Here is a 144,179-nt window from a genome sequence, read left to right on the forward strand (position 1 = left end):
CTTGATACATAGGCCCCTTTGTGTGTGCTGGAGTGTGCTGAATACTGTTTTGTGTTATATTATACTGGAAACAGTGCAGGGACTGGTTTGTGTTATGTTGTACTGGAGAGAGTGCAGGGACTGGTTTGTGTTATGTTGTACTGGAGAGAGTGCAGGGACTGGTTTGTGTTATGTTGTACCGGAGAGAGTGCAGGGACTGGTTTGTGTTATGTTGTACTGGAGAGAGTGCAGGGACTGGTTTGTGTTATGTTGTACTGGAGAGAGTACAGGGACTGGTTTGTGTTATGTTGTACTGGAGAGAGTGCAGGGACTGGTTTGTGTTATGTTGTACTGGAGAGAGTGCAGGGACTGGTTTGTGTTATGTTGTACTGGAGAGAGTGCAGGGACTGGTTTGTGTTATGTTGTACTGGAGAGAGTACAGGGACTGGTTTGTGTTATGTTGTACTGGAGAGAGTACAGGGACTGGTTTGTGTTATTTTGTACTGGAGAGAGTACAGGGACTGGTTTGTGTTATGTTGTACTGGAGAGAGTGCAGGGACTGGTTTGTGTTATGTTGTACTGGAGAGAGTACAGGGACTGGTTTGTGTTATGTTGTACTGGAGAGAGTGCAGGGACTGGTTTGTGTTATGTTGTACTGGAGAGAGTACAGGGACTGGTTTGTGTTATGTTGTACTGGAGAGAGTGCAGGGACTGGTTTGTGTTATGTTGTACTGGAGAGAGTGCAGGGACTGGTTTGTGTTATGTTGTACTGGAGAGAGTGCAGGGACTGGTTTGTGTTATGTTGTACTGGAGAGAGTGCAGGGACTGGTTTGTGTTATGTTGTACTGGAGAGAGTACAGGGACTGGTTTGTGTTATGTTGTACTGGAGAGAGTACAGGGACTGGTTTGTGTTATGTTGTACTGGAGAGAGTGCAGGGACTGGTTTGTGTTATGTTGTACTGGAGAGAGTGCAGGGACTGGTTTGTGTTATGTTGTACTGGAGAGAGTGCAGGGACTGGTTTGTGTTATGTTGTACTGGAGAGAGTGCAGGGACTGGTTTGTGTTATGTTGTACTGGATAGAGTACAGGGACTGGTTTGTGTTATGTTGTACTGGAGAGAGTGCAGGGACTGGTTTGTGTTATGTTGTACTGGAGAGAGTGCAGGGACTGGTTTGTGTTATGTTGTACTGGATAGAGTACAGGGACTGGTTTGTGTTATGTTGTACTGGAGAGAGTGCAGGGACTGGTTTGTGTTATGTTGTACTGGAGAGAGTGCAGGGACTGGTTTGTGTTATGTTGTACTGGAGAGAGTGCAGGGACTGGTTTGTGTTATGTTGTACTGGAGAGAGTGCAGGGACTGGTTTGTGTTATGTTGTACTGGAGAGAGTGCAGGGACTGGTTTGTGTTATGTTGTACTGAGAGAGTACAGGGACTGGTTTGTGTTATGTTGTACTGGAGAGAGTACAGGGACTGGTTTGTGTTATGTTGTACTGGGAGAGAGTACAGGGACTGGTTTGTGTTATGTTGTACTGGAGAGAGTGCAGGGACTGGTTTGTGTTATGTTGTACTGGGAGAGTGCAGGGACTGGTTTGTGTTATGTTGTACTGGAAACAGTGCAGGGACTGGTTTGTGTTATGTTGTACTGGAGAGAGTGCAGGGACTGGTTTGTGTTATGTTGTACTGGAGAGAGTACAGGGACTGGTTTGTGTTATGTTGTACTGGAGAGAGTGCAGGGACTGTTTTGTGTTATGTTGTACTGGAGAGAGTGCAGGGACTGGTTTGTGTTATGTTGTACTGGAGAGAGTACAGGGACTGGTTTGTGTTATGTTGTACTGGAGAGAGTGCAGGGACTTGTTTGTGTTATGTTGTACTGGAGAGAGTACAGGGACTGGTTTGTGTTATGTTGTACTGGAGAGAGTACAGGGACTGGTTTGTGTTATGTTGTACCGGAGAGAGTACAGGGACTGGTTTGTGTTATGTTGTACTGGAGAGAGTACAGGGACTGGTTTGTGTTATGTTGTACTGGAGAGAGTGCGGGACTGGTTTGTGTTATGTTGTACTGGAGAGAGTGCAGGGACTGGTTTGTGTTATGTTGTACTGGAGAGAGTACAGGGACTGGTTTGTGTTATGTTGTACTGGAGAGAGTACAGGGACTGGTTTGTGTTATGTTGTACTGGAAACAGTGCAGGGACTGGTTTGTGTTATGTTGTACTGGAGAGAGTGCAGGGACTGGTTTGTGTTATGTTGTACTGGAGAGAGTGCAGGGACTGGTTTGTGTTATGTTGTGTATGTGTTGGGTTGTGTGACGATTGTGTTTAGTTGTGTATGTGTTGGGTTTTGTGATGATTGTGTTTAGTTTTGTATGTGCTGGGATGTGTGATGATTGTGTTTAGTTTTGTATGTGCTGGGTTGTGTGATGATTGTGTTTAGTTGTGTTTGTGCTGGGTTGTGTGATGATTGTGTTTAGTTGTGTTTGTGCTGGGTTGAGTGTTGATTGTGTTTAGTTGTGTATGTGTTGGGTTGTGTGATGATTGTGTTTAGTTGTGTATGTGCTGGGTTGAGTGTTGATTGTGTTTAGTTGTGTTTGTGTTTGGTTGAGTGTTGATTGTGTTTAGTTGTGTTTGTGCTGGGTTGTGTGATGATTGTGTTTAGTTTTGTATGTGCTGGGTTGTGTGATGATTGTGTTTAGTTTTGTATGTGCTGGGTTGTGTGATGATTGTGTTTAGTTGTGTTTGTGCTGGGTTGAGTGTTGATTGTGTTTAGTTGTATATGTGCTGGGTTGAGTGTTGATTGTGTTTAGTTGTGTTTGTGTTTGGTTGAGTGTTGATTGTGTTTAGTTGTGTTTGTGCTGGGTTGTGTGATGATTGTGTTTAGTTGTGTATGTGCTGGGTTGAGTGTTGATTGTGTTTAGTTTTGTATGTGCTGGGTTGTGTGATGATTGTGTTTAGTTTTGTATGTGCTGGGTTGTGTGATGATTGTGTTTAGTTGTGTATGTGTTGGGTTGTGTGATGATTGTGTTTAGTTTTGTATGTGCTGGGTTGTGTGATGATTGTGTTTAGTTTTGTATGTGCTGGGTTGTGTGATGATTGTGTTTAGTTGTGTATGTGCTGGGTTGAGTGTTGATTGTGTTTAGTTGTGTATGTGCTGGGTTGTGTGATGATTGTGTTTAGTTGTGTATGTGCTGGGTTGAGTGTTGATTGTGTTTAGTTGTGTTTGTGTTTGGTTGAGTGTTGATTGTGTTTAGTTGTGTTTGTGCTGGGTTGTGTGATGATTGTGTTTAGTTGTGTATGTGCTGGGTTGAGTGTTGATTGTGTTTAGTTGTGTTTGTGCTGGGTTGAGTGTTGATTGTGTTTAGTTGTGTTTGTGCTGGGTTGAGTGTTGATTGTGTTTAGTTGTGTATGTGCTGGGTTGAGTGTTGATTGTGTTTAGTTGTGTATGTGCTGGGTTGAGTGTTGATTGTGTTTAGTTGTGTATGTGCTGGGTTGAGTGTTGATTGTGTTTAGTTGTGTATGTGCTGGGTTGAGTGTTGATTGTGTTTAGTTGTGTATGTGCTGGGTTGAGTGTTGATTGTGTTTAGTTGTGTATGTGCTGGGTTGAGTGTTGATTGTGTTTAGTTGTGTTTGTGCTGGGTTGAGTGTTGATTGTGTTTAGTTGTGTTTGTGCTGGGTTGAGTGTTGATTGTGTTTAGTTGTGTATGTGCTGGGTTGAGTGTTGATTGTGTTTAGTTGTGTATGTGCTGGGTTGAGTGTTGATTGTGTTTAGTTGTGTTTGTGCTGGGTTGAGTGTTGATTGTGTTTAGTTGTGTTTGTGCTGGGTTGAGTGTTGATTGTGTTTAGTTGTGTATGTGCTGGGTTGAGTGTTGATTGTGTTTAGTTGTGCATGTGCTGGGTTGAGTGTTGATTGTGTTTAGTTGTGCATGTGCTGGGTTGAGTGTTGATTGAGTTTAGTTGTGTATGTGCTGGGTTGAATGATGATTGTGTTTAGTTGTGTATGTGCTGGGTTGAGTGTTGATTGTGTTTAGTTGTGTATGTGGGGTTGAGTGTTGATTGTGTTTAGTTGTGTATGTGCTGGGTTGAGTGTTGATTGTGTTTAGTTGTGTTGTGCTGGGTTGTATGATGATTGTGTTTAGTTGTGTATGTGCTGGGTTGAGTGATGATTGTGCTTAGTTGTGTATGTGCTGGGTTGAGTGTTGATTGTGTTTAGTTGTGTTTGTGCTGGGTTGAGTGTTGATTGTGTTTAGTTGTGTTGTGCTGGGTTGAGTGTTGATTGTGTTTAGTTGTGTATGTGCTGGGTTGAGTGTTGATTGTGTTTAGTTGTGTTTGTGCTGGGTTGAGTGATGATTGTGTTTAGTTGTGTATGTGCTGGGTTGAGTGTTGATTGTGTTTAGTTGTGTTTGTGCTGGGTTGAGTGTTGATTGTGTTTAGTTGTGTTTGTGCTGGGATGAGTGTTGATTGTTTTTAGTTGTGTGTGTGCCGGGTTGAGTTTTGATTGTGTTTAGTTGTGTATGTGCTGGGTTGAGTGTTGATTGTGTTTAGTTGTGTATGTGCTGGGTTGTTTTTGTGAAACAACTGGTTTGCATTGGGTTATGTATGTGTATAATTGCATGTCAATCAGTGGATATTAGAATAAGTTGATTCTCATTTTAACTAAATGCTGAATAGTGACTCCCACAATCCCAAGTGAAAGGGAGGAACAGAGGGAGAGGGGAAGAGAAAAAGTTATGTGCGTGAGAGAGTGGGAAAAGAAACAATAATTGAGAGTAAGAGAGAGAGAGAGAGAGAGATGAGAGAAAGAGAGAGATGAGAGAGAGAGAGAGAAAGAGAGAGAAAGAGAGAGATATGGAGAGATAGAGAGAGATAGTTAGAGTGAAAAAAGTAAGGAAAATAGCAGAGAGAAGAAAAAAGAGAACAGGGAGGGCAAGATGAGGGCACGAGAGAAAGATAGACATAGATAGACAGACAGACAGACAGATAGAAGATAGATAGATAGATTAGTCTAAAAATATAAGTTATACATTATTTAGGCAAAAGAGGAAACAAGTGACAGTGACACAAAGATATCTGAAGCAAATAAAGGAGAAATTCATCTGTGCTGGACTCAGGTAAGCCCATTAGTTGACACTTTGTGATACAGGACTTGTTGCCCCTTTGTGATACAGAATCGTTTGCCCCTTTATGATACAGACTAATTGCCCCTTTGTGATACAGACCCATGGCCCCTTTATGATGAATACTCATTAACCCTTTATGATACAGACTCATTACCCCTTTTGTGATACAAACTCATTGCCCCTTTATGATAAAGACTTGTTGCTCCTTTATGATACAGACTCATTGCCCATTTGTGATATAGATCCATTGCCCATTTGTGATATAAACCCATTTCCCATTTGCGATACAGACCCATTACAGATTTGTGATACAGACTCATTGTCCCTTTGTGATATAGACCCATTGCCCCTTTGTGATATAGACCCATTGCCCATTTGTGATACAGACTCGTTGCCTTTTTGTGATACAGATTTATTTCCCCTTTATGATACAGACTCATTGCCTCTTTATGATACAGACCTATTGCCCCTTTATGATAAAGATGTATTGCCCCTTTATGATACAGACTCATTGCCCCTTTATGATACAGTACCCCTGACCTTAATAATATTAGAAGAAATATTAGAGGCTTTTAAGGGCAAATTATAAGAATTTACAACATTGTGCTCAGCACTGTGTATTGTGTCAGGTTCATATTATTGCATGAACCTGCCTGGAGATTTGTCTAATATCATAGAAGCATATATAACTACTAGGAGGTCCAGTGAGTTTGCCCATTTCACTTTCTGTAGTATAAGCTTAATTATTAGACTTATTATTATTCCTATGCATACTCCGAAATTACACCTGCTTCCACTTCACTCATGTGATCCAAGTTGTTTTGCGACATGCCCAGGTGTGCATAGAAGTGTTTTAGATATGCCCAGTAACATATGCAGATGTGAAATGTATTGTCCGCTGATATGCCTGGTAATTTATATAGGTATACCACTAATATGCCCAGGGTCACATGATTATGTATCCAGAAATGCCTGGTAGTTTACATAGGTATATCTGCTAATAAGCCCAGACTTATTAAAAAATTAGAATGAGATTTGCAAAACATGCATACGTTGTAATGTGAATCTATGCATTCAAATTTATGTCTAAGTATATTTTACTTACTGGAATTTGGTGAGTGTCTGTTTTTTTTACATTTGGATGTCTATTTAGAAGAAATGTAATTTTTTTTAAATACAGTCTAGTGAACCCAACAGTGGAATGTTAAATCACCTAGATTTACATTGAGGTTGAAAACAGCATTTGGATGCAAAATATTGTATAATTTTAATATATATGTTAAATCAAATGGAGCATTCAGTGTAGTGAAATGTAACATTTTTTGTAAAAATGGTAATGTTGAGAAAACTTTTGACATTGACTTTGAACCACATATGTCTGTTTATAAACACACCAAAATGTTTGTGTATTCTGTGAGAATACAGACAGCAAGAACCTATCGGCTAGATTTAGAGTTTTGTCGGTAAAGACCCGCGTAGCTAACGCAGCTTTTTTTCCTACCGCTGCTTCCAAACAACGCTGGTATTTAGAGTTGTCTGAAGGGCTGTGTTAGGCTCCAAAAAGGGAGCGTTGAGCCGATTTAACCACCACTTCAACCCTCATACCAGCGTTGCTTACGGTAGCGGTAAGCTGGCAGAACGTGCTCGTGCATAATATCCCCATAGGAAACAATGGGGCAGTTTGGGCTTAAAAAAAAAACCTAACACCTGCAAAAAAAGCAGCGTTAAGCTCCCAACGCAGCCCCATTGTTTCCTATGGGGAAACACTTTCTAAGTCTGCACCTAACACCCTAACATGTACCCCGAGTCTAAACACCCCTAACCTTACACTTATTAACCCCTAATCTGCCATCCCCGCTATCGCTGACACCTGCATTACACAATTAACCCCTAATCTGCCGCTCCGGACACCGCCGCCACCTACATTATCCCTATGAACCCCTAATCTGCTTCCCCCCACATCGCCGACACCTACATAATATTTATTAACCCCTAATCTGCCCCCCCAACGTTGCCGCCACCTAACTTCAAGTATTAACCCCTAATCTGCCGACCGGACCTCGCCACTACTATAATAAATGTATTAACCCCTAAAGCTAAGTCTAACCCTAACCCTAACACCCCCCTAAATTAAATATAATTTTAATCTAACAAAATAAATTAACTCTTATTAACTAAAGTATTCCTATTTAAAACTAAATACTTACCTGTAAAATAAACACTAATATAGCTACAATATAACTAATAGTTACATTGTAGATATCTTAGGGTTTATTTTTATTTTACAGGCAAGTTTGTATTTATTTTAACTAGGTACAATAGCTATTAAATAGTTATTAACTATTTAATAGCTACCTAGTTAAAATAATTACAAAATTACCTGTAAAATAAATCCTAACCTAAGTTACAATTAAACCTAACACTACACTATCATTAAATTAATTAAATAAATTACCTACAATTAAATAAACTATTCTATAATACAAAAACAAACAAACACTAAATTACAAAAATAAAAAAGAATTACAAGCAGTTTAAACTAATTACACCTAATCTAAGCCCCCTAATAAAATAAAAAAGCCCTCCAAAATAAAAAATTCCCTACCCTATTCTAAAATACAAAAGTAATCAGCTCTTTTTACCAGCCCTTAAAAGGGCTTTTTTGCGGGGCATGCCCCAAAGTAATCAGCTCTTTTGCCTGTAAAAAAAAATACCCCCCCCAACATTAAAACCCACCACCCACATACCCCTACTCTAACCCACCCAAACCCCCCTTAAATAAACCTAACACTACCCCCTGAAGATCTCTAGTGTTTGCGAGGCGGGAGTGCGGCGGTTTAGGGGTTAATACATTAATTGTAGTGGCGGCGAGGTCCGGTCGGCAGATTAGGGGTTAATAAGTGTAGTTAGGTAGCGGCGACGTTGGGGGGGGGGGCGATGTTAGGGGAAGCAGAATTAGGGGTTCATAAGTATAACGTAGGTGGTGGCGATGTAAGGTCGGCAGATTAGGGGTTACATTTTTTTATTAGAGTGGCGGCGATTTGGGGGGGGCCTCGGTTTAGGGGTACATAGGTAGTTTATGGGTGTTAGTGTACTTTAGAGCACAGTAGTTAGGAGCTTTATATTCATGTGTTAGCCCATAAAGCTCTTAACTACTGACTTTTTTTGCGGCTGGAGTCTTGTCGGTAGAGGGGTCTACCGCCTCACTTCTCCCAAGACTCCAAATATCAGCATTAGGCAGATCCCATAGAAAAGATAGGATACGCAATTGGCGTAAGGGGATCTGCGGTAGCCTGGAATCGCGGTAGGGAAGTGAGCGTTAGACCCTTTCCTGCCTGACTCTAAATACCAGTGGGCGACCCCCTTAACGCTGCTTTTGACGGCTAACGCAGAACTCTAAATCTAGGCGTAAGTCTTCCTTTGCTAGGTGGTAGTGAACATGTCAGCTCAGAACTACTGGCAGTATTTATTACCATGTATTATTATTATTATTATTATTATTATTACATGTATTAATATTATCATTATTATTATTATAACATGTATTATTATTATTATTATAACATGTATTATAAATATTATTATAACATATTATAAATATTATTATAACATTATTATTATTATTATTACATGTATTATTATTATTATTATTATTTTTGTAACATGTATTATTATTATTATTATAACATGGATTATTATCATTATTATTTTTAGAACATGGATTATTATTATTAATAACATATTATTATTATTATAAAACATGTACTATTATTATTATAACATATTATTATTATTATTTTGTTATGTACTATTATTATTACTATTATCATTATTATTACAACATATATTTTTTTTATTATTATTATTATTATTATTACATGTATTATTAATAATCATAATAATATCATTATTATAACATGTATTATAATTAATTAATATTATTTGTATTGCTTATATTATTAGTAATATTATTATTATAACAAATTATTATAACATGTATTATTATAATTATTATTATTATTACTAATAATATTATTATCATTATTATAACATGAATTACAATTATTAATAATGATATTATTATTATAACATGTAATATTATTATTATTTTATTACTAATATCATTATTATTACAACATGTATTTTTATTATTATTATTATTATTATCATCATTATAACATGTATTATTATTGCATGTATTATTATTAATAATAATATTATTATCATAATTATAACATGTATTATAATTATTCATAATATTTTTATTGCATGTATTATTATTATTAGTAATATTATTATAACATACTATTATTATTATTATAACCTATTATTATTATTATAAAATTTGTTATTATTTATATTATAATTATTATAGCATGTATTATTATTATTATTATTATTACAACATGTATTATTATTATTATTATTATTATTGTTATTACTATATTACTGCTACAGTGTTGCAAAGGCTAAAACTACAGGGATATAGATATCACATTTATAAAATTTGCTTGCATCAGAACATATGAAGTTTGAAAAAAAATAAAATTAAAAATGCAATGTTTAAGCTAATCATGAAATCACTACAGTTCCAAACATTTTTTATTCTAGCAATATGTCCAAAAATTTACATGTGTAACTATTAACAAAGTTAAAAAGAAAAATGCCATTATATAATTACCTACCTACTAATTAATAGTAACTAGTAATTTGAATAAATTACCCACAAAACAGTTATTCGTATATTTATCCATATTGTATGTTGCAACAGCAGATAAAGCTCATGACTCTGTAAACAACTGTAAAATACCTGACTATAGTTTTATGTAGCTTATATACTTATTATTATTATTATCAGGTATTTGTAGAGTACCAACAGATTCCGCAATGCTGTAAACATATTCGGTATACAGGATAACCTTTGTAGGGATCAAGTGGGTAGAGGGCCCTGTCGAGAGTTTCACTGTTGTAGTCGGCTCTTATGAAGGTGATCTGCAAACAGCTGGGCTCATAGGCTTACATTCTAAGGGCTTCAAGGGGAAAGCAATGGAGTTAGGAAAGCTTAGTGTAGGTTGTATGCATCCCTGAAAAGTAGAGTCTTTAGGGAGTGCTTGAAGCTGTTAAAACTAGGGGAGAGTCTTGTGGAGCAAGGCAGGGAGTTCCACAAGATGAGGGCCAGTCTGGAGAAGTCCTGTAAATGGGAATGTGAGAAAGTAACAAGAGAGGAGGAGAGGAGGCGATCGTGAGCAGATCGAAGGGGACGGGAGGGAGAGTATCTGGTGACAAGTTCTGAAATGTAGGGGGGAGCAGCGCAGTTGAGGGCTTTGTATGTCAGAGTGAGGAGTTTGTGTTTAATCCTAGAGGCAAGCCAATGAAGGTAGTATTGGCAGAGAGGTGCAAGCAGATGAAGAGCGATGTGTAAGGAAGATGAGCCTGGCAGAGGCATTCATAATGGACTGTAAAGGAGCTATGCAGCAGCTAGGTAGACCAGAGAGGACGGAATTGCAGTAGTCGAGGTAGAAAAGGATGAGAGAGTTGATTAAAATCTTAGTTGTGTCTTGTGTAAGGTAATGTCTAATTTTAGAGATGTTTTTAAGGTGGAAGCGGCAGGCTTTAGCCAAGGACTGAATGTGAGGATTGAAGGAAAGGTCTGAGTCAAGTGTGACCCCAAGACATCGGGCATGTGAGGTAGGGGTATTGATGGAATTATCAACAGTTATAGAAAATTTGGGGGTGGAGATATTGGAAGAAGGGGGAAAAATAAGGAGTTCAGTTTTGGAGGGATTTAGCTTAGGGTCGTGAGAGGACATCCAAGATGAGATATGAGAAAGACAGTTAGTGACACGGATACTTGCATATCCAAAAAAAAAAATACATTTAGAAATGAATAAACATCCCTAAACATATAAATGTATATATGTATAATATATACTTATAGTTTTAACACCTCCCATCTTTTTAATACTAAAGCAAGTGTCCAGTAAGATAACTGATCAGTCACATAATATCTAGAGGGTCATGTGACTCGTCGTTTGCAGAGTGTGGTGTATTTTGTTATGTGAAGGTCATTGGAATGTGATCGGGTTTGCATGCGAGTAGAGTGTACGTTCAACTCGTAATACATGTGCAACTTCCGACGAGTGCAAAAGAGTTGTGATAAACCTCTTCTCGCTTGCACGCAACACTGAACGCGCCACTCGTAATCTGGCCCTAAATTGTGATTATTGTCCCCTTCTGCACCAGAAACAAAATGAACATACGAGCTTCTGATTTTTCATAGTTGTTTTAAATGCTATTGTCTAAATAAAAATGTATTTTTATGTAAATCTTACATGTTTCTCTTTTTAAGCAAGGTTTTACACTTTACCTCTGGTAAGAGTACAGCTGGCAAATAGAACAACTGATTACTAGCAGAGACCAGCATTTAATCCCCGCTGTGTGTATATGACTCGCTGTCCACGTGCCTTGGCTGCAGGTCATGAAGCTTCTTATAACTACAGTTATGATCTACAGTTTATCAGTCTTTGCACAAGGTATGTGTGGTGGGTGGGGATAATATTCAGTGAATACATCACTCATCACCACACTAGCAAATAATAAATTGCTATGTTGCAGTCTAATTATCAGGTAAAAAGGAAGACTTTGTGATCTAATAATAAAACAAGTTTATTAATAATGTAACAAATAACATTTTTCATTGACCATCTCTGCTTTTCACCAATTTAAAGGGGCATGGAAACTTTAGTATGCTTGGGCTGTACAAGACACATTAAAATACATTTAACTTTATAAGCATTTCATCTGTGTCAAATGCACACTTATAGTGCACTGGTTAGAATGTACTGTGCACAGTACATGGGGAATACTTACCATGATTTAATGCCTGTTTAAGATAAAGAAATGGCACTGCTTATTTGCACATGGTGCCAATATTACAGCTAAAAAAACATCCATTTTTTAACCCCACATACTACCAATATTTTAAAGTGTGCCGCTAAAATTTGACTGGATATGTTTGCGTTATATTTGAGCACGGCTGATATTTTGAATTCATATGACTTATAAATCCAGTATGAGTATGGGATGCCCAGTCCAGTTTCCCCAATAGCCAAGGGGTTAATAATTTATTTCACACAGTGTGGTAATTGCATGGAACAAAATGAATAATCTGGAAACGTATCTCCTATATTTAGTGAATAACAGGGCCTGTCTGTAGCTCATACCCATAATTCTGTGCTCCCCTCAGGTGTGCAAGGTGTACAGCAGCTGTTCCGTGTGCAGCCAGACAATACTACGGCAGTGCTGGGGGCTTCGGCTGTCCTGCATTGTGAGGTGGAACATGCGTCAGGAATGGTGCAGTGGGTAAAGGATGGGTTACTGCTAGGGCCTGACAGGAACATACCAGGCTTCCCTCGCTATCGTATGACCGGAGACCCTCAGAAAGGTGAGAGCTGGAAAATTACCACATAATAGAATAAGTGATGGATCCCATTAAAGAAACATTCAACTGAAAACATAATTCTCCATAATACGACATTGTTATTGGTTAGCGCTTGAGCCAGAACATGGTTTTGCAGCGTGTCCCATAGAGGTCTATGAGTAGAGGGAGTTAGCGTGGCCGCTCTATCCTTCCTCCAGATTGAAGCACACCTGAGGCTTTCACTTGGATAATTACTTTTTAACCTTAACTTGAACTATGAGTGCAAGAATAAGAGTGCTATTGATTTAACTTGAGCGTTGTTAGAGCTTAATAGCGTTAATATTCTTGTGCTCCACTTGTAATCTAGCTCTATGGGATAGTACTTCCTGCCTCAAAAGACAGGGTGGGGGGCTGGGGGCACAGAAAGTCTCTGAGGGTGCTACGCTATCTTTATGCCACCAGTTACCTTTTATTCTTGTCTTTTGTTTCTTCAACAGTTCCTTAGTCCTTTATGCTCCTTTAGACTGAGGAAGGCATTAAATAAAGAGAGCCGGGCATTGCCAGGATGGATATGTTTATGCATTCAGTAACAAAACTCAGCTTGAGTTTAATATCTGCTGCCCATTCAAATGCGTTGAGGCATTTTGGGGCTGTGCTTAAAGGGACACTCAATCAAAATTAAACTTTATGATTCAGATAGAGCAGCAATTTTAAACAACTTTCCAATTTACTTCCATTAACAAAATGTGCACAGTCTTTTTATATTTAAACTTTTTGAGTCACCAGCTCCTACTGAGCATGTGCAAGTATAAGCGTGTATGCATTTGTGAATGGCTGATGGCATGGCTGATGGCTGTCACATGGTACGTGTATGCATTTGTGATTGGCTGATGGCTGTCACATGGTACAGTGGGAGTGGAAAAAGACATAACTTTTAAATTGTCAGAAAAAAACAATCTACTACTCATTTGAAGTTCAGACTAAGGGGCATATTTATCAAGCTCCGTATGGAGCTTGATGCCCCGTGTTTCTGGCGAGCCTGCAGACTCGCCAGAAACAGCAGTTATGAAGCAGTGGTCACAAAGACCGCTGCTCTATAACCTGTCCGCCTGCTCTGAGTACAATCGGGTTGATTGACACCCCCCTGCTGGTGGCCGATTGGCCGCGAGTCTGCAGGGGGCGGCGTTGCACCAGCAGCTCTTGTGAGCTGCTGGTGTAATGCTGAATACGGCGAGCGTATTGCTCCCCGTATTCAGCGAGGTCTGGCGGACCTGATCCGCACTGTCGGATCAGGTCCGCCAGGCCTTGATAAATAGGGGCCTAAGTGCTATTGCATTGTCTTGTTACCTTGCATTTGTTGATTATGCAAATCTACTGTATTGACAAATCTGAGAATTACTCTTGTGCAGCAGTACCTTTTCTCTAGCAGTGCAGGATTTAGTTACATTATCCCTAAAGAAAGAATAAAATCTCATAATGGAATAGGGACGTGGCAGCTCTTTTTAAGTTAAGTCATTTTAAAATGATTTCAACAGTAAAATTAAAAATAACTTTTATTTATTTTCCAGCTTTTGCACAAATCAGTTTGAGTTTCTGTAAGTTTCAGGTAACATATCACTAAATACAGAGAGGGGAACCATTCATCTCCTTGTGTGAAATTATTATGGTATCTAATTAAAGGAGCATTATTGTCAGAATTAAACAAAAACGATTTATATATTTTTCTTGAAATCTGGGTATGCACATATCTTGATAATATTGTTAAGAACATGGCTGCGTATGTTACTGCCATATTTTGTGTTCATGTCATGTGCACGCTCCTTAGCCTACTTCAGTATGTTCTTGTGGTAAGAAGCTAGGTTAGAAGAAACAATACAGAAAAAGAGGTACATTTGATCATTTGTGAGTTGCAAATAGTATTATGGTCAATGGAGCTGCGTCTATCTCACAGCTGCTCACTTCACTGGGCACAGAACAAGTTCCACTGGCACGAAAATATCTTCATGAAAAATATTCCCTCTGTTAAATAGACCACTCTAATGTGCACAAATGTAAGCTGGGGAAACAGTAAGAGAAAAAGACGTTATTAAAAGCCTTTGTAAATTCCGCAAGGTTTAGGTAAAAACCTGATCACGACCCAAAACGGCCACATCCAGAGCACAGCCAGCCCCTTGTTCTGTCTGTAAGGTTTGCAAGATGCCTCTTGTGCTGTCTTTCTATAACAAAACAGAAGCCTGCATTTTCTACACTTACATACGTTAAAGGGATAGTCAAGTCAAAATTGAACTTTCATGACTCAGATAGGGTATGCAATTTTATAAACTTTCTAATTTACTTTTATCATCAAATTTGATTTGTTCTCTTGATAGTCTATTTGAAAGCTAAACCTAGGTAGGCTCAAACTCATTTCTAAACTGTTGAAGGCTGCCTCTTATCTCAGTGCATTTTGACAGTTTTTCACAATTAGACAGCGCTAGTTCATGTGTGCTATATAGATAAACATTGTGCTCACTCCCTGGAGTTATTTATGAGTCAGCATTGATTGGCTAAAGTGCAAGTCTGTCAAAAGAACTGAGATAAGGGGCAGTGTGCAGAGGCTTAGATACAAGGTAATCACAGAGGTAACAGTGTTGGTTATGCAAAACTGGGCCATGGGTAATAAAGGGATTATCTGTCTTTTTAAACAACAAACATATTCAAGAAGACTGTCCCTTTAACATTTATAGCTTGTTTCTGGCTTTGTTGCTGCTATAATTGTTTAACTGCTTAGCTATAAGTTCTCCTTTCATGTGTGAGATTTTATGAATTGGGCACTTAAGCAAGTATGGAATGGATGACCATTAAAGATACTCTTGGACATAAAGCTGAAGTGAGGCTCAATGAATTTCAAACATGATATCACCTTTAAAGGGACATTAAACACAAAATGTTTCTTTCATGATTCAGGTAGAGAATACAATTTTAAACAAAATTCCAATTTACTTCTATTATCTAATTTGCTTCATTCTTTAGATATCCTTTGTTAAAGAAAAAACAATGCACAAGGACGAGCCAATCACACGAGGATCTTATGTGCAGCCACCATTCAGCAGCTATCGAGCATATCTAGATATGCCTTTCGGCAAAGCACATCATGAGAATGAAGCAAATTAGATAATTGAAGTAAATTAGAAAGTTGTTTAAAATTGCATTCTCATTATAAATGTCCCTTTAATATAAAGCCTTTTAGTAACCTGATGAGCTTCAATGAATCTAGTCCAAGACCTTGCAGGTAGCAGCATATTCTAAGGGAGCCTTGTGCCAGATGCTGTTTAGTGAATTTAAGGACTGGTAAATCGTTTACAACTTGTCCAGAATTCACACCAATGAGGTTCAGGGACTCTTGATTCTGAAGTTCATGAGATGGGCAAGTATTTGTCGCATGAATGTACTTTGGGTATTTGTATTAAGATGCTGCTTGTCTGTTTTCTGTCCAAAATCTTCAAAGGGGAACACAATCTGCGCATCGATCAGTGTGAGCTGAGGGATGACGCTGCCTATCATTGTCAGGTGGGGAGATCAGAGGTCAGTCAGGGGATTGTGTCTCGCACAGCCCTGCTCAACATCCTCAGTAAGTGAATGTTTCCAATATCTATTTCACATTAAGTAATCAGTAATGCTCAAAGATTAGGGAGTCACAGACCACCCTAAAGAAAGTTTGATTTGGAATTTGACAGTCTGTATATATATATATATAAATGTGTGTGTGTCTGTGTGTGTGTATATATATATATATAAATGTGTGTGTCTGTGTGTGTGTGTATATATATATATAAATGTGTGTGTGTCTGTGTGTGTGTATATATATATATATATATATATATAAATGTGTGTGTGTCTGTGTGTGTGTATATATATATATAAATGTGTGTGTGTCTGTGTGTGTGTATATATATATAAATGTGTGTGTGTATATATATATATATATATATATATATATATATACATGTGTATGTGTCTGTGTGTTTGTGTGAATATATATATATATATATATATATATAAAAATGTGTGTGTGTATATTTATATATATATGAAGCCCTGAGTTCAGCCCGGAAAGGGGGAGGGGCGAAACGCGTAATGTTTTGAACAAGATACAGTGTGGAGGACGCCAGCATGGTGGAAGTGCTGTGAACCTGACAATATCTGTCTAAAGTGTTTGGGCAAGTGAAGATTGCATTGGCTAAATACATCGCAGTGAGACACACCACGGAAGGGAGCCTGACAGGTAATACCCGTTGAGTGTGTGAAGATAGCGAAGGTAAGCCATGCAGTAACAAGCCTTGCACCCTGAAGTTTCTTGTATAATTTGCACATTGGATTGGAGCACCTAACAGTAAATTGCCCTTCTTGGATACTCACATAAATGCTCATAATCCGTTACCAGATAAATATATAACCATCTGAGATAACAAGGACGGTATTCTCTTTATTCATGACCGGAGCGTGTTTTTAACACTCAAGTGCCCGGTAGTAAAGATGAACTTTCTCATGAGCCGGCTCTAATCCTAGTTATGCTAGCATGAATTATAAAATAGTAGTGCACTACACTTGTAATTTGTAATTGGGTTATTGCCACCTTTACAGCAGATTTTCTTGGCTTTGTTTTTAATAAATATGTATATGTCCAGCATACCTGTTTAGGATTTCATTTCTAATTATATTGTGTGGGTTGTGTATGGTGCGGCCTGTGATCCGCTTTAGCCCTCTAGATTTGGTAGGGCTCTCTCTATTTAATTTGGTTATATATATATATATATATATATATATACTATATATATATATATATATATATAAATATGTGTGTGTGTATATATATATATATATATATATATATATATAAATTCATTGTGGTGGTGAATGGAAAAAATTGCCTATATTATAAATGTGTCAAGTGTTCCACAAGTATTGAGTGTACTCATATACTAAATCTCTAAAAAAATATTATTTTTATAGAGTTGATAATTTAAATGGTGCAGACCCATTGAATAATTATAACCAAATAGTTAAAGTATAAAAATGGCACACAATAGTGACATTTGAAAGACTGGGAATTCAGCACTCTTTTAAAAGAAAAAAAAAACCAAACACTTGAATTTTGATACAATATCATAAAGTGACTTTATTGTGCACAGCACTGTCCAGAGACCTGGGCAGATCCACATCAAAAGATGCGCATTAAATTAAACACCAAATATACCATAGACAGTATAATACACTGAAAACCAAACAGTTAAAAAAGAAAAGAAAAGAAAAGAAGAAGGGACCGGCCCCTATGACATTAAAGGTGGTAAAAAGGTATCATAACATATGTAGCTTATGGGTGCAATGTGTAGTCAACGGGAAAAAAAATTCTCAAGTGGAATAACAGACCAATATAGGTTTTAGTGCAAACTGAACCACTAAAAAGAGAACATTCTTACCCTATTCACAGGACTTGGCATCCGTTAAGCATATAAAGCATATCAGTAACACAAGGCCATATAACAATGCTACAACGTTACCCTTCCAAATATAAATGTGAGGTAGAATGACATCAAAAGCCAATTTGTAACACAAAGCAGAGCTCAATATAAGTCCACAGAAATTTCAATGGAAGTTGTTGCGGAAGCTCCGATACACAGTGACAAGCAAAATGAAAGTCTGTATCCAGATCTTAAGCGAGCACATATAAAGCATGCAGCAGTATTAGTGGCAAAGCGATGTAACAGCCCTTTTGAAAATGTAAGCCAGATCAGTGTTAATATTTTAATATCAAATGTAACTTTTAAATTTTATAGTGTAGGCATCAAATATAATATTTAAATGTTGATGGCTTTAGACTTACATTGAAGATTATGTTCAGCAACTTTTAAATGTTAATATTTAAGTGTTTATATGCTATGATTTGTGTAGCAAAAAAAAAAATAATAATAATAATTTTCAACATTTATTAGATCAATTAAATGTGGCTTTGATTTGTTTGAATTGGTCAATATTCATTCATCACTAGGATTTGTGCAACTATCTTCCATATGTGCTTGTCAGCTCCACACTTTGGGGCCTATTTATGAAAGGTCTGTTGGACATGGTCCGTCATTACGGATCATGTCCGACAGACCTCGCTGAATGTGGAGAGCAATGCGCTCTCCGTATTCAGCATTGCACCAGTAGCTCTTGTGAATTGCTTGTGCGAAGCAGCCCCCTGCATATTCGCGGCCAATCGGCTGCTAGCAGGGGGTGTCAATCAACCCGATTGTATTCGATTGGGTTGAATTGCGGAGATGTCTGTCCGCCTCCTCAGAGCAGGCAGACAGGTTATGGAGCAGCAGTCTTTAGACCGCTGCTTTATAACTGGTGTTTCTGGCGAGCCTGAGAGTTTGCCAGAAATAGGGACCTTGATAGATATGCCCCTGTGTGTGATCATAACGCCAGGTTTCATTTCATTTCTGTCTATATTCTCTTATCAATTTTCTATGATTTAGAGAAACCAGGACCAATATATCTTTGTATTGTAGTTAGGTATATCCATTTATAATTAGCTCCTCTATGTGTATTAGTCTATTAGTAACTTATTTTCTCTCTCTTCTTTTCTAGTTCCCCCACAAACCCCAGTCTTCCAGGACCACACCACAGGTAGTTCAGTGACTTGGGTGTTTGGGGTGGAATATTCAGTTACTTGTAGAACCACTGATGCCAAACCAGCTGCTGTCCTGACTATTACAAAGAGTAAGTACAAGCATGCAGAAAAAGAACTCCACTGGTTGGATTACACTCATGGTAGTTTGTTATCTACAGTATGGACTCACATGGTTTTTTTTCTGCCAGGTAAGGTGGAAGTTTCCGGAGATTCATCAAATAGCCCAGGATCAAGGGACAAGCTTGAAAACACAGAGATTACTGTAACGTGAGTTAAAGGAACAAAAAGGTCTATCATGTATATAAAAGAGCACTATTTATAGGTGCCAAAGTATTTTCCATTAAAAGATTAAGCTAAAGCTGTTTAGATTTATTTGGAACACATGGGAAATGCATGAGTGATGTGCCCAAAATCATAAAAACATTAATTGTATTTTTGCACATCACAAGATCATCAAAAAACCAACCAACCAACCAACCAAAACAAAACAAAACAAAACCCCCCCAACAAACTATTAAACATTTTAAGATGCCCTCTTTTATTTGAGGTGCATTTGTGTAGCCAACCCTATCATACAATAAACAAATTACAGATGTTACATAGCACTAAAACTGTGAACTACTCGCTCATTAATGAAATGGTATATAAGGGGATACATCATTCATATAAAAATTGAAGCAATTAACTTTTGTTGGTAAATTTTGAAAATGTATAAATTTTATAGGTCTAACCTATGGTTTTTAGTTATGTGAGGCTTGTTAGATCCGTTTACTGTATATTTAATGAAAGCATTACAATAGAGTTCTTAGTAGAAATATTGATAAATGATTAATTTACTGTGGCTCAGGGGATTTTCAGTGAAGAAGAAGGGTTGAATAATATTCTTTATTTAAAGAGTGTGTATGTGCCTAGCATTGTTACAGCACACACCATGGCTATGTCAAAAATTATCAGCTTTATAGAATAACATTGTATCAGAGCATCACGTGATACAAGGTATTATGGGTAATTTGATGAATACAACCACTTTCTGAGTGTTCTTTTCTTCTCTCATAGAATCATACCGCAAAGCTCTGATAACGGGAACCTGCTGACATGCACGGCTCTAAACCCAGCAATTCTTACTCCAATTACTTCCAGTTTCACCATGAATGTGCTGTGTGAGAAAGTAGTTCATAATCCCACTCTGTCACTGTATGAAATATACATCCATGGGAGTCTGGAAGAGGGGGGGGGGGGGGGGGCAAGGGGTGTTAATTCCCAGTGGAAGTTTGCTCTTTATAGCTAACCATAAGCATTTATTTGATGCCAGATAGCCAAATGATGACCAGCTCATGTGTAAAACAATCTACTCTCTAATGCTGTACATTTTATCTTCCCCTCATGGAACAAATCTATGGACACCCCTGTTTACATCTCTAGGCTTACATGATATAATCTGCACTCATACACTTACAATACCCAGAATGACACAAGACAATAACAAATGTGCCTCCAGGAACCATATGGGGGAGGAACACCTGGGTTCCACAATTGAATAAATGAGCCACTTATAAATTCCACAAACAGTGGCACAAACAGGGAAAATCACAGTTTGGGGGGGGGGCATGGGAGTAATTATATACCCCCACCCCCCTTCCAGACACACCTATGGATGTAATAGCTATACTCTAGCTGGTTTCACATACTCATGGTACACAGTGTTTACAATCTTTGTGCTATTCTATGCATCACATTTTTGTAAAATTTGCTCACTCCATTCTTAGTGAATCTAGCACTTTTACACACACAAGCTGTACATTCATTCTATCTTGTTAAACAGGCCAGTTCCATATGCAGTATGATCATTATTGTTTCTGTGATATTTTTCCATCTCTCACCTCACTCCTTTTGCCTCACTCACTCCTCAGTCCCTCCGAATCCCCCAGTTATAGAAGGTTATTCGGGCCCTACAATAAAAGCTGGAGAAACACTGAAGCTCACCTGCACGTCTAGGAGTGGTAACCCATTGGCAACATTGCAATGGTTAAAGGTGAATTGTTAATAAATTGTATATTTTGTATCCTAGTAATAACTTCCTAATTACAATGAGACCTAGTAACATTACCCAGATTAATGGCTACCCCTTTGTCATGTGAGAGCAGAAACTGAATGGAAAACAGCTTAAAAATGTCGCAAAGTTCAGCTGCAATAGTTCTGCCACGGTTATGGGAAATCAATTTGCAGAAATCAGTTTGTAAGCTCAGCAACAATATAAGCAGCACATGAAGGCTCAAAGAAATAGAGCAAACTACTTTAAAGGGTAGGCAGGTCTAAATTAAATGTTCAAAGTTTAGATAAAGCATACATTTAAAAACAAACAAACAAAAAACTTCTTGGTATCTTTTAGAAGACAAAACATGGGATTTGTATGGCATTCAGTGTGTGCAACAATGTTTGTAGCATTATTATACATTGTTGCAAACATTGCTGCTATAGAATGCTAAAGACATGTGCACACCCCGGACCTAATATGAGTCTGCCTAGGTTAACTCTTCATTAAAGGATACAATGTTTTTTTACTTAAACAATCAATAACAAAGCCAAGATGGCAATCCATGTGAATGCCTGTCCTAATGGGTTTACTACATGGTTTTTGAATATGAACATATTAAAATGTATTTGTTAACACATTTATCCAACACTTTTCTAAGGCATTCAGCCCAGGTAAACACTCCCTATTAGTTGAATAGAGACGATTCACCTTCACTATTTCAATTAGCCACAAAACATATTTTTGGCTATTTCACACTTTTTTAATTAATACAATTTTTGAATCTAACATCTTCACGTTTTTTTTGTCCAGTTTTGAATAGACATGTGCAATTCGGTTCGGTTCGATTCGGAAATTCGGCAAATTCGGCAAATTCGGAGATTTGGATCGAACCGAATTTCCGAATTAAAATACTGCTGAATTTACCGAATAAATCCGAATTAGTTCGGATTTATTCTGTAAATTCGGATGGTCATGGATTACACTAGTATTGTACAGTATATTAGGTTATATCACTCTGCTATGGGTTACACCTAATATACAGTACATAATACTAGTCTAATCCCACCTAACACTTACCGAAATTACGAATTTCCGAACCGAACCGAATCCAGCCGAATTTATTCGAATCCGAATGAATCCGAAACAAATCCAAACCGAATTTATTTGAATCCGAATGAATCCGAAACAAATCCGAACCGAATTGATTCAAATTTTCCGAATTCGAATCGCTCCGAACCGAAATTCGAAAAAAATCCGAATCGATCTGAACCGAACCGAATTTTTTCGCCATGCACATGTCTAGTTTTGAATGGTATTTCTTGTTTGTTGCGATGATTTTTTCAAAATTAAAAGCCGTGCTTAGTTCTCCTGTTCAACAAAAACAAAAAAGCACTAAAACCTGCTAACGGACAGTAGTGTAAAAGCTTATTAACAATCCCAGGATCAGCTTGTTTTTCCCAGGATGTGGCGCTCACACAGAGAAACGTTACTGCAGTATATCAGTTTACCATGTATCCCATTCATAGGGGGATTGCTTGATATTCAGGGCTGGACTGTGCTCCTTAGTTAAGACCAGACCGATAAACTCCCAGAAAGTTCCTCTTTGTGAAAGGCACAGTTTGGACAAAAGGACACTAATTCTGGGGTGGTAAATAGGGATTAGGGAGATGCATAATTTCTTGCACAACAGATATTTGTGTGTTGCATTTTACTTTAATAAATCTGGCACTGAATTAAGCTGAATGCCGCATACCACGGCCATTTTGTGCATAATAACAAAATAATGCGTATCGCTAGTGATAACTAACTACTAAAAAACACGCTATTACGTTATTGTTCATTCCCTGGTTTGAGTGCTTCTCTCTTTTTGTTTATGAAAATGTTCAGAATAGTTCCTATCACACGTTTAAGCTTATGCAACTTTTATACAAATCATCTAAATATTAATTGCAATTAAGAGCGTTTGGGTTTAAATATGGAAATGATAAAATTACTCAAAATTATATGTAATTATTAATTACACACATTTCTAAAATGTTTAATATTGGTTAAGTCCAAATTTGCATTCAAGCATTTTAGTCAGTTATTGACAATATTGATTTAATATTTGCTTTTTAATTTTTTTTTTTTAATGTGTATCTAGCAAGGAGCAAAAAACTACAGAAACCAGGAAATATCATAACATAATGTGTGTTGTTTGATTAAGATTTTTGTAAATATCTTTACTATAAAAGAAAAGTTTGCAATATTGGTACTAACTAAAATAAATTTTGGAAAAAAATCAGATGCAATAGGTAACATATGAAACCCCAAAGTTCTGAGTAATAAATATTTTGAAACAAGTTATGTAAAACAATGATATATTTGCTTTTGTTTGGCAGAATGATGAAGTGGTGTCTACAAGATGGGAGACAGATGCTGTAACCAGGATCTCTCGGAGTCACCTGACCCTCAACATCAAGCCTGCAGATAATTTAGTTGTTGTGAGCTGTGAGGCTGTGAATCACGTGACTCCCCAAGCTCTAAGAACGAGCATCACTCTCAATGTAGTATGTGAGTATGCATCATATTGTGAACCTGTCATATGAGCCCATGGATACATTATTGCTTTTTAATGCTCTTACTAGTTTTGGATCCTATAAAGTACTCCGACAGCCTACATTAAATTCTAAATTTAACCTACAATTCCCAGTCATTATATATTGATACCATTTATTTGCTCCGTAAGCTCCTCTATTTTAGCAAAAAAAATTTTTGGGTTATCGCTCATCTTCTGTTTTCTGCTTCAGTTCTACCTACAGAGGTCACAATCCTTGGATCACCCAATAGCCTGGAAAAGTCAACGTTTTCTTTTTCCTGCTTTAACGCTCCTAGTAATCCGTCTGTACAAATACGCTGGTGGCTGGGTCCAAAGGAATTGGTTGATACCATAGTTACTGTTACTGATGTGAGTGTATCATTGTTATATATAATATTGTTTTTTCAATGATAATATTACACATGGGATTTAGAATATATACAAATTTATCAGTTAAATTTGAACCTATATAACTAAATGTATTATATATTTTAGTAATATCTTTAATTTAGAGGTATATTGATGATATTTCTACAATTCTGGTATAGATTATTTGGAATTTCTTCACAGGCAGCTCATGGAGGAAAAATTACAATGTCAAACATTACAATGCCAGCTCTGAGAGAGGAGCATGGAATGTCATTGACCTGCGAGGCCTTCAACGAAGCTATTCTTTACTCTAAATCTTCCAGCGTCATCATCAACATACAATGTAAAAAAAGGATTTGGGATACAATGAAGGCGTAGGAAATTAGTAATTAAGTGTGCTCCAAAAATACTGAAATTGTCTGAATGAAGATTTAATGAAGGACATTTAGGGACTAGGAGTCTGATTCTCTAAAGCTCTGCTTTCAGTTAGATTGTCTAATAAGATCTGTGAGTACTGAAACATCCTTTACAGTATTCAAGAAAGGCTAATTATGCTGTAAACTTCATATATAAAAAAAGTTGGAAAAAAAATCTTTAAATACACTCATTTTTAAGTTCAATGACATTTTAAAATACAAATTTTCAAAACTTACCAAAAAGTACAAAATTCAAATTGTAGTTAATTTTTCTAATGTAAAATTACCATCACAGACTTAGTGGTTGGGCCGAACATGGAGTTCCATGAAAATATCTGAAGTTCTCTCACAGGACAAATTCTCTATAAATTGTACTCTAGGCCCCACTGTATTATCTCGCCAATTGTAATCTGGTGAGTTTGTCTTGAAATACACAATGCACTTATTACACTGATAAAAAAAGGACAACTATCAGTGAAAGTCGTCTGAGAAGGTCCCAAATTGATTCCTATTTGCTTAAACGAGCTTAAATACTTTCTATGAGAGGCTGCTCGTTACTTGCCAGAACTTCCAGGTTCAACTCCTCTTTTTAGAGAACTGAATGAGGTCTGTCCTTGTGGGGGTTTACACAATGATTTTTGGTGAGATTTCAGAATTGGGCTTTAAATATAAAGTCATATAAACATGAGTTAGAACTAAATCTGCTTTACTTTAACTATATTAGTTACAAAGATGTTATTAATATTGAATGGTGTCTGAAGACCATCACTAAACATGCCCTTATTTTTTATGCTTACTCAGTATATGTGATTATATCTTATTGGCTCTTATTTGTAAGATCCTCCCCAGAAGGTGTGGCTAGAGGCACCACCGGTTGAGAAGCATTTTCGTGCTGGAACTCCAGTGAAACTGATTTGCTTTGCAAGTGGGGGAAACCCAGCTCCACGTCTCACTTGGATAAAGGTCAGTGATCTTCTCTTCTATTTGTGTGTATGAAGGCAGGTGATATTCTAATACGTGTATATATATCTACTATAATCGCGTTTGTAACGCGTCTGCCGCTGTCGCCAATTGCACACGCATCCTCAAAAGAATGTTGGCTGTACGAGGCAGCCAAAAGAATGTTGGCTGCAGGCGGAGCCAAAAGAATCCACCTTATGCAGCGAAGCTGCATCCAGGTGGATTCCGAAAATGGCAGGGTGGCCATTTTTGGAATCCACCTGGATGCAGCGTAGACAAACGAAACCTTAAAAAAAAACACGCAACCGTCCGCATGAAATAACAAAAAAAAAACACGTAACCGCCTGCAAGAAATAAAAAAAAAAATGAACCGCTTGCACAAAGTATAACAAAAAAAACCTAACCTCCCACACAAAGTATTAACAAACACATAAACCGCCAACCTCCACATCGCAAAATAGTAAAGTAATTAACCCCTAATCCGCAAATAACATAATTAAAATATTAACCTCTAAACCGCCAACCCCCCACATCACAATTAACCTAATTAACCTATTAACCCCTAAACCACCAACCACCCACATCGCAATAAACCTAATTAACCTATTAACCCCTAAACCTCCAATTTCCCACATCGCAATAAACCTAATTAACCTATTAACTCCTTAACCGTCAACCCCCCACAACGCAAATAACTAATTTAATTACTAAGCCCCCTAACCTAACACCCCTAAATTAACCCCAATACTGTACTTAGTAACAATTAAAATAAAAAATCCTAACATTAATTTAAAAATAAAACCTAACAGTAAATTACAAAAAAATGAATCTAAAATTACAAAAAATAAAAAAATAAAATTACAGAAAAAAAATAAACAAAATTATAAAAAAAAAAAAAAAATTAAACCTAATCCCTATGAAAATAAAAAAGCCCCCCCCAAAATAAAAACACCCCCTAATCTAAACTACCAATAGCCCTTAAAAAAGCCTTTTGTAGGGCATTGCCCTAAGTTAAACAGCTCTACATTTAAAAAATACTCCCCCCTAAAAAACAAAAGTCCCCCCTAACAGTAAAATTCCCCTGTCACAGATACCAGGCTGCCATGATTAAACTTCCACCCCCTAGCCCCTCACCTTTTCTCACTGGATTTGAACTTTGGAGAGCTTTTGTGATCTCCCAGATGCTTGGTTTTGTTTATTTTGTATGCTTTACATCCTCCCGGAAAAGCTGATCTCGGACCAACCAACCCCTTTCCAGCTGGCCGGGCTCCTGGAACTACCAGCCGGCCACGTCTCCCTGCATACCTGCTGACATTTACACCAGGTTGCTTCAGCGGCTCTTCACCCCAGAGCTCCGCTCTTTTGGGGATGGGTACTCCCTAGGGAGGAGAAGAGGTGGGGTGATTGCCGGAGGATAACTCCCTTGGGAACTGGGGGTTCCGGACTCTCCTACAACTCCTATTTCCCTTTGGCCTTCCTGGTGTACGTTTGATCACCCATAGCTCCGGCTCCCAGCCATGGATGACGTTGCTTTTTTGACTGTAGCATCTGGGGACCGAGGGCTTTCCAATGATACCCTGGAAGTGCCGTTGCTCCCCTGGGATTACCCCAGAATAGCCACCAATGTACCGCTGGGACTCTATGGGACAATGGACACTATGGTGGGTGCCAGCCTGTCTGAAGGGGCAGGAATGGTGGGAGATCTGGGGATCTGATAAGATCTCATTATCTTGATCAGTTTGTGTATAAAAACAGTGTGTTTCCACAATAAAGTATTTTTTTTGTGTTTCACCTGAATACTAGTCTTTCTAGTCATTTGGGTGGGCTCCACTGAAATCACTTTCTCCGCTACATAGCAGCATGTTCCAGGTATAGAAAGGACCCTTTGGCAGAGCTACCCAGTTGGGGGAAGCCGGTATCCGTCACAATTGGTTGGCAACGATGGGATGCTTCTGCCTACCTGGAACATCCAAACCACCAACTGAAGCCCTCTTGGGATGGAGCAGCAGTACGCTGGACTCAGGAAGAGTACACTGCTGGGAGCCCGGGGGAAAGTTGCCAGTAACAAGTCCAAGGCGGCAATCATAGCCAAACTCTTGGAAGGCGATCGGGCTAGCGAGCCAGCTAGTGAGGCCGGTAGCAGCCGGGACAGCAAACGGCCTAACGAGGTATCAACCAGGGAGACCACAATGTTCGAACTCCAGAGAGAGATCCAGTGGCGGCTGGACCTCTATGGGACTGCCCCACTGGAGGAGTTTATCACTCAGATAATAGCAGATGCCACCTGGGTCCGGATGTTGGAGATCCAAAATTCTATGGGGGAGCCATGCCTGACCCCTGGATCCACCTCCCTGACCGAAGAAGCTACCCCATGAGGCTTTTCGAGCCTTCAAAGACAATGAAGAGGACATCGACAGCTACCTACAAGTGTTCAAGACCCAGTGCGAGTTGCAGGGTGTTGCCAATGCCGACAGAGTCACCCTCCTGCTCAGAAAGCTGTCTGGATGGGCCCTGGAGGCTTTCAACACTGTGCCTCCAGGAGACCAAAAGAACTATGACCGGGTGAAGGAGTGCATCCTTGCTGTTATGGTCTCACACCGGAGGCTCAGCAGCTGAAGTTCCGGGAACTAAAGAGGCAAGAGGGGCAGCCGTTCACAGAGTGGACCCACCGGTTCACCAGGTCCTTGGACTCTTGGTTCACCAGCTGACACGTAACTACCCTGGATGAAGCTACCCAGCTCATTTTATTGAATCTACATCCACTGCCGGCAGAGGTATGGGACTGGGTTAAAGATAAGGGGCCCAAAACAGCCGACCAAGCAGCTGTCCTGGCTGATCAGTACTTGGATGCCCGGTGTCAGACCATCCTGGAGTTCTGACCAGTGACCCGCTCCGCTCTAACCCCTGCCCACCCTCTGGCACATACCCGGTACCCCCAGACCCAACCGGCACCTATCTGCCCCACTGGGTCCAGTTCACAGCAGGGGTGCTATAGGTGTGGACAGGCGGGCCACATCAGGTGGGACTGTCCTGGCACAGAAGCCACAGAGTCCCTCTCTGGCTCAGTGGACAGTGGACAAGGACTCCTGCCGGAGGTTACCAAGCTGCCGTCCACTCTTTGGATGCAGAGGGCCCTGTAAACTATGCAGAAGAGGAGGTCGGGGTCCTTTACGAAGTGGACCCCGCAACCAGCGACAATCGCCTGCACCACCGCCAAGTCGCCTGGATCAATGGCCGGTCGGCCTGGAGATTACGAGACAGTGAAGCCACGTTTACCCTTGTCCAGCCACACATGGTCCCTAACTTGGATCAAACAGGAAAATCCCTTACAGTTCGTGTGGCTGGGGCTACAGTATTTTGGATCCCTACTGCATGGGTGCACCTGGATTGGGGTGCTGGTTCCCGTGCTGTGGAAGTAGGGAACATGAGCCATCTGCCCGCCGAGGTCTTGTTAGCAAATGACCTCGGACACTTTGCTTCAGCCTTTGTGTGGGATAACTCCATGGATGCTTGCCCTGTCCCCACCCACCAGCAATGATTAAGGGGTGTATTACCCCGAAACGTTGTGACTGTTTGACCCTGCTTTTCTAAGGAATAAAGAATTAACTTTGGCATTTTGTCGAGCTTCCAGTTTGTACATTGACTACCACCCACCAGCAAGCCAGATGCCAGGCCATGGCATATGATCTGGGGACCCAGGTAAGCCACGCCTGACTCCTTCCTTGCCCACTGACCAGATCTCCTGGGCATCCCCCACTAACTTCACCCAGGAGAAATTGAGCGACCCAACCCTAGCTTCTTACCATGACCGGGTAGGGACTGACCCCAAGGGCCCAGGGGGGGACCGTTTTGAGTGGGAGAGAGGGCTCCTGTATAGGATTGCCAAAAGAAAGGGAAGTTGCCCAAGCGCCAGCTGGTGGTACCGCAGAAGAATTGGTATGACCTGCTGTGTATAGGGCATGACATTCCCCTAGCAGGACACCTAGGGATCTCTAGGACCCATCATCGACTGACCCAGAATTTATTTTGGCCAGGGGTTACAGGGGATATTAGGCAGTATTGCAGGACCTGCAATGTGTGCCAGAGAGTAGGAAAGACCGGGGACCACTCCAAAGCCTCCTTACACCCCCTCCCCATCATTGATGAACCCTTCAGCTGGGTAGCTGTAGATATTATTGGTCCATTGTCCTGTCCCAGCCCCTCTGGGAAAAAGTATATACTGACAGTGGTAGATTATGCCACCCGGTACCCGGAGGCAATCGCTCTGTCTAATGTCTAGGTGGAGACAGTAGCAAATGCACTGCTCCGGATATTTACCAGAGTAGGTTTTCCCAGGGAAGAAACCCAGTTCACTGCCGAACTTACCCGGCAGCTATGGAGACATTGTGGGATAAAACCCCTGTACAGCGCTCCATACCACCCCCATACTAATGAGTTGTGGAGAGGTTCATCAGGACCCTGAAGCAATTGCTTAGGATGTTCTCTGCATCACACAAAGACTGGGAGAGGTACCTTCCACACCTCCTGTTATCATACCGAGATATGCCCCAGGAATCCACTGGGTCCCTCCCCCCTTTGAATTAGTGTATGGCCAGAAAGTGAGGGGACCCCTAGATCTATTGAGAGCCCACTGGGAATCATCAGCAGGAGGAGGAAGGACACTCCATTGTGGGGTACATTCTAGAATTCAGAGACCAACTGAAGGGCCTCGCCGAGAGGGTGCAAGAGAACCTTCAGGTCGCTCAAGGTATGCAGAAATGGTGGTATGACCGGAATGCTCAAAACCAGACCCTGGCAGTACAGCAGAAGGTCCTGGCCTTGAAGCCTGTCAAAACAGACAAGCTACAGGCCTCCTGGCAGGGACCCTACAGAGTGGTAAAGCAGCTGAATAACACAACCTATCTGGTAGCCAAATGCTTAGATGACTGAGTCCACCGGACCTTTCATGTGAACATGCTGAAGCCTTACCATGAGAGGACCAGGGATGTAGCCGCCATCTGTGCTCCATCTATGGAAGATTTTGAGAGTCTTCCCATGCCAGAGCTCCCAGGGCGAGATAGGATGCCCACAGGCGTAGAGAACATACAGCTGGACAAGAGGCTTAGGGGATAGGCAGAAGGAGCAAGTTTGACAGATGCTACGGGCCAGCGGGACATGTTCTTCACTACCCCTGGGTACACCACAGTGGCAGTACTCCAAGTGAAGACCCTGGGGCAGGGGCCCCTGTGACAGCCAGCGTACCGGGTTCCTGGGGCAGTTAGGGAAAGCATGCACAGCGAGCTCAGGGAAATGTTGGACTTAGGTTTTATTGAACTAATCAACAGTCCCTGGGCCTCCCTGGTGGTACTGGGGGCAACTTCCTGACCACCCTCGATCTCTGCAAGGGATACTGGCAGATTCCCTTGGTCCCCGAGTCCAACCCAAAGTCGGCATTCATCACCCCATTTGGCCTATACCAGTTTAAGGTCATGCCGTTTGGGATGAAGAATGCTCCGACGACCTTCCAGAGGATGGTAGATCACCTCCTGGATGGTCTCCAGGATTATGCCTGTGCCTACATGGATGATATCGCGATCTACAGCAACACCTGGGAGAACTATCTGGTCCACCTAGGCATAATTCTTGACCGTATCAGGGCCGCCGGTCTGACCCTGAAGCCCAACAAATGTACGCTACGGCGCTCGCAGGTCCAGCACCTTGGACACCGTGTAGGCTGCAGGAAGCAGCGGCCAGAGCTGGCCAAGTTTGAGGCAGTCGCAAACTGGCCAACCCCCAAGACCAAGACTCAAGTCTTAGCTTTCCTAGGGACTGCAGGGTGCTACCGCAAGTTTGTCCCCAACTACAGTGCCCTGGCCAAACCCCTGACCGACCTAACCTGAAAAGGGTTGCAGGAGGAGAACTCCCTTGGGAACTGGGGTTTCCGGACCCCCTACAACTCCTATTTCCTTTTGGCCTACCCGGTGTACGTTTGATCACCCGTAGCTCCGGCCCCCAGCCATGGATCACATCACTTTTTGGACTGTAATATCTGGGGACCAAGGGCTTTCCAACGACACCATGGAAGTGCCATCGCTCCCCCGGGATCACCCCGGAATAGCCACCACTGTACCACTGGGACTCTATGGGACAATGGACACTATGGGGGGCACCAGCCTGTCTGAAAGGGCAGGAATGGTGGGAGATCTGGGGATCTGATAAGGCTCATTATCTTGATCAGTTTGTGAATAAAAACAGTGTGTTTCCACAACAAAGTTGTTTCACCTGAATACTAGTCTGTCTTGTCATTCGGGTGGGCTCCGCTATAATCACTTTTTTTGCTACATAGCAGTATGTTCCAGGTATAGGAAGGATCCTTTAGCGGGGTAGCCGTCATCCTCCACACCCTCCACCCACCAAACCCCCCAAAGTAAAAAAAAAACCTAACACTAAAAAACCTAAACTACCCATTGCCCCTAAAGGGGCATTTGTATGGGCATTGTCCTTAAAAGGGAATTCAGCTCTTTTACTGCCCTTTAAAAGGGAAATCAGCTCTTTTACAGCCCAAAAACCCCTAATCTTAAAAAAAAAAACACCCCAAAAAATAAAAATTAAAAGCCCAAATAGGTACTCACCGTTTCTGAAGTCCGGCAGAGAAGTTCTTCTTCCAGGTGGCTCCATCGTCTTCTATCTTCATCCGGAGTGAATGGCGGCATGGAGCAGAGGTGCGGAGCTGACTTCCCCGAAGTGCGGGTCCTCAGAGGCGGCAGTCCTCAACGGCAAGGAGGCTACTCTTCATGCGATCATCCGCCGCACACTGAAGATTGAATGCAAGGTACCCCATATTTATTGGGGTACCTTGCATTCCTATTGGCTGACATTTTGAAATCAGCCAATAGGATGAGATCTACTGAAATTGTATTGGCTGATATGAACAGCCCATAGGATTTCAGTAGCTCTAATCCTATTGGCTGATTTCAAAATTTCAGCCAATAGGAATGCAAGGTACCCCAAATTGAATGCGGTACCTTCTATTCAATTTTTAGTGCACACTGGAGATCAGATGAAGAGGAGCCTCCACGCCGCTGAGTACCGCCGCAGCTGAAGACCACCGCTAAGGACAGCCGATCCGCTCCGCACTGCATTCGCTCCGGATGTAGATAGAAGATGATGGAGCCGCCTGAAGAAGACCTTAACCGCCGGACTTCAGGAATGGTGAGTACCTATTTGGGCCTTAGTCTTAGGCTTTTTTTATTTTTTGTGGTGGCTTTTTTTTAGATTAGGGTTTTTTTGGGCTGTAAAAAAGCTGATTGCCCTTTTAAGGGCTATTGGTAGTTTAGTATTAGATTAGGGGGTGTTTTTATTTTTTATTTTGGATAGCTTTGTTTATTTTTTTCTGTAATTTTACATGTTTTATTTTTTGTATTATTACCTTTGGGGTTTATATTTTTTTAAATAGTCTGCCATCTGGGCCGGCTTTTCGCCTAGTATATATATATATATATATATTTATATGCGTGATAATTTTTTAAACTAAAACTATAACCTCTCAGCGCTCATCTTTCATGCAGAAATAGTATTTTAATTTGTTTAAATGCAGGTCATTTGGAATTATGATATTTGGAATATTAAAATATAGTGATATGTTGTAATTTTTTACATTATTATTATTATTTTTATTAATAATAATAATAATAATAACAATAATCTGCACATACATATGATAATATTAATTTAAGAATGTGGAATAAATTATTTGCAAAAAATAAATACAACATATGTGAGTCTAGTAGTGGAAGGGGTGAAATAAATGTCACTATAATTAAAAAAACAAATATTTTTTTTCTCAGGATACTAAAACTTTGAGGGAAGGGACAGAAGTCAAATCTGGTGGCAAAATTATATCCAAAGAAATTACCATTATAACGGCCCCAAGTGACAATCAAGCCACCTACAGATGCAATGCCAGTAATGATGGGAAAACGTCACTTACTGCGACTACAAAGCTGCATGTACAATGTAAGGAATCACTACCTGTTCTTATTTACTGCTAGATGGGGCAACTCGTCTGCTAGCTAACCTTACTTCTGTATCATATGGCAGTTATACCCACAGGCAGTTCTAGAAATAAAATTCTGGGAGGACCACAGTCAGAATCGCAGATGTTCTGTTGACTGAGTTAGGGTCAGTAGAGTCATAAACACTACATGAGTGGAGCTTGGCTTTGTGTGAGTGGAGTTGGTGGGTTCTGGGACATAGCCAAAGGGACATGAAACCCAAACTACAATGATTCAATTAGAACAAACAATTTTAAACAACTTTCCAGTTTAGTTCTGTTATCAAATTTGGTTCATTCTCTTGGTATCGTTTGATGAAGGAGCAGTGATGCACTACTGTGAGGTAGCCGATCACAACAGGTGAGCCAATGATAAGAGGCATATATGTACAACAACCAATCAGCAGCGAGCTCCTAGTAATGCATTGGTGCTCCATAGCCTACCTAGGTGTGATTTTCAACAAAAGATACTAAGAGAATAAAGCAAATTATATAATAGAAGTAAATTGGAAAGTTGTTTAAAATTGTATGCTCTATCCGAATCAAGAACATTTTGTTTTTTACTTTCCTGTCCCTTTAAAGGGGAAAGGGCACTCTTTGGAGGAGCAGAGATACAAGCTCCCTCACACAATGAGGTCAGTCATGGTTTGCTTTTGGAACCCATAGAAACTCCACTGATCATACTCAAATGTTGTGGTTAATCCTCTGAAGTGGCACATTGACCACCCACAGACGCACCAGCCTAACAGTGTCATTATACAAAATGTCCGACTGTGCCTTTGTGCTATGTACCCTCCTTTATCCTCTTTTTATTGCGTGTCAACATTCCTATTGTTTGTGCCACCCTGCGTTCCTGTATGCTGTAATTTCCCATGTTGGTGCCATCGTTTATTGATTTTATGGCACACAATCTCACATGATCCCTGTGCCATCTTCTATCCATTTGTTTTATTATTGATTCCCTTTATGTCATAATGGGGCATATTTATCAAGTTCCGTATGGAGCTTGATGCCCCGTGTTTCTGGCGAGCCTGAAGGCTCGCCAGAAACAGCAGTTATGAAGCAGTGGTCACACAGACCGCTGCTCCATAACCTGTCCGCCTGCTCTGAGTAGGCGGACAGACATCGTCAAAATACAACCCGATCGAGTACGATCGGGTTAATTGACACCCCTTGCTGGCGGCCTATTGGCCGAGAGTCTGCAGGGGGCGGCGTTGCACCAGCAGCTCTTGTGAGCTGCTGGTGCAATGCTGAATACGGCGAGCGTATTGCTCGCCGTATTCAGCGAAGTCTGGCGGACCTGATCCGCAGTGTCGGATCAGGTGCGCCATACCTTGATACATATGCCCCTAAGTCTCTTGTTTGTGCCACCCTCATTCTTGGGGGTTTGGCCAGGGCACTGTAGTTGGGGACGCTGTAACAACTTTGCATTCTTCAGCCATATTATCCCATTCTCCATTATACCCATCTCCCCTCATTGCACACCGCCACCATCTCTCTAGAGCTCCATTCTCTTTGTGCCAGCCATCAAGCATCTCACTTCTATACTATTAAACATACCATATACCCACATTCCTATTGTCTATGGCACTGGTTTTCAAACCTGTCCCCAGGCCTTCCTAAAAAGCCAGATTTTGAAGATATCTGAACTAGAGAACAAGTGAAATAATCAGCTGATTAGTAAACATGGTTATTTTACTTGCACTCAAGGTAATCCTGAAAACCTTGCCTGTTGGGGAAGCCTGTGGACAGATATGAAAACCAGTGGTCTATGGCATGCAGACTGATATTGTCCTTCCTATAGTTCCCCCCATAGATGTAAAAATTACCAGCAACGCCAAGGAGTTCCTGCGAGGTAGCACCATTACACTGACCTGTGTCACCGGCAGCAGTAACCCCAGCTCCACTATATCCTGGCTCAAGAATGGAGGAACGTGAGTGATCACAAAGCAACACTAAGTTATTCATTGTAATACTACATGCAAACACTAGAGGGTGTCGTCTTGCAATGCCACAGGGTCTCTCTGAATAATCGTGTGTCATCTGATTTTATTGTCTCTTTGCATGGATGTTATTAATTCATTAAAGGAACAGATAACACTTATTTTTACTTATATAACTTTTCTTTTTTGTTCAAATAAATGAACATACCCACCAAGCCAGTTGCACATGCATTATAGGTCACAAGTAAAATGTTTGGGCTCCTGCAGTCACATCCTCATGAAAAAAAAACTCTTTACGAAGTTGCGAACGCAGGATCGTATTCCTCAATAAACTTTAATGGAGCCTCGTTGAACAAAAAAAATAATAACAGCCACCAGCTGGCGCAATAAGTCTGTAAATACACATATGCACATATAAATACATATACAGTTGCAAGAAAAAGTATGTGAACCCTTTGGAATGATATGGATTTCTGCACAAATTGGTCATATCATCATCTACGTCACAACAATAGACAATCACAGTCTGCTTAAACTAATAACACAGAAAGAATGAAATGTTGCCATGTTTTTATTGAACACACCATGTAAACATTCACAGTGCAGGTGGAAAAAGTATGTGAACCCTTGGATTTAATAACTGGTTGAACCTCCTTTGGCAGCAATAACTTCAACCAAACGTTTCCTGTAGTTGCAGATCAGACGTGCACAACGGTCAGGAGTAATTCTTGACAATTCCTCTTTACAGAACTGTTTAAGTTCAGCAATATTCTGGGGATGTCTGGTGTGAATCGCTTTCTTGAGGTCATGCCACAGCATCTCAATTGGGTTGAGGTCAGGACTCTGACTGGGCCACTTCAGAAGGCGTATTTTCTTCTGTTTAAGCCATTCTTTTGTTGATTTACTTCTATGCTTTGGGTCATTGTCCTGTCGCAACACCCATCTTCTGTTGAGCTTCAGCTGGTAGACAGATGGCCTTAAGTTCTCCTGCAAAATGTCTTGATAAACTTGGGAATTCATATTTCCTTCGATGATAGCAATCCGTCCAGGCCCTGACGCAGCAAAGCAGCCCCAAACCATGATGCCCCCACCACCATACTTCACAGTTGGGATGAGGTTTTGATGTTGGTGTGCTGTGCCTCTTTTTCGCCACACATAGTGTTGTGTGTTTCTTCCAAACACTCAATTTGGTTTCATCTGTCCACAGAATATTTTGCCAGTACTACTGTGGAACATCCAGGTGCTCTTGTGCAAACTGTAAACGTGCAGCAATGTTTTGTTTGGACAGCAGTGGCTTCCTCTGTGGTATCCTCCCATGAAATCCATTCTTGTTTAGGGTTTTACGTATTGTAGATTCGCTAACAGGGATGTTAGCATTTGCCAGTGACTTTTGGAAGTCTTTAGCTGACACTCTAGGATTCTTCTTCACCTCATTGAGCAGTCTGCGCTGTGCTCTTGCAGTCATCTTTACAGGACAGCCACTTCTAGGGAGAGTAGCAGCAGTGCTGAACTTTCTCCATTTATAGACAATTTGTCTTACCGTGGACTGATGAACAGCAAGGCTTTTGGAGATACTTTTATAACCCTTTCCAGCTTCATGCAAGTCAACAGTTCTTAATCGTAGGTCTTCTGAGAGCTCTTTTGTGCGAGGCATCATTCACATCAGGCAATGCTTCTTGTGAAAAGCAAACCTAGAACTGGTGTGTGTTTTTTATAGGGCAGGGCAGCTGTAACCAACACCTCCAATCTCATCTCATTGATTGGACTCCAGTTGGCTGACATCTCACTCCAATTAGCTCTTGGAGATGTCGTTAGTCTAGGTGTTCACATACTTTTTCCACCTGCACTGTGAATGTTTACATGGTGTGTTCAATAAAAACATGGCAACATTTCATTCTTTGTGTGTTATTAGTTTAAGCAGACTGTGATTGTCTATTGTTGTGACTTAGATGATGATCAGATCACATTTGATGACCAATTTGTGCAGAAATCCATATCATTCCAAAGGGTTCACATACTTTTTCTTGCAACTGTATACAAATATATAGAAATACATGCATATATATATATTTACATACAAATATTTATAAATGCGTTCCTATGGATCCATATGTAAAAACACTTTTGACCTGTTTATTTTCTAACACCTGATATCTCATATCTTTGAGCCTTAGAACTTTTTACTGCAATTTTTTTTAAATAATTTTTTTTTATAATAAGTGTAACTATACTTTTAAATGTATTTTGATGTGTTTTGCAAATTTTTGTTTGACTCGCACGTAACAGTTAAGTAGTGCTCTGACGTTGCGGTAATCATTCTAGAATAAATCGCGACTGAGCTCTCAAGTTCCCATTTACTTTCAACTTGTAATAAGGGCAGAATGTTCTGGTCCTTTAAGTATTTAAATAACTCTCTACGGTAACAAATCACTCTTGATATTATTTTATCACTAAAATGTGAAAGGGATTTTAAAATCCAACTCTTAGATTTTATTCACTCGGAAATTATATCTCACTCCAGCAAGACAAGCCTCACATATGGCTCCTTTTAAGAAGCTGCAAATGCAGCTTTGAGAGCGTGCATCTGATGCAGCCGTCATCAGACCACTGCTTCATAACCTACAATGCCAACTCTTAACTGGTGTTTTTCAATCCCCCCGGACTGGTTCAAACGTGATTGACAGCCTCTGCTCAGGAGCAGGGGGCAGCATTGCACAAACAGTGGCTTGTGCAATGGTGCTTGCTGCTTTCTATGATGCCATGCGGACAGGGGACGAGATGTCCGCCCTCCTCCTCCCAGCCTTTTATAAATGGACCCTATAGTATTATCCTATAGAGCAAATTTACATTGATTTAGTAAGTAGTCTTTTACTTTAGTGAAATGTTTTACTAGAATAACATTTTTGAGAATGGTTCTATTGTAGAGTTTTCTGTATTCATATGAATTATATGCTCATCAACAATTTTCTTCCCAATCCCAGAATCATGTGATGTTTAAAAAAGTATATAAATATCCCTCAGTAAATCTAAAGATATGGTGTGCCAAAAGGAGGCGCAGGTTCACTCTGAATCCTCTTCTGTTCACTTGTGTGTGCTCCACTTCCGTTCAGGAATTCGTCTGGAGAGGTATACTCCTAGTTCAAATTAAAGGGTTGTGCTGTGATATCGTGTTAAAACACCATAAAATGGCGTGTATATACTCATAGCATTTGTTCCAGATGACCGGCTCCTTATATATGCATTTTATTGTTCCCAACGCGTTTCAACGGACCCAGCCGTTTTTCTCAAGAGCATTTACAATTTTAAAAGTGCTTAACAAACCAAGCATGTGTGAGTGAACCTGTGCCTCATTTTGGCACAACACATCTATCTATACAGGCTTCAGGAGAGACTGTGAAAGGCTGCGTTTTATATCATCGAAGGGGAGCATCAATCCATATTATACACATTTGTTAGTTTTAAATCTAAAGATATGTATCACATATTAACAAATGTATTTATTTTATTTTGCATTAGTTAATTAATTATTTTTTCAAGCACTTTCCTTAAGGACATTTAAAGTTCAGTTAAGCTCAGCCTCTTTACAGGTTAAATGATCAAAATTTGGGACAGAAGCGATCAGAGTTTGGAGGGATGTCCAGCTCTAGTCGAATCACTATGACAGCGGCGTCTGTGGATAATGGGAAGCGCATTTCATGCGAGGCTTACAGCAGCGTACTGAATGAAGGAGTGAATACATTCTACAAACTCAACATCCTGTGTAAGTAGCTAGAGAGGCAGAAATGTGGCAACTTATGGTCAATGACTCAACTAACTTATGGTCAATGACTCAAATCTTTATTTTCTGTAATTTTTTCCTTTTTCTCACCTTTTCTGAAACTGTTTATTATTTGTTTTAAACGTGATATTCAAGGGACACTGAAGTAAAAATTAACTTTCATGATTCAGATAGAAAATTAACAAAGAAGGCGCCACATAACGTACTATTGATACCACAATGACAAAAGGTAGATACAAAAATGTACTCACAAAATGAAAGCAGCTCCAGGTGCTATAATATCAAGGTGGAGTCCCCAAGGGCCCAAACTGACTGGTAACCAAATCTTAGTCATCCCAGGTTCAGGCCTCCAACTGATCAACATAAAGTTAAAGGGACACTCAGGTCAAAATTAAATTATCATGATTCAGACAGAGCAGCAATTTTAAACAACTTTTTAATTGACTTCCAATAACAAAATGAGCACAGTCTTTTTATATTTACACTTTTTGAGTCACCAGCTCCTACTGAGCATGTGCAAGAATTAACAGAACATACGTATATGCACTTGTGATTGGCTGATGGCTGTCACATGATACAGGGGGAGTGAAATTAGTCAAACAAATATTGCATCGTCTTTTTATCATGCATTTGTTGTATTTACTGGTCCTTTAATCAATATAAATCTGTCAGTGCAAACCCAAGAGGTGCAATAAAAGTCTGCAGCAGGAAATAGTTTGAAAAATGGAATCTTATTTATTAAAATACCATAATGAAGGTGCCCATATATAAGGTAATCAATGTTAAAAGAACATACAACTCCTGTGTGACTCACATCCAGCATTTAGTGGCTGTCCCTACATCAGTCATTAGTACTATGGCAGGATTATCCATCATTACAAAAAAGGAGCTTATTAACCAAAGAATATAAATCCTCCCCCCACTCCTGCACATTTTTTGGTGCCAAATGGCATAAAGCATGAAGGAATCAATCTTGTCCAGCTATCCTTCGTTTTTTGTCCGTTTCATCCAATAATGTATTTGTTTGTATACCAAAGGATTTGACAGCTCAACAAAAGCTGAATGCACATTTCTAAAACTAGCACCTTAAGTTATATCTTTCTTTTAAATGGAGATTAATAAAAACCCCTCCCAGAAATACCCAGCCACACCCTCATCCACCCAGCCATACCCTGGCCCCTCCCCAGGAGGAGCTTTTTCCACCATGTCCTTTCCTCCAACAGTGGGATGAAGAATATAAATGATGGTAGCTAGAGACATTTAAATGACCAATAAATGGAATTACATAAGCAGCAAATGCATAATACAAAGACAATACAGCAACATATACTTTAAATGAGCAGCAGATTTTTTTTTCTAGCAATTTTCTAAGATTTCCTTTCATTTCCTTGCCCTCTGTAGCTCCTCCCCAACTGTACAAAACCTCACACAGTCAGTTACAGCCCTGGCACTCTCAGCAAACATGCTATCTGCAAAAATGCTCCCGTACTGCTGAGCGTGTCTGGAGGAAAACTCACTCTGAACCTGATTTCATCCACTATAAGTTTATTCTTCATTCATATACATCTGCCCTTCACTTAGCCAAGCAAACCTACTTCTCTTCTCTCATATCTACTCTTTCCTCAAACCCTAAACAACTCTTCGCCACCTTTAACTCTCCCCTCTACCCACCTGCTCCCCCCCCCTCTGTCTGTCTTTAGTGCTCAAGACATGGCAGACTATGTTTTAAACAGAACACGTAATATCCGAAGCAACATCCCAACACCAACCCGCAATCTTCACACTCCAGGCCCAGTTAATCGCTCTGCCACCCTCTGCATCTTCCATCCAGCAACTGAGAATGAAGTTTGTTCTTTACTACCTTCCTCCACCCTCACTCTTTCTCTTACTCACATCTTCAACCTATCTCTCTCTACCGGTTCATTCCCATTTTCTTTTAAACATGCAAAGGTCACTCCCATACTCAAAAAACCCACCCTTGACCCTAATTCTCCTGATACTCTTATCTTTCTCACAGGTCTTTTTCTGCATGATTTGCTGGTGACTCCTCCTCTCCAAAGCCTCTGTCTCTTGGAGTACCTCAAGAATCTTTTTTGGGTCCTCTACTCTACTCCATTTATACTTCTTCACTGGGTAAACTTATCATCAGTTATGGTTTCTAATATCATTTCTATGCTGTTGACACCCAGATCTACCTCTCCACCCCTGCTCTCTCCCCCTCTGTCCTTTCTCATGTCAGCGACTGCTTATCTGGCATTTCTTCCTGGATGGCCTCTCACCACCTAAATATTAACATGTCTAAGACTGAGCTCCTTCTTATCCCCCCTCAAGCTCTACGCCAACTTGTGACTTCTCTATTCCTGTTGACGGCATCACCATCTGCCCATCGCCCCAAATCCGCTGCCTCAGAGTTACACTTAACTCAAATCTATCCTTCATCCCCCACATCCAATCGATTTCCTTATTCTGCCACAACCACCTACACAATATTTCCCAAATTCACCCTTTTCTGAGCGCTAACACCACAAAGCAAATAATCCACTCCCTTGTTATTTCCCGACTTGACTACTGCAATAACCTACTCAATGGCCTTCCTCTTTCTGCCTCTCCTCCCTTCAATCCATCCTAAATGCCTCTGCCAGGCTAATCCACCTTTCCCGCCACTCTGTATCTGATGCACCTCTCTGCGAGTCCCTACATTGACTCCCCATTCACAGCAAAATTAAATTAAAAATCCTCACTCTTACATACAAAGCTCTCAACAACGCCGCTCCCCTCTACCTATCCTCTCTAATACACAAGTATACTCCAGCCCGTCCACTAAGATCCAACAATGACCTGCTCCTTGCATCCGCGACTATCACCTCTTCCAATGCTAGACACTAGGACTTCTGTCGTGCAGCACCTACCCTCTGGAACACTCTCCCTCGTGCTGTTAGGCTTTGCCCTAATCTTTCTTCTTTTAAATGCTCCTTGAAGACTTTTTTGTTCAGAGAAGCCTACCACCCAACTCAATAATAAATTAATTCTACTTACCTAATATTTCCCTCATCTAACTCAGTATTAACATCTTTGTCACTCTTGCAGTCCTCACCTCCTGTTTCTCAACCTCCTACCCTTCCAGATTGTAACTTCCCACGGGAATAGGGCCCTCAATTCCTCCTGTATGTGTTCGTCAAATTTTGTCTTGTCTTCTACACGTTTAATATCATTGTTTTATTTAAATTAATTGTATCCATGGACAGCGTTGCGGAATATGTTGGTGCTTCATAAATAAAGTATAATAATAAAAATAATAATAATGTGACAGCCATTAACCAATTATAGACACAAATACATAGAAACTGTGAAATCTTGCATGGCTCGTGCACATAAAAGATGGTGCTCAGTTTCATAATGATAGACAACTAGAAAGTTGTTTTTTTTATTATTACTTGCTTTCTCTATCTGAATCATAAATCTTTAATTTTGAGTTTAGTGTCCCTTTAATGAGTTGTATGTATAAGTAAAAATGCAGAGTGTCCCTTTAATGAGCTGTAGTTATAAGTAATAAAGCTGAGTGTCCCTTTACTGAGATGTAGTTATAAGTAATAATGCAGTGACCCTTTAATGAGCTGTAGTTATAAGTAATAATGCAGTGTCCCTTTAATGAATTGTATGTATAAGGAATAATGCAGGGTGTACCTTTAATAATCTGTAGTCATAAGTAATAATGCAGAGTGTCCCTTTAATGAGCTATATTTATAAGTAATAATCCAGAGTGTCCCTTTAATGAGTTGGATTTAAAAGTAATAATGCAGAGTTTCCCTTTAATGAGCTATATTTATAAGTAATAATGCAGAATGTCCCTTTAATGAGCTATATTTATAAGTAATAATGCAGAATGTCCCTTTAATGAGTTGTACTTATAAGTAATAATGCAGAGTGTCCCTTTAATGAGTAGTATTTATAAGTAATAATGCAGAGTGTCCTTTTAATAAGTTGTATTTATAAGTAATAATGCAGAGTGTCCCTTTAATGAGCTGTAGCTATAAGTAATAATGCAGAGTGTCCCTTTAATAAGTTGTATTTATAAGTAATAATGCATAGTGTCCCTTTAATGAACTGTAGCTATAAGTAAAAATGCAGAGTGTCCCTTTAATGAGCTGTATTTATAAGTAATAATACACAGTGTCCCTTTAATGAGTTGTATTTATAAGTAATAATGCAGAGTGTCCCTTTAATGAGTAGTATTTATAAGTAATAATGCAGAGTGTCCCTTTAATGAACTGTAGCTATAAGTAAAAATGCAGAGTGTCCCTTTAATGAGCTGTATTTATAAGTAATAATACACAGTGTCCCTTTAATGAGTTGTATTTATAAGTAATAATACACAGTGTCCCTTTAATGAATGGTATTTATAAGTAATAATGCAGAGTGTCCCTTTAATGAGCTGTAGTTATAAGTAATAATGCAGAGTGTCCCTTTAATGATTTGTATTTATAAGTAATAATGCAGAGTGTCCCTTTAATGAGTTGTATTTATAAGTAATAATGCATTATCCCTTTAATGAGCTGCAGTTATAAGTAATAATGCAGAGTGTCCCTTTAATGAATGGTATTTATAAGTAATAATGCAGAGTGTCCTTTTAATGAGTTGTATTTATAAGTAATAATGCAGAGTGTCCCTTTAATGAATGGTATTTATAAGTAATAATGCAGAGTGAATGCCAATACCATAGATACATTTAAAAATAGTCTGGATAAATTTCTGTATATAAACAAAATTCATGGATATGATTGCTAGTATTAAATGGGTCACATTTTAATGGGGTTATTTAAGCTTAACTGGAGCTTTTTGTAAGTATTTTAGATTTGTATAGGTTGAACTCGATGGACTTCAGCCTTTTTTCAACCTTATCTACTATGTTACTATGTTACTATGTTACTATGTCCCTTTAATGAGCTGTAGTTATAAGTAATAATGCAGAGTGTCCCTTTAATGAGCTTTATTTATAAGTAATAATGCAGAATGTCCCTTTAATGAGTTGTATTTATAAGTAACAATGCAGAGTGTCCCTTTAATGATTTGTATTTATAAGTAATAATGTACAGTGTCCCTTTAATGAGTTGTATTTATAAGTAATAATGCAGTGTCCCTTTAATGAGCTGTATTTATAAGTAATAATGCAGTGTCCCTTTAATATATGCTATTTATAAGTAATAATGCAGTGTCCCTTTAATAAACGCTATTTATAAGTAATAATGCAGAGTGTCCCTTTAATGAGCTGTATGTATAAGTAATAATGCAGAGTGTCCCTTTAATGAGTTGTATTTATAAGTAATAACACAGAGTGTCTCTTTAAACAATTGTTTTTATAAGTAATAAGGCAGAGTGCCCTTTAATAAACTGTAGTTATAAGTAATAATGCAGAGTGTCCCTTTAATGAGTTGTATTTATAAGTAATAATGCAGTGTCCCTTTAATAAACGCTATTTATAAGTAATAATGCAAAGTGTCCCTTTAATGAGTTGTATTATAAGTAATAATGCAGAATGTCCCTTTAATGAGCTATATTTATAAGTAATAATGCAGAATGTCCCTTTAATGAGTTGTACTTATAAGTAATAATGCAGAGTGTCCCTTTAATGAGTAGTATTTATAAGTAATAATGCAGAGTGTCCTTTTAATAAGTTGTATTTATAAGTAATAATGCAGAGTGTCCCTTTAATGAGCTGTAGCTATAAGTAATAATGCAGAGTGTCCCTTTAATAAGTTGTATTTATAAGTAATAATGCATAGTGTCCCTTTAATGAACTGTAGCTATAAGTAAAAATGCAGAGTGTCCCTTTAATGAGCTGTATTTATAAGTAATAATACACAGTGTCCCTTTAATGAGTTGTATTTATAAGTAATAATGCAGAGTGTCCCTTTAATGAGTAGTATTTATAAGTAATAATGCAGAGTGTCCCTTTAATGAACTGTAGCTATAAGTAAAAATGCAGAGTGTCCCTTTAATGAGCTGTATTTATAAGTAATAATGCAGTGTCCCTTTAATAAACTATATTTATAAGTAATAATGCAGAGTGTCCCTTTAATGAGTTGTATTTATAAGTAATAATGCAGAGTGTCCCTTTAATGAGCTATATGTATAAGTAATAATACACAGTGTCCCTTTAATGAGTTGTATTTATAAGTAATAATGCAGAGTGTCCTTTTAATGAGTTGTATTTATAAGTAATAATGCAGAGTGTCCCTTTAATGAATGGTATTTATAAGTAATAATGCAGAGTGTCCCTTTAATGAGCTGTAGTTATAAGTAATAATGCAGAGTGTCCCTTTAATGAGCTTTATTTATAAGTAATAATGCAAAATGTCCCTTTAATGAGTTGTATTTATAAGTAACAATGCAGAGTGTCCCTTTAATGATTTGTATTTATAAGTAATAATGTACAGTGTCCCTTTAATGAGTTGTATTTATAAGTAATGATGCATTATCCCTTTAATGAGCTGCAGTTATAAGTAATAATGCAGAGTGTCCCTTTAATGAGTTGTATTTATAAGTAATAAAGCAGAGTGTACCTTAAAGAGCTGTATTTATAAGTAATAATGCAGTGTTCCTTTAATGAGTTGTATTTATAAGTAATAATGCAGTGTCCCTTTAATGAGCTGTATTTATAAGTAATAATGCAGTGTCCCTTTAATATATGCTATTTATAAGTAATAATGCAGTGTCCCTTTAATAAACGCTATTTATAAGTAATAATGCAGAGTGTCCCTTTAATGAGCTGTATGTATAAGTAATAATGCAGAGTGTCCCTTTAATGAGTTGTATTTATAAGTAATAACACAGAGTGTCCCTTTAAACAATTGTTTTTATAAGTAATAAGGCAGAGTGCCCTTTAATGAGCTTTAGTTATAAGTAATGCAGAGTGTCCCTTTAATGAGTTGTATTTATAAGTAATAATGCAGTGTCCCTTTAATAAACTATATTTATAAGTAATAATGCAGTGTCCCTTTAATAAACGCTATTTATAAGTAATAATGCAAAGTGTCCCTTTAATGAGTTGTATTATAAGTAATAATGCAGAGTGTCCCTTTAATGAGTTGTTTTTATAAGTAATGATGCAGAGTGTCCCTTTAATGATTTGTATTTATAAGTAATAATGCAGAGTGTCCCTTTAATGAGTTGTATTTATAAGTAATAATGCAGAGTGTCTCTTTAATGAGTTGTATTTATAAGTAATAATGCAGAGTGTCCCTTTAATAAACTATATTTATAAGTAATAATGCAGAGTGTCCCTTTAATAAACTATATTTATAAGTAATAATGCAGAGTGTCCCTTTAATGAGTTGGATTTATAAGTAATAATGCAGTGTCCCTTTAATAAACTATATTTATAAGTAATAATGCAGAATGTCCCTTTAATGAGTTGGATTTATAAGTAATAATGCAGAGTGTCCCTTTAACGACTTGGATTTATAAGTAATAATGCAGAGTGTCCCTTTAATTAATGGTATTTATAAGTAATAATGCAGTGTCCCTTTAATGAGCTATATTTTTAAGTAATAATGCAGAATGTCCCTTTAATGAGTTGGATTTATAAGTAATAATGCAGAGTTTCCCTTAAATGAGCTATATTTATAAGTAATAATGCAGAATGTCCCTTTAATAATATCTACTACAATATCACCGCACTGGCTATAGCATCACCGCACAATATATCTACTACAATATCACAGCACTGGCTATAGCATCACTGCACAATATATCTACTACAATATCACAGCACTGGCTATAGCATCACCGCACAATATATCTACTACAATATCACAGCAGCCAGTGGCTATTGCATCACCGCACAATATATCTACTACAATATCACAGCACTGGCTATAACATCACCGCACAATATATCTACTACAATATTACAGCACTGGCTATAGCATCACTGCACAATATATCTACTACAATATCACAGCACTGGCTATAGCATCACTGCACAATATATCTACTACAATATCACAGCACTGGCTATAGCATCACTGCACAATATATCTACTACAATATCACAGCACTGGCTATAACATCACCGCACAATATATCTACTACAATATCACAGCACTGGCTATAACATCACTGCAGAATATATCTACTACAATATCACAGCACTGGCTATAACATCACTGCAGAATATATCTACTACAATATCACAGCACTGGCTATAACATCACCGCACAATATATCTACTACAATATCACAGCACTGGCTATAACATCACCGCACAATATATCTACTACAATATCACAGCACTGGCTATAACATCACTGCAGAATATATCTACTACAATATCACAGCACTGGCTATAACATCACCGCACAATATATCTACTACAATATCACAGCACTGGCTATAACATCACTGCAGAATATATCTACTACAATATCACAGCACTGGCTATAACATCACCGCACAATATATCTACTACAATATCACAGCACTGGCTATAACATCACTGCAGAATATATCTACTACAATATCACAGCACTGGCTATAGCTTTACTGCACAATACATCTACTACAATATCACAGCACTGGCTATAGATTCACTACAATATCACAGCAGTGGCTATAGCATCACTACAATATCACAGCACTGGCTATAACATCACTGCACAATATATCTACTACAATATCACAGCACTGGCTATAGCATCACTGCACAATATATCTACTACAATATCACAGCACTGTCTATAGCATCACTGCACAATATATCTACTACAATATCACAGCACTGGCTATAGCATCACTGCACAATATATCTAGTACAATATTACAGCACTGGCTATAACATCACCGCACAATATATCTACTACAATATCACAGCATTGGCTATAGCATCACTGCACAATATATCTACTACAATATCACAGCACTGGCTATAGCATCACTGCACAATATATCTAGTACAATATTACAGCACTGGCTATAACATCACCGTACAATATATCTACTACAATATCACAGCACTGGCTATAGCATCACTACAATATCACAGCAGTGGCTATAGCATCACTACAATATCACAGCACTGGCTATAGCATCACTACAATATCACAGCAGTGGCTATAGCATCACTACAATATCACAGCACTGGCTATAACATCACTGCACAATATATCTACTACAATATCACAGCACTGGCTATAGCATCACCGCACAATATATCTACTACAATATCACAGCACTGGCTATAGCTTTACTGCACAATATATCTACTACAATATCACAGCACTGGCTATAGCATCACCGCAAAATATATCTACTACAATATCACAGCACTGGCTATAGCATCACTGCACAATTTATCTACTACAATATCACAGCACTGGCTATAACATCACAATGCGTTGCCGGTTCGTGTGTAGAGTTTACGTTAGGGGATAATGTCACGTCCATAATCTCCCTCCAGCACAATATTTTGGTGCCGTTTTCATCATGAAGCACCTCATGTGCTATTTGCGTTTTACTTAAAGGGACAGTCTAGTCAAAATTAAATTGAAAGACTCAGCAGCAGTTTCAAACATCTTTCCAATTTACTTTTATTTTCAAATTTGCTTTGCTTTAAATAATAGTAATAATGCAGTGTTCCTTTAATGAGTTGTATTTATAAGTAATAATGCAGTGTCCCTTTAATGAGTTGTATTTATAAGTAATAATGCAGTGTCCCTTTAATATATGCTATTTATAAGTAATAATGCAGTGTCCCTTTAATAAACGCTATTTATAAGTAATAATGCAGAGTGTCCCTTTAATGAGCTGTATGTATAAGTAATAATGCAGTGTCCCTTTAATGAGTTGTATTTATAAGTAATAACACAGAGTGTCCCTTTAAACAATTGTTTTTATAAGTAATAAGGCAGAGTGTCCCTTTAATGAGCTGTAGTTATAAGTAATAATGCAGAGTGTCTCTTTAATGAGTTGTATTTATAAGTAATAATGCAGTCTCCCTTTAATAAACGCTATTTATAAGTAATAATGCAGAGTGTCCCTTTAATAAATGCTATTTATAAGTAATAATGCAAAGTGTCCCTTTAATGAGTTGTATTATAAGTAATAATGCAGAGTGTCCCTTTAATGAGTTGTTTTTATAAGTAATGATGCAGAGTGTCCCTTTAATGATTTGTATTTATAAGTAATAATGCAGAGTGTCTCTTTAATGAGTTGTATTTATAAGTAATAATGCAGAGTGTCCCTTTAATAAACTATATTTATAAGTAATAATGCAGAGTGTCCCTTTAATAAACTATATTTATAAGTAATAATGCAGAGTGTCCCTTTAATGAGTTGGATTTATAAGTAATAATGCAGTGTCCCTTTAATAAACTATATTTATAAGTAATAATGCAGAATGTCCCTTTAATGAGTTGGATTTATAAGTAATAATGCAGAGTGTCCCTTTAATTAATGGTATTTATAAGTAATAATGCAGTGTCCCTTTAATGAGCTATATTTTTAAGTAATAATGCAGAATGTCCCTTTAATGAGTTGGATTTATAAGCAATAATGCAGAGTTTCCCTTAAATGAGCTATATTTATAAGTAATAATGCAGAATGTCCCTTTAATAATATCTACTACAATATCACAGCACTGGCTATAACATCACTGCACAATATATCTACTACAATATTACAGCACTGGCTATAACATCACCGCACACAATATCTACTACAATATCACAGCACTGGCTATAACATCACTGCACAATATATCTACTACAATATCATAGCACTGGCTATAGCATCACTGCACAATATATCTACTACAATATCACAGCACTGGCTATAGCATCACCACACAATATATCTACTACAATATCACAGCACTGGCTATAGCATCACCGCACAATATATCTACTACAATATCACAGCACTGGCTATAGCATCACTGCACAATATATCTACTACAATATCACAGCACTGGCTATAGCATCACTGCACAATATATCTACTACAATATCACAGCACTGGCTATAGCATCACTGCACAATATATCTACTACAATATTACAGCACTGGCTATAACATCACCGCACACAATATCTACTACAATATCACATCACTGGCTATAGCATCACTGCACAATATATCTACTACAATATCACAGCACTGGCTATAACATCACCGCACAATATATCTACTACAATATTACAGCACTGGCTATAACATCACTGCAGAATATATCTACTACAATATCACAGCACTGGCTATAGCTTTACTGCACAATACATCTACTACAATATCACAGCACTGGCTATAGCATCACTACAATATCACAGCAGTGGCTATAGCATCACTACAATATCACAGCAGTGGCTATAGCATCACTACAATATCACAGCACTGGCTATAACATCACTGCACAATATATCTACTACAATATCACAGCACTGGCTATAGCATCACTGCACAATATATCTACTACAATATCACAGCACTGGCTATAGCATCACTGCACAATATAGCTAGTACAATATTACAGCACTGGCTATAACATCACTGCACAATATATCTACTACAATATCACAGCACTGGTTATAGCATCACTGCACAATATATCTAGTACAATATTACAGCACTGGCTATAACATCACCGTACAATATATCTACTACAATATCACAGCACTGGCTATAGCATCACTACAATATCACAGCAGTGGCTATAGCATCACTACAATATCACAGCACTGGCTATAGCATCACTACAATATCACAGCACTGGCTATAACATCACTGCACAATATATCTACTACAATATCATAGCACTGGCTATAGCATCACTGCACAATATATCTACTACAATATCACAGCACTGGCTATAGCATCACCACACAATATATCTACTACAATATCACAGCACTGGCTATAGCATCACTGCACAATATATCTACTACAATATCACAGCACTGGCTATAGCATATATCATATATATATATCATATATATCATATATTGTGATACAATATCACAGCACTGGCTATAGCATCACTGCACAATATATCTACTACAATATCACAGCACTGGCTAGAGCATCACTGCACAATATATCTACTACAATATTACAGCACTGGCTATAACATCACCGCACAATATATCTACTACAATATCACAGCACTGGCTATAGCATCACCGCACAATATATCTACTACAATATCACAGCACTGGCTATAGCTTTACTGCACAATATATCTACTACAATATCACAGCACTGGCTATAGCATCACTGCACAATATATCTACTACAATATCACAGCACTGGCTATAGCATCACTGCACAATATATCTACTACAATATCACAGCATTGGCTATAGCATCACTGCACAATATATCTACTACAATATCACAGCACTGGCTATAGCATCACCGTACAATATATCTACTACAATATCACAGCACTGGCTATAGCATCACTGCACAATATATCTAATATCACAGCACTGGCTATAGCATCACTGCACAATATATCTAATATCACAGCACTGGCTATAGCTTTACTGCACAATATATCTACTACAATATCACAGCACTGGCTATAACATCACAATGCGTTGCCGGTTCGTGTGTAGAGTTTACATTAGGGGATAATGTCACTTCCATAATCTCTCTCCAGCACAGTATTTTGGTGCCGTTTTCATCATGAAGCACCTCATGTGCTATTTGCGTTTTACTTAAAGGGACAGTCTAGTCAAAATTAAATTGAAATGACTCTGATACACCAGCAGTTTCAAACATCTTTCCAATTTACATTTATTTTCAAATTTGCTTTGTTTTCTTGGTATTCTTTGTTGAAAGGTAAACCTAGGAAGGCTCATATGCTAATTTCTAATCCATTGAAGGATGCCTCTTATCACAGTGACAGTTTTTAATAGTTAGACAGTGCTAGTTCATGTGAACCATATAGATAACAATGTACTAACTTCTGTGGAGTTATTTATGAGTCACCACGTATTGGCTAAAATGCAAGTCTGTCAAAAGAACTGAAATAAGGATGCAATCTACAAAGGCTTAGATACAAGGTAATCACAGAGGTAAAAAGTATATTAATATAACTGTGTTGGTTGTGCAATACTGGGGAATTGGTAATATCTATCTTTTTAAACAATGTAATGTTTGGAGTAGACGGTCCCTTTAACTCAACATGAGTCCTCACTTAATTATCTCTTTTTTAGTTCCTCCCGAGTTCCTTGATGACCAACCAAAAGTGGTGCAAGCTGTTGAAAATGGAGCAGCCCTCATTCCAGTAAGAATTCGGGCCAATCCCTCAGAGGTCTCGTACAACTGGACCCTCCGAGGAGAAAGGCTTAACCGAGGTAGAAGAGGGAGGGAGGATGGAAGTGGGGAATATACTGTACATAAACTAAAAAAGGATAATAAGGGGAAGTGCATATAATTTGTTGGTGAATAAATAAATAATAAATAAATAGCTCAATGTCTAGTGTGGCACAAAAATAATACAAAATACCCCAATAACTATTAACCCCTAAACTGCCATATCTCCCATCACATTGAACCTCTAAACCACTTTACCCCACGCATCAACTAAATGCCTGATCACTAAGACCCTAATCACAAATTAGTCCTCTAACCACCATAAACCCCACTGCAATAGACCTCCTAACTGCTAAGACCCTAAATGCTACTTACCCCCTAAACGCCATAACCCCATTTAATTTATCCCCTTAACCACCAGATGCCACACTGAATTAACAACTTATACTTATGGGATGCTCTAATTTAGGAATGAGGACAAAATAAGTCTTTGGTGACATTTTTCTAAGGAATGACTTGTAATACTAAAGCTACTGCTACTGATTGTGCAAATCATGTACAATCAAGTAACAAGCAGCAGACAATCAGCAGTGATTTACTTTAGAATGTCCCTTTAATGCAATATAATAGCATAACAATAAAATACTTTTGAATAAGAGGTATATATAGGCATACCGCCTGATCTGTATATATGATGCCTTTGCAGAAGGAGCTTACAGACACCACCTGCGAGACGGAGGGTCACTGGAGATTTGGAATGTGAGCCGAGCCGACTCTGGAGACTATAATGTGACTTGTGACAACAAACAAGGAAGGAACAGCACCATTATACGGCTGGATGTACAGTGTAAGGGAGAGTGATTTCTAATAACGCTGCAGAATCTGTTAGCGCTCTACAAATAACTGATAATAATAATAATGCTAATAATGCTAATAATATTAATAATAATAATAGAAATAATAATAATGCAGAGACAAGCTGGGGCAAACACCTTGCTAAACATATGTATACCACAGATTGCAAAGACGACTGTAGTAAATTGGTTATAGATTTTAATCCCTCAATTTATTGAGCCAGATACTTTTGCATTTTAAAATTCATTACATATGTTTGTATTTGATAAATAGATGTTCCTCAGTTTAAAAACAAAAGAAAAGTTATTCCTAGGGGGCGTGTCACTAGTATAATATGTTATTGGACAGTCCAATCATTGTTTAAAATATCTTATGCTAAATAACAATTTTCTGAATTTGAATATCTTAAAAGTTTGATTCAATTTGAACAGCAGTTCTATGAATTTTGAAATTTGAATAAGTGAACAAATAATATAGTGATGGCTGCCTGTTATTGTAAATTTGTTTTGGAACAAATGTGTCGACAAATTAGAAATTTTGACACTTTTATTTTTTTGTTTTTTAAATTCACTATTGCTAATTGCAAGAAGTTTAATTGGTTTCTATAAATAATATGACAATAATAATATTGAGAACATAAGTTAACAATGTTATATGCATGTTTGCAGGTTTGACTGTATTTTCCTGTCATTTACAGATTCACCTACTATTCGAAGTATGGGGCACCCAGAGGTGGATCTCGGGGGAACGTCTGAGATTGTGTGTGTAGCTGATGCAAATCCAGCAATGGACTCTATGTTCCAGTGGCGATGGCTGGTATGAAATGTTTATTTATTGATTCCTAATATCTTATGTTAACGTTGAGACCTTGGGGCCGATTTATCAATGTCTGTCCGACATGATACGTGGCAGCGTATCGTGTCCGACAGCAGTGGCGTCACTAGGGTTGGTGTCACCCGGTGCGGTAAGTCATGGTGTCACCCCCCCCCCCAGAAAGCAGACACACACAAAAACACAGGCACACACACATACAAACACTCAGACACACTTAAACACATACTCAGATGCACACACAAACACTCGGAAACACACTCAGACACACACACAAAAACACACACACAAAAACACTGAGACACACAAAAACTCAGACACACACATACAAAATATGTAAACTGCACTGCATTAATTATGAAGCTCATGCCTAGAGCTGCTCCCTGGCTCAGCAGAACATCAAATGAAAGATAAACAGAGCACTCTAAAATAAATCACTGAAGAAAAGGTTTAGGTGCGCAAACTATGAAAATTCTGCTCTCTGACTCTGTTCCAAGTCTGTCAGTGCACAGCCCTGGGCCGCATGTCACTGAGCAGTGAGCACAGATAGGCAGGCAGGTTTAGGCTAGCAGCGCAACTTTGCAAGCCCCACGGCACACCCACAACATTCATAGTGAAATTGGGCAGGGGAGGAGCAAAGTACAAACAAGAAAAAGCAGCCAGGAAAACTATTTGTTGAAATTGCAGCACTGGCTCAAGGGGCAAAAAAATTGTGTGTCTACAACTTCCCCAGTCCCACTAATGTTCACAAATGCCAGCCTCTAATAAAATAATCTATGCATCTCAACATTGTATTTCTTTGAATTTCAATAAAATTAAAAAAAAAAAAAAAAAAAAAAAAAAAATTTTTTTTTTTTTTTTTTGGTGTCACCCCTGGAGGGTGTCACCCGGGTGCGGCCCGCCCCCCCCGCCCCCCCCTAGTGACGCCACTGCGACAGACATTGCTAAATGCCGTCAGGATATGCTGTCAGCATTTAACATTGCACAAGCAGTTATGGTGAACCGCTTGTGCAATCCCACCCCCTGCAGATTCGCGGCCATTCTAGCAGGGGGTTGTCAATCAGCCTGATCGTATAGGATTGGACGGATTGCAGACCGCAGCCTCAGAGGCAGCGGACCAGTTAAGGAGCAGCGGTCTTAAGACCACTGCTTCATAACTGCTGTTTCCGGCGAGCCTGAGGGCTCATGAGGAAACAGGGGTATCAGGGGCCATTTGGCCCTTGATAAATTGGCCCCCCTATCTTATCTGTCTGCTTTGGAAAAAGTTCTCAAACACTGGATAACCATAAATCCATTTAAAGAGACGCTAACATTGATATGACAATTGCAATGTACAAAGGACCTTCAAAAAAATCTAATACTTCTTGTTTTGCATTTTATAATTTAAAGGGACATAACACCCAATGTTTTCCAATGATACCGATAGAGCATACCATTATAAACGATCATCCAATTACAGGGGCAGTAAACCTGCAAAATATTGTTATATAATTCTGCACGTAACATTATCTTAGCGCTAGCTTTATACAACATAATATTGCGCAAATATTTTATTATAAAGTAGAATTTCTCAGACCGCCGCTCCTTGCTCTACTGAGCGGATCTTGTTTTTTTCCTAAGTGCATCTGGGCAGCTGTCTAGTCACAGCCCAGCCCGATCGCGCCGTTACACTCAATGTAGCTCGCTCCCGCTACCAGACGATAACCAAATAATCTACTTAAACCCAGATGCTCATTAATTCATCTAAACTAGAAAGTGCAGATTATCCCAAAAAAGTTTCTCAGCAGTTGATGTAAATTAAAGTGATATATGGAAGAAAAAATATAATGCTCTAATAAGCCACATCATGTTAAAAGGGTAAACCACATAGTTAAAATCAGCTTTAAGATTACGACCTCTGAGCAAATCAATGGCAGCATATGTGCATAGCAGCCAATCCCCAGCAGTGTTCAGGATTAATACAAAGTTGCCAATCCGGTGCAGACTTTAACTATGTGTTTAACCTTTCAAATGAGTAGATATGTTATTCAAAACGATTAGCACATTTAGAAAACATTTACACACATTGCATAGCTCAGCCAACCACAGCCTTCAGTTATCTTGTGCTTTAGCATCCACATGTACTCATACTAAAAAATGAACTGGATATAGTGACTTTGGTAAGGAAACCATTTAGTGATTGGTTTAATCTTGGTTTAGTTCTTCTGCAGATCTTTATAATGGCGATGACAAAAAAATCTGGTGATGGCAAATTTCTCATAAGAGCATGTGTGTTTTGTGGGCAGAGCTGGGTGATCGGGGGTGTGACTAGGCTGCTGGGGGTGTGACTAGGCTGTTGGGGTGTGTGACTAGGCTGTTGGGGGTGTGACTAGGCTGTTGGGGGGTGTCACTAGGCTGTTAGGGGTTTGACTAGGCTGTTGGGGGTGTCACTATACTGTTAAGGATGTGACTAGGCTGCTGGGGTGTGACTAGTCTGTTGGGGGTGTGACTAGGCTGCTTGGGGTATGACTAGGCTGTTGGGGTGTATCTAGGCTGTTAGGGGTGTATCTAGGCTGTTAGGGGTGTGACTAGGCTGTTGGGGATGTGACTAGGCTGTTGGGGTGTAACTAGGCTGTTAGGGGTGTGACTAGGCTGTTGGGGGTGTGACTAGGTTTTTAGGGGTGTGACTAGGCTGTTGGGGGTGTGACTAGGCTGCTGAGTGTGTGACTAGGCTGTTAGTGGGTGTGACTAGGCTTTTGGGGGTGTGACTAGGCTGTTAGGGGTGTGACTAGGCTGTTGGGGGTGTGACTAGGCTGTCAGAGGTGTGACTAGACTGCTGGGTGTGTGACTAGGCTATTAGTGGGTGTGACTAGGCTTTTGGGGGTGTGACTAGGCTTTTGGAGGTGTGGCTAGGCTGTTGGGGGTGTGACTATGCTGCTGGGGTGTGGCTAATAGGTTCCTAAGCCCAGCAATCAAAATAGAGGTTGAAAGACAGAAGGGGCTTTAGCGCATCTGTGCACCTCTGTAGAACCTTCATTGTACATTGAATATACTGGACTGCCTTTGATAGTTTTTCTAATTCTAATCTCAGATAACACAATTTACCTTTACTGTCTCTGCCCCCAAACATCTATCAACCTCTACTGCTACTTGTTTGACCTTTCTCTACAGCATTTAACCCTGACTGCTGCTGATCTAATCCCCATGATAATATAAGATCTCCTCCCCAATCACAAACATAACCCCAAGTTAAAAAAAATGAATTCCTTACAAAAATAAATAAATAAATGACCTGTACTTGTCCTAAATCTTGTTAATTCTTCTTCATCCTTCAGCCTTATTCTTCTTGTACGTAATGCAACATCGGTAAAGGGGCATAAAACAATGTACAACTAAAAACAAACAAATAAACAAAAACAACTTTCAATTTACTTCTGTTGTTAAATGTACAAAGTTCTCTTGGTGTGCTTTACTGAAGGCCATATCTAGGTATGCTCTGGAGTTTGTATGTGTCTGTAGCAGTTTAGCATCAATATATATATATATATATATATATATATATATATATATATATATATATATATATATATATATATTAAAAGAAGTTATACATTGTGCAAACATTGCTGCCATCTAGTGCTAAAAATTGGATAACACTGTTACCATATAGTGCTCCAAACATGTGCACACTCCTGAGCATACCAAAGTATGTTCTAAAGCAAAGGACACCAAACAAACTAAGTAAATTTGTTGATAGAAATAAATTGGAAATAAATGGCCCTGACGAAGCTCCGTTGCATAGCCAATGGGGGTGAAACCCGCATAGGCGTGGCTTCACAATCTGATGTCGGAAGAAGTTTAAGCTGATGGCTTGTAAGTGAAGGTTTCTTTTTACCACGAAAAGCTGTTTTCCATGGCAAGTTGTCTATGGTCGCTGACCACTACCGTTGCAAGCACTGGATCCCTCTCCTTTAGAGCATGATGACAAGCAATTATAAGGAGAGGTTTTGTTCAAGTTTAAATACAGAACCGCTAGATGTGGAGCTTGTCTGAATGTTTGGCAGGTGATCCGGAATATACCAATTTGCCTCTTGTCCTTATGTTGCATGGACTGTTATAAGTTTACCACAGTGGGACATTGCTTAATATGTATGCTTGCTTCTACGCTTCGATGCTAATACTTTCACTTGCTTGGCTAATTGCTGGATGTTTAATTACCTGCTTGACGCTTTGCTGTTACTTGCATGGATGTGCACTTTTTCCTACAGCTTACTAACAAGGGATACTAATAATGGAATAATCAAATATGGACACAGAATATAGTATCATCTGCTTTGTATAGCAGCAATATTGATGCCATCTTTGGGACTATATTGCATGCATAGATCCCCAAGTATACCTGGTCAGACAAGGTCCTATTATGTATAGTGTTTGGTTCAGCAGGGTGTTGTATGCTATATGATTCTTCTATACATCAGACGTGTATATTCTACTTGTGCTGTATATTATTGTTTAAGCTTTTATTTTTATTTTTTACTTTGCACTTAAGGATGTGTGTGTTTGCTATGATAACAGGATATTCCCTAATTGTACTACATACATATAATAAATTATATAATATATATATAAAAGAGTGCTGAATTCCCTTTCTTTTGCACCAAGACTTTCATATCTTTGGTGTCTATCTTTCTGAATTTAAAGCAATATAGTATTTTGGGTCTGCACCAGGGCCGCCACCTGAAATTTACTATTGATCAGGGCCCCTCCCACTTTGACAATTTTTGACCAAATGACTAAAACGTATATGCACTTTATTCTTAAATTTAGTCAAACTTTTAAATGTTGTAAAGGTAGTATCACACAAACACAGAAACACAGAGAAACACACAAGGATTCACATATAGACACTCTAGGAGACACGCAAAGAAACACACAATCTCAGTTCCTTTTTAGGACATTTTGACCTTACTACTGATTATTCACATCTTTCTATAGACTTTGAGACTAATGAGACCTTTCTGGAAGTCACCAATCCACCACTTAACCTTTAAATTATTGACAATGAACAATGGACACACACTCACACACACAAACTCAAACACAAACTTGCACATACATCCAAAGAAACACCCACAGAGACAGCCTCAGAAAACACACAAAGCCAAACACACTCACAGACACCCACAGAAAACACACAAAGACATACACACACAGAGAGAGACACTTACAGAAAACAAATAAATACATACATACACACACACCCTCACAGAGACATCCACAGAAAATGCACAAAGACAGACACACAAAACCTCACAGAGAGATCCACAGAAAAAAAATACATACACACTCATAGAGACACCAATAAAAGCACAAAGACATAAACACAGACACTCACAAAGACACTCACAGGAGGTAACATTTCTGCACATTGCCATCCCCTAAATCAACATTGTGTGACATGCATAAAAAAAATAGCAGAAATTAAGAGATCACTTTTTAAAGAATCATATTTGTAAAGGTGCAAACAAAAATACTTCTGTGAATTCAAAATTGTACATTATTGATCTGTCAGAATGGGTAGATGAAGAAAAGTACTTCTGAAAGGTTGACATATGTTTGCCTCCCCCCCATTTTCCCCAACCAAAAGCAAAGCTTCCAATCTGGTGTACAAATGTTCCCATCTGTCAGCTATACTTATGGATTTTTAAAATGCTATATATGGTCTTGGTGGAACCATGAGCTGTGGCACTAGGTCTCATACCATTAAATCTGGTTAAATGCAGGATTTAGGCTTTGTATGTATTTCAAAATTAAGTCAGCTGTAGTGTAAACTGAACAGTGTTAAGTTAACCTGTCTCATTTAAAAAACTGAGCAATTTTAGCCTGAGAGTATAACATTTTATGCAGATGTAAAAATCTTAAATAAAATACCTCCTGGCATCTGGAAAGTCCTTGCATAAAGGGCCATAAACTGGAATGTAATTAAAATATGTATATATAAACAAAAAAATATATCTGCCAAAAGGGAACCTACCATTTGTGTATTGAGGAGGCAACATTTCTGCAATGTTTTAAATATATAATTTCTACAGCATTGTCAAATAATCATAAATACACTGCTGCATATTGCTAAAAAAATGTGTTTTTATGGACCCCTGGCCTCACCACACTGAAGTTACAATCTGAAGCACAAATAAATAAAAACATTTATTAAGTAAGTCCTACCTACTCTACAAATGAAAGTGATCTGCCGCCTGACTCAGGCACACACTGTACAAACTGAAGTGCCAAGTCTGTCTCACACTGTGCATAGAGGTTTAGTGCACACTCAGAAATCCTCTCAAATGCTAATGCCTTTCTCCTTGTAATTACATTTTCCATGCTCAATAGCACTCTGATGTAGCGCCCTCTGGTGACTGCTGAAATGTAAAAAAAATATATATATATATTTTTTTTAAATAATAGTTCTGCTTGCCTCATGGGGCCCCCTGGCCCACTGGGCCTCTGACAGGAGTCACCCTATTCACCCCCTGATGGCGGCCCTGGTCTGCACCACTATAGTAACTCTTTAAAACTAAACTTAGGTACATATTATATGTATAGAGCTTGCTTATTAATTTTTATGTAAATTGGAAAGTTTCTTTAAAAAAACAAACAAACTGTACTTTCTATCTGAATCATAAAAGAAAAAATAATAATTGTGCTTTATGCCCCATTTAACTCAATATTTAACCTGTAAATGTTTAATTAGGGAAAATAAAACAACACTGAAATATTCAGTCATTATTTATTTAGCTTGTTTTTCTGTAACTTACATTGTTTTAATTCCATGCTGTAAATGCTGAACTTAATAGACCTTGTGTCTTCTTTTTACATCATCTACTGTCACTAATTTACTATGTCAGTATGTTACTTTGTCACTATGTTTCTTTGTTACCGCGTTACTATGTTACCGCGTTACTATGTTACCACATTACTATGTTACTATGTTACTATTTTACTTTGTTTATATATTACTATGGTAATTTGTTAATATGCTACTTTATCACTATGTTACTACGGTACTTTGTCAATACATTACTCTGCTATTATGTTACTATGTCACTATATTACTTTATTACCGCGTTACTATGTTACCACATTACTATGTTACTACTTTACTATGTTACTTTGTTAATATATTACTATGGTACTTTGTTACTATGTTACTTTGTTACTTCGTTACTACATTACTATGTCACTACTTTATTATGTTACTACATTACTATGTCACTACGTTATTATGTCACTACATTATTATGTCACTTTGTGTAGTATTTGTACCATTTGATCCCATCTGTCTGCCTACAGGGGGATGAGGAGAGAGATCTGTCAGGTTTGGAGCGTCAGGCCAGTGGTCTCACTGGGCGTCTCATTATTAAGGAAGCCAAGAGATCAGACGCTGGGTTATATGAGTGCACTGTTGATAATGGAATTCCACCACCTGCAAAGTCTGACACCCGTCTGGTTGTGCGATGTATGTAATAAAAGATCATTTGTTTTAGAGCAAAATTAAAATGATACATGTAACCAAAATTAACCATGTAGCCAAGAAAGAAAATAGGGATCCATATGAGTACGTTTAAAGGGTCATTCCAGACAAAACTGGAATCTACATGGGTGCATTTCAGTTTTGAATAGAATAATTTTTGTAATATACAGGTACTAGCAACAATGCTTCTAATAAGAGCTATAGCACCAGCATTTTAAACACAGCACTTGTTCAGATAGCCTAATGTGCTTGTACCATATGGTACTGGCTCAGTTTGTTAATTGCTGACATGATATAAGCCCCACTGGTGCTCTTTGCAGCTGCAGTATTTAAGATGCTGGTGCACTGAGTATATCTTGTTATGCTTCATGTGCATGTGCAAAGAAAAATTTGCCGATCTGTGCATATTTTAAAAGGGCTAATTAAGTAAAAATAGTTTGCATAAAAAAATAATTAAAAAATTGCTGGCAAGTATTTTAAAATAATTTTCAAAAATAAGCAAAATTACTTACATAGCCATGCTGTCTGGAGTAGTCTGATCCACTCCCTTATCAGTGTTTAGACAAAGGCAAAGGCATTGAGGCCTATTTAAGAAATGTCTTGCGGACCTGATCCGACAGTGCGGATCAGGTCCGCAAGACATCGCTGAATGCGGAGAGCAATACGCTCTCCGCATTTAAAATTGCACCAGCAGCTCACAAGAGCTGCTGGTGCAATGCCGCGCCCTGCAGACTCGTGGCCAATGGGCCGCCAGCAGGGGGTGTCAATCAACCCAATCGTACTCGATCGGGTTGAATTGTTGCGATTCCTGTCCGCCTGTTTCTGGCGAGTCTTTCGGCGCTTGATAGATAGGCCCCATTCTATTTCAACTGAGTTCACAGCTGCTTATTTGCTTCTAGGCATGCTCCAGCAGATAATTACTGTGCACTTCTGCATTCTACCAAAGCAAAGGTAGATATAGATACAGCCATAGAAAGAAATGTGTGGGGGGAGTTGAGCTGTAATGACGAGGCACTGCAGTATAAATTTGCAGGTAAAGTAATTAAAGTGCATATTATTATATTTTGTCTCTATCCCTACTTGTTTTATGTCCCTTTAACACTAAAACAGTGGTAACATTTACTAGAAGCATTTTTTCCAATACATGTATATTGCAAATATGTTTCTATTCATCTATGTTCATTTAAATTGTACTGGACTATCCCTTTAACAGGTTTCCATTGTATTATATAGATCCTGCCCTGATACAGTTCAGATTTATAGATGCCCTTGTAAATGAACTATATGATATTATCCTCTATAAGTTATGGTTTAATATGCTTTATTTTTCTATTTTCATAAAGGATCATTTTTAGAACTTTGTAAAAATAAAAACTATGGTGTTCGCTAGCGGTGATCTATAACTCAGTATGGACACTTGATAACTAGAATATTTGTGTTATATAACAAGGTAAAATTGATTACCCATTGTGTTTACACACACACTATTATATTTTGCTTTGTATCTTCTTTGCAAATTCTAATAAAGATTTATTGTTAAAAAATGGACAGGTCAGTGGTGAAGAGCAGCAAGGAGATCAAAAATAAGGATGTGATTAAGATATAAATACAGGACTGTCATACACTATAGAATAGCTGATAAAATGTCTAATTATTTTATTTTATTTTTTATTAACAGGAGATTTAACATTTTTAATGGACTAATAGTACAGGGTGATTAACAAACAATATCACTTTAAGATCTTTATTACACAGTATTTAGGAACATAGCCAATTAGGATGAAGCTTATAGGTCATGCTTACTGTTTCTCTTCTCATGTACAAGGAGTTTATCTCCATGAAGACATTTTGTTTCTCTATATTAAAAATCTGAAAGTTTTCACCCTGTATCCCATTGGCTGGAAAGCAGAAGTTTTGTTTGTTGCTAGTTTATTTTCTTCTGTTAGGGAATGATTTCCCTCGGGGGCTGGCCTGTTTGTTACTAGTTTATTTTCTTCTGTTAGGGAATGATTTCCCTCGGGGGCTGGCCTGTTGTTACTAGTTTATCTTCTTCTGTAAGGGAATGATTTCCCTTGGGGGCTGGCCTGTTTGTTACTAGTTTATCTTCTTCTGTTAGGGAATGATTTCCCTCGGGGGGCTGGCCTGTTTGTTACTAGTTTATTTTCTTCTGTTAGGGAATGATTTCCCTCGGGGGGCTGGCCTGTTTGTTACTAGTTTATCTTCTTCTGTTAGGGAATGATTTCCCTTGGGGGCTGGTTTGTTACTAGTTTATCTTCTTCTGTTAGGGAATGATTTCCCTTGGGGGCTGGCCTGTTTGTCACTAGTTTATCTTTTTCTGTTAGGGAATGATTTCCCTCGGGGGGCTGGCCTGTTTGTTACTAGTTTATCTTCTTCTGTTAGGGAATGATTTCCCTTGGGGGCTGGCCTGTTTGTCACTAGTTTATCTTTTTCTGTTAGGGAATGATTTTCCTCGGGGGCTGGCCTGTTTGTTACTAGTTTATCTTCTTCTGTTAGGGAATGATTTACCTCGGGGGCTGGCCTGTTTGTTACTAGTTTATCTTCTTCTGTTAGGGAATGATTTCCCTCGGGGGCTGGCCTGTTTGTTACTAGTTTATCTTCTTCTATTAGGGAATGATTTCCCTCGGGGGCTGGCCTGTTTGTTACTAGTTTATCTTCTTCTGTTAGGGAATTATTTTTCTCGGGGGCTGGCTTGTTTGTTACTAGTTTATCTTCTTCTGTTAGGGAATGATTTCCCTTGGGGGCTGGCCTGTTTGTTACTAGTTTATCTTCTTCTGTTAGGGAATGATTTCCCTCGGGGGCTGGCCTGTTTGTTAGTAGTTTATCTTCTTCTGTTAGTGAATGATTTCCTTTGGGGACTGGCCTGTTTGTTACTAGTTTATTTTCTTCTGTTAGGGAATGATTTTCCTCGGGGGCTGGCCTGTTTGCATAACCATTGATCACTTGCTTATTCATGTGTCTGTAGTTAAGCCAGAAATACAGAAAGGAGTACATCTAAGCAAGGTGGCCGTGCCTGGAGACGGAAAAAGCGCAGCTGCACTTGTCTGTAAGGCTGAAGGAATCCCAAGTGTGACATTTAGCTGGGCTAAAAAGGGGGTGACCCTGGATCTCAAAAATCCCAGGTAAATCCTTAAACAGACCTTAAGGGGACATAAAACTCAATTTTATTTCTTTAATTATTTAGAAAGAGCATATAATTTTAATCAACTTTCTAATATACCTCCAGTCTCTAATTTGCTTCATTCTCTTGATATCCTTTGCTAAAAGCATATCTAGATAGGCTCAGTAGCTGCTGATTGGTGGCTGCACATAGATGCCTCATGTGATTGGCTCATCTATGTGCATTGCTATTTCTTCAACAAAGGATATCTAAAGAATGAAACAAATTAGATAATAGAAGTAAATTAGAATGTTGTTTGAAATTGTATTCTCTATCTGAATCATGAAATAATTTTTGGGGAATTAGTGTCCCATTAAAGTAATTTTGTATAAATACATATAATCAATTAAACACTGCATTGCAGAATATATCCTAAAAAAATGTTATAGTGAAATTGTCATATTTATTGTAGGACATTCCACACAAACACCCATTAAAAAATCTCAGAGCTGTGACCAACTGTTACGCTCGAATAAAAAGTTGCACAAAATGCGTCAAAATACATTAAAAAGCAGATGTGCAGGCCAGAAAATTTTGTTTTAGATGAAATTTTCATTTCGAATATTCGAGGAAATTAGTTTCCCAGAATATTCGTTGCCTTCACTATTCGTTTTCATTTTATTTAAAACAAAATGAAAATGGAATTTTTGCTGTACATTTACATTTGTTTTTGTGAAACAAATGTAAGTGTTTGGAAGCTACAGGTGAAAAGTACATTGGCATATTTACTCTCACACTAACCCTGACACGTACACTCTTGCAGTGAACATACACTCTCACACTAACACTCACACTGACACATAGGGGCCTATCTATCGAGCTCCGAATGGACAGGAATCGCCGGAATTCACCTGATCGAGTACGATCGGGTTGGTTGACACCCCCTGCTGGCGGCTGATTGGCCGCGAGTCTGCAGGGGGCGGCGTTGCACCAGCAACTCACAAGAGCTGCCGGTGCAATGCTGAATACAGAGAGCGTATTGTTTTCCGCATTCAGCGATGTCTGTCGGACCTGATCCGCACTGTTGGATCAGGTCCGACAGACATTTCATAAATAGGCCTCATAGACTCTCACACTAAAACTCACACTTACACATAGACTCTCACTCTAACTCTCACACTGACACATAGACTCTCACACTTTGTGCCATGTAGCGTATACTGTCGGCATTTATCGATGTGCAGCGTACATGATCTGCTATATTGTATCATATCTGCTCGCACCATAGTAAATAGGCCCCATAGACTATCATGCTAACACATGACATTCACACTCTCACTGATGCATTCACTCTCATGCTTGCAGTGAACATAAACTCTTACACTAACACTGACACTCACATTCTCACACTGGCATATATGCTTTCATATAAACCCTGACACTCACACGTTTACACTTAAACTGGCATATAGACACTCACACATATTCTCCCACTTACACTTTCCATTGATTTTTATTTGTCTCTATATTGAGTTTTTCTCTCTCTTTCATACATATATTTTCTTCCCGTCTGATAGATACTCAGAGAAGACACTGCATGAGTTTTGGGTTCACACCAGTACTTTAGTTATTGCTAATGTGAGCGCTGTGCAAGACTACGCTCTCTTCACGTGCACAGCAACCAACGCTCTTGGAGTTGACAGCTTCGACATTTATCTTGTCAGCACCAGTAAGTTATCTTCCTATTTTGTATGTTTTTCTCCAATATACTTAATTAGTATATGTATGTGTGTAGGGGTATAGGGGTATGCATGTGGGTGTGTATATGTATGTGTGTAGGGGTATGCATGTGGGTGTGTATATGTATATGTGTAGGGGTATGCATGTGGGTGTGTATATGTATATGTGTAGGGGTATGCATGTGAGTGTGTATATGTATGTGTGTAGGGGTATGCATATGAGTGTGTATATGTGTATGTGTAGGGGTATGCATGTGGGTGTGTATATGTATGTGTGTAGGGGTATGCATGTGGGTGTGTATATGTGGGTGTGTATATGTATATGTGTAGGGGTATGCATGTGAGTGTGTATATGTATATCTGTAGGGGTATGCATGTGAGTGTGTATATGTATGTGTGTAGGGGTATGCATATGGGTGTGTATATGAATGTGTGTAGGGGTATGCATGTGAGTGTGTATATGTATATGTGTAGGGCTATGCATGTGGGTGTGTATATGTATATGTGTAGGGGTATGCATGTGGGTGTGTATATGTATATGTGTAGGGGTATGCATGTGAGTGTGGATATGTATGTGTGTAGGGGTATGCATGTGGGTGTGGATATGTGGGTGTGTAGGGGTATGCATGTGAGTGTGTATATGTATATGTGTAGGGGTATGCATGTGAGTGTGTATATGTATGTGTGCAGGGGTATGCATGTGGGTGTGTATATGTATGTGTGTAGGGGTATGCATGTGGGTGTGTATATGTATGTGTGTAGCGGTATGCATGTGGGTGTGTATATGTTTGTGTGTAGGGGTATGCATGTGGGTGTGTATATGTATGTGTGTAGGGGTATGCATGTGGGTGTGTATATGTATGTGTGTAGGGGTATGCATGTGGGTGTGTATATGTATGTGTGTAGGGGTATGCATGTGGGTGTGTATATGTATGTGTGTAGGGGTATGCATGTGGGTGTGTATATGTATGTGTGTAGGGGTATGCATGTGGGTGTGTATATGTATATGTGTAGGGCTATGCATGTGGGTGTGTATATGTGGGTGTGTAGGGGTATGCATGTGGGTGTGTATATGTATGTGTGTAGGGGTATGCATGTGGGTGTGTATATGTATGTGTGTAGGGGTATGCATGTGGGTGTGTATATGTATGTGTGTAGGGGTATGCATGTGGGTGTGTATATGTATGTGTGTAGGGGTATGCATGTGGGTGTGTATATGTATGTGTGTAGGGGTATGCATGTGGGTGTGTATATGTATGTGTGTAGGGGTATGCATGTGGGTGTGTATATGTATGTGTGTAGGGGTATGCATGTGGGTGTGTATATGTATGTGTGTAGGGGTATGCATGTGGGTGTGTATATGTATATGTGTAGGGCTATGCATGTGGGTGTGTATATGTGGGTGCAGTGGCGTAGCGTGGGGGGGGCCACAGGGGCGGTTGCCCCGGGCGCAAAATTCTGAGGGGCGCAAAATGCTTGGCTCCCAGCCTCCCAAGTCCCCACCATCTCAAGACAGTAGACAGTCACAGTCCCACTCCCAGCGGCGCTACAGGGAGGCTAAAAAATCTGACAGGCGCCTAAGCCCAGCCGTTCTGTCTCTCAAGTGAACTGTCTACTACTCTGAAGTCAGGACGTGCTGTGTAATGATTTAATTATCATAATTTTATGAGTGTAATCCTATCCAACCGTTACCTGCTGCTAGACTAGTGTTTACGCCACTAGTTAGCACGGTCCACTCCCACTCCCAGCGCACATGTCCGGAGGGAGGAAGAAGTCAGAGCAGCAGAGCCAGAGTGGAGTCAGACTGACTAGCACGCTGCGCCCGCAATGATAAGGTAAGTAGTGTCAACAAAAATGACCAAACTCATCACCAGGTCCGTATCAGAACCAGACCACCAGTGCCACTGCCAGCCAGAATTATAATTACATTATTATAGCCCCTGTTTTTGCCTGGGCCCTGGGGAATAGGGATTGGAAATGGCAACACACGCAAAATGCAGCTTAGCCTCTATCGTTACCCAGGTGACGTCGCAGGGCCAGCTAGCCAGCCAAGTTCCAAAGGACCCAGAGTCACTCTGAGCCAGCCAGCCAGCCAGCCAAATTCCAACTTCCAAAGGACCCAGAGTCTGAGCCAGCCAGCATGCCAGAGCGTGAGAGTGATCTATGCCGCTTTAAAGTGAAAGCTGGTTATTTTATTTCAAATTCATTTTTAACCTGGGTAAAATAAAACATACAAGATGTAGATGATCTACATCTTGTATGTTTTACCCAGGTTAAAAATGAATTTAAAAATAATAATAACTGGCTTTCACTTTAAAGCAGCATAGATCACTCTCACACTCTGGCATGCTTGCTCAGATGTATTTTAAAAATGAAATCCCATGTTTAAATATTAAACCATAAAAAATGTAATTGTTAAGTTTTATATAATGTACTTACTTAATGTATATAATAAAGTAATGGCTGCCTGCAACCATATTGAATCCTAATTTTTAAGGATGAATGTAGAGTTTAGAATTCTATCTATCTATCTATCTATCTATCTATATATATATATATATATATATATATATATATAGTATATATTTTGTTGTTAAATTAAAGCTTTGTTTGTTTTAAAACAAAAACCTGTCTCCTAAGTTGTTGAGCTGTCTCCTAGATTCAAAGCAAATTTGCCAATCCCTACTGTACTGGTGGAAGAGACTCAGTCAGTGCTAATGGATTAGGGGGGCGCAATTCTTGCCTTGCCCTGGGCGCTGAGAAGCCACGCTACGCCACTGTGTGGGTGTGTATGTGGGTGAGTGTGTGTTTTAATTTTCACATAAAATATATGATTAATAAATGTAATGCAAAACAATTTTGTGTGTATTAAAGCAGAGAAGTTTGCACATTTGAAGAGACATAGAAGTCAAAATTAAACTTTCACAATTCAGATGGAGCAAGCAATTAAAAAAAAATCTTTCCAATTTGTATTCAAATTTACTTTTACTTTTGGTACCCTTTGCTGAAGAGCATACCTAGGTAGTCTCAGGAGTCTGCACAATATGGCAAAAGTTTTGCAACATTGCTCCAAAAGCTGCTGCCATCTAATGCTCAACATACATTCTTGCTCCTAAGTCCACCTAGGTATTCTCTTTATCAAAGGATAGTATCTGTGTTGCTCCTTCCTACTGGATTCTCACTCACAACCTTTTTCTCTTAGGCCGCCCAGATCCCCCATCTGGTCTGAAAGTCCTTAGCTTCACTCATAACTCTGTAACCCTTGGATGGACTGCAGGATTTAATGGCGGAGAGGAACAAAAATTCCGTGTGAGGTGAGATCATTACTAATTTGTGATGTAGGCCTCATGGGCTTATAGATAAGGCACCTAGGGTAGGTTTATATTGGAGAAAGGTGTTAACATCTAGCACTTAAAGGGATAAATGCCTTTCAGGTACCTCTAGGTTTGTTCTTTATTGCTTGTGCTGTATAGATCACCCATTATACCTTTCAGGTACCGGGGGGCTGTTCTGTATTGTTTGTACCGTGTAGATAACAAATGCCTTTCAGGTACCGCGGGGGCTGTTCTGTATTGTTTGTACCGTGTAGATAACAAATGCCTTTCAGGTACCGCGGGGGCTGTTCTGTATTGTTTGTGCCGTGTAGATAACAAATGCCTTTCAGGTACCGCGGGGGCTGTTCTGTATTGTTTGTACCGTGTAGATAACAAATGCCTTTCAGGTACCGCAGGGACTGTTCTGTATTGTTTGTGCCGTGTAGATAACAAATGCCTTTCAGGTACCGCGGGGGCTGTTCTGTATTGTTTGTACCATGTAGATAACAAATGCCTTTCAGGTACCGCGGGGACTGTTCTGTATTGTTTGTACTGTGTAGATAACAAATGCCTTTCAGGTACCGCGGGGGCTGTTCTGTATTGTTTGTACTGTGTAGATAACAAATGCCTTTCAGGTACCGCGGGGGCTGTTCTGTATTGTTTGTACCGTGTAGATAACAAATGCCTTTCAGGTACCGGGGGGCTGTTCTGTATTGTTTGTACCATGTAGATAACAAATGCCTTTCAGGTACTACTGGGGCTGATCTGTATTGTTTGTACCGTGTAGATAACAAATGCCTTTCAGGTACCGCGGGGGCTGTTCTGTATTGTTTGTGCCGTGTAGATAACAAATGCCTTTCAGGTACCGCGGGGGCTGTTCTGTATTGTTTGTACCATGTAGATAACAAATGCCTTTCAGGTACTGCTGGGGCTGTTCTGTATTGTTTGTACTGTGTAGATAACAAATGCCTTTCAGGTACTGCTGGGGCTGTTCTGTATTGTTTGTACCGTGTAGATAACAAATGCCTTTCAGGTACTGCTGGGGCTGTTCTGTATTGTTTGTACCGTGTAGATAACAAATGCCTTTCAGGTACTGCTGGGGCTGTTCTGTATTGTTTGTACTGTGTAGATAACAAATGCCTTTCAGGTACCGCGGGGGCTGTTCTGTATTGTTTGTACCGTGTAGATAACAAATGCCTTTCAGGTACCGGGGGGCTGTTCTGTATTGTTTGTACCGTGTAGATAACAAATGCCTTTCAGGTACCGCGGGGGCTGTTCTGTATTGTTTGTACCGTGTAGATAACAAATGCCTTTCAGGTACCGCGGGGGCTGTTCTGTATTGTTTGTACCGTGTAGATAACAAATGCCTTTCAGGTACCGCGGGGGCTGTTCTGTATTGTTTGTACCGTGTAGATAACAAATGCCTTTCAGGTACCGCGGGGGCTGTTCTGTATTGTTTGTACCGTGTAGATAACAAATGCCTTTCAGGTACCGGGGGCTGTTCTGTATTGTTTGTACCGTGTAGATAACAAATGCCTTTCAGGTACCGCGGGGGCTGTTCTGTATTGTTTGTACCGTGTAGATAACAAATGCCTTTCAGGTACCGCAGGGGCTGTTCTGTATTGTTTGTACCGTGTAGATAACAAATGCCTTTCAGGTACCGCGGGGGCTGTTCTGTATTGTTTGTACCGTGTAGATAACAAATGCCTTTCAGGTACCGCGGGGGCTGTTCTGTATTGTTTGTACCGTGTAGATAACAAATGCCTTTCAGGTACCGTGGGGACTGTTCTGTATTGTTTGTACTGTGTAGATAACAAATGCCTTTCAGGTACCGCGGGGGCTGTTCTGTATTGTTTGTACCGTGTAGATAACAAATGCCTTTCAGGTACCGTGGGGACTGTTCTGTATTGTTTGTACCGTGTAGATAACAAATGCCTTTCAGGTACCGCGGGGGCTGTTCTGTATTGTTTGTACTGTGTAGATAACAAATGCCTTTCAGGTACTGCTGGGGCTGTTCTGTATTGTTTGTACCGTGTAGATAACAAATGCCTTTCAGGTACCGGGGGGCTGTTCTGTATTGTTTGTACCGTGTAGATAACAAATGCCTTTCAGGTACCGTGGGGACTGTTCTGTATTGTTTGTACCGTGTAGATAACAAATGCCTTTCAGGTACTGCTGGGGCTGTTCTGTATTGTTTGTACCGTGTAGATAACAAATGCCTTTCAGGTACCGCGGGGGCTGTTCTGTATTGTTTGTACCGTGTAGATAACAAATGCCTTTCAGGTACCGTGGGGACTGTTCTGTATTGTTTGTACAGTGTAGATAACAAATGCCTTTCAGGTACTACTGGGGCTGTTCTGTATTGTTTGTACCATGTAGATAACAAATGCCTTTCAGGTACTGCTGGGGCTGTTCTGTATTGTTTGTACCGTGTAGATAACAAATGCCTTTCAGGTACCGCGGGGGCTGTTCTGTATTGTTTGTACTGTGTAGATAACAAATGCCTTTCAGGTACTGCTGGGGCTGTTCTGTATTGTTTGTACCGTGTAGATAACAAATGCCTTTCAGGTACTGCTGGGGCTGATCTGTATTGTTTGTGTCGTGTAGAGAACAAATGCCTTTCAGGTACCGCGGGGGCTGTTCTGTATTGTTTGTACCGTGTAGATAACAAATGCCTTTCAGGTACTGCTGGGGCTGTTCTGTATTGTTTGTACCGTGTAGATAACAAATGCCTTTCAGGTACCGCGGGGGCTGTTCTGTATTGTTTGTACTGTGTAGATAACAAATGCCTTTAAGGTACTGCTGGGGCTGTTCTGTATTGTTTGTACCGTGTAGATAACAAATGCCTTTCAGGTACTGCTGGGGCTGATCTGTATTGTTTGTGTCGTGTAGATAACAAATGCCTTTCAGGTACCGGGGGGCTGTTCTGTATTGTTTGTACTGTGTAGATAACAAATGCCTTTCAGGTACTGCTGGGGCTGTTCTGTATTGTTTGTACCGTGTAGATAACAAATGCCTTTCAGGTACTGCTGGGGCTGTTCTGTATTGTTTGTACCGTGTAGATAACAAATGCCTTTCAGGTACTGCTGGGGCTGATCTGTATTGTTTGTGTCGTGTAGATAACAAATGCCTTTCAGGTACCGGGGGGCTGTTCTGTATTGTTTGTACCGTGTAGATAACAAATGCCTTTCAGGTACCGCGGGGGCTGTTCTGTATTGTTTGTACCGTGTAGATAACAAATGCCTTTCAGGTACCGCGGGGGCTGTTCTGTATTGTTTGTACCGTGTAGATAACAAATGCCTTTCAGGTACCGGGGGGCTGTTCTGTATTGTTTGTACCGTGTAGATAACAAATGCCTTTCAGGTACCGGGGGGCTGTTCTGTATTGTTTGTACCGTGTAGATAACAAATGCCTTTCAGGTACTGCTGGGGCTGTTCTGTATTGTTTGTACCGTGTAGATAACAAATGCCTTTCAGGTACCGCGGGGGCTGTTCTGTATTGTTTGTACCGTGTAGATAACAAATGCCTTTCAGGTACCGGGGGGCTGTTCTGTATTGTTTGTACCGTGTAGATAACAAATGCCTTTCAGGTACTACTGGGGCTGATCTGTATTGTTTGTACCGTGTAGATAACAAATGCCTTTTAGGTACTGCTGGGGCTGATCTGTATTCTTTGTACCGTGTAGATAACAAATGCCTTTCAGGTACCGCGGGGGCTGTTCTGCATTGTTTGTACCGTGTAGATAACAAATGCCTTTCAGGTACCGCGGGGGCTGTTCTGTATTGTTTGTACCGTGTAGATAACAAATGCCTTTCAGGTACCGGGGGGCTGTTCTGTATTGTTTGTACCGTGTAGATAACAAATGCCTTTCAGGTACCTTGGGGACTGTTCTGTATTGTTTGTACCGTGTAGATAACAAATGCCTTTCAGGTACCGCGGGGGCTGTTCTGCATTGTTTGTACCGTGTAGATAACAAATGCCTTTCAGGTACCGCGGGGGCTGTTCTGTATTGTTTGTACCGTGTAGATAACAAATGCCTTTCAGGTACCGGGGGGCTGTTCTGTATTGTTTGTACTGTGTAGATAACAAATGCCTTTCAGGTACCGTGGGGACTGTTCTGTATTGTTTGTACCGTGTAGATAACAAATGCCTTTCAGGTACCGCAGGGACTGTTCTGTATTGTTTGTACCGTGTAGATAACAAATGCCTTTCAGGTACCGCGGGGGCTGTTCTGTATTGTTTGTACTGTGTAGATAACAAATGCCTTTCAGGTACTGCTGGGGCTGTTCTGTATTGTTTGTACCGTGTAGATAACAAATGCCTTTCAGGTACCGGGGGGCTGTTCTGTATTGTTTGTACCGTGTAGATAACAAATGCCTTTCAGGTACCGTGGGGACTGTTCTGTATTGTTTGTACCGTGTAGATAACAAATGCCTTTCAGGTACTGCTGGGGCTGTTCTGTATTGTTTGTACCGTGTAGATAACAAATGCCTTTCAGGTACCGCGGGGGCTGTTCTGTATTGTTTGTACCGTGTAGATAACAAATGCCTTTCAGGTACCGTGGGGACTGTTCTGTATTGTTTGTACAGTGTAGATAACAAATGCCTTTCAGGTACTACTGGGGCTGTTCTGTATTGTTTGTACCATGTAGATAACAAATGCCTTTCAGGTACTGCTGGGGCTGTTCTGTATTGTTTGTACCGTGTAGATAACAAATGCCTTTCAGGTACCGCGGGGGCTGTTCTGTATTGTTTGTACTGTGTAGATAACAAATGCCTTTCAGGTACTGCTGGGGCTGTTCTGTATTGTTTGTACCGTGTAGATAACAAATGCCTTTCAGGTACTGCTGGGGCTGATCTGTATTGTTTGTGTCGTGTAGAGAACAAATGCCTTTCAGGTACCGCGGGGGCTGTTCTGTATTGTTTGTACCGTGTAGATAACAAATGCCTTTCAGGTACTGCTGGGGCTGTTCTGTATTGTTTGTACCGTGTAGATAACAAATGCCTTTCAGGTACCGCGGGGGCTGTTCTGTATTGTTTGTACTGTGTAGATAACAAATGCCTTTAAGGTACTGCTGGGGCTGTTCTGTATTGTTTGTACCGTGTAGATAACAAATGCCTTTCAGGTACTGCTGGGGCTGATCTGTATTGTTTGTGTCGTGTAGATAACAAATGCCTTTCAGGTACCGGGGGGCTGTTCTGTATTGTTTGTACTGTGTAGATAACAAATGCCTTTCAGGTACTGCTGGGGCTGTTCTGTATTGTTTGTACCGTGTAGATAACAAATGCCTTTCAGGTACTGCTGGGGCTGTTCTGTATTGTTTGTACCGTGTAGATAACAAATGCCTTTCAGGTACTGCTGGGGCTGATCTGTATTGTTTGTGTCGTGTAGATAACAAATGCCTTTCAGGTACCGGGGGGCTGTTCTGTATTGTTTGTACCGTGTAGATAACAAATGCCTTTCAGGTACCGCGGGGGCTGTTCTGTATTGTTTGTACCGTGTAGATAACAAATGCCTTTCAGGTACCGCGGGGGCTGTTCTGTATTGTTTGTACCGTGTAGATAACAAATGCCTTTCAGGTACCGGGGGGCTGTTCTGTATTGTTTGTACCGTGTAGATAACAAATGCCTTTCAGGTACCGGGGGGCTGTTCTGTATTGTTTGTACCGTGTAGATAACAAATGCCTTTCAGGTACTGCTGGGGCTGTTCTGTATTGTTTGTACCGTGTAGATAACAAATGCCTTTCAGGTACCGCGGGGGCTGTTCTGTATTGTTTGTACCGTGTAGATAACAAATGCCTTTCAGGTACCGGGGGGCTGTTCTGTATTGTTTGTACCGTGTAGATAACAAATGCCTTTCAGGTACTACTGGGGCTGATCTGTATTGTTTGTACCGTGTAGATAACAAATGCCTTTTAGGTACTGCTGGGGCTGATCTGTATTCTTTGTACCGTGTAGATAACAAATGCCTTTCAGGTACCGCGGGGGCTGTTCTGCATTGTTTGTACCGTGTAGATAACAAATGCCTTTCAGGTACCGCGGGGGCTGTTCTGTATTGTTTGTACCGTGTAGATAACAAATGCCTTTCAGGTACCGGGGGGCTGTTCTGTATTGTTTGTACCGTGTAGATAACAAATGCCTTTCAGGTACCTTGGGGACTGTTCTGTATTGTTTGTACCGTGTAGATAACAAATGCCTTTCAGGTACCGCGGGGGCTGTTCTGCATTGTTTGTACCGTGTAGATAACAAATGCCTTTCAGGTACCGCGGGGGCTGTTCTGTATTGTTTGTACCGTGTAGATAACAAATGCCTTTCAGGTACCGGGGGGCTGTTCTGTATTGTTTGTACTGTGTAGATAACAAATGCCTTTCAGGTACCGTGGGGACTGTTCTGTATTGTTTGTACCGTGTAGATAACAAATGCCTTTCAGGTACCGCAGGGACTGTTCTGTATTGTTTGTACCGTGTAGATAACAAATGCCTTTCAGGTACTGCTGGGGCTGTTCTGCATTGTTTGTACCGTGTAGATAACAAATGCCTTTCAGGTACCGCGGGGGCTGTTCTGTATTGTTTGTACCGTGTAGATAACAAATGCCTTTCAGGTACCGCGGGGGCTGTTCTGTATTGTTTGTACCGTGTAGATAACAAATGCCTTTCAGGTACCGCGGGGGCTGTTCTGTATTGTTTGTGCCGTGTAGATAACAAATGCCTTTCAGGTACTGCTGGGGCTGTTCTGTATTGTTTGTACCGTGTAGATAACAAATGCCTTTCAGGTACTGCTGGGGCTGTTCTGTATTGTTTGTACCGTGTAGATAACAAATGCCTTTCAGGTACCGCGGGGGCTGTTCTGTATTGTTTGTACTGTGTAGATAACAAATGCCTTTCAGGTACTGCTGGGGCTGTTCTGTATTGTTTGTACCGTGTAGATAACAAATGCCTTTCAGGTACTGCTGGGGCTGTTCTGTATTGTTTGTACCGTGTAGATAACAAATGCCTTTCAGGTACTGCTGGGGCTGTTCTGTATTGTTTGTACCGTGTAGATAACAAATGCCTTTCAGGTACTGCTGGGGCTGATCTGTATTGTTTGTACCGTGTAGATAACAAATGCCTTTCAGGTACCGGGGGGCTGTTCTGTATTGTTTGTACCATGTAGATAACAAATGCCTTTCAGGTACCGCGGGGGCTGTTCTGTATTGTTTGTACCGTGTAGATAACAAATGCCTTTCAGGTACCGCGGGGGCTGTTCTGTATTGTTTGTACCATGTAGATAACAAATGCCTTTCAGGTACCGGGGGGCTGTTCTGTATTGTTTGTACCGTGTAGATAACAAATGCCTTTCAGGTACTGCTGGGGCTGTTCTGTATTGTTTGTACTGTGTAGATAACAAATGCCTTTCAGGTACCGCGGGGGCTGTTCTGTATTGTTTGTACCGTGTAGATAACAAATGCCTTTCAGGTACCGGGGGGGCTGTTCTGTATTGTTTGTACCGTGTAGATAACAAATGCCTTTCAGGTACCGCGGGGGCTGTTCTGTATTGTTTGTACCGTGTAGATAACAAATGCCTTTCAGGTACTGCTGGGGCTGTTCTGTATTGTTTGTACCGTGTAGATAACAAATGCCTTTCAGGTACCGCGGGGGCTGTTCTGTATGGTTTGTACCGTGTAGATAACAAATACCTTTCAGGTACCGCAGGGGATGTTCTGTATTGTTTGTGCCGTGTAGATAATAAATGCATTTCAGGTACCGCGGGGGCTGTTCTGTATTGTTTGTGCAGTATATATAACAAATACCTTTCAGGTACCGCGGGGGCTGTTCTATATTGTTTGTGCCGTGTAGATAATAAATGCATTTCAGGTACCGCGGGGGCTGTTCTGTATTGTTTGTGCAGTATATATAACAAATACCTTTCAGGTACCGCAGGGGATGTTCTGTATTGTTTGTGCCGTGTAGATAATAAATGCATTTCAGGTACCGCAGGGGCTGTTCTGTATTGTTTGTGCAGTATATATAACAAATGCCTTTCAGGTACTGCAGGGGCTGTTCTGTAATGTTTGTGCCGTGTAGATAATAAATGCATTTCAGGTACCGCAGGGGCTGTTCTGTATGGTTTGTGCCGTGTAGATAACAAATGCCTTTCAGGTACTGCAGGGGCTGTTCTGTATTGTTTGTGCCGTGTAGATAATAAATGAATTTCAGGTACCGCGGGGGCTGTTCTGTATTGTTTGTGCCGTGTAGATAATAAATGCATTTCAGGTACCGCGGGGGCTGTTCTGTATTGTTTGTGCAGTATATATAACAAATACCTTTCAGGTACCGCAGGGGATGTTCTGTATTGTTTGTGCCGTGTAGATAATAAATGCATTTCAGGTACCGCTGGGAAGACTCTGGAAGTTTCATGTATGTGGACGTGTTCCCGCCAGATGCCACAGTGTTTACCATCACAGGACTAAAACCTGGCACTATGTACAACTTCTCGGTGAACGCCATCAACATTCTGGGAGACAGTGACTACGCTGATAAAGGAGCAGTGCTTAGTATCACTACACAAGGTTACGTACCAACGCATGGCATATTCTTCCTCTTTTGTAATGTCATCTTTCTGACTCATATTATTTAGAATTTATTTTCATTGAACATTGAAGCCTGTAATGATTTTCTTCACAGTTTTTTCTTTTCCAAATGTGATAAATATTTCAATGTAAACATTTTGAAATGGTCGGCAGCATCTAAGCAATATCACTTCTACTTTGCTGCACACTCTGCTAAAGGAAAACATTCAACACTCATTCTAAAGGGTTTGGTGAGCCAAGAGGCATCATCACTCATTATATAGCAGGTTGTTGAGCAGAGATAATTAATCACCTGTTCTGAAGGTGGGTGCTATAATGAGTGGAGTCTCATGCCACACTCATTCTGAAAGGTTGGTGGTGAACTAGAACTTAGGGCACACCCATTATGAAAGAATTTTGTGGGCAGGGAGACTTCCCCATCTATTATAGTGCAGAGTGTTGAGCAGAGATGCACACGCGCCCTTTCTAAAGGAATAAGTGAGTGTGCATCTCTGCACAGAATGGCAAGCTTTTCTTATCTGGCTGGAATGTTATGACCAGGGAGCCATGCCCGCTCATTCTGAGGAAAGATGGGACCTGCTGGGCTCATTCTTATGGATGGTTATGGGTTGGGAGGTATTCCAAACCCATTCTTAAGAATGGTTGTGGGAAGGGTTAAAAAAACAAAACAATGAGACTGACCACAACAAATTTAGTGGAAGGTGGGCAGGCCGCTATACCATACTTCTGTTTATGCCACACATTAATACATGATTATTAGGTAGTAGATGAACTTTGTCTTATTTTGTTTCCAGAACAAAAATATTTCAAACTAATGATAAAACACTGTATTAATGGCATAAATGATATATGAGATTTTACAGAGATTAGATGCAATTAGTGAAATGTGTGGAGAAAGCAAATGATATGTGATATTATCTTCTTACAGAAAAAGATATGCTTGAGCCTCCCAAATCTCCAGAGGAGCAACCAGAGGTACCAAAAGCAGGTGAGAAATTGCAAGATGGTGGCCAAAGGGGTTCTAGGTTCAAATGCAAGGCAAATAGTTGATTGGACTATATGGTCAGTCGATCATTTTGAGTTATACTACAGGAGGGTGAACCCTTCATAAAGTTAAAATAGAAAATAAAGTAAATAGGTGAGAGATAATGTTAATAGAAAAATGTACTAAAAATGGGCTAGATTATGAGTAGAGCGCTATCTATCGCTCCTGCTCTAGCGTTAACTCCGCTATAAGATACATCAGATACAGAGCGTATTACAAGTTAAAAGTAAAACGGTTTTGCAACCTTATTTGTAGCTTTGTTATACAATGTAGCAAATCACTGCTGCCATAGAGTTCTAAAGACACGTGCACACTCCTGAGCTCTTATGAGCCTACCTAGTTTTACTTTTCAATAAAAGATACCAAGAGAACAAAGCAAATTTGATAACAGAAGTAAATTGGAAAGTTTATTTAAAATTGCATGTTCTTTTTAACTTTTTACAGTATTGTGATGCATTCTGATCCAGGCATTTCAATGTTTTCATTTTTTTAAACATATGATAGGTATAAAAGTGGAACAAACTAAGATATAAATATGTAACTGGATTATATTTGTTGTAAAATAACATGACATTTTCTCTGCCTACCCAGAATCCTTTATGTGGCCTCCATTCATATTAGCAGCGGTGTGCGCAGGAGCGGCTGTGCTTCTCATATCCAATGCAGCATTTATTGGCTGCCTGGTGAAAAAATACAGGGACGGAAGAAAAGGGGGTAAATATTAAATATTGATATGGTATCTTTCTTTGTTTAAAATGATGGTAAACTGTCCCCTTTATAAAAACAGATCTAGAATGTTAGTGATATTTTAGATGGAGTTTTAATCATCAGTTTTAATGAAGATTCGCTATAACTAACTTTTTAATGTAGATGTGAAATTTAAGTACCCTGCGCTCCGGCCGCCCACTTCACTTTCTTTTGGTGAGCTAACAGTTCTCCAATCAGCGCTCTAGCCATATGGCACTTTGTTGTAGCTAGCGCTCCGATTAGAGAACATTTCAAAACGTTAGCTCACAAAAAAAAGGTTTTGAAGTGGGCGGCCGAAACGCAGGGTATTTGAATTTCATATCTACATTTAATAGTAAGTTATAGCATCTTCATTACAACTGATACATTAAACTCCATCTAAAATATCACTAACATTCCGGATCTGTTTATACAAAGGGGAAAGTTTGCCATCACTTAATTAATTGGTGTCTCTTTCAGCATTTAATATGGCATCTTGTCCCTTAGAATATATTCAATCTGACATCAGGCTTAAATTGACCTTATACCTTATAATTACAAGACATTTCTATTGTGTTGCTGTAGAATAACGTATTAGACGAGTCTTAACATGTTTAATACAAATTAACCTTCTTTTTGCAGCAGTTATTCTTAAGTAGTATTTGGAGTAGCCAATATTGGCTTTAGTCCACAGACAACAAGGCTAACCACAGTCATATTTGCAGTTGTTATCTGATAAAGACAATTAGGGACAGCTGTGTAGCAAGATTAGCCTTGAGAAATTAGCAAAGTATATTTCAAATTTCCTAATCTATTCTCTAGATAAATATATTCAGTATGTTTTAATAAGGAATAACTGATCAGAAGTTTGAAATATTGTTATGTAAATATATAATATGTTAGAGTTTACCACTGAAATATATTATAATTAATATTGTAACCTAGGTTATAACTAAAACGTTGGAGGTACTGCTGAGATATTTTGTGAGTAATGACAAAAGGACTCTTCCACAATGGAAGAAATTTCTTCTTCTTAACCTGATATCTTCCAAAGTTATTAAGATAAACTTTATCATTAATTTCATATTCCTTTTTGGAAGTTTTGAGCTCATAATAGGTTATAGCAGCAGTTGCGACCTCCTCTATGTTCCTTTGAGCAAATGCAAAAGCATATTGCAGACGCTTTCTTAAGTTTTCCACATCTTGATGGGTATTAGCAGCATTTATTAAGTTCTGGTCTGATGTACAGTACAGTAAATGTTGAGGTAGAACCAATGTTCTACCAGTGATCAATTCAAAAGGTGATATCTTAGTAGCACTACTTGGAGTTGCTCTTAATGCCATTAGGACTAGAGTGTCCTTACCTGTTTCACTCACAATCTTTTTGAGTATTTTCACAATGGATTGGTTGTAATGCTCTACACCACCACTAGAGGCAGCTCTATATAAAATATGGAGCTTTCTTTTAACCCTTAGTATTTTCCACACATTAATTCGCTAGTAAAGTGAGTCCTCTGATTGGATTTGATTCGCTGGGGTAAACCAAATCTGGAAAACACGTGGTTGATGAGCAATGCTGCACATGTTTCAGCATTATTATTAGGTGCACTGATGCACTCTACCCATTTAGTGAACAGGCATGTCACTTTCAACATGTATCTGTTACCTCTTGATGACCTAGTTACTGGACCAATAAAATCGATTTGTATATCTGACTATGGCATTACCATCCCCCTTTTCTGCAATGGCGCTCGATGCGTTGGCGCAGTGGGTTGGAACTGTGGACAGATTAAACAACCTTGACAGTAGGTTTGAACATCCTTCAACAGCAATCTACCTAATAAAACTATTAACCCCTAATCCGCCATTAACCCACATCGCAATAAACCTAATAAAGTATATTAATCCCTAATCCGCCAAACCCCCACAACGCAATAATCTTAATAAATATATTAACCTCATAATCCTCCAAAACCCCACAAATGCAAATAACTAATTAAATTACTAAGCCCCCTAACCTAACACCCCCTAAATTAACCCCATTTATCTAAATTAAAAAAAATACTGTTACAATTAAAATAAAAAAGCTAACATTAAATAAAGGGACATAATAGTCATATGCTAAATCACCTGAAACTGATGCAGTATAACTGTAAAAAGCTGACAGGAAAATATCACCTGAGCATCTCTATGTAAAAAAGGAAGATATTTTACCTCACAATCTCCTCAGCTCAGCAGAGTAAGTGATGTGTAAAAAGTTATACTCATCTGCTGCTCAGCTGCAGGTAAAAAAATAAACAAAAGAAGAAATGAATAGAAGCCAATCAGCATTGCTGAGGTCATGAACTCTTTTACTGTGATCTCATGAGATTTGAATTAACTCTCATGAGATTTCATTGTAAACTTCCTTACACTGAATAGGGAAATAAGAGAAGTGTGCACGAAAGCTTGCTCCTTCCGCTGTCCCCTGTTGCTTAGAAGTCCTTTACAATGGGATGTGGCTACTGAGAAACTATTGAGGTAAAATAGATATTTTCTAGTCAGCATTTTACAGCTATACTGCATCACTTTCAAGTGTTTAAACATTTGGGTATTATGGCCCTTTGAAAAAAAAAAAATAATAATCTAAGATTACAAAAAATAAAAAAGTCTAACATTACAAAAAATAATAAACCAAATTATCAAAAATAAAAATTAAACCTAATCCCTATGAAAATAAAAAAGCCCCCAAAATAAAAACACCCCCTAATCTAATGCTAAACTACCAATAGCCCTTAAAAGGGCTTTTTGTAGGGAATTGCCCTAAGTTAAACAGCTCTTTTCCTTAAAAAAATACTAAGTCCCCTCTCTAACAGTAAGCCCCCCCACCCACCAAACCCCCCAAAATAAAAAACCTAACACTAAAAATTCCTAAACTACCCATTACCCCTAAAGGAGCATTTGTATGGGCATTGCCCTTAAAAGAGCATTCAGCTCTTTTACTGCCCTTAAAAGGGCATTCAGCTCTTTTAAGAGTGCCCAGAAATCCCTAATCTAAAAAAAACAAACCCCCCAAAAATAAAAAAAAAGCCTAAATCTAACCCCCAAATAGGTACTCATCGTTCCTGAAGTCTGGCAGAGAAGGTCCTGTTCCAGGCGGTGAAGTCTTCTTCCAAGCAGGGACCTCTTCCTTCGTAATCCAGGACCAAGTAGGCATGGAGCAGAGATGAGCAGGACCGCGACCACGGAGCCATGGAGCGTGGAGGATTCTCTTCTTACCATCGCCGCCGTACACTGAATAGTGAATTCAAGGTACGCGTTTAAAAATGGCGTCCCTTGCATTCCTATTGGCTGATTTGATTCTTCAAATTCAAATCAGCCAATAAGATGAGAGCTACTGAAATCCTATTGGTGGATATGAACTCATTTGAATTCAAGATACCCCATATTTAAAAGCGTACCTTGAATTCAATCCTTAGTGTGCGGGCGGTGATCGTACAAAGATCCACGCTCCATGGCTCCGCGGTCACCGGTCTTCAGTTCCGCTATCAACGGTCTTCAGTTCCGCAGTCACCGGTCTTCAGTTCCGCCCTCCGCTCTGCGCCGGCTTGTTCCTGGAAGAAAATAGAAGAGGTCGCCGCTTGGAAGAAGACTTCAGCGCCGGACTTCAGGAACTGTGAGTACCTATCTGGGGGTTAGACTTAGGCTTTTTTTATATTTTAATTTTTTTACATTAGGGTTTTAATGGGCCTCCGAAAAAGAGCTGAATGCCCTTTTATTTTATGCCCATTTTTAAATGCAAAAGAGCTGTTTAACTTAGGACAATGCCCAACAAAAAGCCCTTTTAAGAGCTATTGGTAGTTTAGCATTAGATTAGGGGGTGTTTTTATTTTGGGGTGCTTTTTTATTTTCATAGGGATTAGGTTTAATTTTTTTATTTTGAATAATTTTTTTATTTTTTGTAATCTTTGATTAATTTAATCTTAGTTTTTTTTTTTTTTTAAGTAATGTTAGCTTTTTTACTTTAATTGTTTGTAACAGTATTTTTTAATTTAGGTAATTAGGGTTAATTTAGGGGGTGTTAGGTTAGGCGGTGTTAGGTTAGGGGGCTTAGTAATTTAATTAGTTATTTGCGTTGTGTGGGTTTGGCAGTTTAGGGGTTAATAGTTTTATTAGGATTATTGCGTTGTGTGGGTTTGGCGGATTAGGGGTTAATAGGTTAATTAAGTTTATTGTGTTGGTGGGGGATGGCGGTTTAGGGGTTAATTTTAATAGGTTCTTTGCGATATGGGTGAATGGTGGATTAGGAGCTAATAGTTTATTATGATATATTGCGTTGTGGGGTGATGGCAGTTTAGGGGTTAATAGGTTAATTAGATGTTTTGTGATGTGGGGGTTGGCGGATTAGGGGTTAATATTGTTTATTAGTTTTTGTGGTGGGGGATTGCTGTTAAAGGTAGATATTGCGCATGTGTTAGGTGTTAGTTATTTTCAGGAAGTAGATAGATATTGCACGTGCGTTAGGTGTAAGTTAATATTTTCAGGCAGTTACGGGAGTTATGGTGCTCACATACACAGCGCAAGGCTTGCTGCACCTGCCTATGTGTGGCGTGGTGAAAATGGAGTAAACTTTCTCCATTTTTGCCGCGTAAGTCCTTACACTAAATATGTAATACCGATTTGTGACGCGGTTCTATGTTAGCTTATGGGAGTAAAAAATGTGGCCGCCGGGTGAAATATACGTGCCGCATTTATATGCGGTGCTGTATATGTGATACCAAAACCGCATAAAAAATGGTGTTGCCGGCTTTTGCAGGCAGCGCCGCATATGTAATCTTGCCCAATATGTGTTATTTATTGACCTTTCTGGATCTAGTTTTAGTATCAATGGTCTACTTCATAGTAGAATTTAGCTCCCTTAGCTTAAGGCGTATGCAGGTTAAACATGAGATGCAGCTATTCTGGAAGTTGTGGGATTTATACTATTTTACGCTTGAGCACCAACAAAACTCCAGATTTTTCATGGTTAAAATGTTAAAATATAAATATATTTGTTTTAAGTATCTTTTCTATATGTGCAACTTTACTCCTGGGAGGGTTTTGTGCTTCAGCTTTCTCATTTTAATCTATAATTTGTGTCTTTGTCACACAGATGCATTGAAGAAGGAGGACGGGTGAGTATAATAAAAGATCTTTTTCCTTTTGTTATCAAAACAGCAAAAATAAAAATAAAGGATAATTGTTGCTAACGTTGTAGCACAATCAGGTTTGTCAGCTAAGGTGCATATTTAAGAATAATAAGTTTGCTAGGAATTTATCTAAAGTCAACACATAGAGTCAGTAGGCATCAGAGGCCATATGTTGTTCTTTAGGGAGAAGGAGAGAAGTAAAATGTGAGGCCATTAGTAGATCAAATCCAGAGCTTGCTTCTTAGCATATTCTTGTTGTACGATTTGTGTGACCAGTAAAATTGCAGAGCTTTAGGACAGTGGTTGTCATTAATAGAGCTGACACAAACCTTAGAGTTAGTTTAATAGGTTAGTCTGGTCAGGCTGAGGATATGGGTAGGTTACAGAAAATAATGTTATCCTGAAGATAAGTCAAGGAACGTTACTAGATGGTCAACCAGGGATGCAGAGCAGTGATCAAGTCAGTGCTGCAGAGTAATGGAAGGCAAGAGAGAAAATAGACTATAGGGTGTGAAAAAACTGCTGACAACCTCCAAAAAAGTTTCTTTAGGGAACTTAAAATAAATAAATAAAACTTAAAAGGAAAAAAAATAAAACATATATATCCCCGAAACATCACATTGTGTGAATAAAGAAACACTTTGTTTCGCTGTAAATCCATTGACTGCCACTTATTTTCTTATTTTGTTTGGAAAAATAGCTGATTTGGCACCCTGGTATGGTCATCTTTGCAGTAGGTGAGAGTGCACATTTGGAGACTATATATATATTTAGTAGCAAGAGGTCATTTATTAGAGCTCTTCAAAAATGTTGAACGTCAGTTTGAGTTATTTTTGGCTTTGTAATCAAATGATTCTAGTCTAATAGAAGAGATGAATATTTAATTAGTAAACAATATACTAGCAACATTTTTCTAAACACATGAAAAACAAAGCAAAACTATACAAAAAAGGCGTATCTCAGGCCATCATGGAAGCAAATTATATGTGATCAAAGCAAAAGTAAAACATTACAGCTAATTTGTTCATTACTGATGATAATGTTGGTGATGATAATCATGACTAATGTAACCCAAAATATATACAATATATGTCACACATAAATCTATAAAAAAACAAAATGGGGCCAAATTATCAAGCTCTAAAGACCGCTGCTCCACAACTTGTCCGCCTGTTCTGAGGCGGCGGACAGAAATTAACCCAATCAAATACAATCGGGTTGATTGACACCCCCTGCTAGCGGCCTTACATCACTGGCTGCTGTTCCTTGGATACTTTCCTGCTAGTGATGTAACAGTTATTTCATTGTATTTCTTACAGCTTTATTGAGGATCTCACATAAAGCATTTGACTTTACCTTTTGGGTTTGCAACAGATACGTATATATATTTTCCTTTTAAGATCTACTTCCAGATCTGAGCTACTAAAACTCATGTGTGGCACATCAGAATACAAATGGTTGCTTGGGTGTATTGTTTCTGCTACTAGAGTTACAACTTTCTGTATATACTGTACATACTGTATCTTATCAATCCCTGTCTGTCTCTTTGGTGTTTCTCTCACTGACAATATCTCTTGTATGTCTTAGTAAACCACAAGGGAATCTCTATGAATATGGTGATGGGGAGCTGATTAACACAGGAGCAAAGAAAACTCTCCTAATAGACAGTGGCTCTGAGACAAGCTCCAGTGTTTATCAGGTGAGAGATGCACATGGAAAGATCCCTTTGTCTAGCAACTGGTGTCAGAGGTGAGATCTATAGGATAACATGCCATAGTTAGGCATTAGAAAAACTCAAAAAGTTTAAAGATTAATACTTGCCAAACCTATATACTCCATCTATAAATATTTTTCAGTTGGGTAACAAAATGTTGCAACCTACTACAGTCAACTGTCCACTTCTCAACTAATGTGTATAACTGTTTGTTTGATAGCTAAGTAGTACCAAATTGTACACAGTCTTACAGTAACAGAGCCCTTTATATATATATATATATATATATATATATATATATATATATATATATATATATATATATATATATATATATATTTATTATCTTTGAAATTTGCATATGCCTTAAAGATAATTATGAAGACCGGCCATTTTGTCTGCAATGAAACAGACTAAACAATATGGAAGATGTTTACCAAATAACTGCTTTTGTAAAGTGAAGAAGCTGACACTCTAGAGGCAGAGATCATTGACAACTTGAAGTACATTTTACAGAAGCATTAATAATAATACTTAAAGGGATATTCTAAAGGCAAACCTGCACTTGAATTAGCTATACAATACAGTCTTTACAGTACTTGCACTAGATAATTATAGGATAGATTACAAGTGGCACACTAAATATTTTGTTTCCTAATGATAACATTGCTAAAACTAAACTTTTAACACTGGAGGGTTAGCGCTCGTATTTTAAAGTTCAAATGAAAAAAGTTAGCGTGTGAGCAAAACCTTATGCATGCAAACTTCAGGATTTTGGATATTGTGACTGCAGTAATCTTCTTCCCATAGACTTCAATGGAGTGCACTTTAAAAAAAAAAAAAACTAACACTTATCGCCTGCGCACTAATCCGACACCGCATTAGACCTTCAGCGCTAAGCTCAAAAGTAGCTATGAATATTTCACATTCCAATGTTCTTCAGGTAGAAGAAAATGTTCTTTTTATTTTTAAAGGGATAGTAAACCACAACATTTTATTTTATGATTCAAATAGAACATACAATTTTAAACAAATTTGCAATCTACTTCTATTATTAAATTTGCTTAATTCTCTTGTTATCCATTGCTGAAGGGAGAGCATAGCACTACTGACAGGAAGCTGAACATATCTATGTAGCCAATCACAAGAGACAAATGTGTGCAGGCACCAATTAGCAGCAGCTTCCACTAGTGTAGGATATGTGTGTATTCATTTTTTAACAAGGGATACTAAGAGAACGAAGCACATTTGAAAATAGAAGTGAATTTAAAAGTATCTTAAAATGACCGGCTCTATCTGATTCATGCAGGTTTAATTTTGCCTTTCCTATCCCTTTAAATATATATTTCTATATATATCATATAATTTTTTGTAAAATACTTATCTATACTTATATCTATACGAATGTATACAGATATAGATGTATACTGATATATATATTATTGTTTTTTTTTAATACAAATATTTTCTTCTATTTAAAGAAGATTGGAATGTGAAATATTTACAGTAAAAACACAGTAAAACATATTTCAAAATGATTAAAATTTAATAAATATTAATATTCAAACACCTTGTCATATACTGTATACTTTTAACCCTTATAAATATTTTTTTATTATTATTTATATGACTAATTTTATTCAAATAGTTTTTATATGAGAGTTAACACTTTATTTTTGGTGCAACTTTTTTTTAGCCCTTACACTTTACGCTAGGACTTCCATCACACTAATCAGAGAAGAGCAAAGTTTACTTTCAACTTGTAATACGCATGCAAGTTTGAACGGTTGCAATATTGCTTATCCAAATCCGTCTTAATTTTAGTGCGCCACTTGTAATCTAGTCCTATGTGTTTAACCTTTTTTGTGGGGGTTGAACGCCTTGTAACTATGGAGCTGGACATAGCTGGTCATCATTTGCACAAACGCACCAATTACCAGCCATTTTCTGCTTGAAACCTGGCTGCTCACAAATCTTTACTTGTGTTTTTAACACCAGATAAGAGGTTATCTAGAAAAGTTAATGTGAAAAATATTTACTATGTCCAGTTAGAGTAAAAATAATGTAAAAACAAAATCTGGCCCAGAAGTTCTAAAAATAAAAAGACTTTTGCAGATACATTTCTGAAAATTCCCATGGGTTTTAGAAACTTAGATAAACTATGTGAGATCTCTCCCCATCTTGGTTCATTAGCTCCGTATTTTAGAACAGGAGATTTTGCAGAGGACAATATATATATTGGTGAACCTGGACCAGGGACCATTATGTTCTTTACATGGCTGGATAAGTTGTGGTTGAGATGCAAATAAAATAAAAAGTAAGTAGTTTTGAGGTATCAGATCCTGTACCTGTTATTCAGCTTATGATTACTGCACTCTATCACTTATTATTTATTAAGCAATTTAGTCACATGTTACTTTGTACATCTCTTCTACAGGACAGCGCCTCAGAGTCTGACTTGCATTATTACCCAGCCAGAGATTACAGACCATCCCTTTCTCCTCACTATGAGAGTGCTGAGGGCCCAGGGCTCCAGACCTGGTCAGGTAAGGAAGAAGTAGACCTTAATCACCTTCTTTACCAAAACAATATTTTCTTAATATACTGTATACTGTATAATGTATATTTCCTTTACCCTAAACCACAATGTTCAACACAGTTATTATTATTATTAATAGGTATTTGTAGAGTGCCAACATATTCCGCAGCGCTATAAACATAGATGGTATACAGGAAAACATTTATAGGGATCAAATGGGTAGAGGGCCCTGCCGAGAGTTTCACTGTTGTAGTCGGCTCTTATGAAGGCGATCTACAAACAGCTGGGCTCATAGGCTTACAATATAAGGGGTTCAAGGGGAAAGCGATGGAGTTAGGAAAGGTTAGTGTTGGTTGTATGCTTTCCTGAATAGTAGGGTCTTTAGGGAGTGCTTGAAGCTGTTAAAACTAGGGGAGAGTCTTGTGGAGCGAGGCAGACAGTTCCACAAGATGGGGGCCAGTCTGGAGAAGTCCTGTAGACGGGAATGCGAGGAAGTAACAAGAGAGGAGGAGAGTAGGAGATTGTGAGCAGAGTGAAGGGGACGGGAGGGAGAGTATCTGGAGACAAGGTCTGAAATGTAGTGTAATCTACGTGTAATACAATGTCACACGTAAATAAGAAAATAAACTCCAAGTCAGAACTTGGGTAAAATCTTTGGGATTAGCTAACTATACTCTGGGCTAAAGCCCCTCAGCAGTTATCTATAATTGGCCTTAGAGCAGAGACCGAGATACAGAGTTCTTGGTCCCTACGCACAGAACACTTAGAAAACAAACTTCCACCTCACTTGTTCCCAATGATGTTGATACTGGCATATGGTTTAAATATGAACCCATCTTTCCTAAAATGGCAATAAATATCTAGAGCTGTCTAACAGGTGACTATCCCAGCAGCAGATCAAATATAAGATAGCAAAGATATGCAAGAAACGTGAACTACAGATACCTGCTATTCATGTCAGTATATTTTTTTATGCTTTGATATAACATATAGTTCTGTGTAACAATCCCATCGGGCATATACTGCTCCATACATTGGTAACATGGCATTTAGGTCAGAGGAGAGCAGGCCACATTTTGTCCTCAGAACTTAACCTTTATACGAGGTCATGATCCAGCCTACAGTGGTACCACTAGCAGAAATGTAATCATTGCAGTATTTTTAAAATGATACAACATAGTGGTATTATCCGTATCTGTCAAGTACAACTATTTTTCTGCAGCCAATGATTTTGTTAAAAACAAAACACATTTTTTTCTTCTTTAATAATGGAGCTATCTTCCTCTTTCTTATTGCAGAGGGTGGATTTGAGGAATGGTATGGCACGTCTGATGCCCATGAGTATGAGGAGGTAACAGGGGTTTACCCAGCTTCCTCTAGAGCCAACTGGCAACGTGGGGTGATGGTGAGTCACATGACATTTAACCTTTTATTCTATTTCTAAAATAAAATGTTCACAGCCAATCAGAATTATTTGCATATTCTACCTGGACAGGCCAATCAGAGCAGAGGGATGCAATGGATGGATTCTCAGGACCCATATAGACTGTATGATGAGGCAGACATTGCCAAAACAGCTACATATGAGACGCCATACTCAGGACAGGGACACCTGGTGTGACAGATGAAAATGTCTCAGGAATTCTGCTCATTTTACAAAACATCAACACAATTCCTCTAATGTCCAATCAGTTCCAACCAGATGTGTAGAGTTCAATAGCAATAAAAATAACTATTAATATCTGTGTTTGGCTTTACAGTGGTTCTGTGTCTGTTTTATCAGCCTATGACGTTTTATTTACAATACACCACTATACTGTTTCACATCGGACATCATATCGCTAATAACGTGGTTACAAAGTCTAACCTAATATGGGAAAATGAAATAGACATTGTACTAAGAATTATTTTGCATTACACATGAAAAGAAAATCAGATAATACTTTAAAATAGTTTGCAAAGGGTGTGTAAAGGTTACGTTGAAGCTGTTTAAAGAGACAGTTAACACTTTAGGATTGTAATATAAAATGCTTAGTTATACACAGTAAAATAACTTTGCAATAAACGTTAATTATTTATTTTACCCACCTTTCCTCTAATTTAAGTCTGAAAAATTTCCAGTCCTGAAAAATGAAAGAGCTCTGCCACATATCATTAACTAATTTGCAGTTTGCTATCTTATAAATTCTGCTAAAGCCATTTTTGTTTGGCTTCACAAGACTATACCTGCCACATATCTGTACCTATTTGACTTTACAAGACTAAACCTGACACATATCTGTCCCTATTTGGCTTCACAAGACTAAACCTGCCACATATCTGTCCCTATTTGGCGTCACAAGACTAAACCTGCCACATATCTGTCCCTATTTGGCTTCACAAGACTAAACCTACCAAATATCTGTCCCTATTTGGCTTCACAAGACTACACCTGCCACATATCTGTCCCTATTTAGTTTCACAAGACTACACCTGCCACATATCTGTCCCTATTTAGTTTCACAAGAACTAAATCTGCCACATATCTGTCCCTCTTCAGCAGAAATATTAAAGGGACACTGAACCCAAATTTTTTTCTTTTGTGATTCAGATAGAGCAGCAATTTTAAGCAACTTTCTAATTTATTCCTATTATTACATTTTCTTCATTCTCTTGGTATCTTTATTTGAAATGCAAGAATGTACGTTTAGATGCCGGCTATCTAAATAGCTTAAAAGCTTTCTTTTTCAAATAAAGATAGCAAGAGAACAAAGAAAAATATATAATAAGAGTAAATTAGAAAGTTGCTTAAAATTGCTGCTCTATCTGAATCACGAAAGAAAACATTTGGGGTCAGTGTCCCTTTAAGATAAGAACTGCAAAACAAAGGACGTTTTCTAGCATCTAGCTATGTCTGCTCAAGTGTTGGGTGAAGTATGGACATTGAAAAACAATTTCAGCAAACATGGTGTTAATCATTTCTAATATAGTTCAGATTCTGCTGACATGTTCATCTTTTGGAAGAAGGTAGAAAAATAGTGTGATTAGAAGGTGTAGAATAAAATTACAAAAACTGTAAGGATAATGGCCAGGTCATTGTCCAAGATTCATTAAAGATCTCTTTATTCTCACTAACACCTTTATCCTCACTAACACCTTTATCCTCACTAACACCTTTATTCTCACTAACACCTTTATCCTCACTAACACATTTATCCTCACTAACACCTTTATTATCACTAACACCTTTATCCTCACTAACACCTTTATCATCACTAACACCTTTATCCTCACTAACACCTTTATTATCACTAACACCTTTATCCTCACTAACACCTTTATTCTCACCAACACCTTTATCCTCACTAACACTTTTATTCTCACTAACACCTTTATCCCCACTAACACCTTTATTCTCACTAACATCTTTATTCTCACTAACACCTTTATCCTCACTAACACATTTATTCTCACTAACACATTTATCCTCACTAACACCTTTATCCTCACTAACACCTTTATCCTCACTAACACCTTTGTTCTCACTAACACCTTTATCCTCACTAACACCTTTATCCTCACTAACACCTTTATTATCACTAACACCTTTATTCTCACTAACACCTTTATTCTCACTAACACCTTTATCCTCACTAACACCTTTATCCTCACTAACACCTTTATTATCACTAACACCTTTATCCTCACTAACACCTTTATCCTCACTAACATCTTTATTCTCACTAAAATCTTTATTCTCACTAACACATTTATTCTCACTAACACCTTTATTCTCACTAACACCTTTATTCTCACTAACACCTTTATCCTCACTAACACCTTTATTCTCACTAACACCTTTATCCTCACTAACACCTTTATTCTCACTAACACATTTATCCTCACTAACACCTTTATTCTCACTAACACATTTATCCTCACTAACACCTTTATTCTCACTAACATCTTTATTCTCACTAACACCTTTATCCTCACTAACACCTTTATTATCACTAACACCTTTATCCTCACTAACACCTTTATTCTCACTAACACCTTTATCCTCACTAACACCTTTATTATCACTAACACCTTTATTATCACTAACACCTTTATCCTCACTAACACCTTTATTATCACTAACGCATTTATCCTCACTAACACCTTTATCCTCACTAACACCTTTATTATCACTAACACCTTTATCCTCACTAACACCTTTATCCTCACTAACGCATTTATCCTCACTAACGCCTTTATTCTCACTAACACCTTTATTCTCACTAACACCTGTATTCTCACTAACACCTTTATCCTCACTAACACATTTATCCTCACTAACACCTTTATTATCACTAACACCTTTATCCTCACTAACACCTTTATTCTCACTAACATCTTTATTCTCACTAACATCTTTATTCTCACTAACACCTTTATCCTCACTAACGCATTTATTATCACTAACACCTTTAGTCTCACTAACGCATTTATTATCACTAACACCTTTATCATCACTAACACCTTTATACTCACTAACACATTTATCCTCACTAACACCTTTATCATCACTAACACCTTTATCCTCACTAACACCTTTATCATCACTAACACCTTTATCCTCACTAACACCTTTATCCTCACTAACACCTTTATTATCACTAACATCTTTATTATCACTAGCTACGTTATAAACTATTCACTAAAGAAATGTGTGAGCGTTAACAAATGGTCTTATAAAATACAAGACAAATAGGTGAAAAGCAAGGGATTTGTATGGCTGTGAGTGAATCTACCCCATCGTGATCACACTTTAATGGTGGCAGTTTTAGGGGTGCTAGGGCTATTATTGTAGCACCCCTAAAACTCAAGGCTGCTGTCTGCCCTGAATTTGCAAGGTAGTGCCATTTTGACCTGTTCACTGCTTTACACAGTCTAAGCTAAAAGGAAAAAAAAGGAAAAGGGTTATTTAAAAAAATAAAAATAGAGGTATTGTGAAATATAGTGATGTCGCAAACCTAAAATTTTGCGTTCGCGAATAGCGAACGCGAACTTCCGCAAAAGTTTGCGAATGGGCGAACCGCCATTGACTTCAATAGGCAGGCGAATTTTAAAACTCACAGGGACTCTTTCTGGCCACAAAAGTGATGGAAAAGTTGTTTCAAGGGGACTAACACCTGGACTGTGGCATGCCAGAGGGGGATCCATGGCAAAACTTACACTACTATTAAACAAGATAATATGAGTGGTGGCACTGGACAAGTGGGCACAGTATACGCTGTGAGCCTGACACAAAAAAGCAGACTGATGTTTCACAGTCAAAATAGTTTTTTTATTTTTAAATGTACACTTACACTTCTATTAAACAAGATAATATGAGTGGTGGCACTGGACAAGTGGGCACAGTATACGCTGTGAGCCAGACACACGCTGGCAGTGGCAGGCTGGCCTGGCAACTGCAATTAGATTACACTAGCAGACTGATGTAAAAGTTTTTTTTAAAAAAACACCTTTATCCTCATTAACACCTTTATCCTCATTAACACCTTTATTCTCACTAACACCTTTATCCTCACTAACACCTTTATCCTCACTAAAACCTTTATCCTCACTAACACCTTTATTATCACTAACACCTTTATCCTCACTAACACCTTTATCCTCACTAACACCTTTATCCTCACTAACACCTTTATCCTCACTAACGCATTTATTATCACTAACGCCTTTATTATCACTAAGACCTTTATCCTCACTAACACCTTCATCCTCACTAACATCTTTATTATCACTAACACCTTTATTCTCACTAACGCATTTATTATCAGTAACACCTTTATCCTCACTAACACCTTTATCCTCACTAACGCATTTATTATCACTAACACCTTTATTATCACTAACACCTTTATGCTCACTAACGCCTTTATTATCACTAACACCTTTATCATCACTAACACCTTTATACTCACTAACACCTTTATCCTCACTAACACCTTTATCCTCACTAACACCTTTATTATCACTAACATCTTTATTATCACTAGCTACGTTATAAACTATTCACTAAAGAAATGTGTGAGCGTTAACAAATGGTCTTATAAAATACAAGACAAATAGGTGAAAAGCAAGGGATTTGTATGGCTGTGAGTGAATCTACCCCATTGTGATCACACTTTAATGGTGGCAGTTTTAGGGGTGCTAGGGCTATTATTGTAGCACCCCTAAAACTCAAGGCTGCTGTCTGCCCTGAATTTGCAAGGTAGTGCCATTTTGACCTGTTCACTGCTTTACACAGTCTAAGCTAAAAGGAAAAAAAAGGAAAAGGGTTATTTAAAAAAATAAAAATAGAGGTATTGTGAAATACAGTGATGTTGCAAACCTAAAATTTTGCGTTCGCAAATAGCGAACGCGAACTTCCGCAAAAGTTTGCGAACGGGCGAACCGGGCGAACCGCCATTGACTTCAATAGGCAGGCGAATTTTAAAACCCACAGGGACTCTTTCTGGCCACAAAAGTGATGGAAAAGTTGTTTCAAGGGGACTAACACCTGGACTGTGGCATGCCAGAGGGGGATCCATGGCAAAACTTACACTACTATTAAACAAGATAATATGAGTGGTGGCACTGGACAAGTGGGCACAGTATACGCTGTGAGCCTGACACAAAAAAGCAGAGTGATGTTTCACAGTCAAAATAGTTTTTTTATTTTTAAATGTACACTTACACTACTATTAAACAAGATAATATGAGTGGTGGCACTGGACAAGTGGGCACAGTATACGCTGTGAGCCTGACACAAAAAAGCAGAGTGATGTTTCACAGTCAAAATAGTTTTTTTATTTTTAAATGTACACTTACACTACTATTAAACAAGATAATATGAGTGGTGGCACTGGACCAGTGGGCACAGTATACGCTGTGAGCCAGACACACGCTGGCAGTGGCAGGCTGGCCTGGCAAATGCAATTAGATTACACTAGCAGACTGATGTAAAAGTTTTTTTTTAAAAAATTACACTACTGTTACACCAGATATGACTGGTGGTGGCACTGAGAAAGAAGGCACAGTATATGCTGTGAGCCTGACACACAGGGTGGCAGTGGCAGGCTGGCCTGGCAACTGAAATTAGATTACACTAGCAGACTGATGTAAAAAAATTTTTTTAAAATTTACACTAATGTTACACCAGATATGAGTGGTGGCACTGAGCAAGTAGGCACAGTATATGCTGTGAGCCTGACACACAGGCTGGCAGTGGCAGGCTGGCCTGGCAACTGAAATTAGATTACACTAGCAGACTGATGTAAAAGTTTTTTTTTTAAATTTACACTAATGTTACATCAGATATGAGTGGTGGCACTGAGCAAGTAGACACAGTATATGCTGTGAGCCTGACACATGCTGACAGGCAGGCAAATGCAATTAGATTACAAAAAAAAAAGACTGATGTTCTAGCCCTAAAAAGGGCTTTTTGGGGTGCTGTCCTTACAGCAGAGATCAGATGAGTCCTTCAGGACTGTAGTGGACACTGAATACACTAGCCTAGCTATCGATTTCCCTATTAAATTAGCAGCAGCTACACTGTCCCTCCTCTCACTAGCAATGCAGCTTCCGAATGAATCTAAAATGGCTGCTGTCCATGAGATGTAAGGGTCTGGGAGGGAGGGTCTGCTGCTGATTGGCTGGAATGTGCCTGCTGACTGTGAGATACAGGGTCAAAGTTTAGGCAATGATGACGAATAGGGGGCGGATCGAACATCGCATATGTTCGCTCGCTGCTGCGAACGCGAACAAGCTATATTCGCTGGGAACTGTTCTCCGGCGAACTTTTTGCGACATCACTAGTGAAATATGGCTTTGTGCTCGTCCAACCCTGCATAAGATATATGGGAAGAAAATACCATATTCATAGTAAAACAGAAGTGCTGCTACATGTGTTTATTATATTGCAAACCTTAATTTGTATTATGTATTGTATTTTCAAGGAGAGTCTTATCACAGCTGAGTCAGTGAACCCCAAAAAATAAATCTTACCTGATAGATGTTTAATGCTGCATTCTTTTAATTCACCACTAGATGGGAGCATTGTCATTTAGGGCTCTAACTGCAGTATCATTATGTGGGTGTAGGTTGTGGTAAACAGAGGAATAAAGTATATGATGAAACATAATTAGATGAAAAGGTTCCCTATAGGTCAGCTTTGTTCTCTATGGAGAAGCTTAAATAAGTATTAAAGTCATAACTTTTCTTTGCTGCGTGTAAAAGGGGAATTGTAATATCAGCTTTTTTAAACCAATGATCTTGTGCTGAAATGTAAATATGTTTTGTTCTGCTGCTTGTGGGGTGTGTCCCTATACACCAATAGTTTTCTTTGGCCAGCCTCTGACCTGCTATTCCATTGGCTGGCTGAGAAATTCCTGTTAGTTTTTATATCAAAATAAAAAAATGAACGTAACCATATTTCACGCCAAAAAATATTTTTTTTAATATACTAGTGTATGCCAGCAATTAAGCATTAGGTTGCAAAACATCTACATTTAAAATAATTATGTTTTCTTTTTTAAACACATTTAACACTGTCTCTTTGTAAGCACAATTTGTAGTGTTTTGCAAATCAGGAATAAACCTTTTAAAAACTCTGGTAATTATGTTCATCTTATCTCCCTCATCTGTAGCCAGTCATGGCTAGCTGTAAATTAGCTTGTGCACCGCTCTAAGCAATTTCTGTGTAGAATATTGCAGAATAAGTTGTTTTGCAGTATACTTAAATATACAATGCAACGGAGTCAAGATCAGTGTATTCAAAGCAGCTACACGAACACCCTCTCAAATAGGTTCATCCTCCACCCCAACTTGGAAGTTGATCTGCTTCTGCATCTTTTCTACAGATACTGCAATATTCATAATTTAGTATAGGTGGAGACTTCAACGGGCAAAATCATTTATTTGCAATGACAAAATAAAGATAAATAAGCTATTTGTGAACAATTTAATACTCAACAGGTAACATAGATCACTGGGAAAATGGCACTTTATTTTATATTTTTTATTAAAAAAAGAATGTTCCCCAACACTCTGCATACACCCGTATTCCCCATAGCCAGATTATTTTTGATCACCAACCCCTTTAACTCCTTGTCTGCAGGAAAGAGAGAGCTGCCATGCACTGTTTTTCATTCTTCTTTGAACAACAAGGGGCATATTTATCAAGCTCTGTATGGTCTAAAGACCTCTGCTCCATAACTTGTCCGCCTGCTCTGAGGCGGCCGACAGAAATCAACCCGATTGAATACAATTGGGTTGATTGACAACCCCTGCTAGCGGCCGATTGGCCGCAAATCTGCAGGGGGTGGCATTGCACCAGCAGTTCACAAGAACTGCTGCTGCAATGATAAATGCAGAGAGCGTATGCTGTCGGCATTTATCGATGTGCAGCGGTCATAATAAGCTATTTCGTATCATGTCCGCTCGCACATTGTTAACTATGCCCTCAAGTCATTAATAGTTATACTCACATTGATTCAGTTTCACTAAAGAAACAAAGGCCTAGATTTGGAGTTCGGCGGTAGCCGTCAAAACCAGCGTTAGAGGCTCCTAACGCTGGTTTTAGGCTACCGCCGGTATTTGGAGTCAGTGATTAAAGGGTCTAACGCTCACTTTTCAGCCGCGACTTTTCCATACCGCAGATCCCCCTACGCCATTTGCGTATCCTATCTTTTCAATGGGATCTTTCTAACGCTGGTATTTAGAGTCGTTTCTGAAGTGAGCGTTAGAGCTCTAACGACAAAATTCCAGCCGCCTGAAAATAGCAGGAGTTAAGAGCTTTCTGGCTAACGCCGGTTCATAAAGCTCTTAACTACTGTGCCCTAAAGTACACTAACACCCATAAACTACCTATGTACCCCTAAACCGAGCTCCCCCCACATCGCCGCCACTCGATTTAAATTTTTAACCCCTAATCTGCCGACCGCCACCTACGTTATACTTATGTACCCCTAATCTGCTGCCCCTAACCCCGCCGACCCCTGTATTACATTTATTAACCCCTAACTTGCCCCCCACAACGTCGCCGCCAGCTACTTAAAAAAATTAACCCCTAATCTTCCGACCGCAAAGCGCCGCCACCTACGTTATCCTTATGTACCCCTAATCTGCTACCCCTAACACCGCCGACCCCTATATTATATTTATTAACCCCTAATCTGCCCCCCTCAACGTCGCCGACACCTGCCTACACTTATTAACCCCTAATCTGCCGAGCGGACCTGAGCGCTACTATAATAAAGTTATTAACCCCTAACCCGCCTCACTAACCCTATCATAAATAGTATTAACCCCTAATCTGCCCTCCCTAACATCGCCGACACCTAACTTCAATTATTAACCCCTAATCTGACGACCGGAGCTCACCGCTATTCTAATAAATTGATTAACCCCTAAAGCTAACCCTAACCCTAACACTAACACCCCCCTAACTTAAATATAATTTACATCTAACGAAATAAATTAACTCTTATTAAATAAATGATTCCTATTTAAAGCTAAATACTTACCTGTAAAATAAATCCTAATATAGCTACAATATAAATTATAATTATATTATAGCTATTTTAGGATTAATATTTATTTTACAGGCAACTTGGTATTTATTTTAACCAGGTACAATAGCTATTAAATAGTTAAGAACTATTTAATAGCTACCTAGTTAAAATAATAACAAATTTACCTGTAAAATAAATCCTAACCTAAGATATAATTAAACCTAACACTACCCTATCAATAAATTAATTAAATAAACTACCTACAATTACCTACAATTAACCTAACACTACACTATCAATAAATTAATTAAACACAATTGCTACAAATAAATACAATTAAATAAACTAGCTAAAGTACAAAAAATAAAAAAGAACTAAGTTACAAAAAATAATAAAATATTTACAAACATAAGAAAAATATTACAACAATTTTAAACTAATTACACCTACTCTAAGCCCCCTAATAAAATAACAAAGCCCCCCAAAATAAAAAATTCCCTACCCTATTCTAAACTAAAAAAGTTACAAGCTCTTTTACCTTACCAGCCCTGAACAGGGCCCTTTGCGGGGCATGCCCCAAGAATTTCAGCTCTTTTGCCTGTAAAAAAAAACATACCATACCCCCCCCCAACATTACAACCCACCACCCACATACCCCTAATCTAACCCAAACCCCCCTTAAATAAACCTAACACTAAGCCCCTGAAGATCTTCCTACCTTGTCTTCACCATACCAGGCTCACCGATCCGTCCTGGCTCCAACATCTTCATCCAACCCAAGCGGGGGTTGGCGATCCATCATCCGGTGCTGAAGAGGTCCAGAAGAGGCTCCAAAGTCTTCCTCCTATCCGGCAAGAAGAGGACATCCGGACCGGCAAACATCTTCTCCAAGCGGCATCTTCAATCTTCTTCCATCCGGTGCGGAGCGGGTCCATCTTGAAGCAGGCGACGCGGATCCATCCTCTTCTTCCGTTGTCTCCCGACGAATGACGGTTCCTTTAAGGGACGTCATCCAAGATGGCGTCCCTCGAATTCCGATTGGCTGATAGGATTCTATCAGCCAATCGGAATTAAGGTAGGAATTTTCTGATTGGCTGATGGAATCAGCCAATCAGAATCAAGTTCAATCCGATTGGCTGATCCAATCAGCCAATCAGATTGAGCTCGCATTCTATTGGCTGTTCCGATCAGCCAATAGAATGCGAGCTCAATCTGATTGGCTGATTGGATCAGCCAATCGGATTGAACTTGATTCTGATTGGCTGATTCCATCAGCCAATCAGAAAATTCCTACCTTAATTCCGATTGGCTGATAGAATCCTATCAGCCAATCGGAATTCGAGGGACGCCATCTTGGATGACGTCCCTTAAAGGAACCGTCATTCGTCGGGAGACAACGGAAGAAGAGGATGGATCCGCGTCGCCTGCTTCAAGATGGACCCGCTCCGCACCGGATGGAAGAAGATTGAAGATGCCGCTTGGAGAAGATGTTTGCCGGTCCGGATGTCCTCTTCTTGCCGGATAGGAGGAAGACTTTGGAGCCTCTTCTGGACCTCTTCAGCACCGGATGATGGATCGCCAACCCCCGCTTGGGTTGGATGAAGATGTTGGAGCCAGGACGGATCTGTGAACCTGGTATGGTGAAGACAAGGTAGGAAGATCTTCAGGGGCTTAGTGTTAGGTTTATTTAAGGGGGGTTTGGGTTAGATTAGGGGTATGTGGGTGGTGGGTTGTAATGTTGGGGGGGGGGTATGGTATGTTTTTTTTTACAGGCAAAAGAGCTGAAATTCTTGGGGCATGCCCCGCAAAGGGCCCTGTTCAGGGCTGGTAAGGTAAAAGAGCTTGTAACTTTTTTAATTTAGAATAGGGTAGGGAATTTTTTATTTTGGGGGGCTTTGTTATTTTATTAGGGGGCTTAGAGTAGGTGTAATTAGTTTAAAATTGTTGTAATATTTTTCTTATGTTTGTAAATATTTTATTATTTTTTGTAACTTAGTTCTTTTTTATTTTTTGTACTTTAGCTAGTTTATTTAATTGTATTTATTTGTAGCAATTGTGTTTAATTAATTTATTGATAGTGTAGTGTTAGGTTAATTGTAGGTAATTGTAGGTAGTTTATTTAATTAATTTATTGATAGGGTAGTGTTAGGTTTAATTATATCTTAGGTTAGGATTTATTTTACAGGTAAATTTGTTATTATTTTAACTAGGTAGCTATTAAATAGTTCTTAACTATTTAATAGCTATTGTACCTGGTTAAAATAATTACAAAGTTGCCTGTAAAATAAATATTAATCCTAAAATAGCTATAATATAATTATAATTTATATTGTAGCTATATTAGGATTTATTTTACAGGTAAGTATTTAGCTTTAAATAGGAATAAGTTATTTAATAAGAGTTAATTTATTTCGTTAGATTAAAATTATATTTAATTTAGGGGGGGTGTTAGTGTTAGGGTTAGACTTAGCTTTAGGGGTTAATACATTTATTATAGTAGCGGTGAGGTCCGCTCGGCAGATTAGGGGTTAATAATTGAAGGTAGGTGTCGGCGATGTTAGGAAGGGCAGATTAGGGGTTAATACTATTTATGATAGGGTTAGTGAGGCGGATTAGGGGTTAATAACTTTATTATAGTAGCGCTCAGGTCCGCTCGGCAGATTAGGAGTTAATAAGTGTAGGCAGGTGTCGGCGACGTTGAGGGGGGCAGATTAGGGGTTAATAAATATAATATAGGGGTCGGCGATGTTAGGGCAGCAGATTAGGGGTACATAGGGATAACGTAGGTTGCGGCGGTTTACGGAGCGGCAGATTAGGGGTTAAAAAAAATATGCAGGGGTCAGCGATAGCGGGGGCGGCAGATTAGGGGTTAATAAGTGTAAGGTTAGGGGTGTTTAGACTCGGGGTACATGTTAGGGTGTTAGGTGCAGACGTAGGAAGTGTTTCCCCATAGGAAACAATGGGGCTGCGTTAGGAGCTGAACGCTGCTTTTTTGCAGGTGTTAGGTTTTTTTTCAGCTCAAACAGCCCCATTGTTTCCTATGGGAGAATCGTGCACGAGCACGTTTTTGAGGCCGGCCGCGTCCGTAAGCAACTCTGGTATCGAGAGTTGCATTTGCGGTAAAAATGCTCTACGCTCCTTTTTTGGAGCCTAACGCAGCATTTGTTTAAACTCTCGATACCAGAGTTAAATTTATGGTGCGGCCAGAAAAAAGCCCGCGGAGCGTTAACAGCCCTTTTACCGCCGAACTCCAAATCTAGGCCAAAGTTTCCAGGTCTGGTTATAATATTATGTATCATATCTTTATTGTTTAAAGAAACAGACACCAACTAAAATTCATTTGTAAAACTGATTTTAATTGGTTGGATACTGAGGAAGTTGTAGGTTGCAAAGAGACTGTCCGAGGGAATGTTTTTTTAAAACAAATTAAATTCTTAAAACATAGTAACATAGTTAGTTGAGGTTAAAAAAAGACAGAAGTTCATCGAGTTCACCTATACAAATCTAATATACTTACAAAAACCAATAATCAAAACCTTTCAGAAAATAAATAAATGTGAAACAATATTATTTTATTTAAATAGCATTTGATAGGAAAACTGTGTTAAAAACACATTTACCTGACAAGAAAGTCCTGTAAACAAATATTTATTAACAAAAAGCATATTTCACAGGTAAAGGGACGGTACATTCAACATGTAATTTCACATAAAATATTTCTAATGTTCTTTGATTATTTATTTTGTCTGGATTTCTCTAATATACCTCTGTCCCTATAGAAGCTGGAATGCATCATACAGAATTCAGAACCTTTACCCTGCAACATACTACACAGTGATTGATTGAGCAGTGCAGGATCTGTCCCTAGTTGATCATTGTAGAGGAGATAAGATAAACAATATTCAAGGGGCTTTTTAAGGGGTTATGTCTGGGGATTGCAAAAAATGCTTTTAGAAATGTATTTTGTATGCATTACAGTAGCACTATCAGAAATAAAAATCACTTTATGTCTCTTTAATGCACAATGGTTCTATATCAATTAATGGGATCCCTTTTAACTCTATCAGTTACACAGATGGTTGTAATAGAACCCCGAAAACCATATTCTTTTTCTGCCAGTAATCTATACACATATAATTTATTTAATTACAGGCTCTGTATTTTATTTATTCATAGCTCCCTCATGATTTAACAAAATTAGACATTGATATGGACATGAATATTGTTCTTTTTTACATCTAATATCAATAGTATTGTAACATAATTTACATCTTGGTAAAAAAAAAAAGCAACTGTTCCAGTAATTAATAAATATATATTTTGTTTTCATGCATGTAAGTAACACAGCTGTGGGAGTTGTCTGTATTAGCCAATGTGGATGCATACTGAAGTATCAGTACAAACATTCCTTTCCCTTTAGTTTCTGTATAAATTCAAGCAGCCATATGGCTCAGCTTGCTTCTATCCATTGTATCAATTAAAAATTGTATAAGCACTACAGCACAATAGGTAACCACATAAGTAGAAAGAGATTTATTGTCACAATCACACAGCAATGTGCAAATACCCAAGAGTTGTGCACCATATAATGCTTACAGAGAGATAGTAAGGATGTTCTAAAATCAAGATGCAGTTTATCTTTAACTAAGACAGTTAAAGGACAGCTGCAATCAAAAGAAAACTGTTATGATTCAGATAAAGCAGGTATAAGAGACTTTCCAATTGACTTCCATTATCAAATTGTGCACAGTCTTTTTATTTGCACAGTTTCTGAGGCACCAGCTGCTACTGAGCATGTGCAAGACTTCACGGGGTATACTAATCTGTGATTGGCTTATAGCTGCATATGATACAGGGGCTGGCAAATTAAAGAAAATTTAGAAATTTGTCTGTACAAATCTATTGCTCATTTAAAATTCAGAGTACCGTAAGTGCTTTTGTATTGTCTATTTATTATGCACTTGTTGATTATGCAATTGTATTGTATTTTATGGTCCTTTAAGAAGTGTATATATATATATATATATATATATATATATATATATATATATACATACACTGTATATATATATATAGATATATATATATATATATATATATATAAATATATATAATACACACATACATGCATATAGAGCATATATAATTTGTAATGTACATAATAGGCTGATGATTATGAAAATGTATGTTTTAACAGAACAGTGCACAAGTTTATTTTTATCTGGTCTCTGATTGGCCAAACCAGAGGTTACTAGGAAGAGAATTTACAGGGAGTGCATCTCTGGATTGCTGTTGAGTTCCAAATCACTATTGTAAATACGTTATGGCCTGCAGATCTTTACAATGAAGGTCCTGATTTCTGATATATAATAAATAGTATATTTTTAATAGAGAATAAACGGCATTATCACGTAGCATGGTGTAGTGAGGAATCACTTACAGAAGTCTGATTAGTCAGTTAGGTCATAAGTTAATGTGCACATTCTAGTTAGTAGGTTTGACCAGTGTGGTCTGAAATAATTCATTTCATAGAAATGATAAAGTTTGAAGCATCCTAAAAATAGGACCCTTCTTTATTGAATGTGTCATAGACACAAGAAATAAAAGACCCCGTGAGAACATGTTAATGTTATATTGAACTCTATCAACCCATAGATATCCTTCTCTGCAATGAAATGTTCAAAGCATTGTGCACAGGGTAAGAGGCCAAGACTTCTGGGAGCTAGAAATTTTATGATTAAAAAGGAATCACAATCTATTGGTCTAATTAATTTCATCATTTCTTGTGGATTCACTCAAGGATGAGTTATCCAACTCTGCCTCTTAAAATATAAAAATAATAATATCCTGCCCAGGCTAAAGACAGGAATCTGAATGTAATTAGTTCAGAGATCAGAAGCGTGAGAGAGAGACAAAGAAAGAGAGAGAGAAGAGAGAGAGTGAGTGTGTGAGTGAGTGAGAGAAAAAAAAGAGAGAGCGGGAGAAAGAGAGAAAGGAGTGAGTGAGAGAGAGAGAGAGAGAGAGGAAGAGAGAGAGAGGAAGAGAGAAGAGACACCTAGATTACGAGTTTTGCGCTAAACAGGGTGCGAAACAAACGCCAAAAAGTTATGTTATTTCACTTTCCATATCGCTGCGATTACGAGTTACTGAAAAGCCTCCTTGTGCGTGCGATATGGTGGCATTAAGCTCCATACCGCACAAAAGCCAAGGGCTGATTTAACGTGCTCGTGCACGCTTTCCCCCATAGACATCAATGGGGAGAGAGTGTTAGAAAAAACCTAACACCTGAAGTGCGGAATGAAAAATCTCTGTAACGCAACCCCATTAATGTCAATGGGGAAAAAAAGTTAAGTTTAAACCTAACACCCCAACATAAACCCCTAGTCTAAGCACCCCTAATCCGCCACCCACAACACTAATAAAAGTTATTAACCTACTCCGCCACTCCCGACATTGACGACGCCTAAATAAAGTTATTAACCCCTTTTCCGCCGCTCCCTGACATCGCTGACACTAAAATAAAGTTATTAACCCCTATTCCGCCGCTGCCCGAAGTCGCCGACACTATAATAAAGTTATTAACCCCTATTACGCTGCTCCCTGACATCGCTGCCACTAAATAAACCTATTAACCCCTAAACACCCGGCCCCCCACATCGCCGCTACTAAATAAACCTATTAACCCCTAAAACCCCAGCCCCCCCACATCGCAAAACACTAAATTAAACTAATAACCCCTAAACCTAACACCCCCTAACTTAAAATTAAAATTACAATATAACTATCTTAAAATAAATAAAAACTTACCTGTGAAATAAAAATAAGCCTAATATTAAACTATAAATTAACCTAACATTACTATTCTAATAAAATAAAAAAATACTACCAATTACAAAATCTAAATTACAAATTAAAAAAAACCTAACACTACGAAAAAAATAGAAAAAAATAAAATTACAAAAAATAATAAACACTAAATTACGAAAATATCAAAAATAAAGATAATTACACCTAATCTAATAGCCCTATAAAAATAAAAAGCCCCCCCAAAATAAAAACACCCCCTATCCTACAATGAACTACCAATAGCCCTTAAAAGGGCCTTTTGCAGAGCATTGCCCTAAGTTAAACAGCTCTTTTACACGTAAAAAAAATACAAAGTCCCCCCAACAAAAAAACCCACCACCCAACCAACCCCCCAAAATAAAAAACCTAGCTCGAAAAAAACCTAAGCTACCCATTGCCCCTAAAGGGGCATTTGTATGGGCATTGCCCTAATCTAAAAATAAAAAGCCACCCAAAAAATTAAAAAGAAACCTAACACTAACCCCATAAAATCTATTCATGGTTTCTGAAGTCCGGACATCCATCTTCATCCAGGCAGGGAGAAGTCTTAATCCAGACGGCAATATCTTCATCCATCCTGGGGATGTCTTCTATCTTCATCCCGGTGGCCCGGAGCGGAGCTATCCTGGAAGACATTCTGCGCAGAGCGTCCTCTTCATACAGTCACCGCCGTACACTGAAGTTGAATGCAAGGTAGCCGTTTCAAAATGGCGTACCTTGCCTTCCTATTGGCTGATTTGATTCTTCAAATTCAAATCAGCCAATAGGATGAGAGCTTCTAAAATCCTATTGGCTGTTCAAAACATCTTATCGGCTGTTTTGAACAGCCAATAGGATTTCAGAAGCTCTCATCCTATTGGCTGATTTGAATTTGAAGAATTAAATCAGCCAATAGGAATGCAAGTTACGCCATTTTTAAACGGCTACCTTGCATTCAACTTCAACGCAGGATGTCTTCCAGGATGACTCCGCTCCGCGCCTCCAGGATGAAGTTATCGCCACCTAGATGAAGACTTCTCGCCACCTGGATAAAGATGGATTTCTGGACTTCAGGAACCGTGAGTAGATTTTATGGGGTTAGTGTTATTTTTTTCTTTTCATTTTTTTGGGTGGGTTTCTTTTTTTAGATTGGGGCATTGGGCTTTTGTAAAAGAGCTGAATGCCCTTTTAAGGGCAATGCCCATACAAATGCCCCTTTTAGGGGCAATGGGTAGCTTTTTTTTTTTTTCGAGTTTTTTATTTTGGGGTGTTGGTTGGTGGGTTTTACTGTTGGGGGGTACAGGTAAAAGAGCTGTTTAACTTAGGGCAATGCCCTACAAAAGGCCCTTTTAAGGGATATTGGTAGTTTATTGTAGGCTAGGGGGTGTTTTTATTTTGGGGGACTTTTTTATTTTTATAGGGCTATTAGATTAGGTGTAATTGTTTTTATTTTTGATAATTTTGTTTATTATTTTTTGTAAGCTAAGTGTTTTTTATTTTTCGTAATTTAGTGTTTATTATTTTTTGTAATTTTAGATTTTTTATTTTTTTTTGTAGTGTTAGTAGGTTTATTTAGTGTCGGCGATGTGGGGGGGGGCGGAGGTTTAGTGGTAATAGGTTTATTTAGTGTCAGCGATGTGGGGGGGGGCAGGAGGTTTAGGGGTTAATAAGTTTATTTAGTGGCGGCGATGTGGGAGGCCGGAGGTTTAGTGGTTAATAGATTTATTATAGTGTCAGAGATGTCGGGGAGCGACGGATTAGGGGTTAATAGCTTTATCATAGTGTTTCCGATGCAGGAGGGGGGCGGTTTAGGGGTTAATTGGTAGTTTATGGGTGTTAGTGTACTTTGTAACATTTTAGTTATGAGTTTTATGAAACATTTTTATTTTGCAAAATCCATAACTACTGCTCTCAGATGGCGGTATGGATTGTATCGGTATAGGCTGTAACGCAAGCTTTTTAGCCTCAACGCACAACCTGTAATACCAGCACTATGAAAATCCCCCACAAAAAACGTAATTTTTTTGGAGTGCGGAATGGACGTTGCGTTACAGGCTAAAATGCTTGCGTTACAGCTATACCGATACGACTCGTAATATGCGTTCCTGGCCATTACACTGGATTTTACATTTTTCAGCGTTAAAAGCCGTACCGCAACACTTGTAATCTAACCGAGAGAGGAGAGATTGAAGAGAGTGAGAAGCGAAAGAGTGAGAGAGAGAGAGAAGAAAGTGAGTGAGAGAGTAAGAGAGAGATAGAGAAAAAGAGAGAAATAGAGAGAGAAGATAGTGAGTGAGAAAGAAAGTGAGAAAGAGAGAAAGTGAGAAAGAGAGAAAGAGAGAAAGAGGGAGTGAGAAAGAGAGAGAGAGAGACAGGGAGAGAGAGAGAGGGAGGTAGAGAGAGAGTGCGAGAGGGAGAGAGAGAGCGCGTGCGACAGAGGGAGAGAGACATAGGGGCCTATCTATCAAGCTCCGAATGGAGCTTGAGGCCCCGTGTTTTTGGCGAGCCTACAGGCTCACCAGAAACACCAGTTATGAAGCAGCGACGTTATGATGAGGCGGACAGGAATCACCGGAATTCAACCTAATCGAGTACGATCGGGTTGATTGACATCCCCCTGCTGGCGGCCGATTGGCCGCGAGTCTGCAGGGGGCGGGGTTTCACCAGCAGCTCACAAGAGCTGCTGGTGCAATGCTGAATACGGAGAGTGTATTTTTCTCCACATTCAGCGATGTCTGTCGGACCTGATCCGCACTGTCGGATCAGGTCCGACAGACATATGATAAATAGGCCTCATAGAGAGAGAATAGTGAGTGAGAGAGAAAGAGAGAGAGAGAGAGCGCGAGAGGGAGGGAGAGAGACATAGAGAGAGAGAGGATAGTGAGTGAGAGAAAAAGAGAGAGAAAGAGGGAGAGACACACATATATATATATATATATATATATATATGTAAAGAGAGAGAGAGAGAGAGAGAGGGAGAGAGAGGGAGAGAGAGGGAGAGAGAGGGAGAGAGAGGGAGAGAGAGAGAGAGAGAGAGGGAGAGGGAGAGAGAGGGAGAGGGAGAGAGAGAGAGAGGGAGAGAGAGAGGGAGAGAGAGAGGGAGAGAGAGAGGGGGAGAGGGAGGGGGAGGGAGGGGGAGGGAGAGGGAGGGGGAGGGAGGGGGGGGGGAGGGAGAGGGAGAGGGGGGGAGGGAAAGAGGGGGGAGGGAGAGAGGGGGGGAGGGAGAGAGGGGGGGAGGGAGAGAGAGTGATGGAGAAATAGAGAGAAAGAAAGAAAGATAAAGAGAGGGGGAGGGAAAGAAAGAGAGTAAGAAAGAGTGAGATATTAAAAAGAGAGTGAGGGGAAGAGACAGGGAGAAAGCGATGGATAGAGGACATAGAGAGAGAAAGGAAGAGATAGTGAAAGAGAAAAGAGAGATGCAGAGATAGAGAAAGAAAGAGAGAAAGATAAAGAGAGGGAGAGGAGAGAGAGAGAGGAAGAGGGTAGAGAAAAAGAGAATAGAGACAAAGAACAAGTATAAAAAAAGAGAGAGAGAAAAAGAGTGAGGGAGAGGAAAGACATTTCACTTTTGCTATGTAAAGAGAATGAAATAAGCAAATAAATAGACATTGGGAGACACAGACACATTGAAAGGCATTTCTATACCTAAGTTTAACTCTTTCTCCATTGAAGAGAAGAATTATGCCTGGAAAATATAGATTATGTTGGAACAGGCAGCCATTAATCCCCAGCAAAAAAAAGGGGTTAAAGGTTTCACAGAAACTAAGATTAACACAGCATGTGCTGTACAGATTTTCAAGGAGGCTGGATTTGGCAAGAGGACAGCACACATCCATGAGTGTATAAACCCACTTATAAAAGCTTTGTCTACATCCAAGTCATTAGGACAAGACGCTCCATTTGGAGATACAAGCTCCTTTCACTGGTGGAAAGATCTTGACTTGGGGACTAGAAAATATAGTCCTAATCTGTACGGTTCCTATAAGGAAGATGACGACTGGTGACGGGTTGATGACATCACACGTCGACGCTTCAACAAGAGCTTTATCTGAGGAGAGAAACCCATTAAAGTTACCTTATTGCATTCAAACTCACACTGAAATGTATTAAGCACAAATGCTGCTCACTTGTTTCCCCAGTTGTAATAAAGACAGATCAGAAGTATAAATCAAACATACATCGGCTAAGTGGGATGCAATTTTACTTTATTGCAGGGTGCCAATTCTTTGCCTGTCAATAAAGGGTTAATTCGCAGAGGTAAGTTTTCCTTCCAGAAATCTCTTTATAGCTCTGGATGTAACTATCTCTGTATGAAAACAGCTGCCCTGTTGATTAGTCAGTAATTTATCTTTAATAGAGCTACTCAAGTCATCAATAGGTTTGTTAATTCAAATTCTCTGAAAGCAAACAGCACTCACTTGGAAGCTTTGCCTAACCTGGGGTACAGCCTAAGCTTACTGATTTATTGCTCTCAATATCAAGCTGTTTCTTAACAGAGTGCTAAAAACATATCATGCCCGGCTAACAGCTTGCCAAGATGCTCTGGTATTGAATTGGCCAAAATAGCTCATTGGCACATGGCAAAATGATGTGTACTGTATGCCCTCTAATGAAGTTGGAAGACAGTGTAAGGTTTTGTTAAAAAAACAAACAAACAAAAAAAAAAAAAACAGAACTAACATATGAATAGCATCTAACATCATGAGCTAAATTTCTAATTCTGGAGCTGGAAAGGTTTTAAACAGGTTAGATAGATAGATATATTTTTAGATAGATAGATAGATAGACAGGCAGAGAGGCAGGCAGACAGTCACACAGACAGGCAGACATACAGACAGACAGACAGGCAGACAGTCAGTCACACAGACAGGCAGACAGAGGCAGACAGACAGACAGACAGGCAGGCAGGCAGACAGTCACACAGACAGGCAGACAGAGACAGACATACAGACAGACAGACAGACAGGCAGACAGAGACAGACATACAGACAGACAGACAGACAGGCAGACAGTCAGTCACACAGACAGGCAGACAGAGGCAGACATACAGACAGACAGACAGACAGACAGGCAGGCAGACAGTCACACAGACAGGCAGACAGAGGCAGACATACAGACAGACAGGCAGTCACACAGACAGGCAGACAGAGGCAGTCATACAGACAGACAGACAGACAGACAGACAGGCAGGCAGACAGTCACACAGACAGGCAGACAGAGGCAGACATACAGACAGACAGACAGACAGACAGACAGGCAGACAGTCAGTCACACAGACAGGCAGACAGAGGCAGACATACAGACAGACAGACAGAACACAATATTGGTACCTGCTCTGAGAATTCCCCAGGAGGCACCAAGTGTGCAGGCTGCTCATTCTCCAGATTGCGGATGCTCGGATCTCCTCCAGCAAAGATGAGCAGCTGGATCAGATAGTGCGTAGACTGAAGAGGTGGGAGGGCAGCTGCCATATGCAGGGCTGTGTTACCATGAGCCTGAGACAGAGCAAGGATAGTGTAACTAACAGAGTATCAGTAACTCACTTGCAGAGTGACAGTGAAAGACACAATGACATATGCCAGACAAAATACCAAAGACAGACAGAGGGACATGGTACTGACAGAGCAATAGAGACAGATACAGGCACATGTGACTGACAAAGTAATAGAGACCGAGGGGCCAATTTATTAAAGTGCAGACGGACATGATACGATGTAGCGTATCATGTCCGCCGCATATTGATAAATGACGACAGCGTACGCTGTGGGCATTTAGCATTGCACAAGCAATTGGCCGCTAGCAGGGGGTGTCAATCAGCCCAATTGTATAGGATGGGGCGGATTGAAGACCGCAGCCTCAGAGGAAGTGGATCAGTTATGGAGCAGCTGTCCTTAGACTGCTGCTTCATAACGGCGGTTTCCTGCGAGCCTTCAGGCGATAATTCGCCCCCTGAGAGAAGGATATGTCACTGTAAGTGTCATAAAGCATATTCTGTTGTAAGAAGTGTTAAAGAGGCTGACATAATAACCTGTTGCAGTCAGGGTAATAGAGGCAGTAAGACTTAGGAACCTGTTACAATCAGAGAGATAGAGACAGAAAGACTTAGGAACCTGTTACATTCAGAGAGATAGAGACAGAAAGGCTTAGGAACATCTTACAGTCAGAGAAATAGAAACACAAAGGCTTAGGAACCTGTTACAGTCAGAGAGAAAGAGACGCATATGCTTAGGAACCTGTTACAGTCAGAGAGATAGATACAGAAAGGATTAGGAACATCTTACAGTCAGAGAAATAGAAACACAAAGGCTTAGGAACCTGTTACAGTCAGAGAGATAGAGACAGAAAGGCTTATGAACCTGTTACAGTCAGAGAGAAAGAGACGCATATGCTTAGGAACCTGTTACAGTCAGAGAGATAGATACAGAAAGGCTTAGGAACATCTTACAGTCAGAGAAATAGAAACACAAAGGCTTAGGAACCTGTTACAGTCAGAGAGATAGAGACAGAAAGGCTTATGAACCTGTTACAGTCAGAGAGATATAGACAGAAAGGCTTAAGAACCTGTTACAGTCAGAGAGATAGAGACAGAAAGGCTTATGATCCTGTTACAGTCAGAGAGATAGAGACAGAAAGGCTTATGAACCTGTTACAGTCAGAGAGATATAGACAAAAAGGCTTAGGAACCTGTTACAGTCAGAGAGATAGAGACAGAAAGGCTTAGGAACCTGTTACAGTCAAAGAGATAGATACAGAGAGGCTTAGGAACCTGTTTCAGTCAGAGAGATAGAGACAGAAAGGCTTAGGAAACTGTTACAGTCAGAGAGATAGAGGCAGAAAGACTTAGGAACCTGTTACAGTCAGAGAGAAAGAGACAGAGATGCTTAGGAACCTGTTACAGTCAGAGAGATAGATACAGAGAGGCTTAGGAACCTGTTTCAGTCAGAGAGATAGAGACACAAATGCTTAGGAACCTGTTGCAGTCAGAGAGATAGAGACAGAAAGGCTTAGGAACCTCTTATAGTCAGAGAAATAGAAACACAAAGGCTTAGGAACCTGTTACAGTCAGAGAGATAGAGACAGAAAGGCTTAGGAACCAGTTACAGTCAGAGAGATAGAGACAGAAAGACTTAGGAACTTGTTACAGTCAGAGAGATAGAGACAGAGAGGCTTAGGAACCTGTTACAGTCAGAGAAATAGAGGCAGAAATGTATAGGAACTTATTACAGTCAGAGAGATAGAGACAAAAATGCGTAGGAACCTGTTACAGTCAGAGAGATAGAGACAGAAAGGCTTAGAAAACTGTTTCAGTCAGAGAGATAAGGACAGTAAGGCTTAGGAAACTGTTACAGTCAAAGAGACAGAAAGACTAAGGAACCTGTTAAAGTCAGAAAGATAGAGGCAAAAAGACTTAGGAACCTGTTACAGTCAGAGAGATAGAGAGAGAAAGACTTTGGAATCTGTTACATTTAGAGAGATAGAGACAGAAAGACTACGGAACCTGTTACAGTCAGAGAGAAAGAGACAGAAATGCTTAGGAAACTGTTACAGTCAGAGAAATCAAGACAGAAAGGCTTAGGAACCTGTTACAGTCAGAGAGATAGATACAGAAAGACTTAGGAACCTGTTACATTTAGAGAGATAGAGACAGAAAGGCTTAGGAACCTGTTACAGCCAGAGAGATAGAGAGAGAAAGACTTAGGAACCTGTTACATTTAGAGAGATAGAGACAGAAAGGCTTAGGAACCTGTTGCAGCCAGAGAGATAGAGAGAGAAAGACATAGGATCCTGTTACATTTAGAGAGATAGAGACAGAAAGGCTTAGGAACCTGTTGCAGGCTTAGGAACCTGTTACAGTCAGAGAGATAGAGAGAGAAAGACTCAGGAACCTGTTACTGTCAGAGAAATAGAGACAGAAAGATTAAGGAACCTGTTATAGTCAGAGAGATAGAGACACAAAGGCTTAGAAACCTGTTACAGTCAGAGAGATAGAGACAGAAAGAATTAGGAACCTGTTAACAATTAGAGAGATAGAGACAGAAAGGCTTAGGACCCTGTTACAGTCAGAGAAATAGAGACACGAAGGCTTATGAACCTGTTACAGTTAGAGAGATAGAGAAAGACTCAGGAACCTGTTACAGTCAGAGAAAAAGAGACACAAATGCGTAGGAACCTGTTACAGTCAAAGAGATAGAGACAGAAAGGCTTAGGAAACTGTTACAGTCAGAGAGATAAAGACAGTAAGGGTTAGGAACATGTTACAGTCAGAGAGATAGATAAAGAAAGACTTAGGAACCTGTTACAGTCAGAGAAAAAGAGACACAAATGCGTAGGAACCTGTTACAGTCAAAGAGATAGAGACAGAAAGGCTTAGGAAACTGTTACAGTCAGAGAGATAGATAGAGAAAGACTTAGGAACCTGTTACAGTCAGAGAAAAAGAGACACAAATGCGTAGGAACCTGTTACAGTCAGAAAGATAGAGACAGAAAGACTTAGGAACCTTTTTACAGTCAGAGAGAAAGAGACAGAAAGGCTTATGAACCTGTTACAGTCAGAGAGATATAGACAGAAAGGCTTAGGAACCTGTTACAGTCAGAGAGTTAGAGACAGAAAGGCTTAAGAACCTGTTACAGTCAGAGAGATAGAGACACAAATGCTTAGGAACCTGTTACAGTCAGAGAGATAGAGACAGAAAGGCTTAGGAAACTGTTACAGTCAGAGAGATAGAGGCAGAAAGACTAAGGAATCTGTTACAGTCAGAAAGATATAGACAGAAAGACTTAGGAACCTGTTACAGTCAGAGAGAAAGAGACAGAGAGGCTTAGAAGCCTGTTACAGTCAGAGAGATAGATACAGAAAGACTTAGGAACCTGTCAACATTTAGAGAGATAGAGACAGAAAGGCTTAGGAACCTGTTACAGTCAGAGAAATACAGACAGAAAGATTAAGGAACCTGTTATAGTCAGAGAGATAGAGACACAAAGGCTTAGAAACCTGTTACAGTCAGAGAGATAGAGACAGAAAGACTTAGGAACCTGTTAACAATTAGAGAGATAGAGACAGAAAGGCTTAGGAACCTGTTACAGTCAGAGAAATAGAGACACAAAGGCTTATGAACCTGTTACAGTTAGAGAGATAGAGAAAGACTCAGGAACCTGTTACAGTCAGAGAAAAAGAGACACAAATGCGTAGGAACCTGTTACAGTCAAAGAGATAGAGACAGAAAGGCTTAGGAAACTGTTACAGTCAGAGAGATAAAGACAGTAAGGCTTAGGAACCTGTTACAGTCAGAGAGATAGATAAAGAAAGACTTAGGAACCTGTTACAGTCAGAGAAAAAGAGACACAAATGCGTAGGAACCTGTTACAGTCAAAGAGATAGAGACAGAAAGGCTTAGGAAACTGTTACAGTCAGAGAGATAGATAGAGAAAGACTTAGGAACCTGTTACAGTCAGAGAAAAAGAGACACAAATGCATAGGAACCTGTTACAGTCAGAGAGATAGAGACAGAGAGGCTTAGGAAACTGTTACAGTCAGAAAGATAGAGACAGAAAGACTTAGGAACCTTTTTACAGTCAGAGAGAAAGAGACAGAAAGGCTTATGAACCTGTTACAGTCAGAGAGATATAGACAGAAAGGCTTAGGAACCTGTTACAGTCAGAGAGTTAGAGACAGAAAGGCTTAAGAACCTGTTACAGTTAGAGAGATAGAGACACAAATGCTTAGGAACCTGTTACAGTCAGAAAGATATAGACCGAAAGGCTTAGGAACCTGTTACAGTCAGAGAGATAGAGACAGAAAGGCTTAGGAACCTGTTACAGTCAGAGAGATAGAGACACAAATGCTTAGGAACCTGTTACAGTCAGAGAGATAGAGACAGAAATGCTTAGGAAACTGTTACAGTCAGAGAGATAGAGGCAGAAAGACTAAGGGACCTGTTACAGTCAGAAAGATAGAGACAAAAAGACTTAGGAACCTGTTACAGTCAGAGAGAAAGAGACAGAGAGGCTTAGAAACCTGTTACAGTCAGAGAGATAGATACAGAAAGACTTAGGAACCTGTCAACATTTAGAGAGATAGAGACACAAAGGCTTAGAAACCTGTTACAGTCAGAGAGATAGAGACAGAAATACTTAGGAACCTGTTAACAATTAGAGATATAGAGACAGAAAGGCTTAGGAACCTGTTACAGTCAGAGAAATAGAGACACAAAGGCTTATGAACCTGTTACAGTTAGAGAGATAGAGAAAGACTCAGGAACCTGTTACAGTCAGAGAAAAAGAGACACAAATGCGTAGGAACCTGTTACAGTCAAAGAGATAGAGACAGAAAGGCTTAGGAAACTGTTACAGTCAGAGAGATAAAGACAGTAAGGCTTAGGAACCTGTTACAGTCAGAGAAAAAGAGACACAAATGCGTAGGAACCTGTTACAGTCAAAGAAAAAGAGACACAAATGCGTAGGAACCTGTTACAGTCAAAGAGATAGAGACAGAAAGGCTTAGGAAACTGTTACAGTCAGAGAGATAGATAGAGAAAGACTTAGGAACCTGTTACAGTCAGAGAAAAAGAGACACAAATGCATAGGAACCTGTTACAGTCAGAGAGATAGAGACAGAGAGGCTTAGGAAACTGTTACAGTCAGAAAGATAGAGACAGAAAGACTTAGGAACCTTTTTACAGTCAGAGAGAAAGAGACAGAAAGGCTTATGAACCTGTTACAGTCAGAGAGATATAGACAGAAAGGCTTAGGAACCTGTTACAGTCAGAGAGTTAGAGACAGAAAAGCTTAAGAACCTGTTACAGTTAGAGAGATAGAGACACAAATGCTTAGGAACCTGTTACAGTCAGAAAGATATAGACCGAAAGGCTTAGGAACCTGTTACAGTCAGAGAGATAGAGACAGAAAGGCTTAGGAACCTGTTACAGTCAGAGAGATAGAGACACAAATGCTTAGGAACCTGTTACAGTCAGAGAGATAGAGACAGAAATGCTTAGGAAACTGTTACAGTCAGAGAGATAGAGGCAGAAAGACTAAGGGACCTGTTACAGTCAGAAAGATAGAGACAAAAAGACTTAGGAACCTGTTACAGTCAGAGAGAAAGAGACAGAGAGGCTTAGAAACCTGTTACAGTCAGAGAGATAGATACAGAAAGACTTAGGAACCTGTCAACATTTAGAGAGATAGAGACACAAAGGCTTAGAAACCTGTTACAGTCAGAGAGATAGAGACAGAAATACTTAGGAACCTGTTAACAATTAGAGATATAGAGACAGAAAGGCTTAGGAACCTGTTACAGTCAGAGAAATAGAGACACAAAGGCTTATGAACCTGTTACAGTTAGAGAGATAGAGAAAGACTCAGGAACCTGTTACAGTCAGAGAAAAAGAGACACAAATGCGTAGGAACCTGTTACAGTCAAAGAGATAGAGACAGAAAGGCTTAGGAAACTGTTACAGTCAGAGAGATAAAGAGACAGAAAGACTTAGGCTTAGGAACCTGCACAGTCAGAGAAATAGAGACAGAATGGCTTAGGAACCTGTTACAGTCAGAGAGATAGAGACAGAAGGGCTAAGGAACCTGTTACAGTCAGAGAGATAGAGACAGAAAGACTTAGGAACCTGTTACACTTAGAGAGATAGAGACAGAAAGGCTTAGGAACCTGTTACAGTCAGATAAATAGAGACACAAAGGCTTAGGAACCTGTTACAGTCAGAGAGATAGAGACAGAAAGGCTTAGGAACCTGTTACAGCCAGATAAATAGAGACAGAAAGGCTTAGGAACCTGTTACAGTCAGAGAGATAGAGACAAAAAGGCTTAGGAACCTGTTACAGTCAGAGAGATAGAGACAGAGGATGCAGAAAGGCAAAATGTTTGTATCAGAAACAAAACAGACATAATGGAAGATGTGATTGTTAGAATGATAAAAAACCTTATGGAAACAGACAGACAAACATATCCACAAGGCTTAGGAACCTGTTACAGTCAGAGATACAGAGACACAAAGGCTTAGGAACCTGTTACAGTTAGAGATAAAGAGACAGAAAGACTTAGGCTTAGGAACCTGCACAGTCAGAGAAATAGAGACAGAATGGCTAAGGAACCTGTTACAGTCAGAGAGATAGAGACAGAAAAGCTTAGGAACCTGTTACAGTCAGAGAGATAGAGACAGGAAGGCTTAGGAACCTGTTACAGTCAGAGAGATAGAGACAAAAAGACTTAGAAACCTATTACAGTCAGAGAGATAGAGACAGAATGGCTTAGGAACCTGTTACAGTCAGATAAATAGAGACAGAATGGCTTAGGAACCTGTTACCGTCATAGAGATAGAGACAGAATGGCTTAGGAACCTGTTACAGTCAGAGAGATAGAGACAGAAAGGCTTAGGAACCTCTTACAGTCAGAGAAATAGAGACAGAAAAGCTTAGGAACCTGTTACAGTCAGAGAGATAGAGACAGGAAGGCTTAGGAACCTGTTACCGTCAGAGAGATAGAGACAAAAAGGCGTAGGAAACTGTTACAGTCAGAGAGATAGAGACAGAGGATGCAGAAAGGCAAAATGTTTGTATCAGAAACAAAACAGACATAATGGAAGATGTGATTGTTAGAATGATAAAAAACCTTATGGAAACAGACAGACAAACATATCCACAAGGCATAGGAACCTGTTACAGTCAGAGATATAGAGACAGAAAGGCTTAGGAACCTGTTACAGTTAGAGATAAAGAGACAGAAAGATTTAGGCTTAGGAACCTGCACAGTCAGAGAAATAGAGACAGAATGGCTTAGGAACCTGTTACAGTCAGAGAGATAGAGACAGAAGGGCTAAGGAACCTGTTACAGTCAGAAAGATAGAGACAGAAATACTTAGGAACCTGTTACAGTCAGAGAGAAAGAGACAGAGAGGCTTAGAAACCTGTTACAGTCAGAGAGATAGATACAGAAAGACTTAGGAACCTGTTAAGATTTAGAGAGATAGAGACAGAAAGGCTTAGGAACCTGTTACAGCCAGAGAAATAGAGACACAAAGGCTTAGGAACCTGTTACAGTCAGAGAGATAGAGATAGAGGATGCAGAAAGGCAAAATGTTTGTATCAGAAACAAAACAGAGATAATGGAAGATGTAATTGTTAGAATGATAAAAAAACTTATGGAAACAGACAGACAAACATATCCACAAGGCTTAGGAACCTGTTACAGTCAGAGATATACAGACAGAAAGGCTTAGGAACCTGTTACAGTTAGAGATAAAGAGACAAAAAGACTTAGGCTTAGGAACCTGCACAGTCAGAGAGATAGAGACAGAAAGGCTTAGGAACCTGTTACAGTCAGAGAAATAGAGACAGAAAAGCTTAGGAACCTGTTACAGTCAGAGAGATAGAGACAGGAAGGCTTAGGGACCTGTTACAGTCAGAGAAATAGAGACAGAAAAGTTTAGGAACCTGTTACAGTCAGAGAGATAGAGACAGGAAGGCTTAGGAACCTGTTACAGTCATAGAGATAGAGACAGAATGGCTTAGAAACCTGTTACAGTCAGAGAGATAGAGACAGGAAGGCTTAGGAACCTGTTACAGTCAGAGAGATAGAGACAGGAAGGCTTAGGAACCTGTTACAGTCAGAGAGATAGAGACAAAAAGGCTTAGAAACCTGTTACAGTCAGAGAGATAGAGACAGGAAGGATTAGGAACCTGTTACAGTCATAGAGATAGAGACAGAATGGCTTAGGAACCTGTTACAGTCAGAGAGATAGAGACAGAGGATGCAGAAAGGCAAAATGTTTGTATCAGAAACAAAACAGATATAATGGAAGATGTGATTGTTAGAATGATAAAAATCCTTATGGAAACAGACAGACAAACATATCCACAAGGCTTAGGAATCTGTTACAGTCAGAGATAATGGGGCATATGTATTAAGTTCCGTATGGAGCTTGATGCCCGTGTTTCTGGCGAGCCTGCAGGCTCGCCAGAAACAGCAGTTATGAAGCACCGGTCACAAAGACCGCTGCTCCATAACCTGTTTGCCTGCTCTGAGCAGGCGGACACACATAGCCAGAAATCAACTCGATCGAGTACGATCGGGTTGATTGACACCCCCCTGATTGGCCGCGAGTCTGCAGGGGGTGGCGTTGCACCAGCTGCTCTTGTGAGCTGCTGGTGCAATGCTGAATACGCCGAGCGTTTTGCTCTCCGTATTCAGCGATGTCTGTCGGACCTGATCCGCACTGTCGGATCAGGTCCGACAGACATTGATAACTAGAGGCCATAGAGACACAAAGGCTTAGGAACCTGTTACAGTTAGAGATAAAGAGACAGAAAGGCTTAGGAACATGTTACAGTTAGAGATAAAGAGACAGAAAGGCTTAGACACCTGTTACAGTCAGAGAGATAGAGACAGAGGAAGCAGAAAGGCAAAATGTTTGTATCAGAAACAAGACAGACATAACGGAAGATATGATTGTTAGAATGATAAAAACCTTATGGAAACAGACAAACATATCTACAAGACATTGGCACACGTGGGTCATTTAGAGCTACACAGACATGGCAGAAATGCCCCTTCACCTTCATGTTGACGAGTCTTGGTAGGTTGAGATGAGGCAAGCTAAGGATGAATTTGACTAATGGGATATTCCCAGCCTGCACTGCCAGATGGAGCACGGTTTTGTTGCTCTTTATGTCCTGTTAGGAGACAAGATGTTGTGGGTATACAGTGATGTCTCATTGTAAAATAACAATAACATTTTTCCTGATGCTATTGTTATATTTTTTACCCCTTGCATGAGAGTAATACAACAGATTGCTGAGCACTGCAACCATCTCTTCATGAAGTGCATCCTTGTGACACATTATTTAGTCTAATTAACGAACAAACATCTGACCCCATATTGCACAAGGGCACAAGTGCAGCTAAATCACTCATTATTGTGCTATTATCCAGAGCAGAGAGATGTAATGTTTCTTAGGTTGCTGACTGGGTAAAAGGGACATTGAATGGAAATTAAATACGCACTAATTTCCATTTAGGTCTAGATTATAAGGTCTAGATTATAAGTGGCGAGCTAACGTTAGACCGTGAGATATCAAAATATCATTGAAAGTAAAAACGACCACACAAGCTCAAACTAATTTTGTAGGGCTAAATAAACACAACATAAATACATTAAAATAAAGTGTTATACTCATACATACACTATCTAATAAAAATGATTCACATAAGAAAAGTTATAAGGGTTAAAAGGTATATGGTAAATGACAAGTTATTTAAATAGAAATCGCTATAATATATACAGTATATATATATATATATAGGAGATAGGAAAGCACTCTCTGGTCTTTTTAACAAAGGGGATTATTAAATTAAGCGTGATGTTTCGGGGACACTCCCTTTTCTCTTGTCTGAGGAAGGGGAGTGTGTCCCTGAAACATCACGCTTAATTTAATAATCCCCTTTGTCAAAAAGACCAGAAAGTGCTTTCCTATCTCCTGTATATTGAACCGCTGGCACCCTGGCAGATTAGAAATAAGGTGAGCGTGCTCTTTACTGGATATATATATATATATATAAAAAAAGCTTTTTTTGCCACAGATGCTGATGGATCAGTGAGTGCTTCTTTCATGAACTTTCTACAAATACCTGCAAAGCACCCTGGCAGTTGCTATAGTTGGTGAGAGTGCACACACACCAACTGCTGCGTATATATATATATGTATGTCTAATATGTGTATATATATATATATATATAACAGTAGCAGGGATGTGCACTCTCACTTAATAACAGCTGCCAGGGTGCTAGTAAAGATCCATATAGAAAGAAAAAGCAGACTTGCACTCACTGGTCTTTTTTGTGAAATAATTTACTGCAAAAAATGTGACGTTTCGAGGAAGGGGATTTTGTCCTCGAAACGTCACATTTTTGCAGTAAATTATTTCACAAAAAAGACCAGTGAGTGCAAGTCTGCTTTTTCTTTCTATATATATATATGTATATATGTATAAATATGTATATATATATATATGTATATATATGTATATATATGTATATATATGTAAATATGTGTATATATGTGTATATATGTTTATATGTCTATATAGGTATATACATCCTGTACATATATACACATATAAACAAATATATACACATGTATACACATATATACATATGTATATATACTTTGGCGCCCTTTCAACTCAAATATCTGAAAACATAAAATACATCATATTTAATACATTTTAATATTTAATAATGTGTTTTACTTTGTAAGTACTGTAAATATTTACATATATAGGTAAATAAAAAAAAAATCATTATTTATTTAAATATATATATATACACCTGTAAAAAAAGTTTAGGTGTGGTGGCGTTTTTGGGCGAGCAAAAGTGCTAAATAGTGTGCCACTTGTAATCTGGCCCAGTGTGTTTCTAATGATCCATGTTACATGCTAGAGTGTAATAAATTGTTTAGAAATGGATACTTTGGCCTCTAGTTATTAAGGTCTGGCGGACCTGATCCGACACTGCAGATCAGGTCCGCCAGACCTCGCCGAATACGGCAAGCAATACGCTCACCGTATTCAGCATTGCACCAGCAGCTCCCAAGAGCTGCTGGTGCAACGCCGCCCCCTGCAGACTCGCGGCCAATAGGCCGCCAGCAGGGGGATGTCAATCAACCTGATCGTACTCGATCGGGTTGATTTCCGGCGATGTCTGTCCGCCTGCTCAGAGCAGGCGGACAGGTTATGGAGCAGCGGTCTTTGTGACCGCTGCTTCATAACTGCTGTTTCTGGCGACTCTGAAGACTCGCCAGAAACAGGGGCCATCAAGCTCCTTACGGAGCTTGATAACTAGAGGCCTTTATCTTGAAACCACCACCTAAACTGAAAATGTCAATACTGCTGTATTAGCTATAGGAAAAGCCAGAGGCCCCTATTTATTAAAGGTCTTGCGGACCTGATCCGACAGTGCGGATCAGGTCCGCAAGACCTCGCTAAATGCAGAGAGCAATACGCTCTCCGCATTTAACATTGCACCAGCAGCTCACAGGAGCTGCTTGTGCAACGCCGCCCCCTGCTGACAGGGAGGTGTCAATCAAACCAATCGTACTCGATCGGGTTGATTTCCGGTGATTCCTGTCCGCTTGCTCAGAGCAGGCGGACAGGGTTATGGAGCAGCGGTCTTTAGACTGCTGCTCCATAACTTGTGTTTCTAGCGAGTCTGAAGACTCGCCAGAAACACGGCCCTTCACGCTCCGTACAGAGCTTGATAAATATGGGCCACTATGGGAGACAGAATACATTTGCATATAGTGAACTCATCAGCCTGTGTACATTACAACTTTAATATAGCACAGTCAAACAATGCACAGTATTTTAATTTATTTTTTGACGTTTACCTATATTTCTGAAACTGTAGTTTTTCCCGTATGCGGAAGTTTTTGACCCTACAAAATTCTACACAGTGATTGCTTATAGCAGTTTACAAACTCATGGTTTATCTTTATGCTTAGCAAATGTTTTCTGGCGATCTCCTGTGCACATAGTAAACATTTAGGTTCAACATCCCTTGAATACGTCTGTATGTATATATATATATATATATATATAGGGGCATATGTATCAAGCTCCGAATGGAGCTTGATGCCCCGTGTTTCTGGCGAATCTGAAACAGTAGTTATGAAGCTCTGGGCAGGAGGACACACATCGCCGGAAATCAACCCGATCGTACTTGACACCCCCCTGCTGGCAGCCCATTGGCCGCGAGTCTGCAGGGGGCGGCGTTGCACCAGCAGCTCTTGTGAGCTGCTGGTGCAATGTTGAATATGGCAAGTGTATTGCTCGCCGTATTCAGCGATGTCTGTCGGACCTGATCCACACTGTCGGATCAGGTCCGACAGACATTGATAACTAGAGGCCATAGTCTCCTTATATGAAGGACTCACCTGACTTTCACAGTTGGCTCCAAGCTGCAGGAGAAGCTGCACGCAGGTGAATGTTTCTCTCTCGTGTTCCTGGCTGTCAGGTGTGGCCAAGGCATGCCTGTTTTTGTATGCAGAATTCTCAGAAATGACGGCGCAGTGAAGAGGGGTCAGACCTGAATGGTGGAAAATACCTAAAGTTATCAATGGAAACAGCACGAAAAAAAACACACTTCCCGTAGGGTTACTAGGTGTCCAATATTTAAACAGACAGTCTAGTATCTCAGCAGGCTTATTAGTGTAGTGTATAAGGACTACAGGTATTATTAGTGTAGTGCATTAGGACTACAGGTATTATTAGTGTAGTGCATTAGGACTACAGGTATTATTAGTGTAGTGTATAAGGACTACAGGTATTATTAGTGTAGTGTATTAGGACTACAGGTATTATTAGTGTAGTGCATTAGGACTACAGGTATTATTAGTGTAGTGTATTAGGACTACAGGTAATATTAGTGTAGTGCATTAGGACTACAGGTATTATTAGTGTAGTGTATAAGGACTACAGGTAATATTAGTGAAGTGTATTAGGACTACAGGTAATATAATGTAGTGTATTAGGACTACAGGTAATGTTAGTGTAGTGCATTAGGACTACAGGTATTATTAGTGTAGTGTATAAGGACTACAGGTAATATTAGTGTAGTGTATTAGGACTACAGGTAATATTAGTGTAGTGTATTAGGACTACAGGTAATATTAATGTAGTGTATTAGGACTACAGGTATAATTAGTGTAGTGTATTAGGACTACAGATAATATTAGTGTAGTGTATTAGGACTACAGGTAATATTAGTGTAGTGTATTAGGACTACAGGTATTATTAGTGTAGTGTATTAGGACTACAGGTAATATTAGTGTAGTGCATTAGGACTACAGGTATTATTAGTGTAGTGTATAAGGACTACAGGTAATATTAGTGTAGTGTATTAGGACTACGGGTAATATTAGTGTAGTGTATTAGGACTACAGGTATTATTAGTGTAGTGTATTAGGACTACAGATAATATTAGTGTAGTGTATTAGGACTACAGGTAATATTAGTGTAGTGTATTAGGACTACAGGTAATATTAGTGTAGTGTATTAGGACTACAGGTAATATTAGTGTAGTGTATAAGGACTACGGGTATTATTAATGTAGTGTATTAGGACTACAGGTAATATTAGTGTAGTGTATTAGGACTACAGGTATTATTAGTGTAGTGTATTAGGACTACAGGTATTATTAGTGTAGTGTATTAGGACTACAGGTACTATTAGTGTAGTGTATTAGGACTACAGGTAATATTAGTGTAGTATATTAGGACTACAGGTACTATTAGTGTAGTGTATTAGGACTACAGGTAATATTAGTGTAGTATATTAGGACTACAGGTACTATTAGTGTAGTGTATTAGGACTACAGGTACTATTAGTGTAGTATATTCGGACTACAGGTAATATTAGTGTAGTGTATTAGGACTACAGGTAATATTAGTGTAGTATATTAAGACTACAGGTACTATTAGTGTAGTATATTCAGACTACAGGTAATATTAGTGTAGTGTATTAGGACTACAGGTAATATTAGTGTAGTGTATTAGGACTACAGGTAATATTAGTGTAGTGTATAAGGACTTCAGGTAATATTAGTGTAGTGTATTAGGACTACAGGTACTATTAGTGTAGTGTATTAGGACTACAGGTACTATTAGTGTAGTATATTCGGACTACAGGTAATATTAGTGTAGTGTATTAGGACTACAGGTAATATTAGTGTAGTATATTAAGACTACAGGTACTATTAGTGTAGTATATTCAGACTACAGGTAATATTAGTGTAGTGTATTAGGACTACAGGTAATATTAGTGTAGTGTATTAGGACTACGGGTAATATTAGTGTAGAGTATAAGGACTTCAGGTATTATTAGTGTAGTGTATTAGGACTACAAGTGATATAAGTGTAGTGTATTAGGACTACAGGTAATATTAGTGTAGTGTATTAGGACTACAGGTATTATTAGTGTAGTGTATTAGGACTACAGGTAATATTAGTGTAGTGTATTAGGACTACAGATAATATTAGTGTAGTGTATTAGGACTACAGGTAATATTAGTGTAGTGTATTAGCACTGCAGGTAATATTAGTGTAGTGTATTAGGACTACAGGTAATATTAGTGTAGTGTATAAGGACTACAGGTATTATTAGTGTAGTGTATTAGGACTACAAGTGTTATAAGTGTAGTGTATTAGGACTACAGGTAATATTAGTGTAGTGTATAAGGACTTCAGGTAATATTAGTGTAGTATATTAGGACTACAGGTACTATTAGTGTAGTATATTAGGACTACAGGTACTATTAGTGTAGTATATTCGGACTACAGGTAATATTAGTGTAGTGTATTAGGACTACAGGTAATATTAGTGTAGTATATTAAGACTACAGGTACTATTAGTGTAGTATATTCAGACTACAGGTAATATTAGTGTAGTGTATTAGGACTACAGGTAATATTAGTGTAGTGTATAAGGACTTCAGGTATTATTAGTGTAGTGTATTAGGACTACAAGTGATATAAGTGTAGTGTATTAGGACTACAGGTAATATTAGTGTAGTGTATTAGGACTACAGGTATTATTAGTGTAGTGTATTAGGACTACAGGTAATATTAGTGTAGTGTATTAGGACTACAGATAATATTAGTGTAGTGTATTAGGACTACAGGTAATATTAGTGTAGTGTATTAGCACTGCAGGTAATATTAGTGTAGTGTATTAGGACTACAGGTAATATTAGTGTAGTGTATAAGGACTACAGGTATTATTAGTGTAGTGTATTAGGACTACAAGTGTTATAAGTGTAGTGTATTAGGACTACAGGTAATGTTAGTGTAGTGTATTAGGACTACAGGTATTATTAGTGTAGTGTATTAGGACTACAGGTAATATTAGTGTAGTGTATTAGGACTACAGGTATTATTAGTGTAGTGTATTAGGACTACATGTAATATTAGTGTAGTGTATTAGGACTACAGGTAATATTAGTGTAGTGTATTAGGACTACAGGTATTATTAGTGTAGTGTATTAGGACTACAGGTAATATTAGTGTAGTGTATTAGGACTACAGGTATTATTAGTGTAGTGTATTAGGACTACAGGTAATAGTGTAGTGTATTAGGACTACAGGTAATATTAGTGTAGTGTATAAGGACTACAGATATTATTAGTGTAGTGTATTAGGACTACAAGTGATATAAGTGTAGTGTATTAGGACTACAGGTAATATTAGTGTAGTGTGGACTACAGGTAATATTAGTGTAGTGTATTAGGACTACAGGTAATATTAGTGTAGTGTATTAGGACTACAGGTATTATTAGTGTAGTGTATTAGGACTACAGGTAATATTAGTGTAGTGTATTAGGACTACAGGTAATATTAGTGTAGTGTATTAGGACTACAGGTAATATTAGTGTAGTTTATTAGGACTACAAGTGATATAAGTGTAGTGTATTAGGACTACAGGTAATATTAGTGTAGTGTATTAGGACTACAGGTATTATTAGTGTAGTGTATTAGGACTACAAGTGATATAAGTGTAGTGTATTAGGAGTACAGGTAATATTAGTGTAGTCTATTAGGACTGCAGGTAATATTAGTGTAGTGTATTAGGACTACAAGTGATATAAGTGTAGTGTATTAGGACTACAAGTGATATAAGTGTAGTGTATTAGGACTACAAGTGATATAAGTGTAGTGTATTAGGACTACAAGTGATATAAGTGTAGTGTATTAGGACTACAAGTGATATAAGTGTAGTGTATTAGGACTACAGGTAATATAAGTGTAGTGTATTAAGACTACAAGTGATATAAGTGTAGTGTATTAGGACTACAGGTACTATTAGTGTAGTGTATTAGGACTACAGGTACTATTAATGTAGTGTATTAGGACTACAAGTGATATAAGTGTAGTGTATTAGGACTACAGGTATTATTAGTGTAGTGTATTAGGACTACAGGTAATATTAGTGTAGTGTATTAGGACTACAGGTAATATTAGTGTAGTGTATTAGGACTACAGGTATTATTAGTGTAGTGTATTAGGACTACAAGTAATATAAGTGTAGTGTATTAGGACTACAGGTACTATTAGTGTAGTGTATTAGGACTACAGGTACTATTAATGTAGTGTATTAGGACTACAAGTGATATAAGTGTAGTGTATTAGGACTACAGGTATTATTAGTGTAGTGTATTAGGACTACAGGTAATATTAGTGTAGTGTATTAGGACTACAGGTAATATTAGTGTAGTGTATTAGGACTACAGGTAATATTAGTGTAGTGTATTAGGACTACAGGTAATATTAGTGTAGTGTATTAGGACTACAGGTATTATTATTAGTGTAGTGTATTAGGACTACAGGTACTATTAGTGTAGTGTATTAGGACTACAGGTACTATTAATGTAGTGTATTAGGACTACAAGTGATATAAGTGTAGTGTATTAGGACTACAGGTATTATTAGTGTAGTGTATTAGGACTACAGGTAATATTAGTGTAGTGTATTAGGACTACAGGTAATATTAGTGTAGTGTATTAGGACTACAGGTATTATTAGTGTAGTGTATTAGGACTACAAGTGATATAAGTGTAGTGTATTAGGACTACAGGTACTATTAGTGTAGTGTATTAGGACTACAGGTACTATTAATGTAGTGTATTAGGACTACAAGTGATATAAGTGTAGTGTATTAGGACTACAGGTATTATTAGTGTAGTGTATTAGGACTACAGGTAATATTAGTGTAGTGTATTAGGACTACAGGTAATATTAATGTAGTGTATTAGGACTACAAGTGATATAAGTGTAGTGTATTAGGACTACAGGTATTATTAGTGTAGTGTATTAGGACTACAGGTAATATTAGTGTAGTGTATTAGGACTACAGGTACTATTAATGTAGTGTATTAGGACTACAAGTGATATAAGTGTAGTGTATTAATACTACAGGTAATATTAGTGTAGTGTATTAGGACTACAGGTAATATTAGTGTAGTGTATTAGGACTACAGGTATCATTAGTGTAGTGTATTAGGACTACAGGTAATATTAGTGTAGTGTATTAGGACTACAGGTAATATTAGTGTAGTGTATTAGGACTACAGGTATTATTATTAGTGTAGTGTATTAGGACTACAGGTAATATTAGTGTAGTGTATTAGGACTACAGGTATTATTAGTGTAGTGTATTAGGACTACAGGTAATATTAGTGTAGTGTATTAGGACTACAGGTAATATTAGTGTAGTGTATTAGGACTACAGGTATTATTAGTGTAGTGTATTAGGACTACAGGTAATATTAGTGTAGTGTATTAGGACTACAGGTAATATTAGTGTAGTGTATTAGGACTACAGGTATTATTATTAGTGTAGTGTATTAGGACTACAGGTAATATTAGTGTAGTGTATTAGGACTACAGGTATTATTAGTGTAGTGTATTAGGACTACAGGTAATATTAGTGTAGTGTATTAGGACTACAGGTAATATTAGTGTAGTGTATTAGGACTACAGGTATTATTAGTGTAGTGTATTATGACTATATGTAATATTAGTGTAGTGCATTAGACTACATGTAATATTAGTGTAGTGCATTAGGACTACAGGTATTATTAGTGTAGTGTATTAGGACTATAGGTAATATTAGTGTAGTGTATTAGTACTACAGGTAATATTAGTGTAGTGTATTAGGAGTACAGGTATTATTAGTGTAGTGTATTAGTACTACAGGTAATATTAGTGTAGTGTATTAGGACTACAGGTAATATTAGTGTAGTGTATTAGGACTACAGGTATTATTAGTGTAGTGTATTATGACTATATGTAATATTAGTGTAGTGTATTAGGACTACAGGTATTATTAGTGTAGTGTATTATGACTATATGTAATATTAGTGTAGTGCATTAGGACTACATGTAATATTAGTGTAGTGCGTTAGGACTACAGGTATTATTAGTGTAGTGTATTAGGACTACAGGTAATATTAGTGTAGTGTATTAGTACTACAGGTAATATTAGTGTAGTGTATTAGGACTACAGGTATTATTAGTGTAGTGTATTAGGACTACAGGTAATATTAGTGTAGTGTATTAGGACTACAGGTAATATTAGTGTAGTGTATTAGGACTACAGGTATTATTAGTGTAGTGTATTAGTAAACACGTTTTTCTCTAAAAATAGAGAAGAGAAGAGCGCAGACTCAAATGCAGAGTAACATCAATTTAATAATACACACGACAAATGGCCACTTACAAAATAAAAATATAAAATCAGCATATATATGAAATAAAACCATAGACTTATCGTCTCATGCCAGCATTCATCTGTGTTGATGAGATGTCAGAGTAAGCTTGTCCCTTTGTATCCTCTTTAGTATTGCCAGATTCAGGTATGTCAGAGTGGGTCCTTGAGGAGTTACCTCCAAACAAAGTTCATAAAGCCACAATCATAAAGCCAATTGTGGACCAAAGTTCTGAATCGATATTACAAGAGGTGACAAGTGAAATGGCAAGCTAAGTGTGCGTTATAGCTAAAAGTACAAACCGTTCCTCGGCTCTTTTAACCTCCAAGCTCGTAGCTGCAGACTTAGAGCTGGGGCGGCTTCACAGGAACGATTAGCTCAAAGGGTGGGCGGGCAGTGGGCGGTTCTCTACGCGTTTCGTCACGTCTCGGCGTGACTTTCTCAAGAGTGCTATGTGAGGGGGGCGGGGAGGCTCTTATGAAGAGGAGTGTGACTGCACACACCCTCTTTTTTGACCAATCATATACGGTAAAACACGAGAATATTTGATAATAGAAAACTGCATAGTGTTATAACGAACAAGAATTGATTAATACACAATATCATAATAATACATTCATAATACATTATCATATCGACTATTATATAAAACAAATATATACATGGTACCAAACGATAAAAACATGACAAATTTTAAGTTCATACTAAAGTACTAAAAATAACTGAACAATCAGGTACTCAAAGGCTATATAAATATATATATAAAACAAAGTAAATTACGCATCCACACATAATAAATGCATCTAATATATATATATGTATATCAAAGATAAAAACACACAATTGATATTAAAAAATAGTGTATGAATTTATAAAAAAGCCTGCAAGTCAATTTCTATATTAAGTCCATTAGGCTCCAAACAATTGAGACTTTTAATCCAATATGTTTCCTGTTGTCTGAGTTTTAAAAGCCTATTGGTATCCCATGCATTAGGTTTTATCCACTCTATAATTTTAACTGAGAGATCTTGGGGATTTTGATTATGGTGGGTTTTGAAATGGCGAGACACACTATGATTATCAAAGCCAGATATGATATTGTTTACATGTTCTCTAATTCTATACTTTATTTTCCTTTTCGTGCGCCCTACATAGATATGGCCACATTTGCAGACTAATTGATAAACCACATATGTGGTGTGACATGTGTATCTGTCTTTGCAGGCATAATGTTTACTGTTGTTGTAGTTGGAAAAATTGGTGCTGTCTTGGTCTATTAAGGGGCATAAGACACAATCAATCTTTTTGCATGGATATAGACCATTTTTCCCCCCACACCATTTGTTAAGAGAAATGGAATGTTTTTTATTATTTCTTAATTTAGTGGGAGCAATATAGTTTTTGATGTCTTTACTTTTCTTAAAAATAACCTGTGGTTTATCTTCCAAAATGTGATTGAGAACGGGGTCTAGTTTTAATACATTCCAATGTTTTCTCAAAATATTCTTTATTTTGAAATGCTGATTATTGTATTGTGTTACAAATTTAGGTTGATTACTTTTAATTGTATTTTTGTATTTGGGTACACTGGTCTTATTCAAAAGAGAATTTCTATCCATCATGTCTACTTTCGCTTTACTTTCCTTAAGAAGGTCCATACTGTAACCCTTTTCTCTGAATTTATCTATTAGGATGTCTGATTCTTTATGATAATCTTCTGAAGTAGTGCAATTGCGTCTTATTCTTTGGAATTGACCCAAAGGAATATTGTTTTTCCACTGTCTCAAATGGCTACTTTTAATGTTTAGTAGACTATTTCTCTCAGTAGGTTTCCGGTAGTTTCTAACGGCTACTTTCTTAGTGGATGCATCGTGATAGAGAATAAGATCCAGAAAAGAAAGAGAGACAGGTGATTGTTCCAATGTGAAATTGAGATTATATGTGTTGGTATTTATATAATTTAAAAAATCATCTATCCTATTTTGAGGACCTTGCCAGATGATGATAATATCATCTATGTACCGATGATATTTGGCAATGTCATCTTTAAATGGATTATTATTCCAAATAAGATGATCCTCAAAATGAGATACATATAAATTGGCATAGGATGGGGCGAAGGTTGTCCCCATCGCTGTGCCTTGATGTTGACGATAGTAGATGCCCTCAAATAAAAAATAATTATGATTTAAAATAAATGATATTCCTTCCAATAAAAATTCTATCTGTTTTTCTGCAAATTTATTCTTTCCCAACACATCTTTGATCGCTGCCAATCCTTTAGTATGGGGTATGCTTGTATAAAGGGAGGATATATCACACGTGATCCATATGTAATTATCGGCCCAAAGGGTGTCTTCATATTTATTTATCACGTCAATGGTGTCTCTGAGATAGGCTCTGGTGGATTTGACTATAGGTTGTAAATAGTTATCAATAAATTTGGATAGATTATCACACAGAGAGCCTATCCCAGAGACAATAGGTCTACCAGGGGGATTCAGTGAATCCTTATGGATTTTTGGCAGATGGTAAAAGCATGCAATTTTAGGTGCAACTTCATATAAATAATTATATTCATTGGTGTTTAAAATTCCCTCTAATTTAGCCAAGGATAAGAATTCAAACAATTCTTTTTTATATTTTTCCGTTGGGTTAAAGGTTAACTTCTGATAAGTTTTAGAATCAGAGAGTAGGGTGTTAGCCTCTTTTAGGTAGTCGCACCTATTTTGTACGACAATGCCTCCCCCTTTGTCCGCCGCCCTAAAGACGACGTCTGTGCATTTACTAAGATTATTTAAGGCCGCTCTTTCTGCCTTTGTTAAATTGTCTCTTATATTTGAAACATATGGTACTGATTTGTGTGAAAGCGATTCTAAATCTTTACAAACTAGTTTGTTGAATATTTTGATATACTCAGATTGTGTGTGTTGGGGATAAAAAATCGATTTTCTTTTCAAATCACAGTGTTTTATAGGAAAATCTTCATCATCTTCATACATAGAGAAGTCTGCCCAGTCTGAGTTATCACTTGAAATATCATTACTTTGGATATTAATATTATTATCTAAGCTCATTATGGTATCCAATATCTGTAAATCATTCTGGTCTAATGTAGATCCAGATGAATATGCATCAGTATCTATTTGTTTGTAAAAATACCTTTTTAATGTGAGATTCCTAATGAATCTCTGAACATCTATATATAAATCAAACTGGTTAGGACTATTTGAGGGTGCAAAATTCATGCCTTTAGCTAGCAGATTCAATTCAGACTCATCGAACTTTTTATCAGATAAATTGAATATCATTTTAGCCCCTTGTTCTAATTCCATACTTCTTTGTTTCTTTTTTCTCTGTTTGTGTCCCCCTCTGCTCCCTCTATATTTTCCTCTTCGTATGGTCTCTTTGGGTTTCTCTGATTTAGGGGTGGAGGGATAGATAATAATGGTACTATCTCTCCCCCTCCCTCCTGTTGTCTCCAGGGAGGAACCCCTAAAAAAGATGGATTATTTGTAGATGGGGGATGATTAAAGTTCTGTTGAACTTTATTATGGTTATTACTATAATGTGGACGATTAAGGAAAGTGTTTCTAGGGGAAGGATTACTTTTATAGTGGGGACTATTCCATCTAGGTTTGGCCCCTTGTTTATGCCAATGAGGGGATTGTGGCTGTGTATCTAATGCAATGTACCTGTTTTCTGACTGAAAGTTTTGGTAGGAATTGTTTGTTGAGCCAGTCCTCATGTGTTGTTTTTCTTTATAAGTATTTCTCTCTTGTGGGTAACTGTTATAATTGTGACCTTGTATGTGGTTTCTATCACTGTTATTAGTTCCATTCATTGTTTTATTATAAACTGGACCTATGTTTTTATTCCTATTAGTATAATGTACTGGAGGTTTGATACCTGTAAGATCAGAATTGGGGGTAGGTTCATCCCCTGGGGCTTGTCTTTTGTTTGGGCCCTGATAAGTTCCTATATTCTTTTTGTATGAATACACCTTATCAGTCCTGAAGTCTTCTAGATCCCTTTGTAATTTTTTGGCCTTAGATGTCTCTAATTCCTTTGAAAAAGTGTCAACTCTATTTTGGATATTGGTGTTCATGTCTTGCCATTTCTGTATGTGTTCATACGGTTTAATTTTAATTACTAAATTGTCTATATCAATTTTTAGTTTTTCAAGCTTAGATTCCCTATATTTAATAAGGAGTTTGATAAGTGCTATAGAACAGTTGTGTAAAATCTGTTCCCACTCCGTCTGGTACTCAACTTCGTCTAAATTAAATGCCGGGAACTTGAAAATTCTGAGGCCTCTGGGTATTACATTGTGTAGGATGTAATTGTCTAACAAGACTAAGTCTTGCCACTCCTTGGCATCTTTTAATAGAACTTTTTCTAATTCTCTGAAGATATGTATAGGGTCTTCAGTAGTTACAATTGTGTCAGAACTAGTAAGTAAATTATGTGCACGTTGGCGTTTGGATCTATTTTCACTGATGCCAAAGGTAGTGAATGAAGGGGCAGTAGTTTCCATTGTGCAGCACAATAATAAACAGTGACTGCTATATCTAGCAATTAAATATAATGTAAGTTTACAGATAATGCAGCTACTTGATTAGGATGAGATAAAAATAGAATACAGATTTTAGGTATGTGTAAAACACACACCAAAGCAGCGCAATGATCTGGAAATAACAGATAGAATACTCTATATTAAAAATAAATAGCAATATCTGACAATTATATATATATATAGTTGTGCAAGATTATAAAGCAACAATACAAAGTCCAAAGAAATGTTTTAGGTATAAGGACAGTCCTTGATATTTATTCCAAAAATATATTAATAAATGAAATGAAGCAAAGGATCCAGCAGCTCCTCTGGAACAGGTGATTCCACAGACCTTGGTTGCAAACACGTTTTTCTCTAAAAATAGAGAAGAGAAGAGCGCAGACTCAAATGCAGAGTAACATCAATTTAATAATACACACGACAAATGGCCACTTACAAAATAAAAATATAAAATCAGCATATATATGAAATAAAACCATAGACTTATCGTCTCATGCCAGCATTCATCTGTGTTGATGAGATGTCAGAGTAAGCTTGTCCCTTTGTATCCTCTTTAGTATTGCCAGATTCAGGTATGTCAGAGTGGGTCCTTGAGGAGTTACCTCCAAACAAAGTTCATAAAGCCACAATCATAAAGCCAATTGTGGACCAAAGTTCTGAATCGATATTACAAGAGGTGACAAGTGAAATGGCAAGCTAAGTGTGCGTTATAGCTAAAAGTACAAACCGTTCCTCGGCTCTTTTAACCTCCAAGCTCGTAGCTGCAGACTTAGAGCTGGGGCGGCTTCACAGGAACGATTAGCTCAAAGGGTGGGCGGGCAGTGGGCGGTTCTCTACGCGTTTCGTCACGTCTCGGCGTGACTTTCTCAAGAGTGCTATGTGAGGGGGGCGGGGAGGCTCTTATGAAGAGGAGTGTGACTGCACACACCCTCTTTTTTGACCAATCATATACGGTAAAACACGAGAATATTTGATAATAGAAAACATCCTAATAGATAAATTCAGAGAAAAGGGTTACAGTATGGACCTTCTTAAGGAAAGTAAAGCGATCAGAACTTTGGTCCACAATTGGCTTTATGATTGTGGCTTTATGAACTTTGTTTGGAGGTAACTCCTCAAGGACCCACTCTGACATACCTGAATCTGGCAATACTAAAGAGGATACAAAGGGACAAGCTTACTCTGACATCTCATCAACACAGATGAATGCTGGCATGAGACGATAAGTCTATGGTTTTATTTCATATATATGCTGATTTTATATTTTTATTTTGTAAGTGGCCATTTGTCGTGTGTATTATTAAATTGATGTTACTCTGCATTTGAGTCTGCGCTCTTCTCTTCTCTATTTTTAGAGAAAAACGTGTTTGCAACCAAGGTCTGTGGAATCACCTGTTCCAGAGGAGCTGCTGGATCCTTTGCTTCATTTCATTTATTAATATATTTTTGGAATAAATATCAAGGACTGTCCTTATACCTAAAACATTTCTTTGGACTTTGTATTGTTGCTTTATAATCTTGCACAACTATATATATATATAATTGTCAGATATTGCTATTTATTTTTAATATAGAGTATTCTATCTGTTATTTCCAGATCATTGCGCTGCTTTGGTGTGTGTTTTACACATACCTAAAATCTGTATTCTATTTTTATCTCATCCTAATCAAGTAGCTGCATTATCTGTAAACTTACATTATATTTAATTGCTAGATATAGCAGTCACTGTTTATTATTGTGCTGCACAATGGAAACTACTGCCCCTTCATTCACTACCTTTGGCATCAGTGAAAATAGATCCAAACGCCAACGTGCACATAATTTACTTACTAGTTCTGACACAATTGTAACTACTGAAGACCCTATACATATCTTCAGAGAATTAGAAAAAGTTCTATTAAAAGATGCCAAGGAGTGGCAAGACTTAGTCTTGTTAGACAATTACATCCTACACAATGTAATACCCAGAGGCCTCAGAATTTTCAAGTTCCCGGCATTTAATTTAGACGAAGTTGAGTACCAGACGGAGTGGGAACAGATTTTACACAACTGTTCTATAGCACTTATCAAACTCCTTATTAAATATAGGGAATCTAAGCTTGAAAAACTAAAAATTGATATAGACAATTTAGTAATTAAAATTAAACCGTATGAACACATACAGAAATGGCAAGACATGAACACCAATATCCAAAATAGAGTTGACACTTTTTCAAAGGAATTAGAGACATCTAAGGCCAAAAAATTACAAAGGGATCTAGAAGACTTCAGGACTGATAAGGTGTATTCATACAAAAAGAATATAGGAACTTATCAGGGCCCAAACAAAAGACAAGCCCCAGGGGATGAACCTACCCCCAATTCTGATCTTACAGGTATCAAACCTCCAGTACATTATACTAATAGGAATAAAAACATAGGTCCAGTTTATAATAAAACAATGAATGGAACTAATAACAGTGATAGAAACCACATACAAGGTCACAATTATAACAGTTACCCACAAGAGAGAAATACTTATAAAGAAAAACAACACATGAGGACTGGCTCAACAAACAATTCCTACCAAAACTTTCAGTCAGAAAACAGGTACATTGCATTAGATACACAGCCACAATCCCCTCATTGGCATAAACAAGGGGCCAAACCTAGATGGAATAGTCCCCACTATAAAAGTAATCCTTCCCCTAGAAACACTTTCCTTAATCGTCCACATTATAGTAATAACCATAATAAAGTTCAACAGAACTTTAATCATCCCCCATCTACAAATAATCCATCTTTTTTAGGGGTTCCTCCCTGGAGACAACAGGAGGGAGGGGGAGAGATAGTACCATTATTATCTATCCCTCCACCCCTAAATCAGAGAAACCCAAAGAGACCATACGAAGAGGAAAATATAGAGGGAGCAGAGGGGGACACAAACAGAGAAAAAAGAAACAAAGAAGTATGGAATTAGAACAAGGGGCTAAAATGATATTCAATTTATCTGATAAAAAGTTCGATGAGTCTGAATTGAATCTGCTAGCTAAAGGCATGAATTTTGCACCCTCAAATAGTCCTAACCAGTTTGATTTATATATAGATGTTCAGAGATTCATTAGGAATCTCACATTAAAAAGGTATTTTTACAAACAAATAGATACTGATGCATATTCATCTGGATCTACATTAGACCAGAATGATTTACAGATATTGGATACCATAATGAGCTTAGATAATAATATTAATATCCAAAGTAATGATATTTCAAGTGATAACTCAGACTGGGCAGACTTCTCTATGTATGAAGATGATGAAGATTTTCCTATAAAACACTGTGATTTGAAAAGAAAATCGATTTTTTATCCCCAACACACACAATCTGAGTATATCAAAATATTCAACAAACTAGTTTGTAAAGATTTAGAATCGCTTTCACACAAATCAGTACCATATGTTTCAAATATAAGAGACAATTTAACAAAGGCAGAAAGAGCGGCCTTAAATAATCTTAGTAAATGCACAGACGTCGTCTTTAGGGCGGCGGACAAAGGGGGAGGCATTGTCGTACAAAATAGGTGCGACTACCTAAAAGAGGCTAACACCCTACTCTCTGATTCTAAAACTTATCAGAAGTTAACCTTTAACCCAACGGAAAAATATAAAAAAGAATTGTTTGAATTCTTATCCTTGGCTAAATTAGAGGGAATTTTAAACACCAATGAATATAATTATTTATATGAAGTTGCACCTAAAATTGCATGCTTTTACCATCTGCCAAAAATCCATAAGGATTCACTGAATCCCCCTGGTAGACCTATTGTCTCTGGGATAGGCTCTCTGTGTGATAATCTATCCAAATTTATTGATAACTATTTACAACCTATAGTCAAATCCACCAGAGCCTATCTCAGAGACACCATTGACGTGATAAATAAATATGAAGACACCCTTTGGGCCGATAATTACATATGGATCACGTGTGATATATCCTCCCTTTATACAAGCATACCCCATACTAAAGGATTGGCAGCGATCAAAGATGTGTTGGGAAAGAATAAATTTGCAGAAAAACAGATAGAATTTTTATTGGAAGGAATATCATTTATTTTAAATCATAATTATTTTTTATTTGAGGGCATCTACTATCGTCAACATCAAGGCACAGCGATGGGGACAACCTTCGCCCCATCCTATGCCAATTTATATGTATCTCATTTTGAGGATCATCTTATTTGGAATAATAATCCATTTAAAGATGACATTGCCAAATATCATCGGTACATAGATGATATTATCATCATCTGGCAAGGTCCTCAAAATAGGATAGATGATTTTTTAAATTATATAAATACCAACACATATAATCTCAATTTCACATTGGAACAATCACCTGTCTCTCTTTCTTTTCTGGATCTTATTCTCTATCACGATGCATCCACTAAGAAAGTAGCCGTTAGAAACTACCGGAAACCTACTGAGAGAAATAGTCTACTAAACATTAAAAGTAGCCATTTGAGACAGTGGAAAAACAATATTCCTTTGGGTCAATTCCAAAGAATAAGACGCAATTGCACTACTTCAGAAGATTATCATAAAGAATCAGACATCCTAATAGATAAATTCAGAGAAAAGGGTTACAGTATGGACCTTCTTAAGGAAAGTAAAGCGAAAGTAGACATGATGGATAGAAATTCTCTTTTGAATAAGACCAGTGTACCCAAATACAAAAATACAATTAAAAGTAATCAACCTAAATTTGTAACACAATACAATAATCAGCATTTCAAAATAAAGAATATTTTGAGAAAACATTGGAATGTATTAAAACTAGACCCCGTTCTCAATCACATTTTGGAAGATAAACCACAGGTTATTTTTAAGAAAAGTAAAGACATCAAAAACTATATTGCTCCCACTAAATTAAGAAATAATAAAAAACATTCCATTTCTCTTAACAAATGGTGTGGGGGGAAAAATGGTCTATATCCATGCAAAAAGATTGATTGTGTCTTATGCCCCTTAATAGACCAAGACAGCACCAATTTTTCCAACTACAACAACAGTAAACATTATGCCTGCAAAGACAGATACACATGTCACACCACATATGTGGTTTATCAATTAGTCTGCAAATGTGGCCATATCTATGTAGGGCGCACGAAAAGGAAAATAAAGTATAGAATTAGAGAACATGTAAACAATATCATATCTGGCTTTGATAATCATAGTGTGTCTCGCCATTTCAAAACCCACCATAATCAAAATCCCCAAGATCTCTCAGTTAAAATTATAGAGTGGATAAAACCTAATGCATGGGATACCAATAGGCTTTTAAAACTCAGACAACAGGAAACATATTGGATTAAAAGTCTCAATTGTTTGGAGCCTAATGGACTTAATATAGAAATTGACTTGCAGGCTTTTTTATAAATTCATACACTATTTTTTAATATCAATTGTGTGTTTTTATCTTTGATATACATATATATATATTAGATGCATTTATTATGTGTGGATGCGTAATTTACTTTGTTTTATATATATATTTATATAGCCTTTGAGTACCTGATTGTTCAGTTATTTTTAGTACTTTAGTATGAACTTAAAATTTGTCATGTTTTTATCGTTTGGTACCATGTATATATTTGTTTTATATAATAGTCGATATGATAATGTATTATGAATGTATTATTATGATATTGTGTATTAATCAATTCTTGTTCGTTATAACACTATGCAGTTTTCTATTATCAAATATTCTCGTGTTTTACCGTATATGATTGGTCAAAAAAGAGGGTGTGTGCAGTCACACTCCTCTTCATAAGAGCCTCCCCGCCCCCCTCACATAGCACTCTTGAGAAAGTCACGCCGAGACGTGACGAAACGCGTAGAGAACCGCCCACTGCCCGCCCACCCTTTGAGCTAATCGTTCCTGTGAAGCCGCCCCAGCTCTAAGTCTGCAGCTACGAGCTTGGAGGTTAAAAGAGCCGAGGAACGGTTTGTACTTTTAGCTATAACGCACACTTAGCTTGCCATTTCACTTGTCACCTCTTGTAATATCGATTCAGAACTTTGGTCCACAATTGGCTTTATGATTGTGGCTTTATGAACTTTGTTTGGAGGTAACTCCTCAAGGACCCACTCTGACATACCTGAATCTGGCAATACTAAAGAGGATACAAAGGGACAAGCTTACTCTGACATCTCATCAACACAGATGAATGCTGGCATGAGACGATAAGTCTATGGTTTTATTTCATATATATGCTGATTTTATATTTTTATTTTGTAAGTGGCCATTTGTCGTGTGTATTATTAAATTGATGTTACTCTGCATTTGAGTCTGCGCTCTTCTCTTCTCTATTTTTAGAGAAAAACGTGTTTGCAACCAAGGTCTGTGGAATCACCTGTTCCAGAGGAGCTGCTGGATCCTTTGCTTCATTTCATTTATTAATATATTTTTGGAATAAATATCAAGGACTGTCCTTATACCTAAAACATTTCTTTGGACTTTGTATTGTTGCTTTATAATCTTGCACAACTATATATATATATAATTGTCAGATATTGCTATTTATTTTTAATATAGAGTATTCTATCTGTTATTTCCAGATCATTGCGCTGCTTTGGTGTGTGTTTTACACATACCTAAAATCTGTATTCTAGTGTATTAGTACTACAGGTATTCTAGTGAAATCTATATAAAATACTGGACACTTAAAGGGATATGAACCCCACATTTTTATTTCATGATTGATTGTAGTGTATTAGGACTATAGGTAATATTAGTGTAGTGTAGTGTATTAGTACTACAGGTAATATTAGTGTAGTGTATTAGGAGTACAGGTATTATTAGTGTAGTGTATTAGTACTACAGGTAATATTAGTGTAGTGTATTAGGACTACAGGTAATATTAGTGTAGTGTATTAGGACTACAGGTATTATTAGTGTAGTGTATTAGGACTACAGGTACTATTAGTGTAGTGTATTAGGACTACAGGTAATATTAGTGTAGTATATTAGGACTACAGGTACTATTAGTGTAGTGTATTAGGACTACAGGTAATATTAGTGTAGTATATTAGGACTACAGGTACTATTAGTGTAGTGTATTAGGACTACAGGTACTATTAGTGTAGTATATTCGGACTACAGGTAATATTAGTGTAGTGTATTAGGACTACAGGTAATATTAGTGTAGTATATTAAGACTACAGGTACTATTAGTGTAGTATATTCAGACTACAGGTAATATTAGTGTAGTGTATTAGGACTACAGGTAATATTAGTGTAGTGTATTAGGACTACAGGTAATATTAGTGTAGTGTATAAGGACTTCAGGTAATATTAGTGTAGTGTATTAGGACTACAGGTACTATTAGTGTAGTGTATTAGGACTACAGGTACTATTAGTGTAGTATATTCGGACTACAGGTAATATTAGTGTAGTGTATTAGGACTACAGGTAATATTAGTGTAGTATATTAAGACTACAGGTACTATTAGTGTAGTATATTCAGACTACAGGTAATATTAGTGTAGTGTATTAGGACTACAGGTAATATTAGTGTAGTGTATTAGGACTACAGGTAATATTAGTGTAGAGTATAAGGACTTCAGGTATTATTAGTGTAGTGTATTAGGACTACAAGTGATATAAGTGTAGTGTATTAGGACTACAGGTAATATTAGTGTAGTGTATTAGGACTACAGGTATTATTAGTGTAGTGTATTAGGACTACAGGTAATATTAGTGTAGTGTATTAGGACTACAGATAATATTAGTGTAGTGTATTAGGACTACAGGTAATATTAGTGTAGTGTATTAGCACTGCAGGTAATATTAGTGTAGTGTATTAGGACTACAGGTAATATTAGTGTAGTGTATAAGGACTACAGGTATTATTAGTGTAGTGTATTAGGACTACAAGTGTTATAAGTGTAGTGTATTAGGACTACAGGTAATATTAGTGTAGTGTATAAGGACTTCAGGTAATATTAGTGTAGTATATTAGGACTACAGGTACTATTAGTGTAGTATATTAGGACTACAGGTACTATTAGTGTAGTATATTCGGACTACAGGTAATATTAGTGTAGTGTATTAGGACTACAGGTAATATTAGTGTAGTATATTAAGACTACAGGTACTATTAGTGTAGTATATTCAGACTACAGGTAATATTAGTGTAGTGTATTAGGACTACAGGTAATATTAGTGTAGTGTATAAGGACTTCAGGTATTATTAGTGTAGTGTATTAGGACTACAAGTGATATAAGTGTAGTGTATTA

The 144,179-nt window shown here is 38.6% G+C and overlaps 2 protein-coding genes across 2 annotated transcripts in view; one reads left to right on the forward strand and one right to left on the reverse strand.

Annotated features, from left to right (window-relative positions):
- Positions 1-5,002: 5,002 nt before the first annotated feature.
- On the forward strand, positions 5,003-91,455 carry LOC128644238 (nephrin-like; the record flags this gene model as incomplete). Its single annotated transcript, XM_053696922.1, has 31 exons — positions 5,003-5,080; positions 5,235-5,618; positions 11,565-11,622; positions 12,336-12,533; positions 15,997-16,119; positions 19,122-19,253; positions 19,353-19,431; positions 20,221-20,324; positions 21,075-21,196; positions 23,581-23,752; positions 23,989-24,146; positions 24,348-24,489; positions 25,401-25,525; positions 33,349-33,517; positions 35,359-35,488; positions 39,085-39,257; positions 52,486-52,626; positions 53,292-53,432; positions 54,138-54,256; positions 61,601-61,766; positions 64,765-64,921; positions 66,477-66,628; positions 69,841-69,952; positions 78,318-78,499; positions 79,449-79,508; positions 80,157-80,279; positions 85,423-85,444; positions 87,047-87,158; positions 89,611-89,719; positions 91,011-91,117; positions 91,208-91,455. Coding segments are annotated over 31 exons (4,176 nt in total), but the record flags the coding sequence as incomplete, so codon positions are not given.
- Positions 91,456-111,039: 19,584 nt separating this feature from the next.
- The window catches only part of LOC128644239 (NF-kappa-B inhibitor delta-like), a 59,592-nt gene continuing 26,452 nt past the window's right edge, over positions 111,040-144,179 (reverse strand). The window contains exons 8-11 of the mRNA XM_053696923.1: positions 124,998-125,149; positions 121,623-121,739; positions 112,391-112,555; positions 111,040-111,108 (exon numbers count right to left, since the gene is read on the reverse strand). Of these exons, the coding sequence (XP_053552898.1) occupies positions 111,040-111,108; positions 112,391-112,555; positions 121,623-121,739; positions 124,998-125,149 (503 nt within the window). The remainder of the gene's footprint in view (positions 111,109-112,390; positions 112,556-121,622; positions 121,740-124,997; positions 125,150-144,179) is intronic.

This window comes from Bombina bombina, unplaced genomic scaffold, assembly GCF_027579735.1.
Source record: "Bombina bombina isolate aBomBom1 unplaced genomic scaffold, aBomBom1.pri scaffold_435, whole genome shotgun sequence".
Taxonomy (NCBI): domain Eukaryota; kingdom Metazoa; phylum Chordata; class Amphibia; order Anura; family Bombinatoridae; genus Bombina; species Bombina bombina.